The sequence below is a fragment of the Panthera pardus genome, unplaced genomic scaffold, assembly GCF_024362965.1.
Source record: "Panthera pardus isolate Hobbes unplaced genomic scaffold, ASM2436296v1 HiC_scaffold_17, whole genome shotgun sequence".
Classification (NCBI taxonomy): domain Eukaryota; kingdom Metazoa; phylum Chordata; class Mammalia; order Carnivora; family Felidae; genus Panthera; species Panthera pardus.
Window position 1 is genome coordinate 126,537,630 of NW_026526732.1, and position 144,179 is coordinate 126,681,808.

The 144,179-nt window shown below is 39.5% G+C and overlaps 2 protein-coding genes across 4 annotated transcripts; both read left to right on the forward strand.

Annotated features, from left to right (window-relative positions):
* The first annotated feature begins 28,806 nt into the window (after nucleotides 1–28,806).
* Nucleotides 28,807–70,219, forward strand: EEF1E1 (eukaryotic translation elongation factor 1 epsilon 1). Of its 3 annotated transcripts, XM_019419791.2 has the most exons (5): nucleotides 28,807–28,929; nucleotides 34,399–34,599; nucleotides 40,803–40,898; nucleotides 63,064–63,234; nucleotides 70,136–70,219. In XM_019419791.2, the coding sequence occupies exons 1-4, from the start codon at nucleotides 28,843–28,845 to the stop codon at nucleotides 63,193–63,195; spliced, it is 516 nt and encodes a 171-aa protein (XP_019275336.1). In that variant the 5' UTR covers nucleotides 28,807–28,842; the 3' UTR covers nucleotides 63,196–63,234; nucleotides 70,136–70,219. The 3 variants fall into 3 exon arrangements, with proteins under 3 accessions (XP_019275336.1, XP_019275335.1, XP_053760892.1); XM_019419790.2 differs by lacking the exons at nucleotides 63,064–63,234; nucleotides 70,136–70,219 and adding an exon at nucleotides 49,821–50,097; XM_053904917.1 differs by lacking the exons at nucleotides 63,064–63,234; nucleotides 70,136–70,219 and adding an exon at nucleotides 48,252–49,221.
* On the forward strand, nucleotides 63,245–108,734 carry BLOC1S5 (biogenesis of lysosomal organelles complex 1 subunit 5). The gene is made up of 5 exons (XM_019419789.2): nucleotides 63,245–63,395; nucleotides 70,136–70,218; nucleotides 83,600–83,729; nucleotides 91,746–91,804; nucleotides 106,097–108,734. The coding sequence occupies exons 1-5, from the start codon at nucleotides 63,281–63,283 to the stop codon at nucleotides 106,274–106,276; spliced, it is 567 nt and encodes a 188-aa protein (XP_019275334.1). The 5' UTR covers nucleotides 63,245–63,280; the 3' UTR covers nucleotides 106,277–108,734.
* The last annotated feature ends 35,445 nt before the right edge of the window (nucleotides 108,735–144,179 follow it).

The window sequence follows — 144,179 nt, forward strand, 5'->3', positions numbered from 1 at the left end:
GTTGCACCTAACGATGGAAATGAAAGCTTATAGTGTAGAAAAAAGAAACTGACAGATTATTAGCCTGACACTCTCCATTTGCTAAACAGAGATAATAGATTCATTATCTCAGCCCCCCTCTCCTTAACAGTATGGGTTTGATTGCCCTCTTGCCTACAGGTAATTCTCCATCAAAATTAAATCCGTCAGCTAGTTCTCAATTTTATAAACTATGCAGGCAGGGGGAGAGAGGAGGTCGGGCGGAGGCTGACGCTGGGTGGGAGGGAGGTTATCTTTCCCGGGGCTGCTAAGACACCAATCCAGAGTTTCTCTGAACCGAGGACCTTGAAATATGCCTGCATTCACGGTCCCATAGTGACATCAGCTGGTCAGATCCCAAACAACAGCCTAGCTAGGGAGGAAAAGGTTCAGGGAACAGATTAAAAAGTTAACTATAGCCAGGAATCACTGGGTAAACATATTTTTTTCCAGCCCTGGCACATAAGCTAGATTTTCATATTTCTTCCAAATACATATAGGCATACCTCATGTTATCGCACCTCGCTTTGTGTTTTGCAGATATTGCTTTTTTTTTCTTTAATAAATTGAAGGTTTGTGGCAACTTGGTGTCAAGCAAGTCTATCAGTGAGATTTTTCCAACAGCATTTGCCCATTTTGTGTCTCTGTGTCACATTTTAGTAATTCTGACAGTAGTTTAAATTTTTTCATCATTATATTTGTTATGATGATCTGTGATCAGTAATTAGGATTCACTGAAAGCTCAGATGATAGCATTTTTTTAGCAGTAAAGTATTTTTTAAAATTTTTATATGATTTTTCAATGTTTATTTTTGAAAGAGAGCATGGCGGAGGGGCAGAGAGAGAGGGAGACAGGATTAGAAGCAGGACCCATGTTGACAGCGCAGAGCCCAGTGCAGGGTTCAAACTCACAAACCGTGAGGTCATGACCTGAGCCCAAGTCTGACACTTAACCTCTTCACCGACTGAGCCAGCCAGGCGCTCCAGCAGTAAAGTATTTTTAAATTTAGATGCATTGTACATTGTTCTTTTAGACATAATGCCATTGCACTCTTAACAGACTATACAGCAGGGTGTAAACATAACTTTTGTATGTACTGGGAAACCAAAAAAGTCATTTGACATGCTTTATTGCCATATTCGTTTTATTGCAATATTCACCCTATTACTGGGAATAGAACCCAGTATCTCCTGGGCATGTCTGTAATGTTATAGCTGGCGGTAAGTTAGAAGCAAGCTCCTAGAAATGGGACTTTAAAACCTTCCAGTGACAACAGGATGATAATAAGGCCAAGGTAGCTACATGAATTTTATAGATCAGGAATGAATTTTAATTTGAGAATTTAGAGTGACAAGTGAGCGCAGAGTGAGATCCCAACTGACACTGAACTGATAGAGTTTCTGACAATATTAAGACATAAAGTGACTCCTTTTGGAGAGTTTTGAAGCTCTGCCAGTTAGCCCAGGCCCAGTGTAAAATACAAGAAAATAAATGATTCAGAGGGGTGGTTATAAGAAAATATAGCCACAGGGCATGTGGGCAACTCAGCTGGTTGGATGCCCGACTCTTGATCTAGACTCCCATCATGATCTCACAGTTTGCGGGTTCCAGCCCCAAATCACAGTCTGTGCTGACAGTGCAGAGCCTGCTTGGGGTTCTGTCTCTCCCTCTCTCTCTGCCCCTTCTCGGCTCTCCCTCTCCCACCCTCCCTCTCTCTCTCTCTCTCTCTCAACAATAAATATTGAAAAATCTTAGAAAGAAAGAAAGAAAGAAAGAAAGAAAGAAAGAAAGAAAGAAAGAAAGAAAGAAAGAAAATATAGCCGAGTCTATCTTAGTCAGACCTCTTTTACGTAGATCAGCAGAAGGCCTTTGGTGGGAATTTTGGCACGGTGCTGATAATTTCTTAACTGTCATTTCCATTTTTGTAAGTTTATTTACTTATTTTGAGAGAGAGAGAGCACAAGCAGGGGAGGGGCAGAGAGAGAGGGAGAGAGAAAATCTGAAGCAGGCTGCATGCCATCAGTGCAGAGCCCAATGTGGACCTCGAACTCCCCAACTGCGAGATCATGACCTGAGCCGAAATCAAGGGTCTGATGCTTAACCGACTGAGGCACCAGGTGCCCCTCCATTTTTTTCTTAACGGTACAGGAGGTTCTGTGGTTGAAGAAGAACCAGAATGCAAGTATGGAAGAAGAATCTAGAGCACTATGCCTGTAATTCACAGTAGGGAGCAGAGGAGAGATTTAAGAAATATTCTTGGGATCCATAGAGAACAGTATAAAAAAAAAAAAACTGTCTCAAACCTGAAATATGCTCAGGAAAAGAAATCAAATGACCAAGTATTAAGTGAGAGAAGCTGGGCACTCAGGAAACGATTTATTTCTTAATTCAAAAAAAAAAAATTTTAAGAGTAAAGGAAATATATTGGGTTTTTTGTTTTTAATTTTTTTAATGTTTATTATTTTTGAGAGACAGAGTGCAAGCAAGGGAGGGGCAGAGAGAGAGGGAGACACAGGATCCAAAACAGGCTCCAGGCTCTGAGGTGTCAGCACAGAGCCTGACGTGGGGCTCAAACTCATAGACCTCGAGACCATGACCTGAGCTGAAGTCGGCCACTTAACTGACTGAGCCACCCAGGCGCCCTAGTAAAGGAAATATATTGTTAAAGAAAGAATAAGGAGACTGGTTAAAATTGAAAAAGCCTTAACACTTAGATACTGGAATGTTGTATTATCATAAAAATACAACCGATAATTCAGTAATTTGAGCTGATTTTCTCATGCAGAAAGTCGCTAAGCTCTTATTCGTACCTACCACCTACAATAAGATTTCTTGCTCACTACCCGTCTCAGCCACAGGCACACACTTGTTCTGTTTTATGTGCCTTCTTCATTCAGACTCTAGGCTGAAGAAGTGCCCCGTGTTGAGGACACAGTAATTTTGTGGCAGAGAAAAGAGCTAAGACCAAACCACTTGATGGCGTTTCACGTTTCTGCTTACATTTCATTGACCAAAATAAGTCAAACATCCACCCCTGACATCAGCGAGGCAGGAAAGTGTAATCCTCACATAGACACTGAAAGCCAGGTGGTTACAAACAGGAATGGATAATACTCTTACAGAGAGGGCAGAAAACAATTAGAAACAATAATCCAGTCTACCATTCCACAGAACGCCCATTGTCTAGCGCGGGGTCTTGTAAAAAAGGAGATGCTTAATAAATGCTTTGAATTAGTATGTGAATGACGTAACTATTATAATTAGTACGTGAATTAGTATGTGAATGTACGGTAACCTCACACTAAATGCAGAGAGATTCATCTTCTCTGGTGTAGAGTTTTATCCCATGGAGCATTACAGAATAACTCCACTTTTCTGCCATAAATGACCTACTAGGAATAAATCTCACAAACGTGCTGTTAAGCAAAAAAAAAAAAAAAAAAAAAAAGCCAGATGCCAAAAAGTACCTACTAACTGGTGGATGGATAAAAAAAACCATGGTATATCCATACAAAGAAATACTACTCAGCAGTTAAAAGGAATGGATCTTTTGATACACACAACTGCACGGATGAGTCTTAAACTAATTATAGGGAGTGAAAGACAAAAAAAGGAGAGTACATTCTGTAAGATTGCATTTATATAAAACTCTATAAAATGCAAACTAATCTGTGGTGACAGAAAGTGGTGGCCTGGGGAGAAGAGAGGTAGGAGTGGAGACAGAATAGATAAGGAAACTCTGAGGATGATGGATATGCTCATTATCTTAATCATGGTTTCATGAGTGCATTCATACGTCAAAACCCAGCAAGTTGCTCGCTCCAAATATATGCAGCTTATTTATGTCAATTATGTCTCGATAAAGCTTTTAAATGCTTTTAAAGGAGAACTTGCCGTACGGTTACATTTCTATGACATTCAACAACAGGCAAAACTAATCTATGGTGGCTCCTCTCTGGATAGGTCGTGACTGGAAAGGGTGCGGGAAACCTCGCTTCTTGATCTGGATGCACACTGGAGTCACACACGTGTGTTCTATTGGTGAGATCGCATTGAGCCATATGTTTACTATTGGTGCACCTTTCTGTAGACAAATTGTGCTGCTGTTCTTTTAACAAATAGCAACTATCTTAAAAATATGAAAGAAAGCCATCTTCACCAATAATTTATCCATCGCAGAAAAATAATAGTTATGTGATTGCATTCAGTTATCATCTACCTTTGAGATTCAATTCGAGGGCTGTGTGTGGATTTTTTCTGGCAAGTCTCCACGACTGGGGACAGGCCACAGAGACATATAGGCTGTAGTCAAGGGGAGTGAGCAACCACAGGGACCAGTGGAGGAACGTGTCAGCATGTTGACCAGGGGGCCATTATCTGTCCCCAAAAACCGTGCAAATGTTCATGCTTCTGCTCTCTTTTGTGTCCCTAATTTCAGTCACCGTCACCTGCAGTCTCTTTTTATGTAGGGACACTGGGGAATCCACACATATATCCAAACGGTGCACAGGCACCCAAAGCGACTCGAAAAGCAAGAGAGCCATGTCAGACTCACAGATGGGATAATGCTACTGCAAACAGCTGAGCAAGATAAGAAATAAAAGTTCCCATTTTCATGAACTTATCATTTGCACTTTGTGATATATTTAAAAAAGAAATGGTTCATTCAATGGTTTGGTGGTCAAAGGGGATTAAGTTTCCCTTCCTCACAAGAATAAGCTTAAATAGGGGCACCTGGGTGGCTCAGTTGTTTGAGTGCCTGACTTCGGCTCAGGTCATGATCTCATGGTTTGTGAGTTCAAGCCCCGTGTCAGGCTCTGTGCTGACAGCTCAGAGCCTGGAGCCTGCTTCAGATTCTGTGTCTCCCTTTCTCTCTGCCTCTCCCCTGTTCACACTCTGTCTCTGTCTCTCAAAAATAAATAAACATTAAAAAAAATTTTTTTTAAAGAATAAGCTTAAATAAAAATGATTCAAAAGTTTATCGTTTACAACAACCCCCACCTCCCAAACAAAATTAGTCTGAATATCAGTCAGAAAATCAGTCTGAATATCAAATAACTTTGACCTTTGTATTTATTTTATACACAATTACTTGGTTACTATGAATGCCCCTATGGAGTAAAAACAAATTACGATGTCTCAAATTGCATGCTTAAGTAATTTTATTTTTTAAATTTATTTATTTACTTTGAAGTATTTTTTTAACATATATTCATTTTTGAGAGACAGAGTGCGAGAAGGGGAGGGGCAGAGATGGGGGCGGGGGAGACACAGAATCTGAAGCAGGCTCCAGGCTCCGAACAGTAAGCACAGAGCCCGGCGCGGGGCTCAAACCCACGAACTGTGAGATCATGACCTGAGCTAAAGTCGGACGTCCAATCGACTGAGCCACCCAGGTGCCCCTATGTATTTATTTTGAGAGAGAGAGAGAGAGAGAAAGAGAGAGTTGGGAGGGAGAAGGAGAGAGAGAGAGAAAAAGAGAGAGTCCCAAGCAGGCTCTGCACTACCAACACAGAGCCCAACACAGGGCTTGCACTCATGAACCACAAGATCATGACCTGAGATGAAATCAAGAGTCAAACACTTAACTGACTGAGTCACCCAGGAGCCCCACGTGCTTAAGTAATTTGAAAAGAAAAGTTTTCAAAATGCCATTGATCAATTGTCAAAACCACTACTCTCTTCTCATGCATAAAACTTTAAGACAAGGGGGTGCCTGTGTGGCTCAGTTGGCTGAACGTCCGACTTCAGCTCAGGTCATGATCTCGCGGTCTGTGGGTTCGAGCCCCACATCGAGCTCTGTGCTGACAGCTCAGAACCTGGAGCCTGCTTCGGATTCTGTGTTTCCTTCTCTCTCTGCCCCTTCCCCACTCATGCTCTGTCTCCCTGTTAAAAAATAAATAAACATTTAAAAAAATCTTTTTTAAAAACTGTAAGACAGACTCCATCATTAAAAATGTGAAAACAACAAAAATAAAGAGCTGACAATTCAGTTCCACAGCAAATATCCACTACTCACCAGGTGCTGTGCTGTGGATGACCTAGATAAATTCAAAACTGATTTTAAAAAAACATTTTTTAAAGGGACGCCTAGGTGGCTCATTCGTTTAAGCGTCTGACTTTGGCTCAGGTCATGATCTCATGGTTCATGGGTTCGAGTCCCAAGTTGGGCTCTGTGCTGACAGCTCAAAGCCTGGAGCTTGCTTCAGATTCTGTGTCTCCCTGTCTCTCTCTCTGCTCTAACCCACTTGTGCACTCTCTCTCTCTCTCCCTCTTTCTCTCTCTCTCTCAAAAGTAAATAAACATGAAACATTTTTCAATTAAAAAAAAAAAACAGATTTTGGTACCCAGAAGTAGGGTACTTCCCTCCCCAACAATATCATAGAATACATGCAGGCTTTCAGACTGAGTGGTTGGAAGAAGTCCTGATGACCTTCGGGAGGCTGTTAAGCAGAATCGTGACCATAGCCCTAAGGAGAAGGTTGCCAAATAACTCAAAGGAAAATGAAGAAAATATTCCAAGAAGCTTAAAGAAAAGGGATCCTTGTGATGTAGTAACAGAAAATTTAGCAACAGCATTGCTATGGGAAGGTGGAATAGAAGATGTGTTTCTGGAAGGGATAACCTAGCTCAGGGGACACCCAAGCAGAGTACTGAGAATACAACCTGCCTTTATTTGCTGTGTATGGTAAAATGTGAGTAAGAGAAATAAAGCAAATTAGATACGCTAAGGAACATATACATACAAAGGATCCAGGATTGCATTCAAAAATAAATTCTTTCTAAGAAATACCTTCTGGGGGCACCCGGGTGGCTCAGTTGGTTAAGCGTCTGACTCTTCATTTCAGCTCAGATCATGATCTCATGGTTCTCAAGACCAAGCCCTGCATCAGGCTCCATGCTGACAGCGTGGAGCCTGCTTAGGATTCTCTGTCTTCCTCTCTCTTTCTGCCCCTCCCCTGTTCACTCACGCTCTAAATAAATAAATAAATAAATAAATAAATAAATAAATAAAACCTTTGGAACAAAGATCAAATCCAAGGCACGATCAGGAAAACAGTCTAAAGATGAGGCCAAGGGTGTGACCATACAGTCTTTTGTTGAGATCTCGGAAGACAGTACCCCTTTAAAATAGAAAAAAAAGTCATTGTCCCTCAACTGTCTTAGAGGGAATCTAAGCTGCAAAGGGGTTTATTCAGGGGATTTGGAGTGTTGCTTTTGCCTAATGAGATGGGTTACAAACCAAGTCCCAAAAAAAACTTGCAAATTTTTTAAAGGAATAATACTAGTTTGAATTGAGAGGGATAGACAGTACAAACAGAATGGTAAAATTTGCATGCTTAAGAATTACTCAGCTTTAAACAAGGGCCACATTTGATGGAAGAGGAAAGCTATTTCAGAGGATGAGGCCAAGAGCCACAGTGAATCACTTCCAATCTTTAAGCCTGAACCCTAATTGTGGAATTGGCAACACTTGTGCAGCTGGATTTCAGGATTGCTATGAACCCTTAAGGGCTATGTACCTTCACCTTATCTGAACAGAATGCTTACAATGGTTATCCCATGCCTATCCCATCATTGTGTATTGGGTTAAATGGGGCCTGTATACTGTGTCACTGTACTTACAGCTGTTTCAGTCAAAAGGAAGAGTTCCTATGGTGCCTGGGTGGCTCAGTCGGTGAAGCATCCGACTTTAGATCAGGTCATGATCTCACGGTTCGTGAGTTCGGGTCTCTCATTGGGTGAGCAAGAACCCTGCCCTGGGTGAGCACGAGCCTTGCTTCAGGTGAGCCCCACCTCTCTCTCTTTCTCTCTCTCTCTCTCTCTCTCTCTCTCTCTCTGGCCTTTACTCAATGGCACCCTCTCTCTCAAATAAAAGAAAGAGTTCCCAAGGAGTTGTTTCAGAGGTGTAATGTTCAAAAGCCTGCCTCATCCTCACCTGGACAAGATTTAAATGATGGGACGCTGGACATTGAGTTGGAGCTTGCTCCTGGGATGAGGCTTTGGGCGAGTGCGGTTTCCATGCAGGACAGACTTGAATTATTGTGGCCAGAAGGGAGACGTTAGCAGATTGCATTTTCTAAAAATGGCTGCAACAATAGTTTTCATCCCATATGCTCTTCCAGAACTTTGCAGCTACTCTTCCAGAGGCAGAGTCTACTTCCCCTGCCCCTAAATCAGGGCATCCTTGATTAACAGACTAGGATGGAAGTGATACTCTGAGACTTTGAAGGCTTGGTAATTTTAGAGGTAAATTTTTCAAAATGCCCTTGATCTGTATGAAAGCTGAAACCCTCTTCTCACCCAGCATGCTTTAAGATTCCCCAGGAATCCCCACCAGAAGAGAAGGAAAAATTCAATCAACCAGAATAACGTCTGACCATCACTTGAAATGTGAAAGAGGCCAAAAGAAAGAACTAGAAGTGCAATTCAGAACTGGATATCCACCAGTTCTGGCTCTGTGATAAGCCTGGGTGTGCCCAGAGGAAAGAGAAGTGATCTCCTGATGGAGTTCACTGACAGAGGGGACAGAATGTGAGCCATTAGTATAACACAGGGTAAGAAGAGCTATTAAAGATGCCCAGATACAATGGTTTAGATATAAAATAGGACAGCAAATAATTCTTTTGTGGAGAAGACAAAAAAAAAAAAAAAAAAAAAAACAAAGAAACCTAGTTTCAGAGTGATTATATTGGAATTAAATGCTGAAGGATGAATAAAAATCTTCCAAGTGGACAAAAGTCATTCACATAAAGGCCCTGAAATAATTAGGACTAGGTTTCACTAGGTGTGTGACAGAAAAACACACACACAAACAAACAAAAAAAAACTGGCTTCACAAAACAAAGTTTTATTTCACTGTTGCAAAGAAGCACCTGCAGCTGGGATGACATCTTTATGACCATCAGTGAGTCAGGCTCCTTCCATCTTGTTCATCTGCCATCCTCCACGTGTGTCTTCCTCCTCATGGTCCAAGGTGGTTCTTCCAACACAAGCCATCATATCTGGACTCCAGCAAAGAAGGGAGAGCTCTTTTGTGTGGTGCTTTAGTTTAAATCATGCTAAGCAGAACGCAGCCTCACCTGGATGCATGAGAGACTGGGAAATGTGGTGTTTATCCTGGACAGTCAAGCGTCCAGGTGAGAATCAAAGGTTCCATAACTAAGGAAGAAGAGAACAAATATTGGAAGATATGATGAGTCTCTGCCGCAGCTGTGGAGGAATTAAAGTGTGTGGCCCATGGAGGAGCTGGAGGAAATTCAGCATTGTGAGACCATAGCGAGTGCAGAGGTGAGAGAGTAGGAAAGGCAGCTGGGAGATAGGAGGGGGCCACTTGATGATGCGTCCCTGCCAAACTAGGGAATTTTGGAATGGCTGTCTCAACACTAAGGAATCACGAAGAGATGGACTGGATTGAGCATCGTTTTAAGATAATCCTGGCAACAGTGAGGTGATGGCTCTCACAGTGAAAGAGAATACAGGTAATATAGTACGTGTGGCCAGCTAGCATCTCTGAACATCCTCCCTACATTCTGGTAATTTCCCTAACTATGAGTTCCACCTTCTCAAGGTAGAAGCTGGAAGCTCTCAACCCCAGACTCCCTTGGAGCTGATAAGTGGAATCCAGGTCACAGCCCCAGACCCCCTTGGGAACTTGTATAAATCTATGGATGGGAGAAATGGGATTAAGATCTGGGAATACCCATGAGGGTATCCTGGGTATGCTCCTCAGGAAGGGTATAACTTCTGGGATAAGGCCAGTTCTTGAACTAATGGGCCAAATTTGGATTCAATTTTAGCCTTCTTCCTTTTGTTATAATTCCCTGTAGTTGCCTTGACCCTTCAGGAAAATCAGGTGGTGTGAAAGAAAACAAAGGAAGACAGCAGAAACAGTTGTGAAGCCTGCCTATCTTCACCCCTCCACAGGCACACAGAGAGGGAGCAAAATGGATCAAAAAATTGTATCCAGCAGAGAAATGAGTAGATGTCCATGGGAAAGTTAGAAGCAGAGATGGAGAGGACCAGCGGCCAAGAGAATAGCTCAGGAGGAGCACAAATCAAAATCTTCTCTTTCAATTTACACCAAGACCCTTCAAGACAGGAAAGTTTAAGTTCCCTATAAAATTGAATCATGGGAACTTGTGATATCACCCCAGCCAGCAGTTTCTAAATTCATTTCCTGTGGCAGCCCCTGTCTTCAAAGGAAATGTTATAATTGTTGAAACTGAGGGATTGGTAATGGGGATTCATTCTAGTATTCTACTTGGTGTGTGTTTGAAATTTTCCATAAAAAAACTATTAAAGAAAAACTGCATTGACATTTAATACATAAAACAAACTAAATGTATGGTTTGAACACTGCGAAATTAGTCTTCCAAGATCCAGCATACTTGCTAAGAAGCATTTCCAAGGAGTCCTTGGCAGATGGTCTACCATTGCCTAAATACTTATAATGACAAGCAGCACACGGATCTTGAGGCACTCGGAGTTGGCTCTGCTTGTCAGAAAATGCTGATATTGATCCAAAATATGACCCCCTTACAACTTCAATTGAGAACCAGATAGTTCCTCTATCAAGGAATTAGATTTATCCTTTTTACTTCGTTCAGTGCATTTTCAAATAATCCCAAATAAGTGGCAAAGTTTGGTATTCTATATCACAGTAATACATGCTACGAAGTCTGTGAGAGAGATGCTAAGGGCCATGTTTCTATCCTCTGGGTTAAAAAGATGTGAGCAAAATGTTTAAGTTCAATTAAGATGCCTACAGGCAAAACCTGACAGAGTGTTTTACATTGTGCTACATAACAGATTGAGATTTTTTTTTTAATATCATGGTACTCGTCCGTCTTCACCCACCTGTCAACTCCACATCATTTGTTATTAATTTAACACCAGAGAGCCTGGAAAGAGCTGCAAGCTACCAAGGGCACACAAATCAGGAGCGAAGACAGCAAAGCCTCCCTGGAGATTCTTGTTCACAAACTTTAAAGGAATTTGAAAAATGCCCCTCAATTTGGAAAATGCTTGATATGAAATCAAGGGAAGTCTAGAAACACAAGTCTCAGTTGCCTAATCTCAATGCAGCAACTGAGGATAAGGTACGAATAGACAAGTCATCCGTGGAACCCCAAGACCACTGTGTGAACACATACCTGTCCCTCTGATTTTCTTTGGCATCTCCTTCCTCAATTACATGGACCTGTCTCCAGCACCAGCTGATTCTAACACAGGGACATTTATGCGCACCTCAGCAGGATGAGCTGGAGGAAGAAGCGTGTCTAGTTTTCAGGCTGATCCTTGAAGCAATGCCCCCTTACAAAGAATCACAGTTGGCCTTACACTGGAATATTGTATGAAACATGCTTTTCCCATGTTAGCCAGAGCCCAGTCTCAGATGAGTAGTGTTCATTCCATGTCTAAATGCCATCCTACTCTCAAAAATGTTTTAAAACAAAGTGACACTTTAGCGTCAAGTACATGGAAAAAAATCCTCCTCTACTAAATGCCCTAATCAAATCCCATCTACTTACGTTGGCATGCATATATATCCAAATCTGTTGAAAGCCAAGGATAAAACTTAAATATTGGCACTGACCATCATGCAACAGCAACTAACAAAATGCTCAGCAAACCTGCTATCTTTTCCAGTGTAAATCAGGATTCTTACAGGAAACAGAATCCAACTCTGATGATTCAAGAAACTTTAATGGAAGAACTATTTACAGAGGTGTGGACATGATTAAGGAAAATCAAGAAGGGATGATGAGGTACCCAGGGATTAGCAAGAAGAGAGAGCCATTGCCACTACTAGGTTGCCAGCTGCTCTCAGATAACATGGCCTATCTTCTGCTCATTCCACACACAGGATGGACTCCTCCTCAAGGCTGGCCATCTTGACTGACAACACTTCTTCATCCACTAAGAGAGTTGGAAGGAAGTCTATTACACACACCCAACTGACTTCAGGGGAGAGATGGGTAGGTGCAAGACAGTCTAGAATGGCAAGAGCAAAGAGCAAAGAATGGCTTTGGCCTTCATCATGCCTAGGGCATCAGAGCGGAGAAGAGTTCCCATACCCAAGCTAGGACTATGAGGTTCAAATTTCCTGTTGATGTCAAGACCTCAAGGAGGTATGTGGAGTTTCCTTACATAAAGTACCAGATGTGCACTGGTGGGGAAGGGTTAGGTTGATGCCTAAAAGCTGTCAGCCATCAAACCTCAAAACTGGAATCAGACTCTATCAGACAACCAAACAAATGCAAAAAGGGAGAAAGATATAGAAACTCCAAACTCTAGCCCTCCAATGTCCTGCCTGTGCCAACCACACTGAACCTTTCTGGAAGCTTGAATCTGAATCTGGAAGATTCAGAGATCTTGGGTGATGTCATCCATAGTGTGATGTCAGTCTTCTGGGGCACAGAGCAGAGCTAAAGAGAGTGGAGAATGGAACCAAGGGGCAAAGGAAGAAGAACCAGCTGATACACAGACACCATTACTCAGCCTCCCTTCAGCTAGGTGAGGCTTCATGACAGAGTTCTAGCATGTGGACAGAAGTGATGTGCCACATTTTTGGTCCTGGCCCATAGCACTTGGCATGGCCCTCAATGCTCTGTCTGTGCTCTCATCTATAGCTCAGACTGAAAGGATCCAGAGGAGGATTTTTGAGGTCTTCAGTGATCATGGAGCCATTAGACTAGCTGAGCCTGGGTATTTAAATGACTGTGTCTGTCACAGACCCACACTCAACAGTGATATGAGTGAGAAACCAATTTGTATGTGCTAAGCTTCTGAGATTACGGAATTACTTATTACGTAGACAAATGTAGCCAATACATACATGAATATTTGGGGGGGTGGAGAAAAATTCTAAAATTAACCAAAGTTTGCAAAAGCTTTTAAGAATAACTTAAAAAAAATATATCCTAACAATTATTAGCAGAAAAGGACCATGAAATAATAGGTTACCCACTTGGGGCCAAAGCAATCAAACCTTTGCATCTTAAGTTTCCCCTGTACTTTCTGTCAGTATTATAGAAGCTGTGCCCTATTGGATGGAGGAAAAGGAAAGAAAAATAGCTTCTGAGTATGAATCCAACAGTAGCTGCCATAAATGGGGACAAGTACGGCCCTTCAACACCAGCATGTGGACCGATAGTCCTTGGGTATATATATAGTTTGGACCCCCTTTCTTCAACGCTATTCTGTCTCCCTAAGATTTCATTCCTAAGATTACTATTCATTTAACCTTCATTCCTTCATTCTAGAAACATTTATTGAATGGCAACTCTGTGCCAGTCACCTTCCCAGTGACTTAGTGTCTACTTGTAAGAGACCTACAGGTCAAGTGTAGCAAGTGCTTTGTTGGAAGGACCTATGGGGTTCAGGAGGACCCAAAATGGGGAGTGACCAGCTCTGCCTTGGTCAGAAGCAAGGGTATGGATGGATTAGAAAAGTCTTCAGAGAAAAGGTGACCCTGAGCAGGCTGAAAAGTAGTAGCTATATGGACACCTGTCCTTCTAACAGCCTGTACTCTTACGTGAAAGAATTAGCCTGTGCCAAGAGATGGGTCAGTGTATGCTAAGTCTTCACTTTAAGGGTAGCACGGAGGACACGCCGCGCCTGTGGGCCTTCCTCCAGAGAGGTTGGGAAGATATTCTGCCGCTACAAATCCTGTGATTATCTGCCATCATCGCCCCCAAGGCTGAGGTTGAAGCTGGGCCAACAGCTCTTCCCTAACGCATTCTCAGCTCAGCAACAATATTGGCACCAGCAGCAGCTGCTGGCAGGCGGGAGAGCCGCCACGGCACAGCAGTGACCCTTGGATGGCTCTCCGGCTGAGTTCTAGCTGAGTTGTGATGAACTGCTGTCCCCAAGAAGAGCCTGGAGCTTCGCGGAATTGCCACTGAGTCTGAGAGTTATGAGGCTGTGAGAACAGGTCCAGCAGGGGCGGGTCTCAAAACCCACTGGGAATTGGATTCTTTCTTTCTTCTAAGGCATTTCCCTCTCTGAATGCTCTAGAAATTCATTTTCTTACCCTTATTTGAGCCTCAATTTCCTCATCTGTAAAATGGGGTTAATAATAGTATTTGCTTCAAAGGTTGTGGTGAGGATCCGTAAGTCAATACAAGAGCCCAGGGCGCTGTCCAGCACAACAGTGAGTGATAAATGTTTGACAGTCCAATGAAGAGAATAAGATGGCCGTGATGAGGTGATAAGTGGCCACTTCCAGAGCTCAAAGAAGGCAGGCAGTTCAGGAAATCAGTAAAGGAGTGACTGGGGGCTGCTGAAAGGAAATGATTTTTCCTTTAGGAAACTGCTTGCCAACTCCTGATTTGTAGTTTTCGGAATCGTTTTTATTTGCACTGGCCCACCCATCACGTGTGGATTTTTTGCTTTTTGGGTTTTAATATTTACATAAAGGCAGAACTCTACAATATCCTCATGGTTTGTGTGTTCATTGCTTTGACCCATGGCCCTAGCTTTCAACATCATTCTGTGTCTCTGTGCATCCATTTTTTCATTCAACAAATGAATTTATCGAGTCCCCACTCTGTTCGGAGCCTTGTACAGGTGCCAATGACTCAGCAATAAATAGGACACGGTCTTTGTCCTCAGGGAGCTTGCTGGCGATGGGCAGAGAGACAAGAAAGCAGTTTCAGTGCCATGGGCTACTTCTGCCTTGTGGAGGGAACATTCCCAAGGAGGCTCTGAGAGCTCTGACCTCAGCCCTAAGCGAGGGTGGTGGCATTCTTGGTGGGAACAGATGCAAAGACCCAAAGGCAAGAGGGCACATGGAGCTTTCAGGACTGTGAGGAGACAGGCAGGGCTGGAGCAGAGAACACCAGGCAGGAGGCATCGAAAAGTGAGTTTGAAGAAGTCAACGGCAGTCAGGTTATAAAGGACCTTCGTTGACAGGCTAAGGAATCTGGACTAAATTCTCAGTCCTCGGCAGGGGACTGACAAAATAAACTGGCACTTTAGATAGATGTCTAAAGCTGCAAGGTGGAGGACAGAAGAGAAGAAGCCAAAATGATGTGCAGAGCCCATGTAGGAGCTACCCCAGGTAGCTGAAAAATTTCACACAGTTGATGACAGTATTTATGCTAAGGCATGAGCAGTGAGGATGGGGAACAGCAGATACAAAAAGCAGCTTTCAAAGGCTAACAGTGACCAGAAGGCAGTCTGGGCTCAAGTACAGATCCAGTGTAGACACTCTGAGCCAGTCTGCCCATGCTAGGGAGGCAGGGAGGGCATAGAAGACTGTCTTGGGCCTTGAATCCACCCTGGGTTGTCCTGCAGTGGGACATGAAGGAGAGGGAAGACTCAAGATTGGTGCCTGGACTTCTGACTTGGGCAAATGTTTGAATGTCATTCAGTGAGATGGAGACCAGGAGAGAAGGGGTGGCCCTGGGGAAAGGGCATGAGACAGTACAGGGAGCTCAGTTCAGACATGCTGCATCTGAGGTGCCTAAGAGACTTTGGAGTAAAGACTTCCGAAGCAGCTTACAAGGCTCTTCTGACTCAGCCTCTACTTACCTGTCCAGCCTCCCCTCTCACTACTCACCCTGAGCGGTTCCTGCAAAGAATCAGGTTCTCCTCACATTACAACCTTTGCACATGCAATTCCCACCACCTGGAACTCTCCCCTAACACCCAACCACCCCAGCTCTCTCCAGACCAATCCATGCATTCTTCAGGTCTTGGGTTCGGTGCCAGGACCTCCTGGAAACTTCCCTGACCTCCCCCAGCTCCACATTAAGTGTCTCTCTGTGTGTTCTTGTCACTCTCTCTATTTCCCAATCATTGCCTGCCACAGGATCCCAATTATCTGTTTTCTAGTCTCTTCCCTCAAGATGCCCTAAACCTAATAGGGCGGGGGTTGCTCATCAGTGTGTCCCTAGTGTTTGGTTCAGTGCCTGGCACATAGTAATGGCTTAACACACACATGGAACACCTGTAGATGTGTGAGGTGCCTGTGACAAAGAGAAACGGGCGCACAGGGTGCAGGCATCACCTATGTACCTCTCAATCGATGTCGCTTAAACATGCGTTCAAAATCCCAACATATTCTGAAATAGAAAGTTACGTTCCCCCAAACTGCTAAGAGCAATCTGATACAGTAACAGTTTCTGGCATCTGCAGCTCATTTTAACAGATGCCAATATGACACACACAAAGCTGTCAGGCCTGCTCCGAAAAGGAAAGTCAGCCAGTTCATGTTCCACTTGCCAAATTAATTTCACTTGACGTTCAATTCGTATCCTAAGGTGCTGTGGACTTAAAATTTGACTGTAATAAAAGCAGATTAGAGAAGTGTTCCATCTGACAAACTCAGGTCCTCGAGTTATCTTTATTGTGAGTAAGGCTGCCTCGACAGGGAGCTCTCCGATCAAATATGCGAATCATCTAAGAAATGCGTCCATTGATTATTTTAAATAAAATACCTTTCTCCTCTTTCCTATGCCTGATGTTGACTGGAGAGGAGGCACCAGCTCACCATAATCACAGAGAAAGGAGACAGCAGGAAGTTAGAACTCTAGGGGCTTGAGGACAGAAAACTGAGTTGAAATCTCAGATCCTCTATTTGTTTAATGTTTATTTATTTATTTATTTTGAGAGCACAAGGAGGGGAGGGACAGAGGGAGAGAAAGAGAGAGAATTCCAAGCAGGCTTCGCGGAGTCTGACGTGGGGCTTGATCCCATGACCCTAAGATCATGACCTAAGCTGAAATCAAGAGTTGAACACTTACCTGACTGAGCCACACAGGCACCCCTCCTCTATTAAAGGGGGTCTCTATTAAAGGGGGTCTCAACCCCAGTTGCACATTAGAATCACTTGGGGACTGTTTTTTGTTTTCTTGTGGGCTTTTTTTTTTTTTTCAATACCAATGCCTGGTCCCAACCCAGATAAAGTAAATCAGGATCTCCTGGAATATAGCACGACATCTGCATTTTTTAGAACTCCAGGTGATTCATGCACGTATTTATTAGCTATATGAATTTGAGTAAGTAATTTAATATCCCTGGTATGCAAAATGGAATGTGGTCGATGTGTGCCACTCTAATGGCTGACTGCCAACTTTTTTTTAATTTAACAGTTTTTTGCTAGAATTAGGTTTAAGAAAATATCCATACATTGCAATTGATTGATATGTCCCTAGACCTCTTTAAATTTTTAAGTTCTACTTCCCTCTTTTATTTTTTCTTCACAATTTATTTATTGAAACAGATCATTTGTTCCAAAGAGTTTCCTATGATCTAGAATTTGCTGATGGTTTAACGTGTTCTTCTTTCCCCCTATGGGTTGCTAGAGCAAAAAGCTTAATTACATTCAGATTCAATTGGCAAGACTACTTGTTTTTAATTTTTTTTTATTTTTTATATGTTTTATTTATTTTTGAGGGAGAGAGAGAAAGAGACAGAGCATGAGCAGGAGAGGGGCAGAGAGGGAGACACAGAATCTGAAGCAGACTCCAGGCTCTGAGCTGTCAGCACAGAACCCGACATGGGGCTCGAACCCATGAACCGTGAGATCATGACCTGAGCCAAAGTTGGATGCTGAACCAACTGAGCCACCCCGTCGCCCCACCTACTTGTTAATGTACCTTTCTCTGAAGCACTTTATATCTATTGTCTCCATTTTTGTGATGTGAGCAACTGTTAATAACCATTGCCTAGATCTATTATTTCATTGAAGGATGCAAAACAATGATAGTCTATTGTTTTATCTTCATTTCTTAGCTTGAGCACTTCCATAAAGAGAAAATTACCCCTCAACAGTATTTGGTTTCCCCAAAATGCAGTAACTATATAATAATCGAGAGGGAAAAAAGTTCCCTTTTTTGATTCTATTATTTATCATTTTTCAAAATGATGAACTGGATCTGTAGAATCACCCAAAGGTGATCAATGAGGGTCGCTTTGATTTTGTTCTTTTTTGTTTTTTAGTATCATTATGAATTCATAGATTCAAATATATTTAAAGTGTTTTAATCCACTGCAGTCTTAGTGACACTCAAATGATCTTATCTCACCCTTTCACGCTTCCTTGTCACTCTTTGATAACTTCTTTGCTTTCTGCTCTGACAAGATGATCCAGGATCATCTGATACATGTCTTGTCCCAGATCTGGAATCAGTTCTCCAAAGAACGATTATTCCTTTCAGTGGAAATAGTATTCGAAACTAAAACCTGGGTCTGATTGACTCTCAGTGTTATGCAGTTGTTCCTGTTTCTAAGACTTCTAAGTGGACACAGCTAGATAGAAAATACTTTTCATTTTCTTTAAGATAAAATCATTATGAGCTCATATTAGGATTTCAATTCAACGAAATCTTGCCATTTGCAACTACGTGGATGGAACTGGAGGGTATTATGCTAAGCGAAATTAGTCAGAGAAAGACAAAAATCATATGACTTCACTCATATGAGGACTTTAAGATACAAAACAGATGAACATAAGGGAAGGGAAACAAAAATAATATAAAAACAGGGAGGGGACAAAACAGAAGACACTCATAAATATGGAGAACAAACTGAGGGTTACTGGAGGGGTTGTGGGGGGGGGGGATGGGCTAAATGGGTAAGGGGCACTAAGAAATCTCCTGAAATCATTGCTTCACTATATGCTAACTAATCTGGGTGTAAATTTTATTTTATTTTATTTTTTTATAATTTTTGCTTCAACCATCAAAGAAAATTTATTTATTTATTTATTTATTTATTTATTTATTTATTTATTTATTTATTTTAATATATGAAATTTATTGTCAGATTGGTTTCCATACAACACCCAGTGCTCATCCCAAAAGATGCCCTCTTCAATGCCCATCACCTACCTCCTCTCCCTCCCACCCCCCATCAACACTCGGTTTATTCTCAGTTTTAAGGGTCTCTTATGCTTTGGCTTTCTCCTACTCTAACCTCTTTTTTTTTTTCTTCCCCTCCCGCATGGGTTTCTGTTAAGTTTCTCAGGATCCACATAAGAGTGAAAACATAATGGTATCTGTCTTTCTCTGTATGGCTTATTTCACTTAGCATCACATCTCCAGTTCCATCCACGTTGCTACGAAGGGCTGTATTTCATTCTTTCTCATTGCCAAGTAGTACTCCATTGTGTATATAAACCACAATTTCTTTATCCATTCATCAGTTGATGGACATTTAGGCTTTTTCCACAATTTGGCTATTGTTGAGAGTGCTGCTATAAACATTGGGGTACAAGTGCCCCTATGCATCAGCACTCCTGTATCCCTTGGGTAAATTCCTAGCAGTGCTACTGCTGGGTCACAGGGTAGGTCTATTTTTAATTTTTTGAGGAACCTCCACACTGTTTTTCAGAGCGGCTGCACCAATTTGTATTCCCACCAACAGTGCAAGAGGGTTCCCGTTTCTCCACATCCTCGCCAGCATCTATAGTCTCCTGATTTGTTCATTTTGGCCACTCTGACTGGCGTGAGGTGATATCTGAGTGTGGTTTTGATTTGTATTTCCCTGATGAGGAGTAATGTTGAGCATCTTTTCATGTGCCTGTTGGCCATCTGGATGTCTTCTTTAGAGAAGTGTCTATTCATGTTTTCTGCCCATTTCTTCACAGGATTATTTGTTTTTCGGATGTGGAGTTTGGTGAGCTCTTTATAGATTTTGGATACTAGCCCTTTGTCCGATATGTCATTTGCAAATATCTTTTCCCATTCTTTTGGTTGCCTTTTAGTTTTGTTGATTGTTTCCTTTGCAGTGCAGAAGCTTTTTATCTTCAGGTCCCAATAGTTCATTTTTGCTTTTAATTCCCTTGCCTTTGGAGATGTGTCAAGTAAGAAATTGCTGCGGCTGAGGTCAGAGAGGTCTTTTCCTGCTTTCTCCTCTAGTGTTTTGATGGTTTCCTGTCTCACATTCAGGTCCTTTAGCCATTTTGAGTTTATTTTTGTGAATGGTGTGAGAAAGTGGTCTAGTTTCATCCTTCTACATGTTGCTGTCCAGTTCTCCCAGCACCATTTGTTAAAGAGACTGTCTTTTTTCCATTGGATATTCTTTCCTGCTTTGTCAAAGATTAGTTGGCTATACTTTTGTGGGTCTAATTCTGGGGTTTCTATCCTATTCCACTGGTCTATGTGTCTGTTTTTGTGCCAATACCATGCTGTCTTGATGATTACAGCTTTGTAGTAGAGGCTAACGTCTGGGATTGTGATGCCTCCCGCTTTGGTCTTCTTCTTCAAAATTACTTTGGCTATTCGGGGCCTTTTGTGGTTCCATACAAATTTTAGGATTGCTTGCTCTAGCTTCGAGAAGAATGCTGGTGCAATTTTGATTGGGATTGCATTGAATGTGTAGATAGCTTTGGGTAGTATTGACATTTTAACAATATTTATTCTTCCAATTGAGTGCAAATTTTAAAAAACAAAAAATTAAATTAAAAAAAAGATTTCAATTCAAGTTCAGAACTGAGGAGCTTTGATTCAACTCTTCTTTCTTGCATCTGCTTCTCCTTTCTTGCAAACCATAATTACTTCTTTGCTTTGTGCTACAGTATATGTGCCTTCGTAGGCATACATAGTGCACACGCCTTAGAATACCAACACTGCCAACATGCTAATCAAACAAACAAAAAAAACCCCTGCAGATCTTCATGAACTTTTGCCTTTAGAGTATATCTCACTAAAGAATGTACAACTAAATTATTGCGTTACAAAGCCATTTAAAAGAGTTCCAAACTATGTGATTGCGCCCCCAACTTGACGTACCATTTTGCTTTATTTTGCTTTCAGTATTTTAGGGACAAATTCTTAGATGTGATATGTTTATAATTATGTGAAAACGTGTATCTGGTTCCAAAGTCAAACCTATAAGAAAAAATGTAATCACAAAAGTCTAGTTTCTATTCCTGTCCACTTCATTTTTTTTTAAGTTTTTGGTTTATTATTCCCTTTTTAAACAGAAGCAAAAATATACGTGTATTTATACTACCCACACTTCGTTCAATGAATGGTAGGATGCCATAAACACCTTGTCTACCTTGCTTTTTCACTTAACAACATATTCTGGAGATCATTTTCTACCACCATATAAAGACGTTCTTTATGCCTTTTTTAGAGCTACTTAGCACTCTGCTCCCTATTTCTTCAGCTCATCCTCTATTTCTTCAACTTGCTCCCTCTTTAAGGACATATGGATGTTTACAGTTTTTTACTATCATAAACAGGATGGCATTCAATAGCCTTATACACATATACCTTCTTGTTTCTATATTTTTATCAGTATTCCGTGGAATCAAGCCTGGTGGTGGAATTTCTGGGCCCAAAAGTAAAGATGTTTGTAATTTTGCTAGGCATCACCCAGTTCCACTCGTGGGAATTATATCATTTTGCTGTCATCTGAGATGTATGAGAGCACATATTTCTTCACATAGCCGATCACAGATTGTGATGTCACCCTTTTGGATGTTGCCAATATGACAGATAAGAAACGGTATCAATGTGGTTTATAATTTTCATTCCCCTTATTGTAAGTACATTTTATATTATTATGAGTACATAGTGTAAGTACAAATTACCCATGTTTTCTTTTGGTACTTGTATGCCTTTATTTTATACACTTAAGTCTCTAATATATTTGGAATTTATCTCTCTGTGTGTGGTGGAGGCTATTGAAAAAGTCCAGGGGCGCCTGGGTGGCTCAGTTGGTTGAGCATCTGACTTCGGCTCAGGTCATGATCTCACAGTTCTTGAGTTCAAGCCCCACATCGGGCTCTGTGCTGACAACTCAGAGCCTGGAGCCTGCTTCAGATTCTCTCTCTCTCTCTCTCTCTCTCTCTCTCTCTCTCTCTCTCAAGAATAAATAAACATTTAAAATAATAACAATAAAATAAAATAAATGGTCCATCTTTTCCCCCACTAATTTGAGTTTATTGCATATTAACAAATACAACTGGGTATCTATCTGGATTTTCTATTCTGTTCCACTGATCTGTCTCTTCATATGTCAATACCACCCTGTTTTGATTATAGAGGATTTATAATAAAGTTTTTTTTTTAATTTTTTTTAACGTTTATTTATTTTTGAGACAGAGAGAGACAGAGCATGAACAGGGGAGGGTCAGAGAGAGAGGGAGACACAGAATCTGAAATAGGCTCCAGGCTTTGGGCTGTCAGCACAGAGCCCAACGCGGGGCTCGAACTCACGGACCGCAAGATCGTGACCTGAGCCGAAGTCGGACGCTTAACCGACTGAGCCACCCAGGCGCCCCTATAATAAAGTTTTAATATGGTAAAGGGCTCTCCCGGCCCCCAAACTACATTGCTCTTTTTTCACACACAGAATTTTTATGGCTTTTTATTATTATTCCAGAATAATAATAGTAATAAACTACCTGTTAGATTTTTCTTGCAATTTAGTAATTTATAAATTAATTTACAGAGGCTTGACATCCATATGGCGTGCCTGCCCATTTGTTCAAATGTACTTTTGCAGCTTTGAGTTTTTATATTGTTTTACATATAAGTGATACCTATGTTTTTACATCTCCTTTTTTAATATTTAATACAAATGGGATCTTCTCTTCAATTATAACTTCTAACTATTGATTTTTTAATGTTGCTATTATAATCCACTGCTTTGGTAAATTCTCCTACTATTTGTAGTTTTCCCACTGATTAGCTTGAGTTTTTGAGATATAAAATCAAATTCTCTACAAACAGATTTGACCTCTCATTTCCATTTGTATGCCTCTAATTACTTTTTCTTACGTAATTATGCATTGGCTAAAACTGTCTCACACAATATCAAGAAATAGTGGAGATGGTGAGCACTGTTACCTTGTTCCTGATTTTAACAAGAAAGCTTCTAATGTTTTCCCATTAAATAAAAAATAAACTGCTACCTTTGGGATTTTGGCACACACTCACTCATACACATATATGTATATAGTAATTGTCATTGTATTCAGTGTTCTTAATGCGAATGAGTATTAAATAACGTCAAATGACTTTTTTGAGCCGGCAAAAGGATTATATGATTTTTCTCCCTAGCCATATTAACATGATGGATTATACTAACAGATTTCCCAATGTTGGACCACCCTAGCATTCCTGGAATAAAATCCACTTATTCGTGATGTATTTTCTTAATATGCCATTGGATTCTGTTTGCTAATATTTTATTTACGATTTTTACATATATATGTATAACAGATTGTTCTGTGGTTTTCTTGTTAGGAAAAATCTTTGACAGGTTTAGGGATCAATGCCTTCATCTCCTTGTAAAACAAATTTCCAAGTTTTTCTCTTTCTATGTTCTGGAATAATTTCACCAGCATTTAAATGATTTGATCTCTAATTTTGGTAGACTCCCACTGTGAACACATCTGGAGTTGGTACTTTTTCGTGGGCAGTTCTTCCACTCCTCCCTCTATTTCTTCCCTAGTGACTATTAGTCTCTTTACGATTTTGTTCTCACTGGTGTCAATTTGAAGTCACATTTTTCCAGAAAATAACTCAAAACATTTTTCTTTTTTTAATTTTAATTTTTTTAACGTTTATTTATTTATTTATTTATTTATTTATTTTTTGAGACAGAGAGAGACAGAGCATGAACAGGGGAGGAGCAGAGAGAGAGGGAGACACAGAATCCGAAACAGGTTCCAAGCTCTGAGCTGTCAGCACAGAGCCCGACGCGGGGCTCGAACCCACAGACTGTGAGATCATGACCTGAGCCGAAGTCGGATGCTTAACTGACCAAGCCACCCAGGCGCCCCTCAAAACATTTTTCTAGGAAGCTTCATCTAAGTGTATATTTACAGGGACTTACACAAAACAAATCTCTTATGATTTTGAAAATTTTCTCCGTTATGATGGTTATTGCCTTCCTGTCACTTCTAATTTTGTGTATTTATGCTTTCTCCCTTTTATATCTTTCACTACATACAGTAGCTGGTGGTTTGTTAATTTTGTGAATTTTTCACTTTTGCAATTTGATTTTATTCATAAATTCTACTCTCTCATTGTTATTGTTTTCTTACACATTTTTTAATATTTATCACTTCTTTCCTTGTGCTTTCTTTTGGCTTATTTTTAAATTCCCTATCTACATTTCAATTTTAATTTATTTTTCATTTTTATTAATATAAATATTTCATAGTATAAATTTTCCTCTCATAACTGTATCATAGATCCACAAATTCTACTATTTCATCCTGTGTTTCCTCTTTGGTCCAAGAGTCGTTTATTAAAATGTTTTTACATTTCTTTTTTTTTAATTTTTTTTAATACTTATTCATTTTTGAGAGACAGAATGTGAGTGGGGGAGGGGCAGGGAGAGAGGGCGAGAGATAAAATCCCAGGCAGATTCTAGGCTCTGAGCTGTCAGCACAGAGCCCAACGTGGGGCTAGAACTCATGGACCGCAAGATCAGGACCTGAGCTGAAGTCGGATGCGTAACTGACTGAGCTCCTGTTTTTACGTTCTAAAAGAAGTTTTAAAATTTTTATTTTATTCTTAGTTTATGATTCTACTGCATTGTGGTCAAAAAAGGTCCCTCCGTTTTTACATTTCTAAAAGAAGTCTTTTTAAATTTTTATTTTATTCTTAGTTTCTGATGCTATTGCATTGTGGTCAAAAAAATAATGCTTTTGTTATTTTTATTCTTTAGAATGTATTACTTTTCAAATTTATTTATTTTCTTTGTGACCAAAGATGCAATGAATTTTCATGAATGATCCAGGGGTGCATGTGAAATGAAGGTATGGTAGGTGACAATTGCCCCCAAGAATATCAGGTCTTATTTCTAGAACATGAAAATATATTACTCTATAAAGCAATATTAAAAAGGTCTGCGCAGATACGATTAAGTTAAGGGTTTGTAGATGGGGAAATTATCCTGGACTATACAACTGAGCCCTATATGCAACTACAGGTGTCTTTGTAAGAGAGGGGCAGAGGGAGATGTGACAAACTAAAGAGCAGGGCTGTGTGAAGACGGAACAGAAAGAAATCTGAGGATTCTGGCCTTGAGTATTGGAATGAGGCAAGCCGCCGACATCTTGATTTGGGCACAAGGAAACTGATTTTGAACTTCTAGCCTCCAGAATGTGACAAAACGAATTTCTGTTGTTTTGATCCAAGACGGTAGGAATTTGCCACAGCAGCCACAGGAAAACTAACACAAAAGGTGTTTTCTCTATTTATCAGGTTTCAGAGATTTGTTCATATGCATGTGTTCTACATTACTGATTCTCTTATCTGGATTTTCTATATTCTTCCTGATTTTTTTTTCCACTTGCTCTGTCTCAGATTGAGAGAAATATACTAACAGCCCCTATTATTCCTGAGTTTCTATTTCTCCTACCATCTCTTGTTGCATCTGCTTTGATAAAAATTGTGTCACATTTTGGGGCATATAATATGGGGTATATATCTTTAGCCTTTAGCATTATAAAGTGTCCTCTGTGTTTTTTTGGATGTGGTCTTATAAATAATACAATGTGAATTTTACTTGTCAGCCAATACTTGGCCTCATTATTTTTGTCATATTGGTAGAGACAGACATACAGTCATCCACTTACATGGTCTGTTCCATTTACTTGCATTATCTCTTTCTTTTGGTGTTTAGGAAAGTTTATATTTTTGTTCTAAGGTTACCTTTAGAATACTACCTTTATATATTAATCAAATCCTCTCTTCTTTGGAATACTGCTTATCAGTTGCCTATCATGAACAATATTGGAACTAGCTAGAAATCTTTTCTTTCTCCTTCCCTCCTTTTCCTTCAGCACCTAATGTAAAATAATAGCTTTTTTTCCTTCTAATTAACACCAACAGAGCAATCAGCAAGCTGCTCTCATTCCTGTATGTTCATTATCTTATCTTCCCATTTTTGATAGTCTTACAAATAGTTATAGTTTTTAATAATTATATATTTTTTATCTTAGAGAGAGAGAGAGAGAGAGAGACAGAGAGTGCGCATGTGCAAGTTGGGGAGAGGGGCAGAGGGAGAGAGAGAGAATCTCAAGAAGGCTCCACACTGTCAGCACAGAGCTCCACGCAGGGCTTGATCTATGAACCATGAAATCATGACCTGAACCAAAATCAGAAGTCGGACACTCAACCAACTGAGTCATCCAGGCGCCCCTGCATTTTTTATAGTTATATTGTTCCACATTTCAGAGCAGATAAGCAATGTATAATGACCGCCTCCATTATTTCTGTAATTTAGATATGATATTAGAGATAAGTGTAAAATCAATTCTTTGAATACTGAATACTGAAGTCAAAACTCAATTTCTCAGATTAGCTTACAGCCAGGACACAAGCAAGTGACTAAATTATGCCAATCAGAACTTTGATCCAGGGGTGCCTGGGTGGCTCAGTTGGTTGAGCGTCCAACTTCGGCTCAGGTCATGATCTCGCAGTTCGTGAGTTTGAGCCCTGCATAGGGCTCTGTGCTGACAGCTCAGAGCCTGGAGCCTGCTTCAGATTCTGTCTCCCTCTCTTTCTGCACCTCCCCGCTTGTGCTCTGACTCTCTCTGTCAAAAATAAATAAACATTTAAAAATAAAAAAATAATAAAAAAGAGAGTAGTCAGGGACACCTAAACCCCTCTCTCTATTTCTACCCCTAAATTCTATTTAAAACAAGCAAGCCATGATATTTATATACCACAGCTGGCCACAGCAAAAGGCTTTCCAGCCAACCATAAAAAATTGCTTTAGTGGTGCAGTTACATTTCAAAATTACAATTACAAAATTACATTAGTCATACAAAAATACATGTTCACTTTAAGGCAAAAAGTGAAACATATGATCACCTTAAATACTGAAAAACAGAATATCAATGCCAAAAGGAACCAGAGAGAATCCAAGCCCATTGGGTTTATATTTAGGGAAATTGAGTCTCAATGAGGCTAACTCCCTGCCTAGAGTGACATAAACAGCGCTGAATAGAGAACAGAATCTTTGGGCTCCTGAAATCCGGTTTAAATTTGCCTCTTTTTATGTGTCACCACCTCCCTTCCTTTTCATCTCAGGAGCCCTGCAGTAGTTAATTTTCTCCCCCAGTCATTAATATCCACACAAAAGTAAGAATACTAGAGAGTAAAAAGACATCCAGTATTAAAAGTCATCAGGGCTTGAAGGGAAGCTTTCTACATTAAAACAAATTTTCTTTTCAATTACAAATCTATCCGCAATAATTAAAATCAAAGTGCATAAATTAAAAGATGATATTCTACCCGATTATCCACTCAAACTTCCCAAAACTTTCACGTCTATCATTTAGGGGAATATCCATTCAGTTATTTTTATCCCAGAACTCAAATCATCAGTTCAGGTAATTTAGATCAAGCCTTATTTTAAATACACCATCCACTAGAATCACATAACTGTGGCATCTTTTTTATTGTTTAAAGTTTATTTATTTATTGTAGCAAGAGAGCAAGATGAGCGGGGGAGAGGGAGAGAGAACCCGAGCAGGCTCCACACTGCCAGTGAGGAGCCTGAGGCAGGGCTTGAACTCAGGAACCGTGAGATCATGACCTGAGCAGAAATCAAGAGTTGGAGGCTTAACTGACTGAGCCACCCTGGCGCCCTTAACTGTGGGATTTTTTAAAATGTTTCATTATAAACAGAAACTGAACCTAAATATTGAAAATAGATCATGTGAATTTTCTTAGAGTACTGACCTTTTTAGAAGTAGTGAAATAGTCATTCAATTCTCTGTATTTTGGAAAGTAAAGAGAAAATAGATGTACAACAATCCACTTACACCAGAATTTCTTTTGTATTTTGTTTATGTTGATTTGGCCAAATTCTCTTTTCTCTACATTTAATTCTGCTACCAGTGTTAACTCATTAAGTATTTTGGAGTAAGGAAGGTGTCACACAGGGACAGCACTCTCCATGAAACTTCCATATTTCTGATTTAGTGAACTACCTTGTAGTAATTCTTTTCCATTTTTCTCAGACTGACATAAATTTTGTTTATTCACTCAATTTGGAAAAAAAAAATCTTTCTAGAAATCTTTTGGAAATTCAAGGCTTCAACATATGCTACCCATTTTCTGTCTTGAAGATGTAAGAATATAGCGGCTCAGGAGGGAAACGTCACTGCATTGCTTATTTACATGCCAAAAGCTACTTAAATTACATCATCACTTTATCTTCGTGGCATGGCAAATAAAGCTCATTAAAACTATTAATGGCTGATTTTCTTGGGCCATAGGAATTGCTTGATGTTATCTAACATACCAGTGCTCTATAAATAGTCTTTAAATTTATATTTCTACTGTTACTATTAAACTGTAGATTGACAGACGGAAAATTAGTTTTTCCAATACAGCATTACGACGCTATTAAAATTCCTATGACTAACACCATGTTAGAAACTCCTCATAGATTGTGAACTCTTTGCTATTCAATTTGTTCAAATTCACAGATTCCTAAGCCAAACTAAAGTAAATCTTGGTTCCAATTATGCATAAAAAGACTCTTAGCATGCCAAATCAGCTAACCAGTTAACTCTGGCAGCCAGGAAAGCAGCCTGCTGTCTAGAAGTTTGCCGACTCCGTCTACAGCAAAGCCCGGCTCTGCCAGTAAGCTCGGGAGCTCCAAGACCTCACACAGGTGTTTGCTACCACCTCTCCACCTGTCTCACACCCATCCTTCTGCCCCGCCCCTTACCTTGACCCCGCCTCTGCGCTCAGCGAGACTTCCACGCCCCCCTTGCGTTCAGCCAATAGATGGTGACATTGGTGGGAGCGGGCCTTCCCTCCCAGCCAATGCAGGAGATCCTTGCTGTTCTGGTCCCGCCCCTGCCAAGAGCTCCTGCCGGAAGATGGCGGCGGCCGCGGAGTTGAAGCTGCTGGAGAAGTCCCTGGGACTGAGTAAAGGGAACAAATACAGCGCTCAGGGCGAGCGCCAGGTGAGAAACGGGGGCGGCGCGGAGGGGGAGAGGTGGACAGGAGCGGGGCTTGCTGAGCCCAGGTAGGACGGGGTGGCCGGCAGAGGCGGACAGAATGAGGAGGCGGCTTTCCTTCTCCCCACGTGTCTGCGCCGCAGGACCGGCTGGCGTCTCTCGGTCTCCCCCTGCGGCCCTGGCTCCTAGAGGGTGCAGGGGAACCTCCCCAGTTCGGGTTCAGCCTGAACGTTTTCTCCTGGGAAATTGTCGTCATCCCGTTCTGGGAAAGCGAGAAAGGGCCTCAAAGAGTCCAGTCTGGAGGCCCCGCGTTTGCATTCAGTGACAGCATTAACTAGAACACTACCTTTCATTCAGTGTCATTCAGCCACTCCAGAGAGCTAACAGGATGCCAGGTAGCGCTGTGCTGGAGCTGGGGAATGCAGCAGTGGTTGAGACGGACTCACTCCTTCCTCCTCCGGAAGCTTGGTTTTTTTCTAGGTGGACAAACTTTGCTGCTGTTTTAATTACAAGTGAAAAGTGCTACATTGAAGCGCAGATGTCTGAGAGAATACATAGTTGGTTTTGCTACAATCTAGGAGATTCAAGGAAGATTTTTCTGTTTTTCAAGTTCAGTGTGCAGCGTGCAGAAAATGAAGGGGAAAGGTACTGGGTATGAAATTGACTGGGAAGGTATAAGGACTCCGATTTCTCAGGGCGTTGAAGAACGTTTGTGTTTCATAAACATCGTTGTTTGACGTGGATGGAATGTGTTAGAAAAGAGGAATGATTGTAAGCAGACAACTTTGGATAAATACATTTTTCGTCCCTTTGAGATTTTTTCCATGTGACGCTTTTCTTTTTGTGTTCCTCAGTTTGGTCCATGGTAAAAAGCAGTCCTTGTGTAGTTTTTATACATAAGTTAACCTGAAGCCTAGAAAAGTCATGGGACTTGCCTAAGATCAGCCCATTGATTGGTGGCAAAGTAGACATTGGAGACAAAAGGCCTGCTGTTGCGTTTTCCTCTGGCCTCTTGCTGATCCCTTCCCTTCGCCCACTATTCCCTAGTTCGGTTTCTGTTTTTTAGAGAACATTGCCAAGACGTGAGTCTTGGAGGCTTATCTAGTATGAGAAACAGTCTTTGGCAATTTAGGGCAGAATGGAATATATACTAAGTGGAGGAAAACGTTGAGGAATGTGAAAGGAGAAAGTTAATTTTAACTGTGAGATTGGATTTGTAAACTTCACAGAAAAGCTGCTATGGAAAGTGTGTAAGACCAAAATTATGAAAGATTGGGAAATTTGGAGCAAGAAGTAGACCAATATGAAAAGTGCTGCAATGCAAAGTAAGCCCAAAATTATAGTTTGAGGGCAATTGTGAGGGCTTTGGAGTTCAGAGTATGGTTTTTTACTTTATTTTAATTGAAACTTTTTTTTTTGTCTTAGCAGAGGGTAGCTATTGAAAGTTTCTATTTGTGTGTTTGGGGAAAGGGTTGGGATTATATGAAAAGATTCAGTCATTTTGGGGGAAGACAGCTGACAGCAGTAAGCCAGCAATGATATGAAAAGTTGGAGTTCAGGAGCGAACAGTCGAGAAAGAATTCTTGACATGTCTTTGGTGCAAAAAGGGTGGTTTTATTAAAGCACAGGGACAGGACCCTTGGGCAGAAAGCTGCACTGGGGTTGTGAGGAGTGGCTAATTATATACTTTCAATTTGGGAGGGGGTTAGGGATAGCGTAAGTCTCTAAGGGGTTTGGAATCAAGGTTTCCAGGACCTGGAGGGGCTAGCTGTTGTTAGGAAAAGGTCATTTACTACTATCCAGTAAAACCTTCTGAGACCCTTCAGATGTATATCAGTGGGCCACATGCTTGGAAGATGATTGGTAACATGTATCTTTGAGGAGGGGTAGAGATAAAGAAAGTTTCCAAAGGAATTTTTTTGTGAGACTTACAGGTTCCTGGAGATTAGGCTAATGTTAAGCTTAGGTTGCCTTTTCCCCTTAGCACAGTATTAACATCAAGGCAGTTGAGTTTCTAGAGGAAGGTCACTCTGCCTTTCTCAAGGATTGTCAATGGATTGTAAGTTGTAAGAAAGTTTAATTTTTTTCTTCTGCCTTCATTCTCCACATCAAGCAATAAGGCATTCTCTGTACCATTACCAATTATACATTAGTCACCTGTCTGTGTACCACCTCCCCATCCATAGTTTCAATGTCTGCAGTTTCAGTTCCCTATGGTTAGTCATGTCCAGAAATAGACACTATGTCAGAAGGTCGGGAGTAGCCTAGCACTATGTCACAATGCTGATGCTGTCCACCTCACTTCATCTAATTATATAGGCATTTTGTCATCTCGCATCATTGCAAGAAGGGTGAGTATAGTAGAATAGGATATTTAGAAAGAGAGAGAGACCACATTCACATAACTTTTGTTACATTATATTGTTATAATTGTTCTACTTTATTATTAGTTATTGCTGTTAATTTCTTCCTGTGCCTAATTTATAACTTCAACTTTGTCATAGGTATTTATGTATAGGAAAAAACATAGTATGCATAGATTTGGTACTATCCAAACCTATGGTTTCAGGCATCCACTGGGGGTCTTGGAACATCTTCCCCACAGATAAGAGGGGACTAGTATAATTAAAAATTGACAGGGCACCTGGGTGTCTCAGTCAGTTAAGCTTCCCACTTCAGCTCAGGTCATGATATCATGGTCCGTGGGTTCTGAGCCCCACATTAGGCTCTGTGCTGACAGCTCAGAGCCTGGAGTCTGCTTCAGATTCTGTGTCTCCCTCTCTTTCTACCCCTCCCCCCTTGCACTCTTGTCTCTGTCTCTCTCTTTCAAAAATAAATAAACATAAAAAAATTTGTTTTTGTTTTTTTTAATTGACAACAATCCAGGGGCACCTGGGTGGCTCAGTTGGTTAAGTGTCTGACTTAGGCTCAGGTCATGATCTCGTGGTTCATGGGTTCAATCCCCACATCAGGCTCTGTGCTGACAGCTCAGAGCCTGGAACCTGTTTCAGATTCTGTGTCTCCCTCTTTCTCTGCTCCTCCCCCACTTGAGCGTTCTCTCTCTCTCTCTCTCTCTTTCAAAAATAATAAAACATTAAAAAAAAATGTTTAATTGAAAATCCAGGGACACCTGGCTGGCTCAGTCAGTAGAGGATATGACTCTTAATCTCTTAGGGTTATGAATTCAAGCCCCACGTTGGGTGTAGAGATTATTTAAAGAAATTTTTTTTAAAAAATTGAAAACAATCCAAAGATCCAGCTTTGGGAGAATGGTTCATTAAATTATGGTACATCAGCACATTGGAATATTACTTATATAGCCACTGATGGTGATTACTTAGAAAACCATGGCCTTCTAAGAATAATATGAAAATAGCCTGTGCCCCATGATTGCAGCTATGCAAGATTTGTGTACTTCAGGCTGTATAAAGGAAAGAGAATGGACTTTACAAGTCAGTCTTACTTTATCCAAACCCTGACATTATCCACCTTGCCATTACAAAGCAGGTGACCCTGATTCTTTGTAAGATGATGATGAAATTACTTTCCAACTTAGAAGATGTAGTGATTAAATGAGAAGGTAACTGGGAATTTTTTGAGTTAGCATGGTGGGATTGTGGATAATATATTTTTACAAATAATCCTCTTTAGAATTAAATGTCATTTCCCCACACACAGTCATTGTTTGCAGGTTCTTTTTCTGGTTTTGTAATGTTTTGTTTTTTAAATATAACATACATTCAGAAAAGTGAATAAATCTTGATGAGTTGCCACAAAGTGAACACAGGTAGGTAACAACACAGTCAAGGAATAGAACATTACCAGCAACCCCAGAGGTGCTGACAGCAAAAAGCCTGGTGCAGGACTCGAACTCACAAACTGTGAGATCATAACCTGAGCCACAGTCAGATGTTTAACTGACTGAGCCACTCAGGTGCCCCTCCATGCATTTTTTTTTTAAGGATATTATCAGTGATCTTAGAGGTAGAGGCTTCATTTGAGTATGAAGGCAAAAGTGAAATTTCAAGGAGCTAAGTAGTGAATGGGAAGTAGGTAAGGAAGTGGGAAACCAGAAAGTACCTTTTGTTACTTTAATTTTTAGGAGGTAACCTTTGAATTTGTATCTGATAATGTTAATCTCTCCATATACTTCACAGGGTCCTGTTGACCTAAATGTGAGCGTGAAAGTGTCCCACAAAGTGTAAATCACTTTACAAGTACAGATACTATTTAGTGACTGGAAAAAGCAGCCATCTTCCCAAGAAGATATTCTTGTTTGGTTTGTTTGGGTTGTTTAGATTGTATACTTTTTTTAATGTTTATTTACTTAGAGAGAGAGAGAGAGCGCGCATGTGTGTGTGTGAGCTCAAGACAGGCAGAGAGAGAATCCCAAGCAGGCTCTGCACTGTCAGCAAGGAGCCTGACACAGGGCTGGATCTCAGGAATCCTGAGATGACCTGACCTGAAATCAAGGGTTGGTCGCTTAACTGACTGAGGCACCCAGGTGCCCTTGTATGCTTGTTTTTGGGTAATTGGTCAGTCTCCCCATCAGGTGATACTTTTTCTTTCTTTCTTTCTTTTTTAAGTTTATTTATTTTTGAGAGAGAAGGAGAGGAACAGGGGGAGAGAGAATCCCAAGCAGGTTCAAGAGTTAGATGTTCAACTGACTGAGCCACCCAAGCACCCCACCTCCCCATTTTCTTTTAAATTTCTCATAGGTCTTTGCTTGGTTGTACATCAAAAACATTTAAATTAATTAGCAATTTCTTATAAGCTGACCTTTTGTATTACTGTTCTAATAAGGGAAACAAAAACAGTATTATTTTTCAGATGATTACCTGAAGCCCAGACTATTATCATTGGCCCCAATTATATTTTAGAATGTTTTTAAAAATATAAGATATTGGCCAACAGTGACCTTACTCTCATAATTCCAGAATTGATGGATATGCAATTCATAGCAACCAAGTCACCATCACAGTCCATACCTAGTTAATGAGATCGCTAATTATATTAAGATCACATATCACTAAAAGCAGCCTAGATCTCATTTGGTGGTTGTAACTACATCAGCATTAAGTGAGTGTTACTATAATTGTATCTTTTTGTTATTACAGAAGTCAGGTTTATTTAAGTATGTTCATCTTGCTAAAATAGGGTATTGGTAACCTTGATTGAAATTAATGCAGTATTATTAGGCTTTCCATTTTTTCCTCTTGTATAAGCACAGTTATAAATTATGTAGAAACATACTGATTTTTGCAATGTTACTACGAGTTTTACTCCAAACATCTGTTACCAAATTGTAAATAATAGAACAACTATTTTGCTGATTTTCATTTGTATATAATTTAGTACCTTAGAGTAGAATCCTAGATTGTCTTGAAAAACCAGTGAGGGATTTGATACGTAGAACTTAAAAACATGATGGTACTTGTTTTTGAAATTTATCTGAAGAATTTTTTTCTTTTTAAGATTCCCGTTCTTCAAACAAACAACGGTCCAAGTCTAACAGGACTGACTACTATAGCAGCCCATCTTGTCAAGCAGGCCAACAAAGAATATTTGCTTGGGAGCACCGCAGAAGAAAAAGCAGTAGTTCAGCAGTGGTTGGAGTACAGGGTAACTCGAGTGGATGGGCACTGCAGTAAAGACGATGTCCGCACTCTGTTGAAGGTATTGTGATTCGCTGTAAAGGCTAAAATAAATGCGTGACCTGTTAATAGCAGGAAGCTCTCTCTCCCCTGAGATTCCGTAGCTGAAGCTATGGGCCTTCTTGCTTCCTTTTGCCTCAGGGTAGTTTGTACCTGTTATTACCTGTGCTGGTAAGAGTCCACCAGCCCTCCGCCTTCAGATCTCAGCTCAGATACCCCTTCCTCAGAAATGTTCTCAGCCACCTCTCTCTCTCTAACAGATGTAGGTCCTTATTCTATGTCCTTTTTCTCATAACGTTCATCATAGTCAACAATTACTTGCATGATTTTTATTTAATGTCTTAATACTTATTTTCTCCATTCAGCAGTAAAGTACTTTGCAAGGGCAAGAAGGGAATCAGAATCTTTGGGAGTTACTAAAAAACACTGTTAGATTGATCTGAGAAAGCCCACATTTTTTCCCTTGAGACGTATTGTTTTAAGATTTGTATTTTCTTTCCAAAGAAGCTAGATCAGAATAAAAGAATCTATTGATATAAGGTATAAACTGAAGATGGCTCCAGAATCACCAATAATAAAAAACATTGTGGGGCACCTGGGTGGCTCAGTCAATTAAGCATCCAACTTCAGCTTAGGCCATGATCTCCTGGTTTGTAGGTTTGAGCCCCACATGAGATTTGCTACTGACAGCCCAGAGCCTGGAACCTGCTTCAGATTCTGTGTCTCCCTTTCTCTCTACCCCTCCCCCCCCCAAAAAAAATAAACATTAAAAATTTTTTTTTAATTCCAAATGATATTTTTTATTAATTACATAAAAATAAAGCAGGTTAAAAAATTTTTATAGAAGTTTAGAATTTGAAGGATCCTTAGAAATCATCCAGACAACCACATACCACTGCAGGAATCCCTTCTGTTTTCTAATTTTATTCCCATTATATAAATTGGTAGTGTAAGTTGTGTAAGAAGTTCTCATAGTACGAAAAGCTTTTCATTTATCACTCGGGGAAATGGTTTAAACTATATTCTTGATAGATATCATCAAGAGAACTGGTAGATTTCAGGCCTTGTTTCTTTATAGGTGCTATCCTGATCAACTATTCATGCTTAATATCCACACTGACCCTTCCTGCTGGCCTCTGCCGTGCTCAGCAGCATTTCCAAAGGGAAGCAAGCATGTCTGTTCTCGCAGTGAATGTGAGATTTCAGGCAAATGTAACTATCTCTTGTAATTTCCCAGAAGAAAGGATAGTAATAGTACTTAATTCTGAAAGGTATGAACAGGATTTCACTGAATTGGGTTTATAAGTCCAAAGTTGTATTCAGAGATTTGGTATTAGGCACATGGAAGTAATTCCACCAAAACGGTGTATCTGGGATATATAAATAGTATTTGAAATTCCAATCCAGAGAATCTGACCAGAGATACTACCATTTTTGAAATGTAAAAGGGGATAGGTGACTTGGTTGTCCTTGCCCTGCCATAGTTTCCTAATCTGTACCTACAGTGATGTGTCAGATGCAGCTCTAAGGGCTTGTGATCCAGTACCCATTAAGGGTAGGCTGTAAGAACACAGCCCCTGTCCTTACAGAACGCAGACTGGTAGGGAGACTAATGTATGTATAATGGACTGCAGTGTGATTTTTGGCCATATGAGCATAGATGAGAAAGTGTTGTCTTCTGTTTTGCTTTGCTTTTTGCTATTTCGTGATAGTGTTTTTATCTTAAAGACAGTAAATACTTATTAAAGAAATTTAGTAAATACAAATAAGGGAAAAAAATTTTAAGCATTTATAGTCCCACCAAGAGAGAACTGCTACTAACACTTTAGTTGTCAGATATTATTGAACTCCTTTTGTGCTCTTTCCATGCTTTTCCTTTCTGTATATACATGTGTGCATTTTATTTTAAAAGTGGGTAGCTATTGGACACTGTAACTTGTTTTTTTGTTGTTCATTGACAGTGAGTTCTGAATATCTTTCATGTCCCTAAATATTCATTTATACTACCTTTTTGATAACCTGTTAGTATTGCATCATATAGTTGTACCTGAATTTAAATGATTTTTAAAAATTTGCTTGTATGTATTCTTTGCCCAGTTTTATAATGGGCTATTTATCTTTGTATTACTTATTTTTAAAACTTTTGCTAATAGAATATTATGAAAGGGTTTACTTCTTACTCTCTATAGAGTTCCATTTCAGGCTAAAACCATGATTGTAAGTTTAAATGGCTCACAAATAAGGTAATACAGAATTTCAAAATGGCAGGCATTGCAAAACATTAACATTTGTTGAATCTAGAAAGAGGATATATAGCTGTTTATTATACCACTTTTTCAATATTATTAGGAAGTTTAAAACTAATTAGGAAAACAAAACTCAGAACTCTGTAGGGGGAAAATATCTGATAAAGTTTGGCAATGGCATGGGAAAGACTTTAAAACAAAGGAAATGAACATCAAACATTAGTTCTGTGACTATCTGAATATGTGAAATTCTGTAATGTGGTAGGGACAATTTGATTTATATCACTAATCAAAAATATTATTTAATTGTAGTTTTTTAGTCTAAAGGTGACAACCTTGAGAGTCTTTATAGCTAAAACATCCATATGAATTCTATTTTAAGGATATATACCCAAAATAATTCACAATGGGTCTTAAAGAGATATTTGTACACTCATGTCCATAGCAATATTATTGACAATAGCTGAGAGATGGAAATAATCCAAGGGTCCTTTGATGGATGAATCGATGAACAAAATTTGGTATATGTAAACAATGGAATATTATCAAGCCCCAAAAGGAAGAAAATTCTGACTCATGTAAGAGGTTATTATACTAAGTATAAGCTAGTCATAAAAAGACAAACTCTCTATGAGTTCACTTATATGCTGTATTGAAAGTAATCAGTGCATAGAAACAGAAAGAATGGTGGTTGCCAGGGTCTGGGGTGGGGGAGATGGGGAGTTGTTTAATAGGACAGAGTTTTATTTTATTTATTTATTTTTTTAATGAAATTTATTGTCAAATTTGTTTCCATACCACACCCAGTGCTCATCCCAACAGGTGCCCTTCTCAATGCCCAAAACCCACTTTCCCCTCCTTCCTACCCCCCATCAACCCTCAGTTTATTCTCAGTTTTTAAGAGTCTCTTATGGTTTGGCTTCCTCCCTCTCTTTTTTTTTTTTTTTTTTCCTTCCCTTCCCCCATGGTCTTCTGTTAAGTTTCTCAGGATCCACATAAGAGTGAAACCATATGGTATCTGTCTTTCTCTGTATGGCTTATTTCACTTAGCATCACACTCTCCAGTTCCATCCACATTGCTACAAAAGGCCATATTTCATTCTTTCTCATTGCCAAGTAGTACTCCATTGTGTATAGAAATTTCAGTTTCTTTATCCATGCATCAGTTGATGGACATTTAGGCTGTTTCCATAATTTGGCTATTGTTGAAAGTGCTGCTATATAAACATTGGGGTACAAGTGTCCCTATGCATCAGGACTCCTGTATCCCTTGGGTAAATTCCTAGCAGTACTATTGCTGGGTCATAGGGTAGATCTATTTGTAATTTTTTGAGGAACCTCCACACTGTTTTCCAGAGCGGCTGCACCAGTTTGCATTCCCAACAGTGCAAGAGGGTTCCCGTTTCTCCACATCCTTGCCAGCATCTGTAGTCTCCTGATTTGCTCATTTTGGCCACTCTGACTGGCATGAGGTGATATCTGAGTGTGGTTTTGATTTGTATTTCCCTGATGAGAAGTGACGTTGAGCATCTTTTCATGTGCCTGTTGGCCATCTGGATGTCTCCTTTAGAAAAGTGTTTATTCATGTTTTCTGCCCATTTCTTCACAGGATTATTTGTTTTTCGGGTGTGGAGTTTGGTGAGTTCTTTATAGATTTTGGATACTAGCCCTTTGTCCGATATGTCATTTGCAAATATCTTTCCCCATTCCGTCGGTTGCCTTTAGTTGATTGTTTCCTTTGCAGTGCAGAAGCTTTTTATCTTTATGAGGTCCCAATAGTTCATTTTTGCTTTTAATTCCCTTGCCTTTGGAAATGTGTCAAGTAAGATATTGCTGCAGCTGAGGTCAGAAAGGTTTTTCTTCTGCGTTCTCCTCTAGGGTTCTGATGGTTTCCTGTCACAGTTAGGTCCTTTATCCATTTTGAGTTTATTTTTGTGAATGATGTAAGAAAGTGATCTAATTTCATTCTTCTGCATGTTGCTGTCCAGTTCTCCCAGCGCCATTTGTTAAAGAGGCTGTCTTTTTCCATTGATGTTCTTTCCTGCTTTGTCAAAGATTAGTTGGCCATACTTTTGTGGGTCCAATTCTGGAGTCTCTATTCTATTCCATTGGTCTATGTGTCTGTTTTTGTATCAATACCATGCTATCTTGATGATTACAGCTTTGTAGTAGAGGCTAAAGTCTGGGATTGTGATGCCTCCCGCTTTGATCTTCTTCTTCAATAATACTTTGGCTATTTGGGGTCTTTTGTGGTTCCATACAAATTTTAGGATTGCTTGTTCTAGCTTCGAGAAGAATGCTGGTGCAATTTTGATTGGGATTGCATTGAATGTGTAGATAGCTTTGGGTAGTATTGACATTTTGACAATATTTATTCTTCCACTCCATGAGCAGGGAATGTCTTTCCATTTCTTTATATCTTCTTCAATTACCTTCATAAGCTTTCTACAGTTTTCAGCATACAGATCTTTTACATCTTTGGTTAGATTTATTCCTAGGTATTTTATGCTTCTTGGTGCAGTTGTGAATGGGATCAGTTTCTTTATTTGTCTTTCTGTTGCTTCATTGTTAGTGTATAAGAATGCAACTGATTTCTGTACATTGATTTTGTATCCTGCAACTTTGCTGAATTCATGTATCAGTTCTAACAGACTTTTGGTGGAGTCTATCGGATTTTCCATGTATAATATCACGTCATCTGCAAAAAGCAAAAGCTTGACTTCATCTTTGCCAATTTTATCTATTTGGGTCATCTCCCTTTTATCTATTTGGGTCATCTCCCTTTTCTTTTTGAGAAGCCTGTCTAGAGGTTTATCAATTTTGTTTATTTTTTCAAAAAACCAACTCTTGGTTTCATTGATCTGCTCTACAGTTTTTTTAGATTCTATATTGTTTTATTTCTGCTCTGATCTTTATTTCTCTTCTTCTGCTGGGTCTGGGGTGTCTTTGCTGTTCTGCTTCTATTTCCTTTAGGTGTGCTGTTAGATTTTCTTTTGAGGATTTTTCTTGTTTCTTGAGTTAGGCCTGGATTGCAATGTATTTTCCTCTCAGGACTGCCTTTGCTGCATCCCAAAGTGTTTGGATTGTTGTATTTTCATTTTCATTTGTTTCCATATATTTTTTAATTTCTTCTCTAATTGCCTGGTTGACCCATTCATTCTTTAGTAGGGTGTTCTTTAACCTCCATGCTTTTGGAGGTTTTCCAGACTTTTTCCTGTGGTTGATTTCAAGTTTCATAGCATTGTGGTCTGAAAGTGTGCATGCTATGATCTCAATTCTTTTACACTTCCTAAGGACTGTTTTGTGACCCAGTATGTTGTGATATATCTTGGAGAATGTTCCATGTGCACTCGAGAAGAAAGTATATTCTGTTGCCTTGGGATGCAGAGTTCTAAATATATCTGTCAATATAGGATGGAGTTTTAGTTCTGCAAGATGAAAAAATTCCAAAGATTGGTTACACAACAGTATGAATATTCCTGATATTTACACTTAAAAGTGGTTAAGGTGATAACATGATTCTACTGCAATTAAAACTTTTTAATATGCATATATAAAAAATACAGCAAGCCAGTAAATTATATAGTACTCTTAAGAGAAATTATTGAAGAGTTTTTTTTATATTTTGATGGAAAAAGTAAATCTAACATCATAATTTACAAAATGATCTCCCCAACCCTGGGGGGAAAAAATGTGTGCCTTTGAAATGGACATAGATGGTGTTTTGAATAACATTTTTAATGTTTTTTTATTTCTTTAAAATAAGACTAATAACGTTTACCCTATTTTTTCAAAATGAGGTGATTGGTTTATGATCGGTTCTTTTGAATGAATCTGAGTCTATTAATGTCAGAAATTAAAAAATTAAAAGTCAGTGTTTTGTTTTCGAATAGTCTTCTAAATGTTCCAAATCTAATGATATGGTAGTTGACTTGATTATTATTGCTTTTTAGATTAATATCTTATTTGTTTTTTCTAGGATCTTAATTCGTATCTTGAAGATAAAGTCTACCTTACAGGATATAACTTTACCTTAGCAGATATCCTGTTGTACTATGGACTCCATCGCTTTATAGTGAGTATTTGAATAGTTGTTAGCTTTTTTCTCTGTAATGTTCAGAATGATTTTTTTATTTGTCTTGAATTTAAATCAAATTTGCATTTCACCTTTTCAAATAAAAATGAATTTTTTTATACAAAGTACCTTATGCACATATTCCTTCCACATAATCCATCAAATGCAGTAGCTTCCTGTTCCTTGACCTGTTTGCTTCCTGTTCTTGTCTCTGCTCCTGTTCGCAGCTACTTCTCTTGCCATTCCGTAGACTTGACTGTCATCATGGCCTGGACTAGCCCCCCATCATCACCCTCCCAACTCTCTAATTCCTTTTTTTTTTTTTTTTTTTTTTTTTTAAATGTTTATTTATTTTTGAGAGAGAGAGAGAGCACAAGCCGGGGAGGGGCAGAGAGAGAGGGAAACACAGAATCTGAAGTAGGCTTCAGACTCTGAGCTGTCAGCACAGAGCCCGATGCAGTGCTCGAACCCTTGAACTGTGGGATCATGACGTAAGCCAAAGTTGGATGCTTAACCAGCTGAGCCACCCAGGTGCCCCTCCTTCTAATTCTTAATTCCAGTACCACGTCTTCTGTACAACCTCTACTTCTTAGCTCTTAATCTCTTACTCATCCCGTCATTATCTGAAGCAACTGGATCCCTTCCCTTTTTCCAAACCTACGTACTTTTTCTCCATCCAACCTGGATCTCCTTTTGTGTAACTTCAAATACTCTTACTAGTGTCTTCAGCTTCTTTGCTCCACTGTACATTCACCACCCTTTCCCTGTAAATCCCCACCTCTTGGTCAGTTCTAATAAATGCTTCCATCCTGTGTCCTTGTCCAGGCTGAGGTCTGTGGGAGAAATCACAAAGCTACAGATTGGTGCCACTGTGAATTTATACTGTTCAGTTTCAGCCGGGCTCTCATCTGCATCAGCTCTTCATTCCTGCTAGGCATACTTCCAGACCCTTAGCGCTTTCCTTAACCCCTCCTTTTCCCCCCTCCTTTGTCTTCATTATCTCGGAGCCTTCCTCCCTCTTTCAGCCATAAGGTGGAGGCTATTGATTTGAATGCCCTCATCTTCCCCCATCTTCCAGCCCCCCTGCCCCGCCCCCATGCATGCATCCCTCTTGTCTCCCTTTTCTGCTCTCTTACTTGAACTCCCCCTCCTGCCCTATTTCTGGATCTTGTCAAATGTTACATCCTTTCTTCCTCATATCTGCCATTTTTCCCTTTATCTGGTCAATCTCTTTAAATTGTTTCCCATCCTAAATTTATTTACAATTATATGGAACTCACTGTGTTCTCTATTCTTCATAAGTGTTAACTCATTTAATCCTTATAACAGCCCTATCAGGTAGGTACTATTATTATTATCCCCATTTCACAGATGAAGTAAGAGAGGCATAGAGAGGTCACATGTCTTCTTTGAGATCACACTGTTAGTGGCAAAACCATGTCTGGAAACCAGGCAGTTTGGCTCCAGAATTTGGGCTTCCTTACGTCTATCTCCCCCTGAAACTTCCTCCCAACACCGATCTTCTTCCTTGTGGAAAAAAATAACCCATTTTCTGTATTCCGTGCCTCGTGCATCCAATTAATCAGGTTCTTTTGTTTCCACCTCCGGGATGCCTCTCACATACATCTTGCTGCGATCCTGGGTGATATTGCCCTAGTTCCAGAATTGATTATCTCCTGTCAGTGCTGTTGAAATGGCCTCCTGCCAGCAGTCTCCTCTCATACAGTCCATCTTCATTGCCACCCGAGCGATTTTTCTCATGAATGTGTCTTTCTTTCTCAAAATAATGAAGTAGCTCCTCACTGCCCGGACGGGAGCCCCTTCTTCATGTTGACCCTCTGGCCTCATTGCCATCATTCTCCCCACATGCCTCTCTCTCTCGGCCGTAACATACTCCCTGGTCTCTTGCCCTGCGCCCCCTCTGCTCAGGGCCCTCACTCTGCTCGTCTCATTTGCTGCCTGGGCCCAGCCCTTATCTTCCTCCCAGATTCGCTCACATTTCACCAAGGGTCACTCGGCTACAGCACTGATTTCCTGGTGAGGCCCCCTCAGGCTCCTGAAGCCTACTGAAGTGCTCTTTCCTCGGTTTCTCTTTGTGCCTCCCAGCCTCCCTCAGCTCTGGCTTGTTTCACTTTATACTGTAATTCTTCTTGGAAAATTTCTTTCAAATCGTAAGCTGCTTGAGTCAGAGACTACGGCAATTCGTAACTATAACACCGCTGTCAGACATAATGCCTCCCAAGTGCGTACCGTCTACACTCCCCTCCACGAACACTGACGAATGTAATTAACATATTTCTCTGTATTTTTCAGTTTTATGTATATTTTCTCCTTGTACCTCAGATAAAGGAGACGGAACTAGTGGTACTACCCTCTTATTATACAGAAGGAAACTAGTGCTTTGTGCAAAGACCGCCTGGGTTTTGGAAGGGCCAAGACAAAGTCTGTCTTCTGCTGCAAGTGTCACAATGTGTGGGGATGCCCTTCGTATGCTGTCAAATACTATAATGTATGATAGTTTTTCTTCACGCCCTGCTCAAGCTCTAATTCCTCAGTTGATTTACTTGGCTTATTAAGCATTGTTCCTCTAAGATCCCTGAGGGATTGTGCTCAGTTCTGTAACATCGTCACGGTAACCGCCTAGGTACGGTCCTTCACTCAGCCTAATAGTCTGTGTTCTCACGACGATACTTAAACTGAGTTTATTGTATGTGCCCATTTTACTATCCTTGAGAGACATAAAAGAAGTATAAAGCTTGTTTTCAAGCAACTGTAGATCTCTTCAAAGAAATAAGACCATTTTATAGGAAGAGAATTATTGAATAAAGCAAAGGGCTAATTTCTGGTCAGAATATTATGTGAACAATTAAAGAGGCAGATGGAGTAAAGTAAAATGTAGAATCATCAAATTGTCAGAAAAATATCTGCAGGATTTGGGTGGCTTTAGCTATCTAAGGGAATTTTCATTGCTTCAGAAAGCTAATGATAAGTTTGAATATAAATAATTGCATTTAAGTAGGATGATCATAGGATTTCTCATCCAGAACAACACTTTGACAGTGAAAGGAGAGTTATTAATAATTATTAGTCATTACTGATACAACAAGAATAAAGTGGGACAGATGTTTCCTTATGTTTAGAAGAGGTAAGACTCCATTTCAGGCAAAATAAGGGGACTGAAGAAGGTCATGTCATATCATGTACACCTCGCAGCTCTTAGCAAATACATCGTACAACTAGATGCTTATTGAGATCAGTAGTACTTAGCAATCTCTTCCTCTTTGTGTTTCCTGTTTTAGGTTGTAAATCTTGAGAGTGCGATCTTTAGTTTTAAGCTTCAGTATGATTAAATCTAAAATTATCTTATTTGAATGCAAAGCCAGTGGAAGTAGAGCTGAAATTCTTTGATCACCCCAGCCTCCTTTTAGTCCGTTCCAGATTCAAAATATTTTAGTAGCTTTTTGAATGTAGAAGGGTGACATGGCACGGTTTACCTCATTTCCAAATGCAAAAGCCCACAAGCTAAAGATTGTTCTTATGGTATCTGTGTATCTTTATCCTGGTGGGAAACCTCCATCTTTCAACCAGGAGGCATCTGTGGCTTGACTCGAGGGAGAGTTCATAGCCAAGAGCGTGGCTACTTTCCAGAGAGGCACAAGAACAACATCTGTCTAACAACCACAACACTCTTGTTGACATTTTTAAAACATTTGAGTGTGACACTATTTCATTTTAAAGCTTAACACTAGGAGAAATGTAATCTAATCCTACGTGTGGCGCTATCTGCAGGTAGGGAAGGCCTGTCGGGCCTTCCCTAGGCCTGCCTCCTTGTAGTGTCGAGCTCTCACTGACAAAGAGCCATTTCTCCCATCTAATTTAAAAAAAAAAAAAAAAAAGACAGTAATGAAGTGTAACTCTTACAACCTGAGTATGTATTTACATTTTTCTCTCTTCTGGCTAATGCAGGTCACGTGGTAGGGAAAGGAAATACTCTGAGAAGGAGGGAGCTTGTATGGAATTTCTTTGCCAGCAGAGTGACCAAGGTCATAATTCTATAATGCAAAATATTCATAGCATGAGCTGCAAAGTTACTTAGGTGCTCCCAAGGGTGTTTGGTTTTCAAGCAGTTTAGAAGTATTTTGTCCAATGCAGCATGTTAAAATTAGGGTTACGTTAAGAATATTTAATGATCCATGCCTATTTATATTTTCCTGTTTCGGAATGTATACCTTCTTTACATGTAGTGACCTAGGATACTATGATGAAGGATATTATACTTCTCTTTTTCAAAACAAAAGTGAGTAGAATAATATGTACATCATGTAGCAAGGCATGCATTTGGCTTCATGAAATGAGTACATAACCAAAGCGTGTCTCTGACCCCGGTCCAAGTGCAGGCAGAGTACGTCAGAGAACAACTTCTCAAGGAACCCCTCACAGACTAAAACCTCTACTGTGATGGACTTGCACTGTGGTGTTAAATGACATCCCTGTTGAGTTAGGTGTAAATCTATCCATATGAGAAAAGGTGATTACTGGGCATTAAGTTCAGACAGAATCAATGTGCTGTTCAGTTTGGCTACCTGCTCGTATTCATCAGACAGTTTTTGTGCTTCATTTGCTTTGGCGGTATATATTTATCTTTGCCCTCATGCATTCCTTTGTTTTCATGTTATTAAATACTTTGTATGTAATCAACGCAGTGCCCTAAACAGCAGTCAGGGAACCTTCAAGTCCTCAAATAATCCCACAGTATTTTGTTTCAGTGTAAGCCCAACTTTAGTTGTGGCTAAGTTACTCTAATTATAAGATCTGGTCTATCGTAATTCCCTTTGAGGAATATTATGTTGTTCTCCCTTTGTTAAACTGCCGGTTAGTGTGGCTGTTTATTGTCATACCAGTGACTCATTGCTTTCCTAAAGTGATTTCACTAGTAGATAGCAGTCCCTGTGAGCAGACTGTTGCTCAAGATTATGAAAATCCTTTGTAGGGTTATCTGTTGCCTGACTATCAGATTGTTATCAATTAAATTACATTTGTTCTGAAGTCTGCAACACGAGTGGAGGTATGTCGTTCTTTTAGGAAAGAAAGGAAAAGTAAAAGAAATTGCTGTGGTGCTGTCCAGGAACACTAACCATAAAGATTATCCCAGGGGTTGCATGGTGCCAGTCGGAAAGATAGCAAACCAGCCTTACAGCCTGATCTGGAATGGGTCACTTAAAATGTTTCTCATGTGTCTTCATGGGAAATTAGTGTCTAAGAATATTATCTGTTTGGCTTTGAAGTTCAGGCTAGGTATAGAGAGCCAGTATAAATAAAAAGGAATGATTAGGTAGAAAGAGTCAAGCATTGTCACTGTAGACACAGTGGCATGTGGGCCAGTGAGAAGCAGGAAATGGTGACTGGAAAGTTGCATTGTGTTTCCTGTTGCAAGAAAGGAAAAGAAGCCGACTAGAAAGGGATGCTGTAAAACCAGTGTTGTAAGTGAAGTGGCCCAGGGGGTCCCATCTAAGAAGTTCTAAAAACCTGTAAGGTTACTTGGGGGGTGGGGTGAGATCTGTTTTGTGTTTGTTTATCGTGAGTTCAGAAATAGAACGTCTACCAAAAATGTAGAAGAGAGCTAACAAATCGATCAGTCATAATTTTCTCAGACTCAGGGGACAAACTCTACAGTTTAAAAGGAGGGTAAGTGGTAGCCTGAGCCTTTTGGAAAAGCTCTTGTATATTTCTGTCACTTGAGGTTTTTTGTTTTTTGAGAGAACGAGAGAACGTGCACTTGTGGGCAAGGGGCAGAGGGAGAGAATCTTAAGCAGGCTCCATGCCCAACGTGGAGCTGGATGCGGGGCTCGATCCCACAACCCTGGGATCATGATCTGAGCCGGAATCAAGAGTCAGACGCATAACCGATTGAGCCACCGAGGTACCCCACTGGCACAATTTTCTGAGGGAAAATGAACAGATTCACGTTCTCTGAAATAGATCCATCTTGTTGGAATAGATTGGAAATGTTAGAAGAAGGTTTAGAAGCTCTTGGAATAGAAATTATTTCATACCATCTGCTGATAATCTCTATACTGGAGACTCTAAACGTGAAAGTTTTAAGTTGGAGAATATTGGTTTTGCTGTGTGTTATATTTTATTGTTATTACTTTAAATAATAGTCTGAGTAGCGGCATTAGCCAGTCCTCCGTGATAGCAAATGCTGTTCTGAAATGTAAACAGTAAACAGACATTGCCCTTTTGACTTATGTTTGGAATCTGATTGAATAACTTGAACATAGATCATAGATCAAACAAGCACTTTATTGTTTGGAAATGCTTTCTTCTCAGTGTGTTTTAATTCATCCTGAAAAATAGCATCTCACACAGTGGCTGAGTGGAGACTTTTAAATGGAAGTTTTGAAAAGAGTAAATTGTAAGGAAGCGGTCAGATTTGAATCATGTATTGCAGCAGCTAACACAAAATCGAGTTGGAGTGGAACTTGGTCTGTTTGCTTTAACTATTGGTAAAGAGGTTTGCTGAAGTTGATTTGGAGTTTACATACGTATGTATGTGTGAATGAATGAATGAATGAATGAAGAAAATTCACCCCCCGTCTCCTGCTAGACTTGCAATTATGTTTAGCAGTGGTTGAGCTTTTTCAAAACCTTATATTTGGGGGCACTTGGGTGGCTCAGTCGGTTGAGTGTTGGGACTCTTGACTTTGGCTCAGGTCATCATGATCTCTAGCCCCACTTCAGGCTCTGCACTGACACCACAGCGCCTGCTTGGGATTCTCTCTCTTCCTCTCTCTCTGCCCCTCCCTTGCTCACGTGCTCTCTTTCTCAAAATAAATAAGTAGACATTTAAAAACTATATAAAAATAAAGTCTATGTAAAAATTTTTCTTTTAAATCTTACATTTTCTTTTGAAGTCACTGGGGAAGTTCACATATGGAAAGCATTTAGAAAAAGAACAAAACATTAGCTCTTTTACAAAATGTTTTTTACCTTTTGAAACATAAACTGATAATTCAGTTTATTCAGCAATGTTTATTTTCCTCCTGTTTATAGACCAGACAGTTAGGAATAAGATAATTCTTCACATGTGAAGCCATGAATTCTCTTGTAATAAAAAGTACCTTATATATATAGATGTGTATATATATATATGCACACACATATGTATACATGTATATGTTTATATATACATGCTATAGACTAATGATATTGTAAGTGAAACAGTTATAGTAACAGATTTCTGATAACTAGAGTCAACCTTACACTGCCTTAAACAAGATGAATATGTTTTCATCATTTGTGTAGCAACTTATATGTACGGACTTAAACCTGAAACTTAAATTTTTTATGTAGCAGAGGCAGAAGATTCTCACTGCTGATAATCTAAGTAAACTGAGCCAACAGAGATGGACTTTTGAGACTACCCAAGACAATGTTAAAAGATCAGATATTGATACAGTAGTATCCTCATGTCCACGGTAAAAAAGGAAGGCAGGATGATTTGTATCGGTTTTGCTTTTTTAATTGCCTTCTAATAAATATAAAGTGGAAATAATGAGTTCAGTTAAACATCTGAGAGAATATTATGCGACTGCCTTTTAATTTTATCAACATTATTTTATATTCTGCAATAGAGTTTGCATACTAGAGTGATTTGTCCTCAGTTTTGTTGACCCAGGCAGAATATTTGCCTGTAGACACAAGTATATGCTAACTTCTGAACAGCCCCAGGACAGCTCTCTCACTAAAAGTGCCTTCCAGTAAGCAGACCTCTAATGGATTTGAACCACAGGAGGCTTTTTCCCTCGTGTAAAATGTTCTAGTCAGTTTTACAGACACTTGTAATATCTGAATAAATGTGGATTCAACAACAGCAAAAGGAGCCACACTATCGTAAACATGGGCCATGGCTGTTAGTTACTGGCCCCCTGGCTCTCTCTTTACCTGACAACTCTCCTTGATTCTAGTTTAAGATTTGGCTTAGAGAAAAGTCGTTGAGTCACCTACTTTGGAATTTGAGCCCAGTGAAATGATAGGACCGACTGTTTTTATTACGTCTTTTTCTAAGGAGATCTCTGGGCATTCTTGTAGCTTGACAGGAAATTGTGTGACCTGCTGCACTCAATGGAGATAGAGTTCAGCTTTGTGACAAACTTAACTGAGAAGGTCTGTTCATCTGAGGCACATGCCACTGGAAATAGCCCTTCCTTGTATTAAGCAATAATCACTTGAAATTAAGTGGGTCATTGTCTTCCTGAGTACAGTTCTTCCTCAGAGTTAATGAAAAGGAAGTGATAGTCTCTCTCCATCTCTCTCTCCCTCTCTCTCTCTCCCTCTCTCTGTGTGTGTGTGTGTGTGTGTATATATATATATACATATATATATGTATATATAGCATCTATATGTGTGTATATATGTATATATATATATATACACACACCAGCCATCTATTGATGTGCGTGTATATACACACATGTATTAGAGTTTACATAGTATTCTCTTGTTAAGCATGTTAGATCCTAATAAACCTTTCTTTTAGATTTGCTAAAAAAAAAAAAAATATTGTGGAAAGAACCAAGGTCTTACCTTTTGGGAGCTATTCTCTAACTTTCTCCTATCTTCCTTTCCAGTAAAGTTAAAAACAAACTCTTTCGGCCTCCAGATGCTGGGTTAATGTAAACTTTTCATTTGTTGAAAATTTGAGACTTCCTTAGAAAGCATATCTGGTGTTGAACTGAACATAAAAGCATTAAATAAATAGCTCTTCTAAGTGGCTGAAATTATTTAATCCTATCCAAATATATTGGCTTTTGAGAACTGGGGTTGTTTTTTTTCCCCCCAGTTTTTATCTTTTAGTCAAATGATATTGATAATTGTTCTTATGTAATGTCTGTGTTGTGTGTGTTTTTAATCTCTATTTAGGTTGACCTGACAGTTCAAGAAAAGGAAAAATATCTTAATGTGTCTCGCTGGTTTTGTCACATTCAGCATTACCCAGGGATCAGGCAACATCTGTCCACTGTTGTCTTCATCAAGAACAGACTATATACTAATTCCCACTAGAAGCGATCCATGACATACAGAAGCGTGGTCACAAATATTTTAAATGGAAAGTATATTCCGGACCAGAGGACTAACGTAAATTGATACGCAGTCATTCTTTGTTTGCTGAGGTTGATAGAATAAACTTATATCCGAATGTTTTCTGTCTTCTTTAGTTGAAATTTTGCAGCTTTTATATGTAAAAATTCAACTGTCAAAACTTTGAGTTGAGATCAAGTTATAAATTACTTTGTTTTTATAGATGAAACTTATTTTAGTATATAAACTTGCAAATCAGTGGCTTAATCTTAAGAGAAAAAGTAGTCCTTTCAGTGGCTGACATATTTGACTATTTATTGACCTCTCCCTCATATTTTAAAATTCATTTTCCGCTTATGGATATTTACAGTAATTTGTTTACTAAAAACTATAATAAATTGTGCCAAGGATACAGAAAGGGAAGACAGATGGATTTGTTTTCAAATATTTATGTGAGCCAGTAAATGTGGTTGAAAAAATCTTTTTTGTTTGTTTCTTTCTTTCCTGTAGCCAGTATTCATTGAGGTGAAACTAACTACTGAACTGCCCTGGAGGGAGCTGGAATAAGATACATTCATTGGAGTTAATGGTTCTTTTGTTGTGGTTGGGCTTATTGGAATAGGCAGTGGCTAAAGACAAGAAGGGAAATTCTTGCTATCCCACCAATTTTAGGCCTGACAACTAGTAGGTTTTTCTGAACTAAGAGCCAACTCAGGCTGCTGTTGAAGCGCTGTAAAGAACAAAGAGGCACATTATTAACAGATCTATACATTTTATAACTTACTTGCTGGGTAAATAATCAATTACTGAGATCTAAAGAACTTATATTTCTAAATAATAAGAAAAATAGAGCCTTTGAGCACTTACTGTTTAATACTGTTATTTTGGTGCTGATGCTGAATCTAAGCGGTATACAGTTCAAAGGTCAAGTGAAAAAAGAGATTTGGGAAATATATAGCCCTTTGGTTGAGTTCTTTTATCACTTACTAGCTTTATGACCCAAAGCAAATCAGTTAACCATATTTCCTTATCTATAAAAATAAAGATCACTCACTTACAAGGATTAAATGAGGTAATATATGTGGAAAAGCCTAACATAGAGCCCATGTCTATCAGTAAAATTTTCTCTTTTTGTTTGTAAGACACCCCCCCCCCCCACCCCGCGCCTCCATTTTTGTCCTTTATGTTACTAAGTCAGGTTTAAGAGGCCAACTGTGGTGAGTGCTTTGTAAAATAGGACAGTTTTTATAGGATTAAATCTCAAAATGTATTGCCCTTAGGAACATTTTTAATTTTATAATACAGCCTTTAAATTAGAAGCTATAAACTTGTATTTGCACACTGAGACTAGAGGGCTCAAGTCAATCTTGGGAGTTCGTATGTGTGCCATAGAGGCAGACCCAGTCTGTGACATTTCGTTCAAACCACCACCCCAGCTGGGTCTGCCACAAGTATCCCGTGTCATGTTTTACTGCTGCAAATTCCTCCTTCCCCCCAATACTTCTCTCTTCTGCCCCCGGAACTGCTGGGGGAAGTAAGCAGGACAGACAGGATAGCTGAGAGATGGCTACCTAGCTTTCCCATTCCAGGCATCTCCCTCGTTCCCTTCAGGGTTAGGTCAGTTGTAAGGAAGCGGCAGGAGGACCCCTGTCTACCTCTTTGCCGAATGCCCCCTCCTCCCACATCTACCTCTTGAGTCCTTGGTACCCTTACGTCTGCTAGTCAGTTCTTTATGTAGGTGCATGGCATTGCTTCCACAGGTGTTATCTGGTGCTGCTAGGTACCAGGACTTTCCGTCACTAACTTGGGTCTTAGAGGATGAGAGAATGGCAGAAATGTAAAAGACCTGGCTCCAGTAAGCAAAGGTCAGATGATGTTCTCAGCATCTAAAATAGAAACAATTCGGGGTGCCTGGGTGGCTCAGTCGGTTAAGCGGCCGACTTCAGCTCAGGTCATGATCTCGCGGTCTGTGAGTTCGAGCCCCGCGTCAGGCTCTGGGCTGATGGCTCAGAGCCTGGAGCCTGCTTCCGATTCTGTGTCTCCCTCTCTCTCTGACCCTCCCCCGTTCATGCTCTGTCTCTCTCTGTCTCAAAAATAAACGTTAAAAAAAAAATTAAAAAAAATAAAATAGAAACAATTCATTTCCGTGTAGAAATATTGCAGTGCCTCCTAGGTCATTTCTGTCAGGTACTTCTCTGCCAGAAATGCCCGTCCCATCTCACCTGATACTCTCTTCAGTATTCAACTATGTCTCGTCCTCCTGAAAGTCAGGTCTATCCTGACTGACCCACCTCCCCATACCCCTGCTTCTGGCAGTTGACATTCTGGTACCATTAGGATTCTGTCTCTCTTCTGCCAGACTGTTAATTCCTTGGGAGCAGAGACTTCCCTTACATATCCATCCCTCAAAATAATGACTGGCATGCAACAACAGACGCTAGGCGTATGTTTGTTGAAAGACTATAGTATTATTTTAAGTCCATTTTGTACTGACCAAGAAAAGTCTGAGGGTGAGTTGCAATTAGGTACAGCTGTAAGTAGCAGAAAAACCAAGTAACATCATGAAAGTGGTTTGTTTCCTCTCATGTGAAAGAATGCACACAGTCCACAGTTGGTATCAGGCAGGCAGCTGCCATCTTTCTGCTTCTCGGTACTCAACAGGTAGTTTCCTTTCTCTCAATTTACAGTTCAAGATGGCTACCAGAGCCCCAGACATCAGGGTCCATGATCAAGAACCAGAGAAGGGGGAAGAAAGGAAGGGCAAAAAGACGGTCTTCTCCCAACTGAATCAACTGAAGGACCTTTCCTGGAAGCTTTATTCAGCACTATCTGTTTACATGTCTGGCCATCTGAGCTGGGAAGAAGGCCGGGAACCTAGTTCTCTGTCCCACACATTGTCATCCAGAATAAAATTGGTGCTCTGACAAGAAGAAGGGGTGAAAAAAGGATACTGGGCAGACAGCTAGTATCTGTCACAGGAAGTAGTGTTTAAATGGGGAAATACCTTCTGAGTGCCAAAGTGTAAAAGAAATTTTATTAGTAAATTGTTGACATTCCATGGATCATCAGTTTGCAAACAATTAGAATACAGTAAGTACTTTTCACTGAGCACAATTTCCATGGTTCAGAAGCTATTTCAGAGTTCTACAATACTCAAGAGTTACCAGGAGGGTCTATTAATGTACTTTTAATAATAATAGCTAACACTTATTGAGCATTTAGTATGTAGCAGGCAGACTTCTAAGTGCTTTAAGTGAATTCACTCCTTTAATGATTATTCTCTTTTTTGCAATTAATGAAACTGAGGCACAGATTTGTTAAGGAACTTACCCAGGATCACACAATCAGTATCGAGGAGCTGGGGTTCAGACAAACGTTTGGCTCAAACTTAACCTGTAAACTACTTTACCCGTGGACCAGTAAGTTTCTGCTTAAATCAACTTGAGAAATCAGTTTTTACCAACCTTAGGGGAAAAAGCTGCCCTCCTAAGCATTGGATAAAATAAATGAGTAACTTCAAGAATAAATGAGGTAGTTACACATTCTGAATATGCTTAAACTCATAGATCTGTACACTTCAGGTGGGTTAAATGGGTAAACTTTGTAATATGTGAGTTATAGCTCAGTAAAGGTTTTTTTTTGTTTACTCTAAGGCTGGAATCATAGGGGGAGCCTGGGTGGTTCAGTTGGTTAAACGTCTGACTCTTGATTTTTGGCTCAGGTCTCATGATCTCATGGTTCTTGAGTTCAAGCCCCACATCAGGCTCTGTGCTGACAGTGCAGAACCTGCTTGGTATTCCCTGTCTCCCTCTCTCTCTCAAAAATAAATACATAAACTTAAAAAAAAAAAAAAAAAAGAATGGAATTACGTATCAGCCTCACCATATAAGACCTTGAATAAGTCACTGAACATGAAATTCCTCTTAGGAAATAGAGATGAAAATTTCTGATCTCATTGTTTAATTTGCAATGATAATGTATAAAAAGTATATTGTATAGTGCCTAGCACACAGAAAGGGATCAGTACAATCTACTATGGAAAATTGTAAAATCATAACCTACAATTTTATAAAGTGAAATCCTTAATCTAATTCTTAAGTCTTTTCCCTTCTGCTGTCCCTGGGACACCTGTGCAACATGAGCCCATCTGAGAGAAGACAGTTGGGCAGAGCATCTTATGATTTTGGAAAACATGAATTTGTCATATTACTTACCAACTTAAAAATCTCTGCTCCTTACATCTTTCAAGCTGTTCCAAAAAGGGACCATACTATTCATTTTGTTTTGCTTTCTAAAAGATCAGTGAGACTCCTTTAAAAGAAAGTGGGGCAATCTTTGTGCATGTTATTTCTTCTGAAGAGTGTATGCCCCTTTCCAACCATTTTCTTTGATTCACAGAAGCCTGCATCACTGATAATTCAATAATCCCTCAAATATTTATTTAGCACCTACTATGTATCAGAAACCGCTAGTTCCTGAGGATGACAGTGGCATTAGTGCTTACATTTACAATCTAATGGTCTATGACCAAATTTCTGAAACAGCGTGTAAAGTTTCTTTGAGAGGCCGCCATCACTCAACATTGTTGGAAAGTAAATAAAAACAATCAGGTACCATTTACTGAATGTCTACTATGTTGCAGACTCTTTACTAGACACTACACATTCAGATTATCTCATATTAAGAAGTTAGGTTGGGGCATAGGCCAATCCACATGCTAACCAACACCTCACTTAAACTGTCATTGGAATGAGCAGGAATTGTACAATTTCAGAGTCAGAGGACATAGTCTGCCACCATAGTCTGTTACAGGGGTTGATTTGACTGCCCTGAGTGGACACATGGCCCTGTCTCCATATTCCACATGCAACTTTCAAGAACAGATAAAAAATTTCAAATAGGGAAGGGTCATTCTTCAGTCAAGAATCCATGGATTTTTCATTCATTAAAAATGAACACTGGTTTCAAAACACAGATATAGTAGGACTGGAGGCAATTTCTAAAGGTCATCTGACTTTAGGCACAGTTATATCCAAAGCTTCCAGATGTCATGAAATATTTTGTGCAGTTCTGTGGTTGTAAATCTCAAGTAGCTGCTGTCTCAGTATGGTAGGAAAATGTAACAGAGCTTCAAGAATGACCTAATCACCTATCCGTACCTGACTTTCTGGTTGAAACTCCACTCCCTCCTCATCCAAATTCAGAAATAAGATTATTGCACTTAACAGAGGTTCTTAACAGATATGTGGACATTCTCATTTTTACTCCTTGTTAAATGGACGTCCTCCATTGGCTCCACCCAACTAAATGTGAAGCCATAGTTAACTACAGTCAGTGAGAAGCTCATAAGGTCTTCTGCAAGGATGAAAGCAGGAAGGTAGGAACAGAATGAACAGGAAGATCACCTCCTGCCAGTGCATCATATGAGAGCCCTGCTAAAAGTCCTTCCAGAAAAGCCTGAAGATACGTTGATAAAAATTTAAGCAGACCTATCATTGGGAAAGAATAGAACTCTATTACAATCAGGTACAGGTGCATCCCACTGTAAGATCGAACACGCAACTATTGGACAAGTAGTCAAATTAGAATTATTGTGAAGTATAGCTTTTTCATTTATATATTTTTTTCCATTTAACTTCATTCCTTTTAAAAAAAAAAAGTCAGATGTTACCTGAACTTTGATATTAATCTAGCTTTGGCAGAGATGTGGTGGTTTAATGGATTAGAGCATTTAGCTTTTTACCCCAGAGAGCAATATTTCTTCTTTCTCTCCATAATTAGATAATCTGCCCCTACCCATTACCAGGGCACTAAATTTCAAGTTCTCCATACACCTGAGCAGGCTGCTACATATCTGGCCATCTTAATTTTAGTCTTGATTTATTGAAGCTGAATTACATTTCTAACTTCCTGGAGCTCTGGGTGAATTTTATTGCAAAAGCAATGGGGAGAAAGTTACCATCATATATCTCTCTTGCTGGGCAGAGCTTTTAGGTACACAAGGGGCTCTGTATCCCACTGCTCCATGTCTTATATGCTGAATTTATAACACTTTGAAGCCCAGCTCTAGGGTTACATACAGGCATATCAGAGATGAGATGGGGAATTTGATTTTGCAATAATGATTACTTGTTGCTGAAGCCCACATTCCTGCAGGCTCTGCCTTTATTCCCAATACTAGTGGTGAATAAAACCAATTCCAACTGCTACCTAATCTAGCAAAACTCATCTTTCACTTACGAGAGAGGCCAAAAGAAGGTAGACGGGAAGTCAGGAGCATTTGAGATGTTGGCTAGTTTTACTATTACGTCTCAAGGATTTCTGATTCCATTATCGTGATTCCTTTAGGAATATTTTAATCTTTTAAACTTTCATTTCTTTGTGGGGAGAATGAAAGCTTTGCATCTTTTCCGGCCTGGTGAGTTAATGTGATGGCTCATTCGTGCTGTCTCTTCCACTTCAAAGAGACTGGGTCCCTAGGGCTAGCCAATTGTATTATGGATCCCGCAGATTTGGCTTGCCATTCCTGCTGAGTGTCATCTGCCCTCAGTCTTGCGGTGGGTAATTTTTGTCCTCCCTAACATCATCTGCTTGAGAAATTTGTGCCTGGCAGGCCTGTCTGTCCAAGTTAAGCTTGAAATACAGTAGCCACACAACTAATTTGACAAGGCATAGCTCTAAACAATAAAGCCACAGGCTTGCTTTGACCAAGACCACAAACTTCCAGCCATCTGATTACCAAGTCCCAAGTTTCTTTGGTGCGGTCCATGAGCTAGTCTGTTCATGTCATATAGGCTGTCCTTCCTCTACTGCCTCATTTTTCCGGAACTTCTACAACACACACACCTTATCTTAAAGTCAGTTAAGAGATTTTTAACCCTCTGGTTGGCCTCATCCACTTGGCAGTTTCTAACTGTTTTCAGCATTTGACTTGAGCCCTGTCACTTGGATAAAAGAATCTAAGAGTTGACTATCCTTGCCAGAAGTTTGGGGAATGCACGATAGACATTGCACTAAAGCAGTGGTTCTCAGACTTTAGCGTGCGTGGTAAATCACCTAGGACTTCTATACAAGTTGCTGGGTCCCAATCTGTGTTTGCGTGGTTCAAGAGGTCTGTTGTGGTTGGCCCTACCCCGAGGACCCCGGTACGACACTTGTCCAAAGATTGGGTGACAGTAGGCATAGAGCAGCCTGGTCACTCAATGATGGGTGCTTTTGTCCTTTGGCATGGCTGAGTCGAATTTTCTGAAGGTGTGGCCAGCATGGGGATGGAGCACTCTACATTCTGATCCATTGGCCCTATCACAGGAGCACGTCCCTCTCATGGTGGCTCTGCAGTAAAGCACCACATGCACTCCAAGCGATGTATCTACACCAGAAGCATCCATCCGTAGGGGCAACAAGCAGGATTCAGTACTAGACTATGGAGTGGCTGTCCCCCGGAAGATGGTGGATATCAAAGCACAGCATGCTGCTTCCACCAAATGGCCTCTCAAGCCTGGTGTGCCAGGTGCATTCCCAAAACTTCATGAGATGCAGTAATATTTACCATCTTACCTCAAAAGACCCTCTAATCTTTCCTTCTCCTTTGCTTTCAGTCGTTTCTTCCATTTTTAATTGTTTTCATCCTCCTCAAAAATAGGTTAGACAGAAGAGGATAAACAGTGATGTCAACAGAGAATGTTCCAGAGGAAAATCTTGTGAAATAGATATGATAAAAAGCAAAATAGATTTAGGAAGTCCCCCCCCCCCCACCCCCCAGCGATGCCTCTAAGGATGGGCTTATACCAAGGAATGAATTTCAGTGTTGTTCTCAATATGTATATAATTAAGTGCTCATTTTATTTCTATTTTCTAATTTTCATAAGATTCAATATGGATTTAGCAAATACTACCCCGAAGTCAGAACTTTACTCCTATTAAATTAACATTATTTCCATGATTTAGATATCTTAACTCTCATAAAGCACAATAACTGGAAAAATCCTTTTGTATTTATATGGTCTGAAACTGTCTGATATTGAGCCTCTGGAAAATGATCTTGGATCGTGTAAATATGAAGGTGGGAATACCTGCTCTTAAAAACACAGAAGTACTTAATGTATGATTCCATGCATATAATATTTTTTAAAAAGACAGAATTTTAGAAATGGAGGATATATTATAGGTTGCCAGGGATTGGGATGGGGACAGAGAGGAAGTTGGTTGTGGTTACAAAAAGGCATCATGGGCTGTCCTTATGGGTTTGAAACTGTTCACTATCTTGACTGTGATAAAATTATATAGAGCCAGAGGCGTCCGAGTGGTTCAGTTGGTTAGGCATCCGACTTCAGCTCAGGTCATGATCTCACAGTTTGTGGGTTCGAGCCCTCGTCGGGCTCTGTGCTGACAGCTCAGAGCCTGGAGCCTTCTTCAGATTCTGTGTCTCCCTCTCTCTCTGCCCCTCCCCCACTCACACTGTCTCTCTCTCTCTCTCTCTCTCTCTCTCTTTCAAAAAGAAAAACATTTTTAAAAAATTTTCAAAATTGTATAGAGCCAAATACACGCACACTCTCTGTCTCTCTCTCTCTCTCTCTCTCTGTCTCTCTGCCTCTCTCTCTCTCTCTCTCTCTCTCTCTCTCACACACACACACACACACACACACACACACACACACACACACACCATCAATATAAGAAAATGGGAAACCTGAAAGATTGGTGAATTGAATCAATGTCAATATCCTGTTTGTGATATTAACATTTGCAAACCATTACCACTGAAGGAAAACCAGGTGGAGTGTACAAGGAATCTCTCTGTATTATTTCTTACAACTGTGTGAGAATCCATAATTATCTCAAAGTTTCATTTAAGAATACAGAAAAATCTCATCAAACCAGACAGCAAGAGGTAATACCAGACCTTTGGCAGGATGATATAGGGTCCAAGCAGCCCTAATCCTAGCTGAAGTTTCCCGATGCAACAGCACTGCTAATGTGACTCTTTTCTGACTCCTTGTTATGAACCTAACCATCCCAGAGAACAACATAACTCAGTAGTAGGTAGAGCAATACAATAAAACAGCTGGAACTTGTATCTACAGATTATAAGCAACAGAATTGCAGAAAAGTAATTGTACAGTATTTTAATATTGTTCCCTCTGGTAGATTGTACCCTCACTGAGAGAAGGAAAAGGCTGAACGGTCTTGCTCACTGCTATATCTCAGCTCCTAGCACTTCACTTGGTACATAGAAAGTGCTCACTACATGCTTGTTAAATGTGTTGGAATGAAGTTTACAGCCCATCTGCCCTTTTAGAGGTCAAATGGCTTCTCTCTTCCCTCCTTCCCAATCTCCCTTCCCCACTCTCTACTCACCCATGTAAATGCATGCAGAGAGACCAAGGTTGTTTCTGCCACACGCAAGCTGGGCAGTCATTTAACCTCTCTGTCTCTCAGCATCCTCATCTGTAAGATGGTAATAATAACAGCAGTATCTGCTTCAAAGGACTGACATGAGAGTTAAATGAATTAATATGTGTAGAGCACTTACAACATTATCTGGCAAACCATGGTTGCCACGTAGGTGTCTGTTCAATTGCAACACAATTCTGACACTGATTACCAGAGTTAGCTTAGACCCCACAGGTAAAGGACACCATCCTCTACAAGACTGCCCTTACTTCAGACACCAGGCACAAGCTCCAGGTTCCCAAGCTACCCATGTTAGCTGTCTACAAATTTTGGAGGTGCCCACTCTATCCCCTCAGGTTCAGTAATTCACTAGAATGGTCCTTGGAACTCAGGAAAGTACTGTACTTAGGATTGTAGTTCTGTTGTAAGGGATACAAATCAGGACCAGCCAAAGGAATACATGCATAAGGTGAGACCTGGGAGGGTCCCAACAGGAAGCTTCTATATCCTCCGTATACCTCACCCTCTAGGCACATCAGGGGGAGATTGCCAAGTAGGAAGCTCACCAGGGCTTGTACAGGTTTTATTTGGGTTTCATTACTTAGACATGGATGCTTGAATCATTGGCCACGTGATTGAACCCCCTTGCCAGGACCCACCCCCCTCCCCCCAGAGGTCAGACTGATATTTACATGGCTCAGAGCCCCAACCCTCTAATCACACAGTGGTCTTTGAGCTCCCATCCTGAAACCATCTAAGGGCCTTTGAGAGTCACCTTGCTAGCATAAACTCAGGCCACCATGAATAACAAAGTGAATATCTAAAGTGAGATATTCCAAAGATTTAGAGGTTATCTCCAAGGAACCAGGAACAGAGATCAGCCAAATCCTTTACTATACACCATAAATAAAGTTTACTGAGTTGAAGAGGTGGAGGGGTAAGGAAGGGAGCGCTCAAAGGGAAGAAGCAGAAATATTCCTGGCACAGCCATGGCACAGTAGAAAGACCCCCTAGCTGACTGGGCTTCGCTGTATTGTAATGCACCAGCCTGGTCATCTAGGCTGATGGTCATGGACCATCTGTCCATGGTTCCGCTCTTTGGTAGCTGTGATGTCATCCTGTGGGAGTACCCGGATCATTGTAAGCCATCTTAAATCCTGTCGATGACAGGGAGGGCATAATTGAAACACACAATTTAATGGATTTATTTATTTACCTACTGTTTCTCAAAATTGTATTATTTCTCACAGAATTCATTATTTCTCACAATACAGATCAGGCAGCTTTCTGGCTTCATGTGGTGGTATCAGTTTCACTGCAGATGGTGCAACTGCATTCAAAAGGCTGATGGTCGGGATGAAGGAACCAAGAATGGCTCCCTCATATTTCTGCGGCCTGGTGCTGACTGCTTGGTGCCTTAGTTCTCACTCACACAGCCTCTCTTTACATGTGCTGTCTCAGTTCTCAGGGCAGGAGACCCTGGACTTGCTGACAAGAGAGCAAAAGTAGAAACCACCAGGTGTCTCAAGGGCCTAAACCGGCACAGCATTTTTTTTCCCACCATGTTCTATTCGTCAAAGCAAGTCAAAGAGCCAGTCCAGATTCAAGGGGATAGGAAACAAACTCCAGGTCTTGAGGGGAAGAGAGAAGCATGTTGCATGTATACACAGGGAGGGAAGGAATCACTGCAGTCATCTTTGGAGGCTCTCTACCGTATCCTCTGAACCTCAGTTTACTCATCAAAATGGGTATTTTAATAGCTACCTCAACTAGATTCATGAAAAGATTAAGAGACATGGGGAAGATGGTATGTGATAACATTTTATAAATTGTAAAGTCCTAAAAAAGTACAAGATATTTTAGTGGTGGGTGATACAGGTGGATTGTAAGAATGAGAAGAGATTATACCAGGCTTTAAAAGGAGATAAGAAGGTTGTTGTAATCATAATAACATTTATTGAGCATTTGGTTTGTGCCAGGCATTGTACTAAGTGCTTTATAGGTATTATCTTTTTTAATCATCACAACCTCATAAATGGATATTTTATTGCCATTTGACAGGGAAGGAACTGCAGGCAAATGGCAGAGCCAGAGCTTCAACCCAATTCGGTCTGGTTCTAAAGTCTTAACTACTGCACCTAGAATTCTTCTATCACTTAAATCATAATCAATCGGCAGTTGGGTAAGGGGAGGTAGGAGCTACCCCGGAACTACTGAAACAGAACTTTTGAATATGGAACCCAGGATCTGCATATGTAACAGCCACATTAATGTGGAAGAAGCATTAACCTTCCATAGTGAGCCTTTTCAGATTTTTCAGTAATTCAAAGACACTAAATGTTCCTTTATTTTCTTGAGAAAGAGAGTAAGAGGGAAATTGGAGGAGGAGCAGAGAGAGAGACAGAATCAGAAGCAGGCTCCAGGCTCTGAGCTGTCAGCACAGAGCCCAAAGGGAGGCTCGAACCTGTGAACTGCAAGGTCATGACCTGAGCCGAAGTTGCATGCTTAACCAATTGAGCCACCCAGGAGCCCCAGTTATTCAAAGACACGAGAAGACAAGCTATGAGAGGAAATTTGGGTTTGCAGGTACAGAAGAAAACTTGAGTAAGAAAAGTACCTAGAAGGGGGGAGAACAGTGAAGGGCTTTAAAAATAATTATATTTTCTAGAGGTTGATGCTAAAGCTAGGGAAATGAAAGTGAGACTAGAAAGGTTACAAACCAGAGGCAACAACTTGGAATTAACCAGCTGTACATTTCATGTATTAATCCATCTATTTTATGTCTCTGCCTTTGGGCTTGTTGTTTCCTCTGCTAGAAAACCACAAGTTCCATCTTCTTCTCACATACCCTGATTGACATTTCTTCATTTCAGGTCTGAGGACAAATAGGTTGCCTCCTCTGGGAAGTCTCTCCTGGCCACCTCCCACCCCCCGGGGTGTCCCACATGTGCTGCACCTTCCTCCATGCTATTATTTGTAGGATTTACACTTTAAATGTTGGTTTATGTTTCTTCAGCACTCGACTGCAAGACCCTTGACAGTAAGGACTGTACAGAAAGTGGGGGGGCTGGGGAACAAGTGAAAGCATAGAGATGATTCCTAGAACCACTGGATGAACACAGGAGGTGAAGGAGCCATTGCAAAGTGCACATTGTCTGCACAAAGACTTGTTGAGGCTTCAAGGTGAACTTTATGGAGTTTAACAAAGAGCAGCAATTAGATATATGCATCCCCAAAGCTGACACTTCATGAACACAATTCAAAGCAGCCCAGCAAATCTTTCTCTTTCATAATTACATGTATTTCCTCTTAGACCATATAATACACAACCGGTTGATATTTCACAAACGCAAATGCCAAGAACAAATTTGTTTTTTCTTCACAGCGGCACGGATGAGGCTAAGTGATTAGACTTAGACTCAAGTTACTTAACCTTTAACCCTATTTCTTCATTTGTTATAAAGAAATGATAAAATCGTTTCCCTGAGTTGCTAACATGACCAAACGCGGCAACGCACGTCAAAATGCTTTATAAAATATTGGTGGCAGGTATAACAGAGATAATATACTTCTACTACTACTAATATTGATATTATTCTGCGGCTGTATCTTCTCTCTTTCAATCTCCCTAATCCAGAATAAATTCCAGCCAGTTTAAGGTGCAATAACAGACGTTCACTCTAATTTTCAGGCAAATTCCAATTCCGCCAGCATCTGCCCTAACCCAGCATGGCGGCATCGGCTTCTTCAAGTTTACAACTCTGGCTACCCAAACACAACTTGTTGCCCGCCGAGTGGACTCAGCTTCCCGTATGCCCTTTGATGACGCTTCAAGCCTGCGCCCGGAAGGCGGGCAGTTCAGGTCTGCGCAGGCGCAACGCGGAGGCGGGTGGGCGGAGCAGGTCGCGATGAGTGGCGGAGGGACGGAGACGCCTGTGGGTTGTGAGGCCTCCCCGGGCGGCGGCGACAAGAAAAAGGACTCGCTGGGGACCGCGGGCTCTCCAGCGCACCTCATTATCAAGGGTACGGAGTAGTGGGGCTGTCGCTCTGGTGGATCCCGGCGCTGCTCCACCTCCGGGGCGGCGCCCTCTGACCCGGGCCGCTCCCTGGGGCACCCCCCGGCTGCAGGGCGGCCTCGCGTTCGTGGGAGGTAGGGGGAGTCGTGGCCGGAGTCCGCATGGTTCCCCACGCCAGGTGCCTTCCAATAACAACCAGCCAACTCAGCCCCTGTTACTACTTCGAAAAACCCGCGGACGTGAGTCTTGAGGCCCGCCCCCTCTCCCCTTTCCCAAGCCCCGGACCTTTGGGCGCAGAACTTCTTTGGACGCCGCCTCTTGATGGTGCTGTAACGCGTAGATACAGCATCGGGCTTAGGGGTCGAGAAGGGTCTGCTCCCTCAGTCAGGTCGTTTAGGAGTTGGGTGACTTTGGTTCGGCCGCTTTACCTACTCTGCCCCTGTGTGCCCCTGGGTCATGCAAGGAGTAAATGAGATATACGAAAGCATCTTAAAACATGAAAGCGCCATATACAGCTACAGATGTCCATTTGGTTTGTCGGCTTTACGCTGGGAGAGGGTTACAACCTGGATTCTCACAGAACTTGAGTAGGTTTGATTCCCAAAGCTCACAACAACCCTGTTTTCCCGTAGCAGGATCTTTGCCGGTTAAATACTGCACTTTCTCATCCTCGTCCTTTCTTAACCCTGTGCTGGTCCTGTCTGTCCCAACATCTTGCAGCGTTGAACACCCCCACTCCCCCCGTAGGATTCCGGAGTCCTTCAGCACCACCCAGGGAACGACATCCTTCGGTTGCTGCTTATTTTAACCTTATCTGTCAAGATTGTAGACAGCCCCCAGCACGGCTGGCTGTGGCTATTTGTAGACTTCATGTTGTCTCTTAAGTCTAATTAGGAGTGTTGAGAGTGGTGCGTGGGTGTTAGGGCTAAATTATAAATGTTTTTATGTGCGATCTAAGTGAACTGCTACTTAAAAATGTTTTAAATTGCGGTGAAATACATATAAAGTTTATCTGAACCATTTTTAAATGGACAGTGTTGTGCCATTAGTACATCCCTATTGTTGTGCATCCATCACCACCGTCCATCTCCATAACTTTTCATCCTCCCGAACTGAAACTCATTGTAGGGATGAAACACTGACTCCCCATCTGACCCTTTCCTCCAATCCCTAGCAACCACCATTCTACTTTCTGCCTCTGTGTGACTGCTTTAGATAATTCATATACATGAAATCTTACAGTGTTTGCTCTTTTGTGACTGGCTTATCTCACTTTGAATAATGTCCTCAACGTGTCCTTTATCCACTTTGTAGTCTGTGATGGAATTTCCTTCCCTTTAAAAGCTGAATAATATTCCATTGTATGTCTATACCACATTTTCTGTATCCATTCGTCTGTGGATGGACCCTTGGGTTACTTCCACCTTTTGATTTTTGTGAATATTGCTGTGAACATAGGTATGCAAGTAACTGTTTGAGCCCTTGCTTTCAGTTCTTTCGAGTATATGCCCAGAACTGGAATTGCTGGACCAAATGATAATTCTATTTTTAATTTTTTGAGCAATCACCATACTGTCTTCCATAGCGACTGCACTATTTACAGTCTCACGGGGCACAAGGGTTCCAGTTTCTCCACATCCTCACCAACACTTGTTATTTTCTGTTCTTTGGTAGTGGCCCTCCTAATGGGTATGAAGTAGTGTCTTGTAGTTTTGATTTTCATTTTCCTAATGATTAGTGATGTTGAGCATCTTTTTATGTGCTTATTGGCCATTTGTATGTGTTCTTTGGAGAAATGTCTGTTGAAGTCCTGTACCCGTTTTTTGATCAAGTTTTTGTTGTTGAGGTAGAAATTCTCTGTATAGTCTGGATATTAACCCCTTTTCTCATGGATGATTTGCATATATTTTCTCCCATTCCATGGGTTGTCTTTTTCATTGTTGATTTTATCCCTTCATACACAGTTTTGTTTTGTTTCTTTCATGTGTTACTTTAAAAAAAAAAAAAAGATTATTCAGGGTAGATTTTTTCAAGTTAATCGAAAAGTGAGTTTTAATTAAAAATATGTCTAGAATTTTCTTGGCTTTTTTATGGAACCATTCACTCTTCATTCTGAAAGTCTATTTTTAGTTCATCCTTACTTGAAGACCATTGGTTCTGAACAGATCATTGTTGAATTTTATTGCGAGAATTAGTGAAAAGGAAATAAATAAATGATTTCACTGCTTATGCCCTGGGTCTGTAAGGGTTTGTGGCCCAAGGGTTTGTGGCCCATGGGTGGGGGTTAGGAGGTAAAGAGTGGGAAATAGGAAGGGCTTCCTGAACTTTTTTTTACTGAAGAGTAAAGTGTTAGCAATTAAGAAAAGAGGGCAAGGGTATTTTGGACTTAGTTTGCAACAGCCTGAGCAAAGGTGTGGAGGGCTCAAACAGCATGGCCATGTTTGGGAAATTACATATATTGCTACAAAGTGACTCTCAGAGAGGTGGAGTTTGGTGGAAATCAGACAGTAGAGGACTTCTTGCCTTAGATTGGACTTTTTCTTAAATTAGGAAACTAACCAGCAAGTATGAGAATCATGTGGTTAGATTTGTATTTTTTTTAATTTTTTAAAAATGTTTTATTTATTTTTGAGAGACAGAGTGTGAGTGGGGGAGGGGCAGAGAGGGAGAATCAGAAGCAAGCTGCAGGCTTTGAGCTGTCAGCACAGAACCCAGCATGGGGCTCAGACCCATGAACTGCAAGATCATGACCTGAGCTGAAGTTGGACACTTAATCGACTGAGCCACCCAGGCACCCCAGATTTGTATTTTAAATAAAGCACTCAGGCAGATAACAGTGGATCCTCATCTTGTGGATTAGGTATTTGTGAATTTGCCTAATTGCTAAAATGAATTTGTAACTTCAATATCAATATTGATGATGCTTTCATGGTCATTCCCACATGCACAGAAGAGAGAAAAATTTGAGTTTTTCTACATGCACATTTGTAGTTGAGGCTGAACAAGGCAACCCTTTGCTTTTTGTTTTACCTCTCATACCGTAAATGGGTCCTTTTTGCTTTTTATTTAGTATATTTTTCACATTTTTGTGCTTTTGTTGCTGATTTTGCTTTTTCAAGTGATCCCCAATGTGTAGTGCTGAGTTTTCCCTAAGTACACACATATTCTGTTGTGTACCTTACAGAGAAAACACTGTAGAAGACAAGTTTCTTTCAGGTATGAATTACAGTGCTGTTTGCTGTGAGACAAATGTGAATTAGTCAACAGTCCACAATAAGGAAGGAGATTCACCAATTTGTGCGTTCGGCCATTCCAGAAAGTGCCAAAGCAACATTCATAGTGTGTGATGAAGTGATGGGAAAGCAGCTAAATTTGTACATTCTTGAGATGATTGACCGAGCATAGTGGACAGCATTGTCGTAAAGCTGAAAGCCACAGAAATTTATGGTCAGTTGTGTAAGGTCAGGAAAACGTTCAACTCTTCTGTCTAGTGCTAGCCATACTTTCAAAGGTGGTACAGGATGAAAGTGTTCAGCTTGCAGGTGAAGTAGGTTATGCAGGTCAAGGGGCTGTGGGAGAACTTTAAGAATACCTGGTAAGTGTTATACACAGAAAAGGATTCTATTGGAAGAGCAGATGGTAAACACTAAGAGTTGGGGCGCCCAGGTGGCTCATTCGGTTGAGCATCCGACTTCAGCTCAGGTCATGATCTTGAGGTTCGTGGGTTCGAGCCCTGTGTTGAGCTCTGTGCTGACAGCTCGGAGCCTGGAGCCTGCTTCCGATTCTGTGTCTCCTTCTCTCTCTGCCCCTCCCCCTCTTGTGCTCTGTCTCTATCAAAAATAAATAAAATATTTTTAAAAAACTTAAACGCTGAGAGTGGCATGTTTCACAAGGATGTTGGAAAACAAACCTGTGTGACACAAGTGGCATTTTGGTTTGACAAAAAAATGTGACCAGAAGCTTGCAGGAACCCAACTTTGTATTTCCTGGAGGACCAGTAGTTCAACGCTTGCTAGTTTAGTGTTGGAGGCAACTGTGTAAACATTGCTACTGGGAATGACAAGAACTGACTCTGTGTGGAGTGGGTTATAGAGAAAAGTGACTAGTTAGTTCAAATAGTCCTAGTGAGACAAGCAGGGATGAAAAAGAGGGAGTGGTTTTGAGACCTGATAAGGAAGAAGAGCATCTTTTTGGTGATGCCGTGGGAGTTATCAGAAACAATTGCAGTAAATTGTTCCTTATGATATTACAATAAAGGCCTGGAAATTCAGGGCCAGAGGAGAAACTTCTTCTGTTAGATAATGAGAGCTCTACAATTGACCATATTTCTCCATGTTCCATAGCCACATGGCATATTGATCTTCCATTAAAGTGCTTATTTTTCTCTGTCTTTTGTGTGAAGGGGTATTTGTCCAACACTCATATTAGAGGGTGAACTTTTGGAGGATGAAAGATTATTTTACCTTATATATCAAACAACAAAAGAATGCTTTGCAGGGTTAGGGTTGAACTTACGCGAAACTCTGTAGCTTACATTTACATGATCAGACTTAGAGAATTTGTCCTTGGGACTCCTGAATTATTATTATATGCTTGCTTTGTTGTTGTAATGTTACAACAAAAATATTTAGTGGCTTAATTTCTGTAGTAACATGTATGTTCTCTGCAAGTCTTTACTATCTTAAATTTTGGGGTACAGTTTTGGAAGTGATCACTATCCATTTCTAAACAGAATTGAATTCTCTCTCCAAAGGCCACCTAAATTCTATCAGGCTGCAGAAGATCTCCCCAAATCAACAAAGCCTAATAGCTTCTCATCATATAGAAAAATACATGTTAACCCGCATATCCTCTGTGGGTGATACAAATAATGTTGTCTCTGAGATACTAATTGGAGGAGAGAGATAATTTCCGGACAATATAGTAAGTAGTAGGATAGAAGTAATTGCCCCGGGTGCTTTGGGAGGCATAAAATAGGGGCACTCCTTGAAACCTTGGAGGAAGCTGAATAGAACAAACGAAAATTTCAAGGAAGTGTGATGTCAGCGGTTTGGAAGGAAGAGCAGGGATTCAGGAAGGTTCCCGGTGGTGACGAGAGCACGAGCTGTGACAAGGATGCATGAGATAGCGCAGTGTGTTTGGAAAACCGCCAGTCGTTCAGAGTTGTCAGCATGGGGGGAGATGAGGCTGGAACCAGGCATATGGAGGACCCTGTGTGGCTACTACAAGGCGTGAACTTCAGCCTGTTAGACAGTTGTGTTTCAAAGACACTGGTGTTTGTTGAAATGTGAACAGTATTATTTGCCACATAGGTTCTCTTAATCAAATAAGGTCCATGAATTTCTGCATAGTGCAACCCTCGCTTGGGCATTAATAATTCATATGAGTAACTATCGGCTCCCAGAAGATCTGAGGTAAAGGAACTTGTCTAACTTGATTTTATCTAGTGTTTCCCAAATTTAACTAAGCATAGATCTTTTTCCTTTCTCTTTTTCTTTTTTTCAAAATGAACTCCTGTTACCTTCTTATAGAAGTGTTCTGGGTAATGAGTCATTGAAGGACTTAAGCAAAAGTTACGTATCTGTTTACGTTTTTTTATTTAGCATACTTCCTAAGATGTATCCTAATAAACTCCTTAAATAGAGTAATGAAATTTGCCCCATTGCATGTCTGCAAAAATAAAAGATTCGAGGAACAGGTTATACCAGTAAATGAACATGAATGATGCATGTTACTTATTTGGAGACTTAATTTCCTCTAGGAGTTTTGAGGTTTACCCCTTGCACAATATAATTGTTACAAAGTAGAATGAATAGAATGACTTACCAAAAACAGTTAAAATTTGGAACTGTTTCCTTTAATTTTTTCAGACTTGTCAAAAAGTATAGAGACCTGTAAGGAACACTCTACCCATCTTAATAAACACCCAAAGCCCACTGGGTACCTTGCTCTAATTGTGTTGTCCTCTCTCCTCTCTAAAGGTAGCTACTGTTTTGGATTTGCTGTTTACCGTTCTCATGCATTTCTTTCTACTTTTATTGCTTCTGTATGTGTCCCCAAATTAAGTGTCTTTTATATGTTGTTTAAGTTTAGATAAATACCTTTATTCTGCTGAAACCGGCTTTTCTGTTAAGCATTATATTTATGGGATTTATCCATGTTAATAAATGTAACTTTAATGTATTGGGGTTATTTTCTAGTTTATTTTGAGAGAGCGTGAACGGGAAAGGGGCAGAGAGGGAGAAAGAGAGAATCCCATGCAGGTTCTGTGCTGACACGCGGCTCTATCTCACAGATTGTAAGATCATGACCTGAGCTGAAGTTAAGAGTTGGATGCTTACCCGACTGAACCAGCCAGGCACCCCAGTGTATTCATTTTTATTTGCTGATTTATAGTATTCCATTGTTTGAGTATGTTTAGGTTGTTTGCTTTTTTTCTTCTTTTGACATTATACTCATATTGTAGTAAACATTTATAAATTTCTTTCATTTGTGCAAGAGATTTTCCAGGGCACATACATAGGCATGGAACTGCTAGGAGTGCAGATCCTAAGCTGTATTAGATATTGCCAGATTGCTCTCAGAAGTACTTGTACCTATTTACTGGCGATGGATATGATTTCTTCTAAATCCAGTCTAAACTAGATTTTAACCTACATGTATTTGTGGGAATTGGGAAGAGTGAATCACGCTAGAGATTGTGCCCCCCAGTGTGGATTAACTTTGAATTTCATTTTGTCTTTATAGACCTTGGAGAAATTCATTCAAGGCTTTTAGATCACAGACCAGTTATTCAAGGTGAAACCCGTTATTTTGTGAAAGAATTTGAAGTGAGTATTTAAACCTTACTTTGTAAAAATGCTGCCCTAGTTGTTAGTGTGTTAATATACAGAAGGGGAACTCTGTGGTTTTAAAATCTCTGATTTCCATTCATGTGTTCGTAACATAGACAAAGTAGAGCTCATTAGGAGGCATTGCCATTCATGGAAGGAGCGGAAGGAGGAGAAGGAGCAGGGGTTTGGGCTCAAGTTTCGGTGCCTGCTCTGGGGTATTTCATGTCTGTTCTCAGCTTTTTTCATCCGTAACATGAGATACAGTGAAAAAAAGATTTTAAAGACTGATGGGTGTAGGTCTTCCAGATCCATTTTCTATTTTTTTTTTCCTCAGTTGGAGCATCAGCACCCACCCAGAGCACTCGGGTTAAAGCATGAGACTCATCCTTGGTTGTTCCGACCCAGTTAGGACCCACATTCAGTGACCGTTTCTTTTGGATGTTACTCATAAATCTCCATCCCTTCTGATTTGTGTGCCTGCTTCATCAGCCCAGTCAAAGCCAGTGTTTCCCATGCCGCCAGAGTGCTCAGACATTATTTCACTTTTTAAAACCCTTTGATGGTATTTGCTATGCACAGGATGAAGTCCACGCATCCTTGACCTGGCCCCTGCCTTGCTGGCTTTGCCATCTGCCAGCCGACCTTTCATGCTGCGCTCCAGTGATACTGATGTGCCAGCCTGCCATCCTGTTTCATAGTACTGTTGTTTTACACGTGTATAATTGGTTCATTGTGCATTAAGCAGCAACATGCCAAGCTACTGTCAGATAGATGGTAAATGGTGTTGCACAAAAAATTTCATGGTTCTGTGTAAGTTGGGGTTCTATTTCCAAATAAGACTCCAAGCAGGGAGTCTAAACCTACCAAAAGGAGAGAACCTTTTCATAAATCCTTTAAAACTTCAGAAAGCCTGTGGTACAGAGCGCTCGAGATAGAGGGACAGAGCTGCAACATCAGATATCATTTCTAGGTTCAATAGACTCATACTCAAAATCTGCATAATACCTACCTCACAGCGTTGTTGGAAAGATTAAAGGTATGCACGTTCACACAATGAGTGCATCTCTGTGTGTGTATCTTAGAATGTTATCTGGTACCTAGGAAGAAATAACTGTTAGCTATTTCATCATCATTACTGTCGTGGTGGGATACACATAATCTGGGACACACAGAATATTATCCAGAGATGATTCCCTTTTATGCTATTTGAAGATTATTGCCAGTTCCTTAGAATAAAGTCTGAGCATCACATGGCTGGGTTCTCTGCTCACACTCTCTCAAGGTTAAAATCAAGATGTTGGCCAGACATTGTTCTTATTTGGAGCTCAGAGTCCTCTTCCTAATTGACATGATTGTACCAAAACTCAGTTCTTTGCCCTGATACAGTGAAGTGCCCATTTCCTTATTTGCTGCCAGCCAGGGGCCCCTCTGAACTCCTAGAGACCACTAACGTTCCTTGGTACGTGGCTCCTTCCATCTGCAAAGCCACAAATCAGTCTCGCTCATGTGGAGTCTCTCCCTCTCATGCTTGCCAGGAAGAGCCTAGACTCTGTAAAGGACTCACCTGATTAAGTCAGGCCCACTGAACATAATCTCCCTTTCTTAAAGTCAGCTTATTTGGGACCTTAATAAATCTGTAGAGTATAGATACAGTGGCACCTAGATTAGGGTTTGATAGAATAACTAAGAGAAGGTGTGTGTACGCTGGGGGGGGGGGGGGGGGTCTTGAGGGCCATCTTAGAATTCTGTCTACCATAAGCTCTTATAACTACCTGACATTTTTCTTGTTATTTATTTGTTCATTGCCTGTCTTCTTTCATTAGAATAGAGGTACCATAAGAGTCAGGACTCCTGATTGTTTAAAAATGCCTTATTCTCATTATATTAAAAATGCCTAAACCAATGTCTGATGCACTGTGAGTGCTTAATATGATTCAAAAGAAAAACAGCAGAGCCTTGACAAAAACTTGAGTTTCCTAATGTCTAGTGATGTCATAAGTCATCTTTTTCATAAGTTATCTTTTTTTCTTTTTGCTAGTCTGATTAATTTGAAATACTGAATAGTTTTTAAAATATAACTTTAGAGATCTACTTGGTATTAAACATAGAATTTTGGACTTAAGATGGATTTTCTGATCCACCCCCCCCAACCCACTTCATAGAAACTGAGCCCAGAGATGGAAAGCAACATTGAAAAGTTGCACATTGCTAATTAATGGCTGAGTTATCCCTAGAAAATTTATCATTATACCTATATCAGCATTCTTTTTTTTTTTTTAATTTTTTTTAATGTTTGTTTATTTTTGAGAGAGAGAGAGAGACAGAGCGTCAGTGGGGGGAGGGGCAGAGAGAGAGAGAGGGAGACACAGAATCCGAAGCAGGCTCCAGGCTGTGAGCTGTCAGCACAGAGCCTGATGCGGGCTTCAAATTCACAAGCTGTGAGCCCATGACCTGAGCTGAAGTCGGACACTTAACCGACTGAGCCACCCAGGTGCCCCTATATCAGCATTCTTTGAATAATGTAGATGGTTTTTGTGAAAAGGCTATCTATACAAGTGAAACTGAATGTTGAATTCAAAATGAAAAAAGTTTTACATTTACGCCGTTAAGAGCTCACTTCCTGTTGAAGCCAATGCCTCTTCTAACTGGGATAGAAGATAGTTGCCAAGGGAAGATGGGCATGTGTCTCAGAGGAGAGAGATTACCTGCATTCCGCATCGTGAGCCCTTCCAAGGTCTCTTTGGAAAGGAGGCTGTGTTGAGGAATGAAAAGAACATGGGCCTTGGAGCTTGACATCTTTGGATTCAAATCCCGCCCCCGTCTTACTAGCTATGATTACTTGCTTTACTGAGTCTTAAGTTTCCCACTTAAAAATGGGAAGAGCAATATATACTGTGCAGTTTTTGTGAAGATTAAATGATAAGTTATTTTTAAATCCCTGATACATAGGTGTTAGACAAATGTTGGTAACTGTTGTTATTAAGAAAAAGATGGTAGCAAATACAGTCAAAAATTTTTTTAACTCAGAATTTACAATAATTTGAGCTTGAGTTCAATTTTTAATGATTTTAGGGAAAATAGAGTTTTGCTAAGCAGGTGGCAGAACTGTTATCTTAGAAAAATGTTTGTTTACTAGGGACACCTGGATGGCTGAGTCATTTAAGCATCCAACTCCTGATTTTGGCTCAGGTCATCATCTCCTCATTTGTGAGTTCAAGCCCTGTGTTGGGCTCTGTGCTGTCAGTGCAGAATCCTGCTTGGGATTCTCTCTCCCTCTCTCTGCCCCTATCTCTCTCTCTCTCTCTCAAAATAAATAAAACTTAGAAAAACAAAAGATGTTTGCTAGAGAATAAAATTATCACATCGGGTATGATAGAAACAAGCTTGTTTTGCAAGTGTCTCGAGCACTTACTTTGTGTGAGACATAACATAGAAACCAGTGCTGCTCTGATAAAGAGGACGGACACAGACGCACCCTTCATGAAGCAAGATATTCTCATATTGTCATTGAAGACTGGCCTCTGAAGGGCTCAAAAATATCTTGTCAGCTAAGTTTAACTTGTTACCTTCAACTAAATGTAATATAATTCCTTTTCTTGATAGATACTTGATCCAGGATTTTACACGATAACCTCCCCGGTTGGTCTTCCTGAGGGTTTGGAATAGCATAGAAACTTCCCTGTATTTTCTGTGTATTGTATTCTGACATTTCTCCTCAAATTAGAAGAAAGCTGAAAGCATTTTAGAGGCTTTGGATTTGAATATATATCTGCATTATTTACAGTTCCTTTTCTATCTTGGTCCAAATAGTAGCATCCACTAATTCACCTCAGATGGCATGGTTGGGCAGAGAGGAGTGGCAGAGCAGTGTTACCAGTACACCCGAGAACTTTCATCTCTCTTGCATTTAAACGTAGTTCACCTTAAGAAAATCTGACTAGTATGTAAAACTACAGATGTTTATAGTTTTTATATTTCAGAAAGTTAATGCACGGGCCAACAATCATCTTTTTCTATATAAAATTTTATTTCTAAAGGAGGGGAATAAGTGCCACATGGTGGCAGCATTACTTAAAGTATTGAAGTTCTGTTATATTTAAGCTCTCTTTTTGTGTTTGTTAGTATTTCTGGACAGTTGACTGACTGTCTTTCTCCTGACTTTATGCAGATCTTTTATATCCGTGATTCTACTGAACAGAGATCCCTGTAGGGCCTTTTCCATGAGCATCAACTTGGTAGTGTGAGTGGGGAGAGGCATTGTCTGCCGTACCGTTATCTTTCTAGCCCCAGAGGGTATGTTGTGGCCTCTCATGTGGAACAGAGGAAAGACCCACATTAGTGAGAATTTCTGATGTGTTTTGGGGATATATGGTCCTGTACAAGTTCTTTATTTCTTTTTTTTTTTTTTTTTAGTTTCATAAATCTTTTTAATGGAAAAACATTTTTTATTGATTATAGTTGGCACACAATGTTATATTAGTTTCAGCTATAGAATGTAGTAATTCAGCAAATCTATCCATTATGCTGTGTGCCCCACAAATGTTGCTACCATCTGTCACCACACAAAGCTGTTACAGTACCATTGACTATACTCCCTGTGCTATGCCTTGTATCCCCAAGACCTATTAATTTTGTAACTGGAAGCTCATGACTCCCACTGTCCACCCATTTTGCCCATCCCCCCGATACCTCTCCTCTGATTGCTTATTTCATTTTTAGCAAATTTTATTCCTTCAGTGCTTTATAGAACAGTTGTTGATTACCTACGTGTATCAGTAAGGAATATGTTTAGGTACTAGTAACAAACACCTGAAAAATAGTGTCTTTAACAAGTATTTATATTTCTCTCACAATACCTGGAGCCTAGGGCTCTATGATGTCAGCTTTTTCTTCTAACTTTGCCTTCTACCTCCCTGCAGTGTTGCTCTTACCCTTATGCTTATAAGGTGGCTCTGGGAACTCCAACCATGATATCTGCATTTCATGTAGCAAAAAGGAAGGCAGATGGGGACGAGAAGCAGTCTGTGTACAGGCACATATAACACCTCAAATAATACTTGGAGACTGATAGGAAGAAAGAGGAGGAGAATGGATCCAGAACTGTCTGTCACAGTAGGTATATAAAAATAAATAAGAAACAGTCTATCTCCAGAAGTTGACAGTCTAGGGAGAAGACCTATAAACAGTGAATTTTCATGGTGGAATTATTATGATAAAATAAGCACAAAGCACTTGAGATCTCAGGAGGAAACAACTCCAGAAACAACTCCCCACAGAGCTGGGAGGAAAGTTTTCATAGAAGGGGTGGTGTTTGAGCTGAGAAAGGAAAATAGATGTTAGCAAGTAGAAAAAAAAAATGGAGGAAATGATGATTATAATTAGAGGCTAAAAAACAAAGGTATTCAAATAAGTACAGTATTTGCAGGAGTCAGGAGGGATTGTGTCGATGAATTTGAACGTGGATTGAATTCATGAAGAGAAAATCCTTCAAAAGGCAAACAGGTCAAGCTAGAATTTCATTTGATGTCCTAATCTCTCATTTTTGGTTAATAGATTATTGGAGTAACTGGCAGATTATTAAATATCAGGGTAAAGCATGTCCCATATAGCATATAATAAACATATGTATATACAATATGGTTTTAAATCTTGTTGGACTGACCAGTTTAGTGATTGAAAGAAAATTTTAAATTCTTATATTGGTCTCCCATTTCCCTTCTAACACTATCAAATTACATCTTAAATGTAAAGGTTATAGTAACTGTACTAATATTATTAATAATTGCTAGCACTTTTGAGCACATACTTAACCAGGCACTGTTTTAAGAACATTACATGAGCACTTGCTATTCATTTCAACTTAGAAATTAACTGTGTGATTTTATGGAGTGTTACACATCAGAAGCCAAGCTTCATTAGTGCTGATCTTTGATATTTATGCACCAGAATATATGTGAATATATATGCAGTTAAATAGATGTTAAATAGTCTTCCTTTTGTAATGAGTGTCAACAGTACACCTTGGTCAAAAATACCAGCATAAAAACAGGCACGTACCAGAGGGTAAGTTCAAGGGCGAGACTGTTTTCTAATTTCTAACATCTTTTCTAACACTATCATTGGGCCTATATGTTGTTTAAATGAACGAGGCTATAAACTCCCTTTCTACAACGTGAGACTCCCAATTTGCCTGCTAGAAGAAATAACCCTTTAAATAAGTGGTTCTTTTTTATCTTTATTTTTATGAAAGTATAATTGACACAACACGTTACATTCGTTTCAGGTGTACAAATTAGTAATTCAGCAAGTCGGTGTTATGCTGTACTCACCATAAGTGTAGCTACCATCTGTTACCATGTGATGCTATTAACAGTACCATTGACTGTATTCCCTCTGCTGAGCCTTCTGTCCTTGAGACTTCTTCCATAAGTAGAAGCCTGTACTTGTCCTCCGCTTTCATTTCATTTTGCCCATCCTCCCACCTCCCTCCCTTCTGGCAACCATTTCTTTGTTTTCTTTATTTATGGGTCTGTTTCTGCTTCTTGTTTGTTTTGTTGTTGAGATTCCACATATAAGTGAAATCACATGGTATTTGTCCTTTTCCATCTAACTTATTTCACTTAATGTAGTAAGTGCTAGGTCCATTCATGTCATTGCAAATGCCAAGATCTCATTCTTTTTTATGAGTGAGTAATATTCCAGTGCGTGCGCACATGTGTGTGTGTGTGTGTACACACATACACACACACACACACATACATATCCCACATCTTCTGTATCCATTCATCTATTGGTGGACACTTGGGTTGCTTCCATAGCTTAGCTATTGGAAATAATGGTGTAGTATAGGGGTGTGTGTTTTCATTTTCTTTTAATTTTTTTTTAATGCTTATTTATTATTGAGAGAGAGAGATAGAGCGTGAGCAGGGGAGGGGCAGAGAGAGAAGGAGACACAGAATCCGAAGCAGGCTCCAGGCTCTGAGCCATCAGCACAGAGCCCAAAGCAGGTCTCAAATTCACGAGCTGTGAGATCATGACCTGAGCCAAAGTCAGATGCTTAACCGACTGAGCTGCATAGGCACCCTGTGTGTTTTCATTTTCTTTGGGTAATACCCAGTAGTGGAATTACTGAATTGAATGGTATTTCTAGTTTTAGTTTCTTGAGGAACCTCCATACTGTTTTCCACACTGTTTGTACCAGTTTACATTCCCACCAACAGTACATAAGGGTTCCTTGTTCTCCACATCCTTGCCAGCACTTGGTGTTTCTTATCTTCTTGATTCTAGCTATTCTGACAAGTGTGAGGTTTTGATTTGCATTTCCCTGATCATTAGTGATGTTGAGCATCTTTTCATGTGTCTGTTGGCTGTGCATATATCTTAAAAAGAAGTTGGTTTAGGTCCTCTGCCCATTTTTTAATTGGTTTATTTGTTATTTGGTGTTGAATTATGTAAGTTATTTATGTATTTTGGATATTAACCGCGTATCAGATATATCATATGCAAATATCTTCACCCATTTAGTAGGTTGCCTTTTCATGTTGTTGATGGTTTCCTTGGCTGTGCAAAACTTTTTTTTTTTTTTAATGTTTATTTATTTTTGAGAGAGAGAGAGACATAGAATCTGAAGCAGGCTCCAGGCTCTGAGCTGTCAGCCCAGGGCCTGTTGTGAGGCTCGAACTCAACGAACCATGAGAAGACCTGAGCCAAAGTCGGACGCTTAACTGACTGGGCCATGCAGGCGCCCTAGTGCAAAAACTTTTTATTTTTGTGTAGTCCCATAGTTTATATTTGCTTTGCTTCTTTTGCCTAAGACCAATATAAAAGAGATCACTGTCTGTATTTTCTAGGATATTTATGGTTTCAATCCATTTTGAGTTTATTTTTGTGTATCAGGTAAAATAAGTGGTCCAGTTTTATTCTTTTGCATGTGGCTGTCCAGTTTCCCTAGCACTATTTATTGAGGAGACTATCTTCCTCACTGCATATTCTTGCCTCCTTTGTCATAGCTTAATTGATTATATAAACATGGATTTATTTCTGGGCTCTCTATTCTGTTCCATTGATGTAGGGGTCTTTTTGTTTTGATTGCTACAGCTTTCTAGTAGATCTTGAAATTTGAGATTAGGATACCTCCAGCTTTGTTCTTCTCTCTCAAGACTGTTTTTGGTATTTGGGGTCTTTTGTGGTTTCATACAAAGTTCAGTATTCTTTGTTCTATTTCTGAAAAACGCTGTTGGGTGTTTTCATAGGGATTCTTAACTTTATATTTTAACTTTGATAGTGGTTCTTAACATTAGTAAGTCAAGGTGTCCTTGAAGAATTTTTTTTCTCCCAGAAAAATGCATAGAACACCTATATGTATTCAATTTGAGTACAATTTCAAGGGGATTCTGGAACCCCAAAGCCCATCCATTGACCGCCCCCCCCCCCACCAAGTAAGACCTATACCCTGAGTAGAACTGCAGAACTCCACTCTCTGTTCTTCATTGTCTTTGTATTTGAATTGAGAGACCATTCCTTTGCATCTTGACAAAGAAAAAATGCACCATAAGAAAGGAAATAATCTTTATAATCTTGATTCATTCAGATTCCAATGCCATGGGGGGAAGATGGCAGCAAGCTTTGACATAGTTTTTTGTTGTTTTGTTTTGGGATTTTTTTGCTTCAATCTGTCTATAGAAACAGAACTACTAGGGTAGCAAAATCAGGCAACATCTATAATAAAACCAGGGGACAGGGTATCCCCCAAATACCAAATGACCAAATCACCAGCTAAACAGCTAAAAAGCTTCTGTGGTATCAGAAACTAGAGGAAGACATGGACGGATGGCAGAGGGTCTTGTGAAGCTTGAATGTTGTTGCTTATAGTAGGGAACCAACTGACAATAACCAAATACATGGAGACCAAGGGTATTCTATAAGTACTAATATAAACATAACCATGAGAACAGAAACACCAAATTTTTCTCAATCCTGAAAGATATACCAAAAAAGAACAAATAGACCACATGATCACACAAAGGTGATATACATTGTGTGTGTGTTTATGAATTTCATAAAGTGAAATAAGAAAAGTCTGTATATCATGTTTACATTTAAGAAGGAATTGAAAATATGTATATACTTATACATATGAATAAATGCATATATACATTTATATATACCTTTGTGTATATATGTATATGCATGTATATATATATATATATATATATAGATGTGTATCCTTATACTTAAGACAGTAGTAGGATAAAGTTTTAAAAGAATTACCTAAAGAGAGAGTTAGGAGGTAATACAATGCAAAAGACATACATAGAAGCTAGACTTTATATATATAGATCTATATGTAGATATATATGTGTGTGTGTGTGTGTGTGTGTGTTTTAATACAGTTTTGGAGACATGTAAATATCTTACATAATTTAAAAGAAAATTTTTAAGGAACAATCCCTAAAAAATCAAGTGAAATGTAAAAAAGCAAACCTGTCTTTCTGGATGGTGGCATTGCCATGCAGAAAGAAATTGTTCCAAGTAACTATAAAACATAGTAATTTGTGCATATATAGTCAAATATCCCTTCAAAACAGCAACAACAACAAACCATTAATCTGTTTTCAGTAATCATTTTGTTGATACTAGTGTTGCTGTTGTTTGATTGAAGTAGTGATAAAGTAAATTGTAGTTCTGTCTGGTGTTTTGAGAACTGCAAAGAGACACAGGACTGAGAAGTATAATTAAAAGCGTTATTTTTCTTAATTTGTGATTATAAACTTAAAATGCATCTTTTTAAAAATTATTTTTAATGTTTTTATTTCTTTTTGAGAGGGAGAGAGAGAACTAACAGGGGAGGGGCAGAGAGAGAAAGGAAAAGAGAGAATCCCAAGCAGGCTCTACACTGTCAGTGCAGAGCCTGATGCAGGGCTCGAACCCATGAACTGTGAGATCATGACCTGAGCTGAAATCAAGTTAGACTTCTGACTGACTGAGCCACCCAGGTGCCCCATTAAAATGCATCTTTTAAAAACAGATACCTTGGGGCATGTGGGTTAAGTGTCCTACTCTTGATTTAGACTCAGGTCATGATCTCATGGTTTGGTTTGTGGGATCGAGCCTCGTGTTGGGTTCTGCACTGACAGTGAGGAGTCTGCTTGGGATTCTCTCTCTCCCTTGCTGTACCTTCCCCAGTTGCAGTCTCATGTGAATGCTCTCTCTCTCAAAAAAAAAAACCCAAACATTAAAAAAAAATAAAAACACTTATTTCATAGCCTTGTTCACTAAAAGGCCTAGAAATAATGACTGACATGGTAGCAGTGAGCACCCCCAGTGATCATTCTCTAAGTACGATTTCTAAATAGTGGCATTTAGAGACCTGCTGATTCCAAGTCTGAGTCTAGAAATGTACTAGGTGAGCCTAGAGCACCCATTCGTATCAAAAGCAGAGAGGTTACTAAAGAACATAGAATTTTGTCTGAAGCATTGCAGAGCCAACTTAACTAGGCTCCCATTGGACAAAAATAGGACAGTTTGAACACCAATAAGGAAAAATACTGTAATGGCTTGAAGAACCTCAAAATTGTTAAATCTATGAGTCATAGGAATGCATAGAACAAACAGAAACCTTTAGAGAATACTAGGGAACCATATCATTATTTTTGTTAAACAAGTTAAACTGTTAAGTAAGAGGAAGTAATCAAGTGTTTTATTTTGCCTTGCATATGTAAACATTCCTCAGAGTAACCAAGTGGTTATGGGGAAATTTCCCTTTACAGAGGTTATTCCTGCTGATAAATGAAGACGGAATGCTACCAACATCCTGCTGAAAGTATACAACCCACCTCCCTCTGAAATATTCCTGCAAACAAAAACCAAAACAAAACCCTGAATCTGATCAAGCCTCTAGTTCTAACTACTAATTTACAGGAAGGAGAACAGACAAAGGGATATGTTAAATTACACCATGGGGATTCATTCAGCCAAATAACAGACTGTGGGAAACTGCAGAACAGATGACTCAACTTTTTTCAACAAATTGCAAAGACGAAAGTGATGGAGGGGAAATCTATAGATTAAAAAAAAAAAAATTAAGAAACATACTAACCAATTGCAATATATGTTTTCCTTAGATTTGGGTTTAAACGGGGATCAAAAAGAACATTAATGGGATATTTGAGGAAATGGGAATATGACTTTGATATTTAATGATATTAAAGAATTGAGTGTGTGTGTAAGTGAGTGAGAGTGAGGGGAGAAGGGGCAGAGAGGTGTATTTTTTTTTTCTTAAGAAGAGTCTTTGTCTTTTAAAGATAGATGTTGAAATATTTACAGTTGAAATTATATGCTGTCCAGGATTTGCTTCAAAATAATCTAGGATTGTGGGTAGGAGGATGTATGGAATGTTACAGGGGGAACAAAATCAGCCAGGAGTTAAGAATCGTTGATTGGCGATAAGTACAGGATTCATTGTTTATTCTTTCTCAACTTTTGTATGACTTTTTAATTTTTTACTATGGAAATATTAGAGTAAAAACCCAGCCATAGCTGCTCCATAAGAATGGCTCAAAACAAAACAAAAACCCCAGTGTCACAACTAACTTATTACTTCTCTACAGTCAAGTTAACTGCCCTTCTTTTTTTAGTGAACTTTTTATTTTGTATTAATTTCAGATTGACATTAAAGTTGCTCAGTTAGTATAAAGAGTTCTCCTGTACCTTACCCTCACTCAGTTTCTGTCGCTATTAATGCCTTATATTACCATACTAAATGGGTAAAAACTAAGAAATTAACATTGGTATGTTACTATTGATGAAATACCAGACATTATTCAGGTTTCACCAGTTTTTCCATTACAGTTGTCTTTTTGTTCTGGGACCTTATCCAGGGTACCACATTGCGTTTTCTTGTCAGTCCTGCTAGCCTTCTTTGGTCTGTGACAGTTATCTCTTTCCATGTTTTTCATGACTTTCACAGTCTTGAATACTGGCCAGTATCCTGTAGAATGTCCCCCAATCTGGGTTTGTCTGGTGTTTTTTTTCAGATTAGACTGGGGTTATGGGTTTTGGGGAAGTGCCCTTCTTGTCACATTACATCAGAGGGTACATGTTATCACCATGACATCACTGATGATGTCAACGTTCATTGTCTCCACCGTGCAGTTAATATTTTTCTCTTTCCCTACTCTGTTCCTTGGAACCAAGTCACTGGCCTACCCTCAAGTGTAGTGGTAGGTAGTGTTAAAGTCTGCTTTCTGAAGCAGGGTGTGTTAGGGATCAGGACCACATCCAGGTTCAGCGACTGACTAAATAGGCCTTAGCATATGGTCATATTGGTAGCTAGGCTTCAATATGGCAAAAGGATATAGAGCAAAATCAACAAAGGGAACAGGTGTGTGACAAGAAGTTTGGAGAAAACCAAATAGAAGCTTCCCAGAGTCCTCTCCCAGTGGAGTCACACAGATGTTCTTCGGTCCCCCAGCAATGAGCTGTGACAACACATGTGAAATGTCTACTGGAGAAGCTCACCTGAGTATAGGAGTCCAGGGATTTGATTGGCGACTGGTCAAGTAGGCACTCTCTGCCCAGCATGTATCAAAATTCCAAACTCCCAGAAGAAAGGATGTGTCTTTTCATTTATAGAAAGTTTTCTACCAGCGTAGGGAACTATTTACTGGTCAAGTTTCTAGCCCCCAGCCAAAGGCCAACCATGCAAGCAGGCCTTTCTAAGGACAGTGGTCAGTGTCAACTCTTTTCTGCATAGGAAAGTATTCCCTTTATGACGCATTTTTTAGAAAAATGGAATTAGTTTTAAAAACAGCATAATAGTAGGACCTATTATGTATTTTATATAAAAACAACAAAAGTAAAATTAGATCAAGGGTGTCTTAATTTCCCTGCTGTACAGAATGAAGTATGTGGCAATCTAGGCCTCTTTTGGTTCATTTACTATTTCTCATGCCCATTAAAAAAATTTTTTTATGTTTGTTTTTGACAGAGAGGGGGAGAGGGAGGGGCAGAGAGAAAAGGAGACAGAGAATTCCAGGCAGGCTCTGCACTGATAGCAGGGAGCCCAGTGTGGGGCTCGAACTCATGAATGGCGAGCTCATGACCTGAGCTGACTAGACGCTTAACCAACTGAGCCACCCAGGCGCCCCTTCTCGTGCCCATTTTTAAACATTGTTATAAAAATATTACTGCAGCTTTTGAAGCATTTCATAATTAAAAAATGCCTCCAGGTTGTGACTTCATTTATTGCCAAATAATTGGAAGAAAGCTGTGTAAATTTCAGTAATAACATATAACCAAAACCTGGGTGGAAATCCCAGAAAGTAATTACTGAGATTTAAGACACAATATGTATTCATAATTTACTTTCTTTTAATAGGAAAAACGGGGTCTTCGAGAAATGCGAGTTCTTGAAAATTTGAAGAATATGATCCATGAAACAAATGAACATACTCTTCCCAAATGTAGAGAAATAATGCAGGACGACTTAAGCCAAGTTCTCCAGAGATGTAAGCCAGCATTTTTTGTGTGTTTTTGTTTTGTTTTTTAACGCTGTTTTATTTCAAAAGAATGCTATGCCAAAATGTATTTCCTTCAGTGTTTTGGTGGTAGGTGGAGAGAGAATTCTTAATCAAAACCTATAAAATGGAAGCCCTGTCACAGAGCATGTGACTATCTAGTGATTAATGTGTGTTGCCAATGATGTTGAGAGCATTAATCTCCAAAGTGAGATGTGTGCATCGGGGGTACACAGATAAGCAGTCCTTTTAGGATGTGAGAAAATTGTAGCGTTATTTACCTTTTTTTAAATTTAATTATGCATAAGAAGTTTGATGACTAAGAATTAGGCAGTGAAATGAAACTTGTTTTTCAAACAGGATACTAGAATTTTTAACTCTTTTTAAAAAAGGATCCCATCATAAATGTTTGTAAACATTTTATAACTTTTTTCATTAAGCAAAATATTGTAATGTGGAGACACATTAAAAAAGAATCCTTATTAAACATATAAAATAAAAGGAGTTTTATTACTAACTGATTTTAAAATTAGAAGTATATCAAAAACTCAAGGTTTCTCCTTGGATCTAGATCCATACTGACACTGTTCAGCTTGTGTGAGGGTAGATAATGCTGGCAAATAATGATGGATTACTGAAGTGCAAATGAAAAAGTACCTTTCTGGGGGGCGGGGGGGTGGGTGGGGAAAAAACAAAACTAGCCAGTAATATAATGACCTGTGAAGGAATACAGTACGGAGATTTGGTTAATAATTGAAATTAGCAAGTGTTTGTATTCAGGTCCAAGTTAGTCTCATGTACTCTAATGTTAAAAGGGGCTTGGAGAGAATTAATGCCCCAGGATTACATTTGGTATCTTTGAACGAAACAGCAGAAAGTCTAAAATTGACTGTAGGCTTTTGCATCTTAGTACACACATCATTTGTTTGTTCAGACTGTTACTTCCTTAACCCTGACAAACATTGTAGATATTATACTAAAAAACTCGATTATTAGTAAGACTACTTATGTATGCATTTGAGATGTGCCTGTAACTATTCTTTTCTACACTTTGAGTCATAAAGATAAATTGGGTAAAACTTGGTAAAAATCTGTGAATGGTTATTTTGATTTAATTCATTCTTGGGCTAACATAACTTCTGATGTGAAGACTAGCCTCTTAAAAGTAGTCTCCACAATGAAATAGAAAAGTATTACTAGTAAAATGGAATTCAGACTGTAAGTGTATCCTGAAATGAAGAATTAAAACACATAAAATCCAAAGTTGATAATTAAGGTTTTAAGATCTGTGGACTACTCTGGGTGTAATTAGCTCTGTGGACCTAAAAAATGGCTTTGGAGGTGTTTTCCTGCTAGAAGCATGGAAGGCTTCTTCAGTAGGCTTCAGCCCAAGTATTTTCTGCTAAGTATTATGAGCATGGGTAGAATGGAGATGATTATGTGCTTTAATTTTAAAGCTTTGCCTGGGCCCATCTGTCGTTCCCAGGGAATTGCACGTTTAAAAATCTGACATTTTAAGTCAGAGTGCTGGCTTGTTTATTTTCGATACTGATTCATCAAGGAGTTGTACAAAATCATGCAAGCCAGCTTATATGGAATGTAGTGGAGTATATTCTGGTCTAAGTAGTACTCTACAAGCCTAGTGATGAGTTAAGTTTTGTTTTGTGCCTGTTAATACAGCTGTCACATTTATCTCTTCCTGTGCTGGTGGTGCGGTCAGCTGTGCCACTCAGAACTCTGCAGCTGTGGACCTCCGGCTGCTGGTCTCACATGTTGCGCAGAGCTAGGTAACTGTGGAGCAGTAAGGTGGGGACATCTTGAATTATTGGAATGTAGACCTATTACAGAATCCTCAGCTTGGAACTGTTTCCGCTTTTGGCTGTGTGGCCACCCACCTTGTATAGTGTCTTTGGATTTGATGACCAGAAGCTTTAGAACAAAAACTTACCTGTGGTATAAAGTCATCAACATACAGCCTTTATGGGGGCACCTGGGTGGCTCGGTTAAGCGTCCGACTTCGGCTCAGGTCATCATCTCGCAGTTTGTGGGTTCAAGCCCCACTTCGGGCTCTGTGCTGACAGCTCAGAGCCTGGAGCCTATTTGGGATTCTGTGTCTCCCTCTCTCTCTGCCCCTCTCTGCTCACACTCTGTCTGTCTCTCTCAAAAATAAATAAACATTAAAAATTAAAAAAGAGACAGCCTTTATGTTATTTTTTAATCCTGAAAACAGTATTAGTGTCTATGCCCTGCTTATTAATTATTTAATAGACTTACGGATTTCACCACATTTGTTGTCTGGAGATCTTGCCTTAGTATTAAGGACCTAGACCTTGATTTTAGAGTAAGAAGGACAGAGCCTGTGGGTTTTCCTTACGTTAACTAACACGGTCATAGGAAATTAATTTTCTTTCCTTACCTGCTTCCCTCTTTTTTTAGAGAGACATGACTTTGTTTTTTTATTATTATTTAAGCAGAAAGATGTATGTTTAAGTAATAAGAAAAAAAAAGGGGGGGGAAGAAAGCAATAAATCACCCTAGTAACTACCTGAAAATAACCATTGCTTTTTAACATTGGTGAACATCATTTTAGACATCTTTGTGTAAATCCAAATAGAAGGATGGATAGAGACATGATAGCTGAATGAATAGCTGGGCCGGTATGAGGGAGAGAGCGCATTTGATAATGAGATCATACACTTTTTTTTTTAATGTGTATTTTTGAGAAAGAGAGGGAGAAAGAGAGGGCGAACATGCCCTTGGGGAGGGGGAAGAGAGGGAGGGAGACACAGAATCCCAAGCAGGCTCTGAGCTGTCAGCACAGAGCTGGACGCAGGGCTGGAACTCACAGACTGGCGATATCATGACCTTGAGCTGAAGTCAGATGTTTAACCAACTGAGCCACCCAGGCACCTCTATTTTTTTTGTTTTTATTTTTGTTTTGTTTTTGTTTGTTTGTTTGTTTGTTTTGTCTTATGGGGAGGGTCATACACCTTTTAAGCTTAGGTATTAATTTTTAATTTTATTTGAATTTAATGCAACAGATACTTAAAACTGAAGGAAATACCTTAAAATAAGTGTCACTTTTGCATAAAAGATAGTATTTACTAAAAGATCGTTCAAGGAAAAATAATTATAAAAAACATTTAGAAGTTAGAGTCATGATGTCATTATTTCTGCATTAATTAATGCCTTGAGAGTTGGAGGCATTCAGACATTCACAGCTTCCCTCACCACTCTCTTCCCCAACCTCACTTGTGAATTTTAACTTGATCAAGGTTTATAGTATTTGCTTTCTGTCCTGAAGTCCTAATGCTGCCACTTATTTATTTAGTCTTAGACTCTTGACTTCCTTCTCATTTGTTTACTGGATCTTTAACGATGATATTATAATTCTGTTTGTTTCCTTAGCCCTGTACTTTCAATTTTTATTTCACGCAATATGTTTGCTCTCTTTTAATAAAGAGAGATTTTGTATAACGGAGCACCTATGGACAATTTTATTAGGTTTTCTTTCAGAAGGGAGGCTGTGTCTGTTTCATCTGTCTCTCACATATTGTGAGCCTTTCTCCACCCCTCATATCTGTTTCTGTACAAATTAAAGCATATTAGAGTTCTAACAATTTTGTCAACTTATTTTCTTTTTCTGACTTTTGGGGGATGAAATAATTAGGGGTTAGGAATCTCAGTTCTTGGCCATCATACCACATTTCAAAGTTTATAGTATACAATTATAATTTTTCCTTGTTCAGTAAGTGATGGAATTTTTTACCTCTTATTTTTTTTTAACTTTTTATTTATTTTGTGAGTGATTTAGGAGACTAAGTTTGTGTGGTTTTCCTTCAGTCTGTCTCTACCTAGAAATGTTTAAGAAGTCAATGATTTAAAATACCAATTTTTATTTTTTTTATTTTAGGGAGAGAGAGAAAGCCCGAGCAGGGGAGAGGGGCAGAGGAAGAGAGAGAGAGAGAGAGAGAGAGAGAGAGAGAGAGAGAGAGAGAGAGAGAGAGAGAGATCTTAAGCAGGCTCCACACTCAGAGCAAAGCTTAACATGAGGCTTGATCCCACGACCCTGGGATCATGACCTGAGCCAAAATCGAGAGTCTGATGCTCAACTGACTGAACTACCCAGGTCCCTAAAATTAACCAAAAATTTTATAGCACTTTACTAGTTAGAATTTTTACCAGCATCCTCTTCACTCACTGCCTCTCCCTTTTCTGTTCTCCCTACCTCTGCTCACATGTAGCTTACTAACAGATTTTTTGGGCACAACTTTGAGAACATAACTGGGATCTGACCATCCTCACCACTTCACTAACTGCTGCCACCCTGGTCTAAGCCACTCTGATCTCTCACCTGGATTGTTCTAGTAACCACATAACTCATCTTTATGCCTTTCCTGCCTATAATCTGTTCTCCACATAGGAGCCTGAATGATCCGTTTGAAATGTAATTTGGCTCTTGTCATTACTATATCAGAATCTCCTCCTCTTGCTTACAGAACAGCCAGACTCCTCACAGTGGCCTAGATGATTCTACATAATGGCGCCCACTCTTTTATTTCCTTCCATTTTCTTTTCCCACACTTCATTCGAGCTACTCTGGCCTCCTTATTCTTCTAATATGTGCCAAACATGCTTCCACTTCAGGGCCTTTGCACTTGCTTCCTCTGGAATACTCTTGTCAGCCTTTTTTTCTTTTTTTTAATTTTTTTTAATATTTATTTTCGAGAGAGAGACACAGAATGCAAGCAGGGGAGAGGCAGAGAGAGAGAGGGAGACACAGAATCCAAAGCAGGCTCCAGGCTCTGAGCCATCAGCACAGAGCCTGATGTGGGGCTCGAACCCACGGACTGCAAGATCATGGTCTGAGCTAAAGTTGGCAGCTTAACTGACTGACTCACTCACGCGCTCCATTGAATACTCTTGTCAGATATTTGTACATTCTCATTTCCCATCCATCTCTGCTCAGGTGTCAACAGTGAGACCTTCTTAGCTACTCTGTAATAATCATGTTCCCTCGCTCTGGCATTCTCTGGTCTCTTTACCTTGCTTTTTCCTCCAGAGTATCCACCCCAACCTGGCATGCTAAGTATTTATATGCTATCTGTCTCCTCAACCAGAATATAGGTTCCATGAGTTCGGGGACTCTGTTCTCTCCAGTACCCCTGGCACCTAAAACAGTGGAGTTCCGAAGTAATTATTTGTTCCTTGAGATGAATGAATGAGAATTCAGCTAACATCTAATACCAAGCCAAAGTTACTTGCTTATGTATGTATTTGAGGTTCACACATACCCATCTTGATAGAATGTATTTGTTTTTCTTGTGTGAGGACAGTCGGGACATTGTCACCTATCATATGTGACACTACTGTATGTGGTGCTAATTTCAAAAAATCTTTTGGTTGAGAGAAAGTAATTTGACATTTCTTGACTCTTTAAAATAAGTATGGTCTCCTGAAACGCAGACAACAGGGGAAACGGCTTCCTGCTGCATTAGGTACAACCAGTAAGTGATGTGGAAGTGATAGGAAGGTTGAATAATAGGCCTTTTCCTCTTGGGGTCTCTAATCATGAAGAAGGAATGTTTGGTATGGTCACGTGATTTTCTTGTATTTTAGAAAAGCAGGTTTCATTAAATTTAGGACGTAAGCCTTTCTTATTGTGTGGCTAAAGAATTAAAAAGTCAGCAACTTCTAAGGGACTGAAATTTCTAAAAATGGGCGTTCTGTCTGAGCACAAAGACAATCCCTGTAAGAAACAAAAGTGTGCCTTTGTCAGATGTGTTCTAATTAAAATTTTAAAGGACATAACAGATGACAAAATAATGTCATAGTCTTGTAATTCTTCTCTTAGGTTAAGCTCAGAATGATCTGAAAATGATGAAGCACCCAAAGACCACAGAATGGATTTTTTTTAAGTTATGTTCAGAGTCAGGGGGAAAAAAATCCAATCAGGAAATGATAGAACCACTGCTTGGGAAGAATGATGTAATATTAATATGCCACAGAAAGAAGGCAGATCTAATCAGCTCCCATTTTGTTTTGTTTTCATCTTTTCTGTTAGAACAAACAATGATTGGGAACATAATTTTCAGGGCTAAAATATTATCTTTGATATAACTAAAATATATGGCTACTGATAAAAACATTACTTTTTAAAAGCAGAATCCTCCTCTTTTACCATATTCTCACAGGGAGGGACCTAACATTTTTCTGAAAGGGAAGTCACAGTCCCTGCCCTGCTGAAGAACTTGGGACCTATTCGGGACTAGGTTTGGGTAGGAGAGGAAGGCATGTTGTGAAACACTACTAAACCTCTGTGTAAGCAAATGCAAGGTAAAGTGGTGAAATACCCACATACCTGGTAAAGGAATTTCAAATAAGAGAAAATCCTTATAGGGAAAGGATTAATCTAGGAGGGCTTTATTATGAAGGCAGGACACCATAAACTGTTCTCTTAAGACAAGTAAAACATTGTCATTAGGAGACAGGACTAAGGAAAGCATTTTCAGTAGGGATAGTAAGTAGAATAATATTAATAACAACCTTCCTTGACTGCTTACAATGTGTGAGGAACTGCTCTAAGTGCTATTAGTATTTAAATTACTTGTCAGCCTAGTATCCACTCTGTTATCTCATTTAATGTCAGTTCTGAAGTCCTCTCATTAGTTGTTCCATTAATTTTACAAATGACGAACTGAGGTGCTGAGGTGTTAGGAAAAGCAACAGTGACAGTGCCTGGCTCATAGCAGATGCTCACTCGGTATTTGGCAAGTGAATGAGTGAGCAAGCAAACATGCAAGTTACACAACTAAGTGCTCAACTGTACATTTGACTACAGCTCCCTGTCACCTGCGTGCAAAACAGTGAAGTGAAAACACTTGTATACAGAAATAAAATGGGTTCAGTAAATGAAGAGGTCTGAAGAACTAATGGATGAAAACCAGTTTCATTGATGAGATCACAAGAGGAGAATGTTGAGGGTATGAGCCATGCCTTTAGAGGCAGGGATCTGATTGTATTTATTTTTGAAAAAATTTTAAAAATTTTTATCCAGTTTTTGAGAGAGAGAGACAGAATGCAAGTGGGGAAGGGGCAGAGAGAGAGAGAGACGCAGAATCTGAAGCAGGCTCCAGGCTCTGAGCTGTCCACACAGAGCCCACCGTGGGGCTCGAACTCACGAACGGTGAGATCATGACCTGAGCTGAAGTTGGACACTCAACTGACTGAGCCACCCAGGCGCCCCTTACAACCTGCTTTCTGCACTTATTAGTCATATTACCTACTGTTTGTACCTCAGGTTTTTACGGATGCCAGAAATCTGTGAAATGGGATAGTGATCCTCTCCTAATTTAGGAAGATGGGATTGAGAGGAGTAATACATGGAAAGTACTTAGGACAGGTCTGGGCACATAGTAATAATAAATAACTCTAATAATTATCATGAGCAGTTGTGGTTCATTAGAAAGGGAAGTCACTCGAAGGAAACAGTCCAGAGAAATTTATTTGAATCTGGCAGTGGCAGTCAGGATGAACTAGCAGGCAAGAGCAGAAGCAGGAATGGGAAGTTGTTGAAGCCTTGTGGGTACCAAGTACTGCCTGCAAGAGAGAAGTTTGTATGAATGAGAAAAAGGGAGAGGGAGGGCTAATGAATCAGAGAGGCACTGTAGACATAATGAGAATGTAATAATAAATTTATCAGGCATTTTATATCTTTTTAGAGGATTCTGAAGCCATTGTTGACAACTTGCCATTGGAATTAGTACCTAAATGCCCTTGGCTTATACCTCAAGGCTCATGAATGATGTTGGTTCTAATTATGACATCCTAAATATATTGGCAAAACTTCTTTTTTCCCTTCTAGCCAGCCTATCACAACCAAAATAATATCAGTTTTTTTGCATAGTTTCTTGAGATCTAAAACAATTCAAGTTTTGGGGGTGTTTCTTTTAGCTAAGTCTTGAACAAGGGCTGCTGGTTGAAAACCCATTGTCTGTTTTATTTCAGTGCAAACAGCTTCTGACGCAGTCTGTAGACTCCAACAGAAGGAGCAGGAACGAAAGAAGGTAAAAGTACATCATTTGGATAATGGGACCTACAGCTCCTATTATCATCATATTATTAGCAGTTGCTTTTTATTTAAAAAGTCTCTGAATTTGTTTTCTTTATGCAGTGATTTAAAAAGTTTAAAAATGGCTAATTCATTGAAGATGTGTTAAGGAGGTATGAACACTTGATTGTACCACCATATTTTTATAATTCAAATTGCAGATCTCTTTTTTTTTTTCCTTTTCAACATTTCCAACTATTCCCTGAAAGCAGTATTTGTCTCATTGAGGAGAGAGAATAAGACTTTTACATGGAACAAAAAATGCCTACCAGATTGGGAATATAAATCTTTTCTTTGAGCCTGAAGCACTGATGAGTATGTTATGTGTATTTCTTCTAGAAAAGGAAGCATTCATGCCCGTGGATGGGTTACTTAATGAATAGTCATAAGAGTATGCGAAACACTTGCTGGGTAGTGCTTTGCTTATTGAAAGTATATCTTAAGTAAGTTTAGATGTAGAAAAACAACACAAGAATTTAAGGTCCTGTGATCATTTGCTATTTTCACTTACAGTTTCCATAAAGTATTTTTATAACTTATTCATTGTTCTGAACTAATAAAGATACACTTTTTAAGAAATGCTGAAAATACTGAGTCACTCTGAATATAGTGTCTTTTATGGGTAAATAAGTGTTGCTATCTCCATTTCTCTGGAATGTGCTGTGGTTAATCCACAATAGTAGTTCAGATCTGCACTGTATATAAAAATACAGTGGAATAAACCATGCCAGAGTTTACATTTCTGTACCCTCTGCTCAACTCTAAATATTGATACAGAGTTTAAAATTCAGCAATTTGGTGAATTAGGCCTTAGTGAAAGGACTTAACATTTCAGGCAGGTGGGAAGGCTGCCCGAGAGGTGTAAGGTCACAGCAGGCTGGGTCAGGAGGCAGGGCCGTTGAGCATGTTGATAAAATGGCAAGGCAAGGCCACGGGCAGGATCATCTGTTACGGTGTCATGCTTGCATCATGTCCAGAGAACACTGTAAAGACAAGCACAGGACCTTACATAGGCCATGCCAGGCTGACACCGGATGTGTTTCTTTAGTTCTCTCCTCTGCAAGGTGCCAGTGGCGATATTTCAATTTGTTAAGTGTAAGGCAGTTCATACACTCAGGAACTAGCAGTCTAGAAGAGGGAGCCCCAAACCACTAACACTAGTGCCGTGTAGGATAAACTAAGAGCTGTGATCAAGTTCCGAAGAACTTTGTAGGATCTTGGCTGATGTATTCAGAAGATGGTGACATTCAAGCCCAGCCTTGAGTAGTGGGTAGGAACTCAGTTTGATAGAGGATGGGAAGAAAGATATTGTAGGGCGAGGGATACAGTGTAAGCAAAGGTAAAAGATGTGAGAAGTCAGCAGTCTCACGCAGCTGACATGTAGAGTATCTAAATGGGTATTTCCAGAGATAATTGTAGAGTCTTGAATGCTGTATTGAACAGTTTGTTGCTGAGGGCATCAGGAGTATTTCTGTTTAAACAGAAATACTAGTGGATAGAACGCTGGCTGTACTGGCTATTCCTGTAAATAAGCAATTCTCTTGGTTTTCAAAATAAAATAAAAAAGAGTTGTGGTAGCACGTTGCTATGTGATTTAAGCAGATTCATGTGAATGTGCACTCACACATTATTGGTCTTCCTAAGACATTGTCAGTGCAGTTATGATTGTGATTAAATGGCAATTTTTGTCATTCTTGAGCATAACTAACCTAAAATTATAATTGGAATCGTTCCTCTTGTCACTTGGAACTTTTATCACATTTGGTGTATTAACTGTATATAGGCAGGAGAATGGCCGGCTTAGGTGAAGAAGTAACTGGCATCTTCTACTTGTGGTAGTTCCTTTTGTCAGCCAGCCGTTTGCCCTTGGACAGGTCCTTGCCCTTCAAGCTCCTCATCTGCAAAATAAATACCGGTTTTACTTACCTGATAGGTTGATTCTCTCCTTACCAGATAAATTGTATTACGTAATCTACATGAAACAGCTTTGCAGATTGTCTCTCACTCCAAATGTAAGGCACCATTTCTCCCCTGCCAGCCCAGTCGTTTGTTTAAGGTGCAGGTGTTCACTGTGCGGATAAGAGCCCTGCTGTGGTCTGGTTAGAGTTGGTGAAGCATTGGGAATCCTGCCCATTCATGATTTTCTAAATTAAAAGATACTAAGATACCATCACATGGTTTGAAAGAAAAAAAAAAAAAATGGCCTCAAGAAATAATAAAAGCCCTTAGATTATGTTGATCTTAAATATACTTCTTACAGGTATTATGTCAGAGAATGTTACTAAACCATTTTTTAATGTGGAATACACAATACAATGTACTGAAATGTGTTTCACTAAGAATTAGTATGCCATTTATGAAACCTACATGTATAAGAATCTGTTCTAGGGGCGCCTGTGTGGCTTGGTTGGTTAAGCATCTGACTTCGGCTCAGGTCATGATCTCACGGTCTGTGAGTTCGGGCCCCGCGTCGGGCTCTGTGCTGACAGCTCAGAGCCTGGAGCCTGTTTCAGATTCTGTGTCTCCTTCTCTCTCTGCTCCTCCGCTGTTCATGCTCTGTCTCTCTCTGTCTCAAAAATAAATAAACGTTAAAAAAAAAAAAAAAAAAGAATCTGTTCTGAATATTTTCTCACGATAATTTAATAAAATTAACCAGCTGAATGTTACACAAAATGTATTTCTCAGAGCTCAGAGAAAAGTAAAAATTCCTTATATCCTTTCAGGGCAATAAACTTTTAGTCTTTGTTTCTTTTCTAGTACTTCTCTAATTAGCAGAATATTTGAAATATGTATCTTTAAGGACTTTTTTTTTTTTACTGCTGTATCTGGTTTTTGCGGAAACTGACATGGCAGAGGTTTCAGATTACATATATGTGTATATAAAAGATGTAGACATAAAGTTTAATGTTGTATCTAGCAAAGGTGTACAAAGAAAAATCGACCTGTAGCTTCATTGTACAATCTAATGGTAATTGTTGCCCTTGGTTATACTTTTGGCTACATTTTGTATATTTGAATACCTCTCAGGACAAAGAAAGATGGGAGTAGTAATGGAATAAAATAGACTATTGCCATTAATCATTAATTCTTTTATGTCAAGACAATTTGTGGAATTCTGTGGGAAGTAAATTATGATAAACGTCATTCATCCAAATTACACTTCCCACAATTGATACCTAAAAGTACATTCAGAAGAACAATAAATGCACATTCCCCAGTTATTTGACATATGTCTTGAAAAAGTACCCACTAACGCAAAGCTGCATTTTGGAAGCTAGCATTAAGAGTAGCGAAATGAAAATACAACTAGCTTAGAAAATTCACTGACTCTGAAAAATATTCCATCAAGGGAAACGAGCTGTTAATATCTATAAGTAGTTTAAACTTAGGTTCATGCACAAGTGTCAGTTTGTGAAGCCGTATTCAACCAGACTGGACATGATAATAAAATAAACATGAATCCTTTAATTCATCTTGTCTCTAGAAATTTATTAGATTTGGTTATACCCCTGCATGATTTTTTTCATGAGAGCAGTGAAATAGCATATCCATTATTCTTGATAGAGCTTAAAAATACAAATAGATCAGTATGTAGTATTCTATTTAAAATCCTTATGATGGCAGTTATTCTGACACTTCTTACTAAATGAATTAAATTCTTTATTTGTTGGTGTAAGGCATAGGTAAAATTAGTGACAGCGTATTATTGACAGATGTTTGAAAGGGCCTTAGACCCTCATTGGCTTATTCAGAGTTTTCCTTTAGACTAGGGTTTCCCAGCCTCTGCAGTATTGACATTTTGGAACAGATAATTCTTTGTTGTGGAAGCTGTCCTGTGCTTTGTGGGATGTTAGCATCCTTGGCTTTTACCCACTAGATGCCAGTAGCCCGTCCTCTTGTGCTGTGATAACCAAAAATTTGAGGGACAAGAGGGTCAAAATCCACCTCCCCCCACCCCAGTTAAGAATCACTTAGACATAATATATGCAAAACTTTTATGTATCCCAGAGTTCATTTATAGACCTGTTTAAATTTATCTCTAAAGAGGTATATGTAAGCCAATTTTTATTACTAGTTCTTTCTCTCTTGTAGAAAGAGATGAAATCATTAGAGCTAAGTACTTCTGGTACACAGTTATGGTGTATTAATAAACTTTCTCTTCATTTTCTTTTTTTTATGTTTACTTTTTGAGAGAGAAAGGGAGAGAGAGACAGAGCATGAGTGGGGGAGGGGCTGGGAGAGAGGGAGACAGAATCCGAAGCAGGCTGCAGGTTCTGAACTGTCAGCACAGAGCCTGATGTGGAGCTCAAACCCATGAACCATCAGATCCCGACCTGAGCCAAAGTTGGAGGCTTAACCAACTGAGCCCCCCGGAAGCCCCTCATTTTTTTAAAGTTGGCATTTTCTAATTTTATCTTGAGAAAAACAAACGTATCCACTTATTTAAGAAATGCGGTTAATTTCATTTAGGAGGAACACTCTGAAACCTGATTTGAGAATTTTTTTGTTGTGGTAAAATACACAGAACATAAATTTTAACTATTTTTAAGTGTGCAAATCTGTGGCGTTAAGTATACTCCTATTCTACAGTCATTACTGCCATCCATTTCCAGAACTTTTTATCTTCCCCAGCTGAGACTGTGCTCATTGAACACTAGCTGCCCATCCCCACCCTCCCCCTCCATTCCTGGCGACCACCATTCTACTTTCTGTCTCTATAATTTGACTACTCTTGGCACCTTTTCTAAGTGGAATCATACAACATTATCTTTTTGTGAGTGGCTTATTTCTCTAACATAGTGTCTTCAAGGTTCCTCTGTGTTGTAGCAAGTATCAGAATTTCATTCCCTTTTAAGGATGACTAGTATTCCGTTGTATGTATATTCCATATTTGTGTATCTGTTCATTTGTGGATACTTGGGTTGCTTCCACCTTTTCGCTTTTGTGAATAACACTGCTTTTAACATGAGTGCATGATTCTTCTGGGTATATATTCAAAAGTGGACTTACTGGATGAAATGGTAATTCTGTTTTTAATTTTCTGAGGAAAATTTCCTGTTTTCCATGGCAGCTGCATTACTTTATAGTCCCTTCAGCAGTGCACAAGGGTTCCATTTTCTTCACATCCTGGTCAACTCGTTATTTTCTGTTTCTTTGGTAGCAGCAGTCCTGATGGGTGTGAGATGGTCTCTTACGGTCTCAATTTGCATTTCATTAAGGATTAATGATGTTGAGTATCTTTTCCTTTGCTTATTGGCTGTTTGTGTATCTTCTTTCTAGAAATGTTCATTCAAGTCCTTTGTCCATTTTTTAAACCAGATTGTTTTTGTTGTTGTTGAATTGTAGGAGTTCTTTATATAGTTTGGATATTAACCCTTTATCATATATATGATTTACAAACATGTTCTCCCATTCTATGGGTTGACTTTCACTCTGTTCATAGAGTCCTTTGATACACAAAAGTTTTTAATTTTGATGAAGTTCAGTTTATTTTTACTTTTGTTGTCTATTCTTTTGGTGTTCTAACAAATAAGTCATTACCAAATCCAATGTCTTGAAGCATCCCTCTCTTCTAAGAATTTTATAGTTTTAGGACTTAACATTTAGATCTTTGACCCATTTTGAGTAATTTTCGTATATGATGCAAGGGTCCATTTTCATTTTTATTTGCATGTGGATATCCAGTTTTCCCAGCACCATTTGTTGAAAGGATTGCCCTTTCCCTATTGAATGGTTTTGACACCCTTATCAAAAATTACTTGACCTTATATGCAGGGGTTTATTTCTTAATTCTTCTATTCTGATGGTCTCTCTATCTCTGTGGCAGTACCACACTATTTTGATTATAGTAGCTTCGTGGTAAGTTTTGAAATCAGGAAATGTATTTTATAAAATGTAGGTTTTATTATTATTCAGATATGGTGAGGCCAACAGATTAGGGGGTGGTTGCCATGGAAAGGTTGTTTGTTACTCATAGTTCCCAAGAAGAGGATGCCTGCCATGCACATGGGACCCTATGAGGAAGCACCAGAGTTAGTCAGGAGGCAGAGCAGGGAAAATGGGTTATTGTAGTTGCAGCAGGAAGGAACATGTGAGGCAGGATTAGCAGGTTTAGGATTGGCTAATTTGAATGATTTCAGCAGACTCTGGGGCATAGGGCTCTCCCTGGCTATCTGACCTTGTGTGATTAGGGCAGGTGGATAGTGGCCCAGAGGGTGAGAGCCCAGTAGAGGTGGTTGGGGTATAGGCTCTGGGCTGGTTAGCTTGCATATAAAAGGTATACTATGGGGGAGTTGTTTACTATCTCTAGGAATAGGCTGGCCCTGGGAGGGACAGTCTCTCCAGGGCGAAAAGGGTCCCAGATGTCAAAGCCTCCTGGACACATGGTTAATAGAGTGTGAGACCAACTTTTCTTTTTTCAGGATTGATTTGGCTATTTGGTGTCACTTGAGATTTCATACGAATTTTAGGATGAATTCTTCTATTTCTGCAAAAAACATCATTGGGATTTTAATAAGGATGCCATTGACCCTGCAAATCACTTTGGATAGTGCTGACATCTTAACTACATTAAATCTTCCAGTCCATGAACATGAGATGACTTTCCAATGACTGTGTCTTTAATTTCTTTCTCAGGAATGTTTTATAGTTATCAGTGTATGTCTTTTTTCCTCCTTGGTTAAATTCATTCCCAAATACTTTATTCTTTTCAATACTGTTGTAAATGGAATTTTCTTAATACCTTTTTTGGATTGTTCATTGTTAAGAGTATAGAAATGCAACTGATTTTTGAGTATTGATTTTGTATCCTGCAAAATTTGCTGACTTTGTTTATTCTAGTAAGTTCTTTGTTGCAATCTTCTGGTTTTCTACATATATATCATGTTGTCTGTAAGAACAGATAATTTTACTTCTTTCTTTCCGATTTGGATGCTTGCTTGCTCTCTCTCTCTCTCTCTCTCTCTCTATCCAAATTGCCCTGGTCAGGACTTCTAATACTATGTTGAGTAGAAGTGGTAAAAGCAGAATCGCTGTCTCCTTCCTGCTACTGGAGGGAAAGCTTTCAGTTCTTCACCACTGGATATGAGGCTAACTGTGAGTTTTTCACCTATGGCCTTTATTATGTTGAGATAGTTTCCTTCTATTACTAGTTTGTGCAGTGTTTTTATCATGTAAGGGTCTTGAACTTTGTCAAATGTGTTTTCTGCAGAGATTGACATGATTTTGTGTTTTTCCCCCTTCATTCTGTTGATGTAGTATATTTCATTTATTGATTTGCATGTATTGAACCATCCTTATGGTCCAAAAACACTTGTTTATGGTGTATGATCCTTTTAATATGCTGTTGAATTCAGCTTGCTAGTATTCATCAGGAATATTGATCTGCAGTTCTTTTTTCTTATAGTGTCTTTGTCTGGCTTTGGTCTCAAGACATTGATGGCCTCATAGAATGAGTTGGGAAGTCTTCCCTCCTCTTCAGTTATTTGAAGAGTTGGAGAAGGATTAATGTTCATTCTTCTTTAAATGTTCGGTAGTATCACCAGTGAACTCGTCTGGTCTGGGGTGACTTGATTTTTAATGCCACGTGCTTTTTCATATGACCTCTTGCTAGAAAAAGAAAAACTAGTGCAAAGTTAGTTCTACCTTTGTTTTGAAAATTAGCAGGAGTCCCACATATAAGTCCCCAAGTGGGTGGTACACAGTGTGTGCCTATGGATTTTTTTTTCTGCCTGTTCAGGCATATTCAGTCAGGTTTTTTAAAGCTCTTAATTACTTTTGAAACTGGAATGTAAAATACTTATTAGTTTCTGTCATTTTTAAAACATTGCTGATCCTGAGAGACTAATAATTTAAATATTTCGTTTAAATAGCATTATATAGCAAAAAGAGTAGAAAACTGGATTTTTAACCTTACTCTACCCTGTTCTCACTGTGTGACCTTGGAAATTGGTCTATAGGAGCAGTGTATGTACAGTATTTTATACCTAGAATAGACCTGGTTTTAACATCCCCCCAACAAAATTATTTTTAATTAATAAACCTGATGTTAAAGAATAATAAGAAAAAAAAAATGCAGGTGGTGTTCTTTTTAACTTTATGTATGTAGTCACACCGGTAAAAAAAAAATTAAAAATTTAAGAAATATTACACCACCAAAGGAAAAAAAGAAGAGATTAATAAATTTAAGTACATCAATTATTTTAAAAAAAAAAAAAAAAAGGAAGCACCTATTATCCAAATTAATGTTATGGTAATGAGTAATAATATTTTAGTTTGCTTTTGATTCTTATGCAAATTTATTAATAACTTCATCTAATTTGATCTTTGACTATTTAAATAGTATAGACGGATTTATCAATCAGGTTTGAGTCATAGTTGATTAAAAATGCTTTTTTTTATAATTTTGAAAAATTTCTCACATGAAGCAATAGATACATAGTTCAGAAAAGTTTTAAGCATAAAGTAAGTCTGGAAGAGCTTTATAAAAATCACATATCACGATCAATTCCAGAAATGCAATGCTGTCTTTGTTTCTTTGGCAACTATTCTAGTGGCTCCCAATGCCCCCACAGTATAAAAAAGTTTAAGTACAAATAAAAACATATGCAAGTTTAAGTACCAAGAAAAGATAACATAGAAGAATGGATTGGAACTAATTCAGGTTTCATCTGCAGTTGCTCTACTCTCATTATTTAAGTGCAGTAATATTTCATTACTCCCAGGGAGTTGGACGGGCTGAGCATCTAAAGAAAGCTTAAATGATTCTGAATTATTAGGAATTTGCTTTTTAAATAAACGTGTATAGCCGACTTCACCTTTGTCTGGGACGGGCTACGTAACTAGAAGTCCTCTAAATTAACTTCAGTGTAAAACACAAAACTTATTAAAGGATAAACAATAGAAATGTGTTAATTTGAAACATACTATTAAAATTCGACAGTAACCTCAGTAATTATTTACAGCTTTAGACCAAAGAGAGATTTTTGGTTTAGGAGTATTTTATCACCAGCATTTTTCAGTATTGTCAGTGTCTGCTGATGATAAAACACAGTCTTTCATTTGTTTGTGTCATTGATTTAAATTCTCTACAGACCATACACTCTTATTGCTTGCACCCAGGGCAGAGCTCTCCCACCCTCCTGCTGTTGCTGTGCCTCTCGTACATATTGTGTCATTACTGAAAAGAGAAGGCTGCAGACCATCCTATGTAATAGGACTTCATTTTGTTGTTCTTAAAGAAATATGTTTGTATAAACATCAGGAAAAAATCTTCAGTACTCATTGAACTACTAATAATGCCAGGAAAAAGGATCCTAGAGAAAGGATTTGGTATGTATGTAGGGGAACTGTCACTTCCTATTAGACTTGTATGAATCCGTTTGAATGTAACTATAGTTTGATGGGATTGTTTTTCAGATGTGTTTTAATTAGAGGAATACTTATTTCAGACTAAGTCTTCTGTAGAACCCCATTAATTGAACATAAAAGCAGAATGGCTATTTTTGAAAGTGATGGGCACAGGTGATGGTAGTATACAGTTAGTTCAGTATTTATAAAAGATTTTTCCTTATTTTTCTGAGAGTTCTTTGTATTATAAACAGATTCATTGGCACGTCAGGCTAAATCTGTGGATTTTCTAAGTGTATGAACTGGGGTGCATGCTGGCATTAGAATGGCTTTGGTGGCACCGAGGATGTAGTGTGGCAGTCTGTCGGGAGGCATATCTGCTGCTTCTGATGAAGCAGCTGCTCAGCTCCTTGTTATTTTGTCCAGTAAAGTCACAGCTGGCCAGGTCGCATGTCCTCACATTTGGAGTAGATACACCCTAGGATAACCTTCACGCCTATTGACTTAGAACACTGTTTACCTTTTGCTTGAGTGATAAGTGAGAGACAGCTAATTGGGGCATTTTCTGCTATTGTATACAGTAAAACCTTATGTGTCTAGGAGTTTTAGCCAAGTTTACCACAAGGCTGAGGTTTTATCTTCTTCAAGCACACCACTTTTATAACTTTATCTTGGATGGAAATCTTTAAAAACATCTTTCATACTTGTTTAAGCAGCTAATGTGTTTTGCAGATGGATTCTGAGTCCCATGGTCTTTGGGACCTGCAGGGCTCTAAGAGTAGGCAGCAGCCTGGGGAGGGCAGGAGGCTCCGTGATGTCCCCGAACCCCCAGGACCTCCTCTGCCTGCACGTGCTCCACACTATGTACACATGCTGCTTCACAAAGAAAATAATAAGTTTAAGAATCAAAAAAATTTATATATGTGTATATATATATATGTATATATATATATATACACACATATATACATATATATATATAATTTCATACTTTCCTGGTTTTTGCAACAAATTTACTAAATGTTATAGACTAACTTTCTTTACGAATTAGGAATTACTGAGAATATACAGTTTTACATTATGGTGAATATGGAGATGTCCTCAGGGAATTAAGAGAAAGAGAGAATGTTCTTTTTTTTTAATCTTTTTTTTTTTTTTTTTTTTGAGCGAGAGAATGTGAGCAGGGGAGAGGGCACAGGGAGAGCGGTAGAAGGAGAGAGAGAGAGAGAACCTTTGACTTATTTATTTGTTTGCTTGTTTATTTTGTGAGAGAGAAAGACGGAAGGCACAGGCAGGGGAGGGGCAGAGAGAAGGAGAGACAGTCCCAAGCAGGCTCTGCACCATCAGCACAGAGCCTGATGCTGTGCCCAAACTCACAAACCGTGAGATCATGACCTGAGCCGAGATCAAGAGTCAGACACTTAACCAACTATGCCACCCAGGTGCCCCAAGAGAGAGAATATTTAAGCTGGCTCCCCACTCAGCACGGAGCCCAACACAGGTCTCAATCCCACAACTCTGGGATCATGACCTGAACCGAAATCAAGAGTTGGATACTCAACCAACTGAGCCACCTAAGCACCCCAAGAGAGTGGTTTTCTGTACCAAATGCCCTCAAAGACTGTGTTTTAAGTTTTTGTTATCTGTGTTCTCCTGCCCTATATGTAAGGCTGATGCCTATCATTTCTTCCGGTCTCATTTATCAGCATTTTTTTTCTAATTTGTGACATTTAATATGGTGTACTTTTGGAAACCCAGTTAACTAACGGTTGGAATTATGTGTAAAGTGGGGCGCCTGAGTGGCTCAGTTGGTTGGGTGTCCGACTTCAGCTCAGGTCATGATCTTGCAGTCTGTGGGTTCAAGCCCCGCATCAGGCTGTGTGCTGACAGCTCGGAGCCTGGAGCCTGCTTCGGATTCTGTGTCTCCCTCTCTATCTGCCCCTCCCATACTCACGCTGTCTGTCTGTCTGTCTCTCTCTCTCTCAAAAATAAATAAACATAAAAAAAAAAAAGAATTACGTGTAAAGTAAGGTAAGTAGATTCAAAATCAGAAGAGCTTTTCAGGAACACCACAATGCTTGTAATTGGACTTCTTGGTATCTTTTTTTTCTTTTGATGGATTAAGTCTTACCATATAGTTCTCAACTAAATTTCAGGAAGATGTTATTTCCGGGTAGCCAAATTTTATTTATGTATATAAAGAGTATGGGATTGTCAGTATATGAATGTATAAATCGCCTTCCATTTTTTGTTTTTGTTTTTACTGATTGCTATGAAGAATGCAAGTTTGCATAGCACTTACTGTTATTAAAAGTGAGAGGCTATGAAATAGAATGACTTTAAGAACTTCTTGATAAGAAAGCAGGACTAGATTTTCAACTGGATTAGAAACTGGTCAGCATTCAACATCTTTTCACCTGGACTGTGAGGCCAAGACATGATCTGTCTTCTGTGCAAAAGCTAGTTGGATAGTTACATGTATATATATATAATATCATAACATCCTGAAACTATAAAATAGACATACCAGTATTTAGCAACATCTTAAAGTCTTTTCTTAGAACCAGATGGTAAATAGTGGAATCATCAAGGAAGATTGAATTGAGTACAGGAATGGGAAGAGGAAAGTCACTTTTATTTGAGTGCCTGTATTCATATTATTACAAGAATCTGTTCCTGAAATTAAATTATTAAAATTAAAGGGAAAAATGGGGAAGATAAAAAGTGGTTTGATCTGGCTTCTAGATGTTTTGCTTATAATTCATATAATAGTAATATCAGTTTTCATTAAGCTCCACAGGCACTGAGCTAGGACATTAACATGTATTACCTCTGTTCTTCATTAATATTATTTATGACTGTAAAGTATTAGTCTCCTCATTTTAAAGTTAAAGAAACTTTAACTTGCTCAGCCTCATGCAACTAGTAGCAAGTGAACCAGAATTTGAAGTGTGCTTCCCAAATCTTCATTTTTCTGTGGAGTTGTACTAGAAAAAGTGCTCTCTGGTGGGAAGTGGAGTCCGGCCTGTTGCCTTATGGTCCAAATCACAGGGTTGGCTGGGCCAGATATGGTACGTATCCTAAAAGAATAAGAAGAAAAGAAAAGGCAGTTAAACAGCATCTGAGCGTGCCTGTTTCGTTAGTGTTTTCTGTATTTATTAAAAAGTAAGTTACAGCTAAAGCAGGATTCCATTTTTGAGGGAGCTCGTTTGCATTTTCTTCTCTCTCAGAATATAATATGTTTGCCAAAGTTCCATGAAAAGAGTTTAATGAATTCTTCATGTTTTATTCATCTTTTGGAGAATTGTAGTCCATGAGGCTGAAAAGTTAAAAGGTAAAGTGGATTTTGGTTAACCTGTTTCCCAAATTTATAGCGTCAACAACCCCTCCCTAGCCCTCTCACCCACCACCGTAGTGCCTGTGCAGGTCCCAGGGTCTGGGACACATACTAAAAGGGAACATTTGACTTTAACTCAAACCTCAGCCTCTAATCCAGCCTCTTTTCGCTTGAAAAGGCTTGGTGCAGAGGAACTTCAGATCACATTGGCAGAAAAAGCTCTTCTAATAGTTGTTTCTGTGTTGCGAAAGAGACTTTTAGCTACCTATGTAAACCTTCCTCTGGAAAGATCCGATTTGCTCTTTGTGATAGAAAAGGCATGGGTTGGGTATCACAAAGACCTAAGTTTGAGTCCAACTTCATAGCTGAGTGACCGTGAAGAAATTAAATGTGGTGTCCTTTAAACCTTGATTTCTTCATCTGTAAAGTGAAAGTAATGTAATTTTATGAGAGCAGTTTTTAGAAGCAGGTAAGATAGACAAAACAGCTAGCAAAAATATGCGCTTCATAAATACCTAAAGAATGATGGATCGTCCAGCTTTTCATCCTGTTTATCATCAGGACTCAGAGGGGAGAGAAACCAGAGCAGCAAGGACACATGGCAGCATGAAAACACAGCTTCCTTTTTTTCCTGTTACCTATCTTTCTGGTGTGGCCAGGCACCTGGGCACCAATGTCTGTGTATACCAGGTGTCCTGTTTCCGTTAGAGTGCTGGAAATTAGTGCTGACTTGAGGTGCTTTGTAACTTGTTATGGTCTGCATCTGTCACAGTTTTTGTTTGCTTCATAGGACTTAGTCTGTATCAAAGCTTAACTTCTGAAGACATGTATGTAGAGCATTTAAGGCAGGGATAAAGGATAAAGTTATTTTGCAGACTCTCTTTTCCTCTTCAGCTCTTTGTTGTGCATCTTCAAAGATAATTTTAATTGTACTAAATGTATGCCTTTTTGACATACACGTGGTTTTATCTTTATTGTCGTGGTACTCAAAAGGAAATTTTTTCGTCTTCATCTAGAAATACTAAGAAAATCTCAAGAAGAACTTAATATATCTGACGCAGACGCGTTAGGTGTTTACTTACTTTAAGGGATGGAATTGAAGACATGTCTTCCATTCTTTTCCAGTGATTCACAATCTATACTTTTTTCATGTATCTAAATATGGAAGACCTGCACTTTAATTTAATATAATAATGCTTCTTTTTGGCATATATTCTTTAAACTTGATGTAAAATTTATAGATAGTTAAATGGAACTTGAGGAGAAATAGAGGCATAAACTTTTACTTGGATTGTGTTTGATTTTGTCATTTAAAGATACCAGACATTTTTGAGATTCCAGAAATATGGTTACCCATGTTCAGTCATGGTAAGAGAAGCCTTAGATGTTTCTATACGTCATGTTCCTATTGGACATTAAAACTGTAATGCAATTTTAGCATGTGTCTTTCAAACTTATTGCTGTAGTAACCAAATATTAAGAGGTAAAGTTATGTTTGTCTCTTCTGCATAGCAGAATAATTGTCTGAAAAATGTCATGTGACTTTTAAATTTCTTTTCTCAGATTCTTAATGACCATTTAATAGCTAGTGAAAAACAGCATATAATCCAGTGGGAAGATTTCATGAAAGAACAACACAGCAAACAGGCTGAAGTGGATGAAGAACACAGAAAAGCCATGGAGAGACTTAAAGAACAGTATGCCGAGATGGAGAAGGACCTAGCAAAATTTTCAACCTTTTAAGAACTTGAACCACAAGAGTGACAAAGTAATAAGAAAACATTGACTTCCCCCAAAAAACTGTTCCTACCAAACCATTTAGCCTCTGCTTCAAGCTTAGCAATATATTCAGTGGCACTTTTACATCAGAAGAAAGAAAGGTCTTACTGGAGTCTTAAGTGTTTAATAGAAGAGAGCTACATCTTTCCAGTTTTAAGTGCCTATATATGATTATTTGAATGGGGAGGAGTAGCAGGAAAAATGGTACAAATTTGTTTTTTGTTAATCAGAATTGGGTGTTCTTTCCATTGATCATCTCAGAGAACTGTTAAGTACAGGCTTCTTAGAAAAATAATTTAATTCATTCTCACACAGGGTGAACAGTAGTTATTTGACTTAGAAGCAGATACAGTAGCTGCCTGTCATAACGTCCTTGGCTATTGGAAGAGTGTTATACAGTATTATTCCATGAGTAATGTAGACAAAAACAAGTGTCTTTGGAGCAGAGATCATATTTAAGAGAGGGGACAGTCAAAACCTTGTCTCTACTGAGGCAAAGATGGCCACGTTGGCCTTTGAACTGCCTGCTGGGAAAGGTTACAGATTTTGCAGTTCAGCATAATGCCGTGTGTTTCACTGAGTGACAGAACACACTTGTTAAATTTTGTGGCCTTCCGGCACTTAATATTTTCAACTTTTAAAACATACTTAGAAGGAAAAGCTTACCAAAAATATATTTGACTTTTAGCCTTTCCAAGAACCATAATCTTGTCCGTAGTATTCACCTCATTTACCTCGTTTTTGTGTCTGTTTTGCTGTGGGTAAGCTTTGTAAGATAAATAATGTCCATACATGTTTCAACTGTTTAATGAGTAATCAGCAGAATCTGCCAAGGAGTCCCTCTGGAACCATATAAAGATTCTGGCTCTGAATAAACCAGAAGTGTTTGCCCACATAGCAAATGATCCATGTTAAATGTAAATCCTTTTTTAGTGTTCAACGTCTGTTCTCATAAGCAGGTGTATTATGATGAAACATGTACCAATTCTGTCATCACTGTGATCTTTAAAAAAAAAAAAAACCTGCTTTTAACAGTCTAATTGAGGAACTAAATTGATTTTTTTATTTGCCATAAACCAAGCAAAATTAAATGCAATAATTTCTTGAGATTTATGGCAAATGAATTTGAGGTATGGGTAAATCTTTCAAATATTTTTTTAGTGCTCTTCAGTAAAGAAAGGGGCAGGAAAGAAAATACCCGACTCTCTTGTGTTATCTCAGTCTTGCTACTGCAGAAAAGTGACAATGCTTGCTTGTGTAAATTTATGGCCCCCTGTCAAAGCTTCATTCTTGGCTCCATGTTGAAAATGTGATTAAAGTTAATAGAGGAGATGAAATAAGTATTTGAGATTTCTTTCAATAACACTGAACTTCTGCCAACTTTCTCTGTCCGCTACTGTAGGCTTGACAGGTTCATCAATCATTCTCTGGTACCTGGACTAAAAAAGAGCACTTGCTGACACAAAGGCATGTTGGAATTTTCTTAATTCTCTTTCAGTGGATGGAAAAAAATAAAACCGTACTTCCAAAAATAGCCCACACATGAAAAGGGAGGGGAACCTGAAATGAAAATTCCCTTTGTACTGTAGGCAGTTTTTGGAATGCTGTTAATTGCCTGTGCACCGTTTGAACAGATGCTATAACCAAGAAATCGGGACTGTGTGTGTGAGAGCAAATGTACTCTTAACTGGTTCCTCCATCCACTCGTGCAGCAGAGGTTTCTGATGGTGTTTGTTCATCTCATATGAATAATAAATACCATCATAAGTTCGTATATTTTACATAAGGATCTAAAGGACTTCTTAAACTAAAATGAATTGGTGGGCATCTTGAACTTTAAACGTTAAGATAGTACATTCTTTATTTACAACTTTGTGAGCTATTCAACATAGTGTGTAAAAGAGACAGTTGGTTTGCCTTCCCCTTAATATTTTCCCTCGCATCTCAGTTTCCAAAGCACTTTTGATAGATATTTTATTTACATAAAAAGTTAACTTTAATTTTCAACATTTCTACTGTTTATGTGGTTGAGCAGAGGTAATATAGGTTCTGTGTAGCTCACAGGATTATTTTATAATGATCAAATGAAATAATGTTCTGTCCTTTTAAAGTGCTATAGCAACATTTGTTTTTAAGGCCTAAGTATTTTCTGTTTTTCATTATGATTTCTTTTTTTGACTTAATATTTGCGGGTGGTTTTTCATTTCATAACCTGTAGATTTTTAAATTGTTCTTATAATGAATTTATGCTGTAATTGGATTGTGGTTAGAGAATGGGGCCATATCAGACTGGTACATTGAAATTTATTTGCTTTATGACCTAAAATATTGTTAGTTTTTGTAAGTGTTTCACTAGTGTTTCAACATACACTGTTTTCCAGTTATTGGATATCCATTAAAAAAACTTACAGTGTTGTTCAAATTATCTGTTTTACTGTTTTCCTTCTCAGTGATCCCTCAGATTCTGAGATATGTTGAAATTTCCTACTCTAGTGGATATTCTAATTCTTCCTGTCATTCTGTCAATTTTCATTTTCTGTATTTTGAAACTTTCTTATTAGGTACATATAAGTTTAGCATTTTCTTTCTTCAAAGTTTAGAATAAATCTTACATTTATAGTATAGCTTCTATTCCTAGTAATGTTTTGTATTTAGTTTTGTATTACTTTTAAATCTGTGTTTTTTAACAAAAATTCTAGGTGGATTTTTTTCTTTCTATCTGATTATCTTTTAAGTGGAGGGTTTAATCCATTTAAATTTGTTGAAACTAGTAACTTACTAGGATTCATTTATCTCATCTCTTGTGCTTTTCTGTTTGCTCACTGCCCATGTTTTGTTGGTTAGTTGTTTTGTTGCCTTCTTTTAGATTGAGTTTCATTTTCTTTTTCTTTTTTTTTTCTTTTTAATGTTTATTCTTGAGAGACAGAGTGTGTGTGTGTGTGTCTGTGTGTCTGTGTCTGTCTGTGTCTGTCTGTGTGTCTGAGTGGGGGAGGGACAGAGAAAGAGGGAATCTGAAGCAAGCTCCAGGCCCCGAGCTGTCAGCACAGAGCCCATCGTGGGGCTCAAACTCACGAACCATGAGATCACGACCTGAGCCGAAGTCAGACACTTAACTGACTGAGCCACCCAGGCGCCCCTTGCTTTCTTTTTCCATTCACACTCCCTCTACTAGTTTAAAAGGTAAAACTTGGGGCGCCTGGGTGGCACAATCAGTTAAGCGTCCAACTCTTGATCTTGGCTCAGGTCATGATCTCAGGGTCCATGAGTTCGAGCCCCACATTGGTCTCTGCTCTCATGGTGCAGAGCCTGCTTGGGACTCTGTCTCTCCTCTGTGCCTCTCCCCCACTTGTGCTTTCTGTCTCTCTCTCTCTCTCTTTCAAGATGAATAAACATAAAATGTTTTTTAAAAAAAGGTAAAACTCAATTTTTAACTTTCAGTGCTTACCAAGAAGTTTAACCTGCATAGTTAACAAAATCCAAAGTTAGTGCCTTTCCTATCTTCCTAAACAAAGTTTTATTTCCTCAATCAATTAGTGTCTAGAATTTTAATTTTATCTGTTTCACTACAAAAATAGTTATTTTATTTTATAGTCAGTATTTATTTAGATTTATCCACAAGCTTATCATTTTATTATCCTTGAAAGTTAGCTGGCTCTACAGTTCTAGATTGATGATTATTTTCTCTCAGTATTTAATGATATTCTTTCATTATCTTCTTGCATCCATTGTTGCTTCTGAAATCACAGTTATAGCTGATCACTACTCCTTTGAAGCTAACTGTCTTCTCTCTCAGGTTCTTTATAGTCTATCTTTGGTGTTTTACAGTTAAAGTCATCATAATACAATGTGTCTAGCTGTGGATTTTCTTTTTTATTTTAATTCCAGTATTTTTGATCTTTTTAAAATTCTTTTTATTATCCTATTCAAATTCATTGAGCTTTCTAAACCTGAAAATTAGTGATTTTTCACAATTCTGGAAAATTCTCAGCTACTGTCTCTAAATATTGACATTGCTCATTCTCTCTGTTCTCTCCTTTAGGAAATCAAATTACACTTATATTTTACCATCCCACTGTTCTTCGAATCTCTTTTATATCTGTTTCATATTTTGTCTCTTGTCTGCAGTGTGTTGAATTCTGGATATTTCTTTAAAAATCTATTTTCCAGTTCCCTAATTTGGCGTTCTTGCCATCTCTAACCAATTTATATCTTAATTGAGTTTTTTTTTTTAAATTTTTAAAAATTTATTTATTTAGAGAGAGCAGGGGAGAGTGGCAGAGGGAGGGAGGGAGGGAGGGAGAGACAGAGAGAGAGAGAGAGAGAGAGAGAGAGAGAGAGAGAGAGAGAGAATCTTAAGCAGGCTCCATGCTCAGCACAAAGCCCAAAGTGGGGCTCAATCTTTGTGACCCTGGGATCATGATCTGAGCCAAAATCAAGAGTCAGACACTCAACCAACTGAGCCCCTAACCCATTGAGTTTTTAACTACAGTTGTTTTTTTCTTTACCAAAAGTGTTGTTTCTTTCTTTCTCAAACATTCCTGGTCATTTGAAATAGCTCCATTATTTCCTCTTTTTCTTTTCTTTTTTAATCTAATGTTTATTTATTTTGTGAGAAAGAGAATGAGCAGGTAAGGGGCAGAGAGAGAGAGAGAGAGAGAGAGAGAGAGAATCCCAAGCAGGCTCTGTGCTCTCAGTGCAGAATCCAACTCAGGGCTCGATCTTAGGAACCATGAGATCATGACCTGAACCAAAATCAAGAGTCGATTCAGACACTTAACCGACTGAGCCACCCAGTTGCCCCTCCTTTTCTTTTCCTAAGACATAGTAAATGTTTATATTCTGTATATGATAATTTCATGTTTTCTCCTTTTTTGTTACTCTAAAGCTACCAATTTGTTGTATGTTGTTTGGTCTGAAACAAGCATATTGGTGATTTGTTTTCTAATATGATCAGTGATTTTGGTTATGAGTTGGTATTCCTCTAAACTTTATTTTGGGGAGTTTTTATTTAAAATATGTTTCTATAGGGAGATAGTGTTTTCATTTTTCTCGCACCACCAGTTTGTATCTTGTGGCATGACGAACCCTGGATCCCTTCAGTTTTCCTCTGGGGTTTCCTGCCTCTCTCTCCCCTGTCCTTCACTGCATGCATGCACATGTGCACATACACTTAGAAGTAGTGTGAATTTCATTCTCAAACATAGGTGAGTGTTGGGCTGTGATAAGGCATTCTCAGAGGAGACTTTTTCCCCTTCCTGGATCTCCTTGGAGTAAAGAAAGGCACATTTAGGTATTTTCTAGTTTACTCATTGAGAATGACACCTTTTGGGGGTTCACCAGTCCTACTGCTCATCCAGCTCAGTCCCTGTTGCAAACTGAATTTGTCCTGCCAAATTAATATGTTGAAGCCCTAACCCCCCGTGTGATTGTATTTGGAGATAGGGCCTTTACAGAGGTAATTAAGGTTAAATGAAGTCATGAGGGTGGGGCCCCGATCCTGTAACCAAGTCCTTATAAAAAGAGGAAGAGACAACAGAGCACTCTCTCTCCACTTGAACACAGAGGAAAGTTCATAGGAGGACACAGCAAAAGGTGGCCATCTGTAAGCCTCACCAGAGGTAGAATTTTCTGGAATTGTGATTTTGGACTTAGCACCTCCAGAACTGTGAGAAAACAAGTTTGTTTAAACCATCCCATCTGTAGTATTTTGTTACAGCAGAGCAGATAGTCCCAAATTGTAATTCCTGTCCCCCACGTAGGCATGGCTTCTTAAAACTGGAACCCTTTCAGGCTACAGGGATGGGAAAATGCTTTTAGGACTGTTACCAATTGCCAGTCTAAATGATGCTATGGAATTTCACTTTTTCCTATCTGCCTTCAGTTGTTTTCATTAATTTGCCATTACTCAGCCATGAATAAAAAAATAAATGTTTTTCTCATTGTTTTTGGTATTCAGTATCTAGTGAGATTTCTCTGTACAGAAATAGCATGTCAGACAAATACATGTTGATTTGATTATATTAAAATTTACCTACCCCAAGGGGCACCTGGGTGGCTCAGTTGGTTAAGTGTCCAACTCTTGATCTCAGCTCAGGTCGTGATCTTGGTTCCTGAGAGCCCCAGGTTGGGCTCTGTGTTGACAGCATAGACCCTGCTTGGGATTCTCTCTCTTCCTCTGTCTCTGCCCCTCTCGCAAGAATTCACATGTGCGCACTCGCTCTCTCACTCTCTCTCTCTCCCCCCAAATTAAAAAAAAAAATTTTTTTACCCCCAAAAGAAAAATTTCCCCCCAAATTTAAAAAATTACCCCCAAAAGAAATGTCCATATTCTTGTATAAAAGGTGATACCTTTCCTTTTCATTATTGTACCAAATATTGTTCATTTGATTGTTTATTATCTCTGGACTAATTTGATTGTTTTTATTACTTCTGCTGGAGTCTTCCTTACTATTTGTGAGCTCCTGAAAACAAATGAGAGTATAATAGTCTTTCTGAACCTACATCACTTTCACCTGAATACATCATTTTGGATTCTTTTCAGGACATTATTGTTATTTCTGAATATGTAGATAGATATTATGGCTATGTAGATAGAGGTATTAGATCTGTGGTATTAAACCTGAAGTGCCATGAAAACCTGGAGGAGTCACAAATGCCTCCAAGATACATTGTAAATTGTCGTCTTTGCTCCTGTAACACACATAGGATTTCCATCTGAACACTTCCATTCACTTTCTCAAATGTTTTTAAATGTACATGTATTTTGATGTGTTAGGTTCTTGATGCCATTGCAAATTAAAAGTAGAGCCTTGTATTGCTTTGGAAGTTAGCATGGTGACTGTCTTTCCTGAAACTGCACCTTAGAGGCTCTTTTTTGCAATTTGAGGCTATAAGTCTATATCTCAGGATGAAAAATACCAGAAAAATATTTTAAACACTAATTCAGTGAAAATATGTGAAGCTACCATTCTAGAAAATGTACTTTCTAGTAGTTTTTTCTTAGTCTTTCAGAAGAGTTTTACAATCATTTCATTAATTTTCAACTTCAATAAATATGGATATTAATATTTTATTGACTTAGTGTAATTCAAGGTCATAGAATGAAGAGAGGATCAAAATTGCTTACATCACTGCCTGCCTGCTCATCCTCTTCTCATTTTTAAATTTTAACCGCTAAAAACAGTGGTTTCTTGTCACTGGTCTGGCAAAATTAACAAAGCAGTGTGGCCTCTGAAATTTTTATCTTTATGTTCCATAAAAAACAGAAAATGAGATTTTTAAATGTGATGCATTATAAGAGCAATAAATTAATAAGTAACACCTGATCCTCACACAAATTCAAGATTATAATTATTTCTGAAGAAATAATCCAAATCGATTTAAGGTAAGTATACATTCATACAACATAGCTTGTAGCTTCCAGTGTACATTGTACTTTTAAGTGCCTTACATGTAATTTAATCTTACTTCATCCTTGTAAGCAAGACATACACCCTGTGTTCTTTTGGAGAAAAAGTAAAATGGTAGAAATATAGGTAATACAGTGTTTTGCTCACCTATCACTGAGCCAGCAGCAGTACATTAGATAGATTAAAAATACCTAATGTTTTTTAAAAAATATTCCATAAATACTATCATGAAAATCCACATTATAGATGTGTCCGCCAATTTTTCTTTACCATTACATAGTTTTTTTAAAAAAAAGAATGTTTCATGTGCTATAAACACTAATAAGTCAATATGTGAAATTTCCGTGTTCTAAGATATTCTAAATTACTGAAAATATCTACTGTTTCATGCTGTGCCACAGGATAGAAAATGGTATGAGTTTGGCCAAGGTTAAGAGATAAGTGCCACTAGGGAAGAGACCGCTGTGTGATTTGAGGTCACTGAGAACAGTCAACACACACCAGGCCCAAGTGGTCCAGCCTTTTTAAATAGCAAAAGGAGAGACAGGATAGAAGAACCAACCTTTTGCAGTGCATGTAGCCCTCCTGGCCAGCCAACCCCCTCCACAGCCAATGTGGGCAGTAGTATAGTATACTTTTTAAAAATGGAAGTGAATATGGAATGTGGTTCCCATTATTCCTCTGGAGTAATTGCTTTCCTCCCTTAAACTTAAAAAAAGAAAATCAAGTTTGATTGAGACCAGGCAGGCATGGAGTTTAGACTTCATAGCAAATCTTACCATTTATGAGTGAAAATTTTGACTGTAAGAGAAGTCAATGTCCTCTGCAAAGAGAGACAGTTTTACCTCTTTCATGATATTATATATAGAAAACCCCTGAAGATGCCACCAAAAAACTGTTAGATCTAAAGAACTAATCAACATTTTCAGCCAAGTTATAGGATACAAAATACACAAAATGCAGTTGTGTTTCTATACACCCAACAATAAAAGTAAGAGAAATCAAATTAAGAAAACCCATTTACAAATGCAATTGCCTTACAAATTGCACATCTCAAAAAGAATACCTAGGAATAATTTTAACCAGAGGTGAAAGATTGATACGCTGAAAACTACCAGATATTGATGAAAGAAATTGAAGAAGACACAAATAAATGAGAAGATAATCCTGTATTCAAGGACTGGAAGAATAATAAAATGTATAAAATGTCTGTACTACCCAAATTCAATACAATTACTATAGATTTCAATGTAGTCCCTAACAAAATTCCAATGGCATTTTTCACAGAAATAGAATAATCCTAAAAACAGTATGGAACTACAAAAGACTCGGTAAGCCAAAGCAGTTTTGAGAAAGAAGAACAAGTCTGGAAGCATCACATTTCTGTATTTCAAAATATATTACAAAGCTATAGTAATCAGAACAGTGGAACACATCGGTGGGACAGAGTATAGAGCCCAAAAATAAACCCATGTGTATATGGTCATTTAATTTATGATGAGAGAGTCAAGAATATACAATGGGGAGGGTGCCTGAGTGGCTCAGTCAGTTGAGCATCTGATTCTTGATTTTGTCTCAGGTCATGACCTTGCAGTTCATGGGATCGAGCCCTGCATCCAGCTTTGTGCTGAGAGTGTGGAACCTCCTTGGGATTCTTTCTCCCCATCTCTGCCCCTCTCCCCAGTGCGCACATGCACGCTCTCAAAATAAATAAACTTTGATATATACATACATACATATATATATATATATATATATATATACACACACACACACACACACACACACACACACACACACATACATACACAATGGGGAAAGGATAGTTTCTTCAATAAATGGTATTGGGAAAACTGGACAGCCACATGCAGAAGAATGAAACTTGATCACTATCTTATACCATACACTAAAATGGATTAAAGACTTGAATATATGGCCATAAAGCCCTAGAAGAAGGAAGGCCTAGAGGTAAGCTCTTTGACATTTGATGATTTTTTTTGCATTTGATACTAAAAGCAACAAGTGGGACTACTTTCAAAAAACTTATTTCTGTACATCAATAAAATGAAAACTGGGAGAAAATATTTGCAAATCATATCTGATAGGTTACTATCCAAAACATATAAAGAACCCATACAACTCAACAGCATAAAAGCAAACAATGAATTGGAAAATGGTCAGAGGAACTGGATAGACATTTTTTGAAAAAAGTGATACAAATGGCCAATAGTTATAGAGAGAAGTGTTCAACACCATTAATCGTCAGAGAAATGCAAATCAAAACCACAATGAGATTTTACTGCATGCCTGTTAGAGTGCTATCAAGAAGATAAGAAATAACAAGTATTGGCAAGGATGTGGAGAAAGGGGAACCCTCACACGCTGTTAGGGGAAACGTAAATTGGTGCAGCCGCTATGGAAAACAGTATGGAGGTTCCTCAAAAAATTAAAACTAGAACTACCATAGGATCTAGGAATTCCACATCTGGGTATATATTTATAGGAAACATTATCACTATCTGGAAGAGATACCTACACCCCTCTGTTCATTGCAGTATTCACAGTAGCCATGATGTGGAAACAACCTAAGTCCATCAACAGTTGAATAAAGAAAATGTGATACATATGTACACACTGGAATATTTAGCAGCCATAAGAAGGTAATCTTGTCATTTGCAAAAACATGGATGGGCCTTAAGAGCATTGTAAGTAAGTTAAGTTACAGAAAGACAAATACTGTGTGATCTCACTTATATGCAGAATCTTCAAACAAAAAACAAAAAACAAAAAACACAGAAACAGATTGGTAGTTGCCAGAGGTGGAGGGTGGGGAGTGAGAGTGAAATGGGCAAAGAGGGTCAAAGGTACAAACTTCAGTTGTAAAATAAATAAGTCATGGGATGTCATGTAGAGCATGGGGACTATAATAAACAGTACTATATTGTATATTTGAAAGTTGTTAAGGGAATAGACCTTAAAAGTTCTCATCACAAGAAAAAAATTATAACTGCAAAGTGATGGATGTTAACTTATTGTGGTGACCATTTTGACATATATACATAAATCATGTTGCACACCTTAAGCTAACACTGTGTTATATGTCATATCTCAGTAGAGCTGATAGAAAAAAGTCAATATATGAGATTAGATAGATTGTGTTTAAAAGTTTCTCTAGGGGCTCTTGGGTGGCTCAGTTGAGCTTCCGATTCTTGGTTTTGGCTTGGGTCACGATCTCATGGTTCTTGAGTTCAAGCCCTGCATCAGGCTGGCCGCGCGGAGCCTGCTTGCGATTCTGTCTCTCCCTCTCTCTCTCTGCCCCTCCCCTGCTCATGTGCGCATTCTCTCTCTCTCTCTCTCTCTCTCTCTCTCTCTCTCTCTCTCAAAACAAACATTAAAAAAAGTTTCTCTATTGCATAGATGTAATTCTTAACTTTTATGAAATTGCTTATATTGCTAAAATTCTAATTCTACAAAGAAAATACCCTGTAAATGATTTTAAGATTTAATATAATGCATTCCCTTAAAATATATTTGTAGAGAATTTGAAAAGAAAGCTGCAAGTCAAACCACTTTTTTAAAAACATCATGTACTCCAAAAGGCTTAAAAAGCTTTTTTTTTTGAAATGTATCATTTTTAAGAAAACAGTTTATAAAGTTAGATTATTATCACAAAAATTTTTTAAATGTCAATTGCATATTAAATAAATTTGTCTCAAAAATTAATTATATATCAAATAAACAATTTCTTCAAATGGAAGACATTAATGTTTAATTTTACTAAGCAAAATTTTGATTCTAAAGAATGTGTCCTTTGCTTGGAATCTAAAATTTATAGCTAAAACCAGCAGGTGTCACTGTGATAACAGATTTGTTTTCTTTTCCCCTCCATTTAAGCAGTTATGTGTAGATGGGTACATACCATCTATGAACAAAGATGTGTAAGAGATAATGAATTTAAGGTACGTCACTGAGCAAAAATACTAGAATGTAGAAAAGTATGTACAAGATTTCAGGAGGATTAGGAGTACATTTGAGAATTGTATTTTTTCATAACTTTATTCCTGTCTCAAACATACATATTTTTTCATTATGTAATTGATGTGCGGGTTTTATTAGCAGTAAAAATACATAGTAAAAAGCCTCAGGTGATGTTTTGGACTTTATACCGAAGTATATAGACTAGTGCACTGATGATTAGGTTACATCTGTGTAATGAAAATCAAATCAAGAAACAACATTTCCAGGGGCGCCTGCATGGCTCAGTTGGTTAGGCATCCAACTCTTGATTTCAGTTCAGGTCATGATCTCACAGTTTGTGGGTTCAAGCCCTATGTCGGGCTCTGCACTGACTGTATGGAGCCTGCTTGGGATTCTGTCTCCTTCTCTTTCTGCCCCTCTCCCTCCCTCCCTCCATCTCTCTCTCCTCTCTCTCAAAATAAATAAACATTAAAAAAAAAAGAAAGAAAGAAACAGCATTCCCAGGAATGTTTTCAAATGAATTTTTGAAAAACTCAGTCCTGTACTCCAAATAAAGGTAGAGTTATAATTTCTAAATGAATGTTTAGAGACAAACATATAATTGGTGGAAAATAATAGGAATTAAAGAGGTGGTTGTCAGGGCATTTTTCCCCCACCTAGTATGGAAGCCAAAGTAGGATTTAATAAGCATTTATTCCTTGGCGCATTGTGCAGAGTCTGGATTTGATTCCAAGAGAAATACAGTCGATATAGCATTCAATCTTAAAGGAATTTATAATCAAGTTGTGCATATATATAATAATAGGAAAGCCAAGACTATAATAATAATATGATATCAAAGACCGTAATATTTTATAATATGTCAAAGGCCATTTTATATATATAAATATATATGTATATGTATACACACACACACCCCATAATATACAAGCGAATTCCAGGTAGGAACTATCTTTGTGAATTATAATCAGGAAATCGTTCTTAATAGAGATAAAACTTGAATTCATTAGATCTTAGAGAACAAAAAGGATGGCAGAATATGTCTGGTTCAGTTTAGTTCAATAAGCATTTATGGAGCACCTATATTCTAGCCACTCTATTCCTCAATAGATACTAGGGATGGAGAAGTGAATAAAGGTTGGTTTCTGCCCTTGTTTATCAAAAACACAGATGGAAATACGCCCAGCAAATTCAAAATAGTAATTCGTAGACGCTTCGATGTTGAAAACAGTGATAGGGAAGACTAGATTTTGGAAAGCACACTGGTTTGGGAGCCAAAAGACTGGCGTTAGTCATACCATCACTAAATTTATACAGGGACTTAAACACATCACTTAGAAAATTTTCACATCATTTCCAACTTTAGTAATTTGTGTTTATCCTGTAGGTAATGAGACTATTAGAGTAAGTGGCACTATGAAAGTTACAGGAAGGTTACTCTGTAGACTCAGAGCATGACTGATTGATAGAGGAAATTACTAACCTGCTCATGGATCTTGAGAATGTACTTGAAAACAGCAGTTCCTAGTCTAGACAGGGCAGGGTTAGAAATGAAGATCTTGGTTTGGAATTTAAGGTAGTGGGGATTGTTAACATCCATATATAGATATGTTTATGTGCTATTTATATTACTTATGCCAATTACTAGCACAGTTTCAGATTTAGATAATCAGCCCCATTACCCTTTTTATATGATTCTTAATTGTTTTCCAAAGTAACTGAATTCTTGCTTTTGAGAGTACGATCACTATAAATTAGGAAAGTCAAAAAGATATTGAAGGGTCTTTTCTTCATCTTTTAGATATTTTGCTTTCATATAATTAGTGGGAAAATACTATGGGGTTTTAAGCAGCTACCCCCGTTTAAGGATTTCCCATTTCCTTTCCCAGAAGACTAAATTGTTCAAGGACAAAGAATGTGTTTTATGCTGTTTTATATCCCATGCTGAGAACATGTGCTGACTATGATTTAAACAAGGGAAATTCTCTCCATATTACAGAGCTAGTCATGAGTTTGTTAAGGAAGATTTGAATTATCTACGCTACTTACATTTGTGTTTTATAATGATTGAATATGAAGAAATACATAGACTAATGTGTTCCATTATTTTTAGTGTATACATACCATCAGGTTTCTGGTCTATCATCACCTAATTTATTATTTGCTATTTCTCTTAGGAAGCTTTTAACGTGAACTATATACTGCAAAAATAGAAACTTGAAATCTTAACCTCTTTGAAACACACACACACACACACACACACACACACACACACACACACAATTACTCCCAATTAACCAATATATACATATTTTTTTTCCCAAAAAATTTAGGTCATCTGTTTGGAACTTGGAATGAATCTCTAGATGGAAATAATGATGTACATAGTGATTAGGCTCTTAGCTAGCCCACAAAACTATTAGGTCTCAAAATATTATGGTACCAGTAGTAGAACCAGTAGTATGTAATGATGTAAGCCACTATATTTAATTTTTTTTTTAATAAAATTTAAATGTACCCAGATTTTCAACTTGAGAGACCTGGAATGAACCCCTCTTGCTGTAGCTCTGAAGGTAATGTTGCCAGATAGGAACAGAGGAAGGAGAAATCCCTTAGTTCATGAAGAGAGACTTCTCTAGTTTAAACCAAATCCTTCTTTGTCGCCAGTCCTGGCCTCACACCAGTCAGCTTGCGTTTCTATTGCTACTCTTACTGCCTCAAAACAGAAAGTTTCTTCTCTGGTGCTGAAGAGATTTTGGAATTCTTAACATGATTTGTTAACAATAGGAAGCAGATGACAGAAAAGAAGCACTCTTCCCTACCGCCATCATGCACACTCACACATTTTTGAATGTCATTAGGTGAGGATTGATGGAGGGAGGTGCGTGGGGGGATGGGTTAGATGGGTGATGGGTATTAAGCAGCACCCTTGTGATGAGCTCTGGGGGTTGTATGTAAGTCATGAATCCATAAATTCTACTCCTGACACCAGTATTGCACTGTATGTTAACGAACTAAAATTTAAATAAAATTTTTAAAAATGTACTCAGGTGACAATGATAGCTGTTTAAACCCACCACTGGATAAAGGTATCTTCATTTGCAGGTTCAATGAACTTCATACATTTTGTCTGAGGTTCTTTCTTTTTTTTTTTTTTTAATTTTTTAAATGTTTATTTATTTTTGAGACAGAGAGAGATGGAGCATGAATGGGGGAGGGTCAGAAAGAGAGGGAGACACAGAATCCGAAGCAGGCTCCAGGCTCTGAGCCATCAGCACAGAGCCCGACACGGGGCTCGAACTCACGGACCTGGAGATCATGACCTGAGCCGAAGTCGGAAGCTCAACCGACTGAGCCGCTCAGGTGCCCCTGAGGTTCTTTCTTTTAAGTGTGGGACGTTCTGTGAGGTGACTGAGTTGGCTGTGAGGGTGCCACCTAAGGGCTTTCTTTGGGTCTTGAGAAATGACAAGTGGCTGTAGAGAGCAACTCCTAAGGGTTTATTTTCATTTTTTTCCCTCTTCCCTTCTTTCATGTCCAAACTAGTCTTCCCATCATAGATCTGGGTTACCATGAAGTGAGTTAAAGTGGTGTTGGAGATCCCAGGTCCCAATGGTGTCTACAATTATAAGATGGTAACAAAACACCTTCCTATATCTGATACATGTGTATATGTATATAGCTCTTGCATTGCTCTTGGGTTTATTGTCTTACAATCTCTTGTAAGTATCTTCTTAAGGTCCCAGAGTGAGACTGACTTGAGTGCTGGAATGCACAGACACTACTGTCAATCACCTGAGAAAGTGGTAACTCTTAGGGCCAAAGGGGTTGAGAATCCCTCCATTCTCCCCTCCCTTTCCCTTCTCCTCTGTACTTTCAGAAATCTGGGCACACTTGATGGCATTCCTGGTGGGTTGGGGTTACAGATAACCTCTGCTACATGGAGCTAGTCAGGGAGTCTCTCGATAGGAGTGCTTGAGCCAAAGATGAGTGAGTTATGTTTTATAAACCAGATTATCTAGTTTTATTTTATGCTATTTCCACTTTGTAACCTCCAAATCCTTGGTGAAACCTTTTTTCAATATTCCAACATGACCTCAGTGGTGTGTGTGTTGAGGGGGGGTGGATTTTGGGAAGTGGGTGTCCCTTGGCATCATACATGGTGGTGATAGCAGGGAGAAATCGCCAAGGGAGAAGGTGGACATTATACCTGGGAGGCCTGGTTACTATTCTCCAGTAGAAATTTCATCTGCACTGCCCACCTAGGAGCATCTAGATTTGATTTTAGTAAATAAAAGGGCAAGTTCCCTTTTAAAGTGTGATTACTGTTACTGGAAAGTAAGAGGCAATACTCATAGTTGCTATGGCCAACCGACCGACTGAGCCAAGTCTAGATGCCCATTTGTACACTGCCTTGTATCCTAAAAAAGCAACAAAACAAAACTTTGATTAAATGTGTACAGAAGAGGGGCGCCTGGGTGGCTCAGTCGGCTAAGTGTCCAGCTTTGGCTCGGGTCACGATCTCACGGTTCGTGAGTTTGAGCCCTGTGTCGGGCTCTGTGCTGACAGCTTGGAGCCTGGAGCCTGCTTTGGATTCTGTGTCTCCCTCTCTCTCTGCCCCTCCCCAGCTTGCACTCTGTCTCTCTCTCTCTCGCTCAAAAATAAATCAACATTAAAAAAAAATTGTAATGTGTACAGAAGAAAAATGCATGTTTCAAACATAGGTTATAACCAGTTAAACTAATTTACTTCCATTTTTTCAGATGAAAAGATAAAAAATTTAGAGATGATGCAAAATCATTAATTTAACAGATTACAAATGTGTTAAAACTACCATCTAGACTCATGAGGCCCTCCAGAGGCTCCCCATTTACCCTTAGCTACTGCTCCATTTATCTGCTCACATTTGCAGTAAAATGCCTGAAAATTTGCTGTTGTCTCCACTTACCCTACCTTGTATTCTCCCTTGAGGCCTTTCCAGCCTGCTTTTCAGTACCACTCCTCCACTGAAACCCCTCTTGGCAAGGTCACCAGCAGCCTCTATCGAGACAAATCCAATGAGTTCACAGTTTTCTACCCCAGCAGTTGATACTGTTGGTTACTCCCTCCTTCTAGAAACACTTTCTCCACTTGGCTCTCTGATCACCATACATTCCCAGGGTGCTTTCCACTTCTCTGGGTATGCCTCTTCTTTCCAACCTCTAATTTTATATGTGCCTCAGGCTCAGACCTCCAAACTATTCTCTTGCCTACAGCCAGTCCCATGACTTTATCCCCAATTTATATCTCTAGCCCTGACTTTTCCCCTCACACATTCAAAAATAGGCCTGGGCAGCGTCTCTACTTGGACATCGAAAAGATGTCAAACTTCATTGTCTCCACAGAACTCTTGATGCCCCTTCCTCCCAAACTGTCCCTCTCCCACCCTTCCAAATGTCATGAGTATGAGGCTCCACCATTTATCCAGTTGCTTGGATCAAAATCTCGGCATTGTGCTTGATTCTTCCGTCACACACCACATCCAGTACATCATTGAGCCACGTTGACTCAGCCTTCATATAATATCCCAAGTCTAACCACCAGTTTTTACCAGCTCACTGCTGCAATTCTAGTCTAAGCCACTACCGGTTTTCTACCTAGATCTTAGATCCTAGACTACTGCTTCTTGACCAGTCTCCATGCTTTTTCTCTTGCTCCCATCAATTCATTTCCCTCACAGCAGACATGTGTCTTTCAGAAAGCACAGATCAGAGCATTGTCATTCACCTGCTTAAAACTAATGACATCCTCTCCCACTCAACAAAATCCGTGCTTCATGGCATGGCCTATGAGGTCCTGTCTGTGTCACATTTTATCTCCCACCCCTGTGCACATTTGCTTAGTTTCATCTAGCATGCTGGCCTTCTTGCTGATCTTCAAACATATCCAAGCTCATTTCCACCCAGGAGCCTCTGACTGACGTGCTTTTGCCCCATATCCAATCACGACTCCCTCCCTCATTTTCTTTAGCACTCTGGTCAAGACATCACCTCCTCAGAGAGGCCTTCCCTGACCACTCAGCCTAAAATAGCACCCTCACATTTGTATTTAATGTCCCCTGACTAAAATATAAGCCCCATGAGGGCAGGAACTTTGTCTGTCTTACCCATTCTGTATTCACAGTGCCTGGCATGTGGGACTTATTGATTGATTGGATGGATGGATGGATGGATGGATGGATGGATGGATGGGTGAATGGGTAGGTGGATGAGAGGAAATGCTGTAGTCTAGCACTCTTCACCTGTATTTCTTCATACCTGATTTTTTAAAAGTGTAGAATAAAAACAAATGTAAGAACTGAGGTATTTCTTAATAGCTTAATTCTACATTTGGTAATGGATTTTTTAAAAAAACTTTAGAGACGATGTATTCTTAAACTTTTGAATGACAGTGCTAGACATAGATATTTCATATAAATGGCTTTCTCTTTATTGACCCATCCTATAATATAGTAATATGCTATTCAAGGGGAAAATAAAACTTCTCTTCCGCAACTATTGGAAACGAAGGTTGAATCATAATAGAGACTCTACCTAGAAAATTCTCAGGACTTCTCATTTCATTAACAAACCATCCAAATAATAACCTCTGTTAAGAGGAGATATGACGATTGTAATATACATAACTGAATCAGACAGAAGTATCTGAGAACCGCGAAATATGGGCTAACGGAGGGGGTAAAAGTGTCCATTGTGAGTTCAGTTCCACCTTCACGACTTATTCATTAGGTGACCACGGGCAGGTTACTTAACCACCCTGTGCCTCAGTTTCCTCATCTGTAAAATAGGGGTGGTGAAAGTACCAAAACTTACCTCATAAGTTTGTTCTGAGGATTAAATGAGCTAACTTGCGTACTATATTTCCAACGTAGCCTGACGTATAAGTACCATATTTATGTTTGGTTTGTTTTTCAACAGTTTTATCATCATCATCAATTCTAGATATCCATTTGGGAATTCACTCTTTGCGGTCCATCCATAAAAAGGTTGATAGGTCATGATTGTAAGTAGATTAAGCTTCTTAAAGTGAAGTCCATAGTAGTTCCCCTTGGAGCACTTAACTGGATTAGACTGCTTTCTATGGTCTTAAAATACATACTAAAGCCAAAGAAATACTAGTTTTGTAAATCCTTAGATGACACACCCATACAGCTGGTACCACAAATGATGTCACATTTCAGGAAGATCAGCTAATATATTCCATGGAATCAAAGGTACTTCTCAGGATGAAATGTTTTACTTCTGGTTCCCAGGCTGGTCTTTGATTCAGACCCAAATTAGAGAAAAACCTAGCCTTTCAAACAGGTCTTTGCTGAACCAATTTTGACAGCACTTAATTCACCAAAGTTATTTATTACCACATTTAGTAATTTTGGTGAAATTTCTCATTTCTCAAAACAAGTTTTGCTTACACCCTTTCAAAAGAATGTTATTGGTATGTGGGTAGGTTGTCTGGGGCCAGCCTCTTATCTAGAGACCAGATTCAAAAAGTCTGAGTTCAGCGAAGTGACTTACTTAGACTGCATGCTTTTGTTTTGTTTTGTTTAATAAGCATGTATGAGTCTTGCTAAAACACAGTGCTACCCCCATCTAAGAACAATGCCGCACACATCATTTCCTGAAATAATGGAGTTGGAAGGCAATTATCTACTCACAAAACAGGCTGAAACAACAGTTCCTGATATTCTTCTCAAATACTTTAACTTCCCAAGGAATCCGGAAAAAATAATTCCATGAGCCCATGTTGTGAATGAAGGTATGACATTTCAGTTTCCTTCACTGGAATCCAGTGACCAGCAGTAATGAATTAGTACCACTTGGCGTTACTAAGAGGGGCTCTGGCTGGGTAAGTTGTTTGTCTTTGCTTTGGGAACACTGTACTGCCTTATAGCCTCTGGTGAGATGATGGCCTTGGGTCCTTTTTTGTCCATTTCTGGGAACCTTCCCAGAGATTACCTGCGGCCTCTGGAACTATAGTTATTTACGACATTGTTTTCCTTTTACTCCTGAAGAGAATTTGGGACTTCTGTTTCAGGCTTTCTGATAAGAAACATACACTTGCTAGAGAGAACGAATATCCATTTCATCAAAACATGTTTTTGAGTAGCATGAGAGCTTTTTGAACCCTGTGGGTCCTTTGTCTTCAATGCGGGTTGGTAGATATTCATAATAAGAGCTGCATTCTCTGTGATCCTTCACAATCTGGCCATCACCGAGGTAGCCTAATCATGTTCGTGGCAAACAATAGAAATTAACATTTCTAATATTTAGACACTACCTTCTGGAAATCTCATCTGAAGGACAGTGGCACGACAAATTACTTCATTACTTCATAACTTCATATTACGGGTTTTCTTCTTTGTGTCCAGAGAAAAAATTGGGGACGGTCATTTGGACTTGAAGCCTATACTATGCCAACTCTGAAGCTATTTGGAAACTTCCAGAGGATTGCCTGTTTGAAATGTCATCTGAATATTGGACTTTGTGTTGACATATCCTCCCTATGAAATAAGAGGTATAATGTATTCTGTGTAAGTGTCACAGGGAGTAACATTTAACAGAATGAAGAGAAACCTGAGACACTTCATTATGTCAGGAGGTTGCATAAGCTGCGTCCAAAAGTTTTTCACAGTCGGGTAGACTATTTTCAGCCTGCCTTGTTTAGGTATTCATAAATCTTTTCCCTGTCTGGAAGCATAGATACTGATTCAGTGCCTTTTCATTAGGATACATCAGAATCAAATTGTTTGACATGCTCTGTGGTGAAATTTATAACTTTCAGAAGTGCAGTGTGAAATCTGCATTTAAAATTGTTTGTTTCTGATTTGTATTAGACATAGACCAGTTCTTCAGAAATAGCGGAAATAGCTATATTGAGGTTTCCTTCCTTTAAGATATCTTTCCATTTAGCCCGGCCCTCACTTGGCTGACCTGTGTGGTTGGCAACCTTCATCTAGCTCCTTCTAATGGTGTTATGTCCACATTAGAGAATTCCTTACCGCTTGACGTTGTCTTCTTTTGACTCCTGTTGACCCTTCTTAAGCCAAGAGGCCCAAATTGAGAAACTGTAGATGGAGATGGTCAATGTTTTAAAGAGGTAATGGATGAAATTAAGAACATCTAAAGAAGAGTCCATAAAAAGCTGAAAGCAAAAGTAGGGCCTGTGCCGTTACGCAGTGCTGGATGGAAAGTAGACCACGTACGGTCCCAGGATCGTGGATAAAGCCGTCTCTCTGGGTGGAAGCGGGCCAAGCATGAGGTTTGGTACTTTGTTCCTTCTGTGGAGTGTGCCAGGGCCAGGTTCTGGTGGTCTTAGGTCTAATTTAAGAACTCAGAGAGAATGAGCTGTGTTTGGATCCTTAACTCAGTTGCCTTTGTTGTTTGGCTGTGGTTTCTATCAGTGGAATCATTTTTTTGGCTTTTCATTTTGGCTCACTCCCAGGATTGGCTTAACACAATAGTTAGCCAATTCTACAAATTCCAGTTATTTTAATAGTCTTTATAATTACCTCAGAGGGAAATCACCAGCTATGAATAATTAACACATCTGTGAAGCACTTAAATCCTAATTGCAGCCATACATATTCAAGGTTGGGTGCTATTAATGTTTTCTAGTATCAATGTTATTTCCCTGGTAATATAGCAATTTGGAAGACATAGTTGGTTTTTTAATAACAAGAGTTTGTTAGCCTCGACATCACAGGCTGTAAGCAAAGAGAGTTAGAGTTTGTTCCTCATTTTCTACTCATTGTTACCCAGGCTGGATAAATGATAAATCACGAATCTTTTTTTTTTCATAATGCCTTTTCTAATATAGAAAGCTCTTGTTCTAGGGATATGTGGGTCGTACAGGCAGTTAAGTGTCCAACTCTTGGTTTCAGCTCAGGTCATGATCTCATGGTTTGTGAGTTTGAGCTCCACGTTGGGCTCTGCGGGGCTCTGTGCTGACAGTGCATAGCCTGCTTAGGATTCTCCCTCTTCCTCTCTCTCTTCCTCTCTCCCTCTTCCTCACCTCACACATTCTCTCTCTCTCTTTCTTTCTCTCTCTCAAAATATATAAAGTTAAACAAAATGCACTTGTTCTAAAAAAATTGTTTTTAATTTTTTTTTAACATTTATTTATTTTTGAGAGAGAAAGAGAGAATGTGTGTGTGTGTGTGTGTGTGTGTGTGTGTGTGTGTGTGTGTGTGTATAAGCCAAGAAGGGGCAGAGAGAGAGGGAGACACAGAATCCAAGCAGGCTCCAGGCTCTGAGCTGTCAGCACAGAGCCCGAAGTGGGGCTCAAACCCACAAACCGTGAGATCATGAGCTGAGCCGAAGTCCAGCACTTAACCAAGCCCGGCACTTAACTAACTGAGCCACCCAAGTGCCCCAAAAATGTACTTTTTCTTTTTTTTTTTTTATTTAAAAAAAAATTTTTTTTAACGTTTATTTATTTTTGAGACAGAGAGAGACAGAGCATGAACGGGGGAGGGGCAGAGAGAGAGGGAGACACAGAATCAGAAGCAGGCTCCAGGCTCTGAGCCATCAGCCCAGAGCCCGACGCGGGGCTCGAACCCACGGACAGCGAGATCGTGACCTGAGCTGAAGTCGGACGCTTAACCGACTGAGCCACCCAGGCGCCCCAAAAATGTACTTTTTCTAAAGCAAGATCTATTTTAGACCATATCCAGGAGGCTATAATGCTAATCCAGCCAACATTTATCTAGTTCTTACCACGTATTTTGCAAAATACAGGGGATGTGAACAGAATTTAATATGTAGCTACTGCCTACAAAATATTTTAGGTGGAGATGCAAAGTCTAACCTAAAGGAAATAGTTGGAACACAATTTAAAACTAAATATTAGAACTCCTGGATTGTACAGGAGGAAGAGATCATTGTAGGCTGAAGTGGTTCATTCTTTCTTCCAAGGAGGCTTCATGAAAGAGACAGAATGTAAAAGATGAGTGGCATATAATTGAACAGAAAAGAAAGGAGAAATATTTATAGAGCCTCTTGAATGCCAGATTCTGTGATAGTAGCTTCATATACATAATCTCATGAATCCAGTAGAGTGGATATTTATATTCCTGTTTATACAAGAGAGTCTTAAGGATTGGACAGATTAAGTAGCTAACTCAAGCTCAAATATCCAGTGACTTGCTAATCAGTAATGGTTAAGGTCATTGGCTCTGAGTTGCAGGCAGTTTGGGATTTGAATCCCAGCTCCTCTGCTGACTGGCTGTGCTTAGTTTCCTTCTGCCCCAGTTTTTTCACCTATAAACTGGCAGGAGATAATAACAGCTGCCTCATAGGTTTAACTTGATGGATAACTATTTAATGAGACAAAGAATTTAGCCATTTCTGATGTACTGTAACCAATCCATAAATGTTTAAAAATATATAGAGAGAGAAAGTTTGAGATTCTCACCTCCATCTTGTCTGACCCCTAAGACTACACTCTTCATATTAGATCACCTTGCAGAGGGAGCAGATAGAAAATCCCACACAGAGTAAGAACAAACATTTTGTCTGCTAAAGAAGAGTCAAGTCCTGTGGCACCTAGGTGGCTGAGTCAGTGGAGCGACCGACTTCGGGTCAGGTCATGATCTCATGGCTCGTGAGTTCGAGCCCCGCATTGGGCTCTGTGCTGACAGCTTGGAGCCTGGAGCCTGCTTAGGATTCTGTGTCTCCCTCTCTCTCTGCCCCTCCCCTGCTCACACTCTGTCTCTCAAAAATGAATAAACGTTAAAATTTTAAAGAAAAAAAAAGTCAAGTGCTCTTCATGCCTGAAGTAGGGTTGGATTGATGAAATCATGAAAACGCGACTGGCTAAATCCTATGGAAGTGAATGATATAGGGCCTTAGGAGCTAGATGCCATAGGGACCAGAAAAGCCAGCTGGTTTATGAATGGGAGAGCGGCATGGGAAAGTGTTGCTCTAAACAGTGTAGGCGGAGGGCTGGGGGTGCTGGAAGTCCTCTTGGGGAGCTGCCCCGTAAAGCGTGAGGTGATGTGGTGCTGCTCTGGGGGAAGCAACGGGACGTCCAAAGAAAGGACACCCAAGGGAGATGCTGGTCCTGGTGACATGACCTCTCTCAGCTGACAGCACGGCCCCTGGGCTCTCGGTGCTGCCCTTGCCGCCTGCAGTCCCCACGCATTACTGGTGCCACCCTGCTGTGGGTTCTCTGCTCCAGACCTTAAAACCTCCAGAGCCGCGGTCAACTTGCTCTAAAAATAATCCTGTCTTGAGTAAAAAAGAAAAACCAATAATGTTTTCTGCTAAATAAATCACAAAATAAACTGAACGAGATAGTAGACTACAGAGTCTCTCCCTAGTTTTTTGGCTGCAGCAAGCCTCACCTGCTGTTTTAATGCCTACCTAAAATTTGCGGAAGATTTGGTAAACTGAATCAGCACTTCTCAAACTGACTTCACATTTTCAATTTCATATCCCCTACTCCCCCATTTTTTACAGCTCCCCCCCACCCCTGCAAGGACTTATATGTCCAGTTTGAATATAATAATGCCCAATCTTTTTTCTTAGCAATATAGGTGAGTGGTTATACCAGCTAGGTCTTATAGGTAGCTACAAAGGTTAATCAAACAGATTAAAAAAACAAGTGGCATGTATTAGCTGAATGGCCCCTGCATGAATCCTTTGTGATTAAACTAAAAGCTATCATCTGTAGGTATTGCCGATAGAGGAGCCTGAGTCTGGCAAATGATTAATAACCATTATATGTTCAGCGAGGAGCTGGAATTAAAACATACAAGAATTGTAATAATAACAGTAATAATTAGATGATTAATTGGGAAAGGGTGTATGGTAATGATTAAGAACATGGAATTGGAACCAGGCAGCCAGGGGGTCAAGTCCTGGCCTTACTCGTCTCTAACCGAATAAACCTAGCACATTACTTTACCCAGAATCAGCCTCAGCTTCCTCATCTGGTGGCTACAAGGGCTAGAGGGAGTAATATTTGTGTACAATAATACCCAGCGCTTTAGAAATGCTGAGTAAATTCTTTTGTTGTTTGTTTTGTTTTTTGCCCAGTAAATGTTAGTACTTACAGTTAATCACACATTATACCTTCTAGAAAAAACTTGCCCACCTATATATTTGCTTTGAACCCGTCAGTCCTGTGAAGTAGGCAGGAAAGGTGTTACTATTCCCATGTGATGTCAAGAACTGAAGTTCTAAGAGAGGTTAAATAACTTAACTAAAGTTAATTAATGGCAAATCCAGGACTCAAAATCCAGTGCTGTCTCCTCTGGGCTTTACAACCGCACATATCAGAAAAGAGACCGGTGCTAAGGGGTCCTGGCTTTCGTGAATTCAAGAGCCAGTCCCTGATCACGGTAACTTCCAAGTGCCAGTTCGCAATGATAGTACGTGACAGAGTTTTGCTGTACGCACCATTTGGATGCTTGGGCCAGATGACTGAAACGAGAAAATGAGGGTCAGTATAGGGAGTTTTAAACAGTTAAATGTATTCAATTTAAAGAACTCTGCCTTTTACTCTGAAGTTTGTATCTTTCCTACTTTTTGATGTTAAGATACTCTTATGATGGCAGAACAGAAGTTATTATTATTTTCTTGTTGTTGTTGTTGTTGTTAACATCTCTGCCTAATGTCCTAGAACTTGGGCAAAACCACACTGGGCCACAAGTTTTGTTTTTGAAATTTTTTCTAACCCCAAATTTGAGAACCGATTCTAGCTCTAGCATGATTTCATTATTTTATGTAATGATAGTTTGAAGTTTACAATGGTAGTTTATCTACATTCGGCCATGAAATCAGGCACTTGGGTGTGTGTACAGTTTTACTTTTATCTCTTTCCCTTTTTTATTATCTAGGTTATTCTTAGCCTTTTGGGCTGAAGTAGGTCATTTGGGGGATCTAATGAAAACTACGGACTCCCCTCTCTGCCTCCACCCCCAAAAAGCACATGCATAAACAGTTATTGGTACAAATTGAGCTGTTCACATACTTGGTGGTACTGGAACCCAGGAACCTCTAGGTGGCTCTAGTTGTTCGTCCATGTAACCCATTTTGTTTGTTTCCGTCTTGTTTTTCTCTATGGAATATTAGGGCTGACACAGGTGAGACTGGTTTTACAGGAGTAGAAGGCTCAGTGTCAGGACTCAGTGTTGATTTGAGGTTCCTTACACCGTGTGTGGTTTTTCAGATAGAGCTAGCATTTGATGGAAGATTACAGGAAACAAGGACTCTTAGGTATGGTTGGTGACAGTATAAATTAATGTAACATCTTTGGAGGGCAATCTGGAAATATCTACCAACATTTAAAATACATATACTTATATTTGTATGTTAAGGCATAAAGGGGCGCCTGGGATGCTTAATGCATCCAACTTCAGCTCAGGTCATGATCTCCTGGTTTGTGAGATCAAGCCCCACATCAGGCTCTCTGCTGTCAGCACAGAGCCTGCCTCGGATCCTCTGTCCCCCTCTCTCTCTGCCCATCCCATGCCTGTGTGCACGCACTCTCTCAAAAATAAATATTTTTTTTAAAAAAGGCATGTATACAAAGATCTTTGTTGGGGCTTTTCATATATGAGCAAGCTAATGAAAGCATGTAAATATCCATCAGTTTGGAACTGGTTAAATAAATTAGGTATATTCAAATTAGTACACTATGCAGCCATGAGAAAGGGTGACTGTAAGATATGTGAAAATGCATTTTAAAATAAGGAAATGCACACATCCGTGGGTTTGGATACTCCTGCATATTTGGATATTTCTGGATATTTCAGCCATTGGTAACAATACTGCCCTTAGAAGTGGGGACTGGGAAGCCAAGGGTCTCCAATGGGAAAGATATTTGCTTTTTTAATTTACTGTAGTGACTAAATGATTTTAATCAGGTCCCTGTATGACTCATTCAGTTTTGTAAAAACTAGCTTAAAGAAAGGAATTAATTTTTTTAACTTCCTATGCAATACGAGAAAAAGAGATCAGAGTATATTTAGCTTAAATGGCCTCAGTGAAAAGGGTTGATACAAGAAAACAGGCCTCTTTGCCTCCTTCTCTAATGTGAGAACAGGGGGGTACCTGATAGCATTACGAGCTGGTAAATGAATAAATCAAAGGAAATAGCTGTTCACACAGCATGTGGCCAGGGTAAGGAATTTACCACCACAGGCAGTCATAGAGTCAGATTTTGTGGCTGGATCTTTTTTTTTTTTTTTTTTTTTTTTTTTTTTGGAAGTCTGGTCACCTATGTCCAGTCATAACATTAGTAGTTATGCAAGAAAAGATAAGGATAATCAAATCTGATGGTGCAGGATGCAAGCCGATCATTGCAAAGGAAGGAATTTCTCCCCCAACCTCCCTTCTTTTCTGGCTTCTTCCAATGCCTCCAAATAACATTACACAATTAGCTAGGTTCACTTTGAAGAATTAACAGTACTTCCTCTGACTCATTAGGTATTATCCATGGCTGGCCAAGGGAAGGATTCCAGACCTGACAGGGCAACAGAGCTCATAACTCTTTTTTCTTTTCTTCTTTTTTTTTTTTTTTTTTTTGCACCCTGAGCAATGTCCTCTCGAGCTCAGAGTTAAACGTTTTGGCAGGCCAGCTCTCCCACTGCTGTGCTGCTCCGGCCATTCCCAGGAAAGAACATGTTCAAAGGGAAATAATGGGTTTCAGTTCTTCTCCTGTGGAGCTGGCAATCTCGTAGAAACAACAAACGCTAGATTATTGAGGGAGGGACTGAATAGATATTCAGGAAATAATTCATGCTTTTTTCTCTGTCTCTTTCCTTCTTTGGCTACAACTAGTAATGAATCCCTCCACCAGGGGGTAGACAGAAGACATAAACTAGCACTTACCAAGCTCATTTAGCCCCAGTTACAGGTCTGACATTGTTATTGGTCTCATTTATCCACATGACTCAAGAAATACTGCACCTATCCATGTGCCTCTGTCTTATGTCTGAAGATTAAGAGTAGAATGTATCTAATTGTCTTGGATCGGAGCAAGTAAATGGAGTGTAGAAAAGCATACTGTGTCAACGTGAGCAAGATAAGTTGCACTTAACGAAATCCACTGCAGAATGACTCCATTCTGTCCCTCTCATGTGATCAGGTCAAGGGCAAACTTTTAAGTGTCTAATCACATGAATAAGAGTCCCCTCTTGTTCTAAGCATTTTCTCTCATATTATGGAATCCAGTAGTAGGCAGACAGGGTATTTGTTAAATGTGCAGGATGAATGTGCATCCTTATTTCAGTGCTTTGTTTCAAAGGGCCTTTTCCATCAACCAGCAGCTGGATGACACAGAGACCCCAGGCACCATCTGGTAGCTGGACCCAGGGACACGGCATTGTGCATATCCCAGAGACATAATTCAGACACTTGGTCGTCCAAACACCCAAAACCAGGAGAAAGTTTGTCTCTATCATTATTGCTTGACTTAATTACATTCTACAAAGTTCAACCGGAAAAAAAAAAAATCTCTCATTACATTTAATTACAATTCCTCGTTTAGCTATCCAAACCCATTGGCACCTTCAACCTTTTTAAGGAAACCCATTCCATTTACTTTTTGTGGTGATGGAAATGCTCTGGATCTGCGCTGTCCAATGTGGTAGCCATGAGCTGTACATGACTATTGAGCACTTAGGATGTGGCTAGTGGGACTGAGGAACTGAACATTTAATATAATTTGATTTTAAAGATTTTTTTTTTAAGTAACCTAAACACTCCACAGGGGACTCGAACCCATGACCCCCCAAATCAAGAGTCACACGTTCCACTAACTGAGCCAGCCGGGCACCCCTAACACGATTTGATATTAATTAACTTGGAATCAAAAACACCACCGGAACCTCGGGATTCCTTGCATCCCCACTCCAATTTGATGTTAGCATCCCAGCAAGTGACATAGCCATTTTCTTCTTTCCTGGGCAGAGCGTTGGTTCCCTTTTTTTTTTAATTTTTTTGTCATTAAGATTAAAAAGCACTACTGAAATATATTTTGCTGTGTTCACACAGTCTTAGCAAAAGTGATACAGTCGTGTCGCTGCGTAAAGGCTACGACAGTTGTTACTTAGACTCTGTTGTGGGGCCTGCCCTTATACCTAATACCCCAGTGGCCGCATCAGTGAACAACCATAGCGAGGCGTCTTTTTCTAAATGGAGTAACCTTGACTGAAAATCTAGGAATCTAATGTTTGCATAACCAAGAGCAACATGGGGTACTAGGAAATTCCACCAGTAAGCCAAGCAACTTCTTGGCAGCAGGGACCATGCCTTTTATCTGTTTCCTTAGTTCCTAGCATAAATTATAACATTGAAGAAGTCTCAGGAAAGCACCCACCACTCTAGCAGGTATATTTATTAGCAGATATGTTATAGAAACATGCAGTACAATGAATAAGAATTAGGCAACAGCTAATATAAAGACACTGCAAACGCACCGATGAGTCATTTGAGTTCTGTACCAAATAAATGGTATCCTACATTTATAAAATCTATGAGTCCAGAAAAAAATTTCCATTTTCCACTACATTTTTACTTCTGTTTGGATTTAATTTTTATGAGGGGCTCTACCCCTTCCTGGCCATTCCTTTCCATCTCGACTTGCTTTCTACCATTGCACTGACAGACGTGATATCGTCAGCTGCTTCCCCCTCCCTCACCCCTGCCCAATTTTACCGTCACTACAGTCAGGGGTATGAAATTACTTTGTAAACTAAAGCGCAGGGTCATTCCTTTTGCAGATAACAAAACAAGAGCCTCGCTTTTCTACTTTGAGATGCTTTCACAGGATCACCTCCACTTTTCCTAGTCCCCTGTCTGCTTTCTTCATTGTTCTCATCAAAACAATCGATCAGTTTCTTTCCCTGATTAACTCATTCCTGCCTTAAGCCCTTTTTTTTTCGAGTTGTATCCAATGACTTATATGTCTTACCATCTCAAGTGCTCTGGCCTCATTCCCTTCTTGGTATCAAATCCTTGAAATCCTAACTCACACATAGAAGTTTTCTCAAACAGCAAAACCAGTGTGTTATGGAAGAAAGAACTCAGCGGCTCCAAGAAGTGTGATTAACTGATTTAAGAATCAGTCTCTTGTGTCACTAGCTGAGTGTATGATCAACTATACTTTGATTTTTTTTTAATGTAAAAATAAATACAATAAAATGAAAAATGATGTTTAAAAATATAGAAAGGTTTTTTTTTTAGAATCCCAGCAATAATCAGGAGGGGTATAAATGAAATTACTCCAAGGTCCCTTGCATTTAGAAGTAAAAGTGTTAATGATATTAGCTATTAAAAAAATGCTATTTATTTTTAATGTCATCTCTACCCCCAACACGGGGCTCGAACTCACAACCCCAAGATCAAGAGTCACGTGCTCTACCAACTAAGCCAGCCAGGTGCCCTGATACTAGCTTTTGATATTGAATAATACACGTTGTAATCACTCCTATTAAAAGAATAGTAAAAGATTGAAAACTGCCAAGTTAATGGAAGAAAATTAACTTAAAATATTGTGTCAATTCTAAAGAAGGCAAAAAACAAGATGGGGAAAAGAGGACCTGCAACAGGCAAGACCAGCATAAAGCTCATAGGAAGATGGCAGATTTCGAAACAAAGGTATATGAAGATGTACCTTGAATGCAAACAGAGAAAAAATGCTTCACTTCAAATATAAACATTGAGGGGTGCCTGGGTGGCTCAGTCAGTCAGTTGAGTGTCTGACTCTTGATTTTGGCCCAGGTCGTGATCTCACAGTTGCGAGTTCAAGGCCCACGTCAGGCTCCGTGCTGACAGTGCAGAGCCTGCTTGGGATTCTCTCTCTCTCTGTCCCCTGCCTCCACCTCGCTCACTCTCTCACTGTCTCCCTTTCTCTCTCTAAATGAATAAACATCTTTTAAAAATCAAGATACAAACCAGTGATTATGTTTATTCAAAATAGGCCTTATTATTTACTGAACTCTGGGCTAAATGCTAGAATTGGAAAGGGGGATCAGAGGTAGTGTCTGCTTTCCAGGAGCTCAGAGGAGCTGTGGATCATGACTTACAGACAAATGGCTGTGACAAAGTAATGTGCTAAGTGCCATCAAGAATCAATACACAGAATAGGACCGGTCTTGCCTCATGGGATCAGGATTGATTTCCTAGGGAGTCAGCATGTGAATTGGGGCTTGACGTATGATTGGCCTCAGAACAAATGAAGAAGATGGCTAGGGATGTTCAGGTAGAAAATGTACGAACACGAGCAAAGTTTAAAAGTGCAGGCATGTCTGCTTCAGATTCTGTGTCTCCCTCTCTCTCTGCCCCTCCCCTGCTTGCACTCTGTCTCTCTCCCTCTCTCAAAAATACACAAACATTCAAAAAAATAAATAAATGTTTTTAACTGCAGGCATGTTCACTCAACCACTAAAAAAAAAAAAAAAATCAGAAAAATCAATACTTATTAAGTTTTGCATTCGTACTAAAGACTGATAAAACAGAGAATGGTCTGCTGCCAGGAGGCATGAGTAAAAATAGAAATTGAAGGAGAAGGCTTCTTTGTTCATCTAAAACTCCATGCCTGGATCTTAGCTTCCATAGAGTGGATTTATTGTATATATTTGATAGTAGCCAAGCTCTGATAGGAGTAAATGTTGAAATTAAAAATCGTGCATATCCTTTAGGGAAAATGTGAGAGCTTCTTTTTAATCTCTATTTACTTTTGAGAGAGAGAGACAGACGGACAGAGCACGAGTGGGGGAGGGGCAGAGAGAGTGGAGACACAGAATCTGAAGCAGGCTCCAGGCTCTGAGCTGTCAGCACAGAGCCCGACGTGGGGCCGGCCCAACCTTGTGAACCGCGAGATCATGACCTGAGCCAAAGTTGGACCCAGGTGCCCCAACGTGAGTGCTTCTGTGAGTCGTTCACACTCTGCTCTCCAGATGCTGATAATGCTCCCTGACGCACAGCGAGAAATGTGTCTGCTCTACAGGTGTGGGGTCTTCTGTCTGCTCACGCTGCTCACGCTGCCACCGTGTCCCCACTTGCAAGCCAGCGCATACCCTGGACCATTTTCTAAGTGGGCAGGCAGCTCTTCACTGAATGGCCATTTTGAAGACACACTGAGGTCCAGGCTTTGTGTGCGCATCTGCTGTGCACTTAACACAGCACCCCACAGCCATCTCCGGATGAGTCTGTCTCTCATATTCATGTTGTTGTCCCCTTCGCCTGCCACAGGGGCAGACCCCCCGTGGGTGATGAGCAAATGTTTGCTGCAATCACATTAAAAAAAAAGCCTAGGTGGTGAGTGGCCCTAATAGTGAAGTTGTGGCATCAGGAATGCGTCTCGACAGCCCCATTAGGGTGCGGACCGAAAAGGGGAGCATCTATCATGCCAACCAAGACACTTCTGAGTGTGAAAAAAGGTGCTATTCATACATATGCCAGGGCAAACCCAGGATTTTCTGGAGGAAAGCGGGAGATACGGTCACCCTCTTATGACTGTCTCCCCACAGGATTATTGCAAAATGGCCCTGTGTCACCCCAGGGAGGGTGATCCTAATCCCAGGTGACCTTGGAGAGTCATACAAAGCACCACTCTTGTCCATTCTAGATCTCTGAGAGGAAGGCGGTCCCGGGACTGGAGCGGGCTTCCCCCACCCCCCCCCCCCGACCCCTACCGTGTTTCCTCAACAACCCCAATTGTGACCCACCACATTTTTAAGGTTGAGCTCTCATCCCATGCGGGCCTTCCGGGTTCCTGCTAACTTGCCAAAGCCTGGTGCTTGGCCCACACGTGGCCCATGCCAGATGCTGAGAGGTGCTTGGTTCCCACGCTGTGTTTGCCGGGAAGACATGGTGTGACAGGTGTGATTCGCTCTTCTCCTGCCCTGTGCTCCTGCCGCAGACATAGAACCTTCCCCAGAGCAAGGTCCCCATGTTGCCTCTCTGTCTACATTAGGTGAAAGCTCACAGTGTTGATCTCACTGCACGCGCTGCCGAGGCCACAGTCAGGGTGGTATTGCTGATGGCAGGGGAAGAAGTTCAGGAGACAAGAAACGTCTCAGTAGACCGAGTCTGACAACGGGCGAGATGAATGGCGATGATAGACGTTTGCAATTAAAAGCACCCCCAGCACCAAAAAATAGTTTCCATGCTATGTAAGAAGTACGTAAACATTACAGCTGATTAACATTTGATAAACTCTTAACTTCCCCATTTCTCTGATAGGAAGGCTGTGAAGTGAGATAAAGCAGACGCGCGCCGCCCGAGGACAAACATCTCGGCATCCCATAAGCCTTGAAATGTTTCTTTTTTTGTTTTCAAGACTGGTTGCTATTTCCTGCGCGACTCTTGTTTATTAGCGCGTTGACTCATCTAGAGTCGAGCGCCCCGTTTGCACACCAGGGAGATGGGGCTTGCACGTGTGCTAAGCGGAGTCGCAGGGGGAGATAACAGCCAGCGACAACAATGGTCTTCCTCCATCCCCGCCGGCCAACAGGGCTTTTGGCACAGTGGGCTGAGAATAACTTATCATCGGTGCCCCAAAAAGCTCTAAAGTTCTGGAAGCCCAGAGTGGTTGTTTGCCAGACAGAGATAACAGGCAGGATACGGCCGAGAGCCAGACGCGCTCAGGAAGTCAGGGCTACACCTGGCAGAGCTTGCAAAGGAAAGGGGATGAAGCGGCCACTTAGCGCACGGTTTCCTGGTTGCCCCGTCCTGGCTGGCCTCGCAAGCGAGATGTTCTTAAGTTAGCCCAGAGGACTGACTGTATCACGGGGCCATGAAAAAAAAAAATACTTAATGGATTATGGTGCAGGGAAGAATTTCCACAGACGTGATTTAAAAAAAAAAAAAAAAATTATTGCAAGCAACTCATCCAGGAGAGAAAATCTGTTCCTTTTCAGTTGCTCTCGTTAAAAAATAAGATTGTATGAAGTTAGGGTTTGGTTGTCTTATGAATCGGCGTCTCAACGGATGCCACGTCCTACATTCTTTTTTTTTTTTTTTTTTTGAGTTTATTTATTTTGAGAGACAGAGACAGCATGAGCAGGGGAGGGGCAGAGAAAGAGGGAGACAGAGAATCCCAGGCAGGCTCCATGCTGTCAGTGTAGAGCCCAACGTGGGGCTCGAAGTCATGAAATGGTGAGATCATGACCTGAGCCGAAATCAAGAGTTGGACACTTAAATGACTGAGCCACCCAGGTGCCCCCAACATGTCCTACATTCTTAAAGCATGGCTCTGATAACCTAGAGAGGCAGTTGAAGATGCCTCAGAGACCGGATCTGCCTGCGCTGAGCTTTCCAGAGCATCTGAAACCAGTATTAAGTGCTCCACTCACCAACTGTGCCTTTAGATTCGGGACGATGCACACTGCTCCACAGGCTTCTTCTGCTCAAGTCATTAGATGCACCAGATAGCACGCTTACCAGTTTCCACTATACATTTGTGATGAAAATTTCCTTCACTGTCTCATTGAAACTTTTAGGGTAACAACTAAGACATCAATAAAGGAATGGTTGTTTTGGTAATAAGTTCGGTGCCATACTGTGAATCAAGCTACAAAGGGCTACGCTGCAGTGTATCAGTGCTAATAGCCATTATTAATTTGAGGGGAGGGGAGAGCAAAGAGTCTGAGTTGTGTTTCATCAGTTTTCAAAGCCACAGAGCCACAGAGTCACTGGTTCAGCAGTGACTCAAAGCAAATGGCGGAGTCTGCTGAGTTATTGGAATTTTGATACATAATCGATATTTACATGTGACTTAAGATTCGGTCATGAAAGCCCCCATGTCGATACTAAGTAACTTAATTACATTGTGTGTAAATACAGTATATTCTTTCCCCTCCTCCAGCACCTACTCCCATTCTTAGTTGTTATAAACTCATCAGCAACATCTCCAGGAGTATTTCATAGGCATCTATCATGGTATTGTGCTAGATCACCTGAAAAAAAAAAAAATCCATCCGGATTTTACAGCACTCCATTCTTTTAATATATGGATAGGTTTGTTTTTATGTTGGTTATTTAAATCCCCCAAAGAGAAGAAGCTCAGTAACAGCCATGTGTTGTTTTTTGTTTGTTTGTTTGTTTGTTTGTTTTGGCTATGATACAACAGATTTTCAGTAAGACTTTGGCAAGTGAAGGCTATGTTTAGCTATCGATTATTTCGGCATGGGCAAGGACCACACCCTGCCGAGTTTTATCCTTAGTCTCTCGGTCTAAGTAAGATTGTGATTGGCCATCTGATCTCAATAGTAGCTAATTTCTTACAGTGGGTGGCTCATTAATTTAATATAGATAACTCAAAGAAATTCTAAGGCCAGAAAGGCATAAATTTGACCTACCTGTTAGGAAGGGATTTTAATGCCCAGAGCCCTAAAAATAGGATTATGAATTTTGTGCTTTTGCCTCCCTTGGGCTGGCCATCTGGAGGGCAGGTGGGAAACGACACAGCGATCCAGAAGCCCTAGGGTTGACTTCTGAATCATCTTCTCCATATAGAAAAACAGATCCTAATGGGAGAATAATATCTGGCCCGCTCCACAGAAGGCCTACAGTTTATATGTATATATGAGACAAAACTGATTTCGGTCAGTGTAGAATGTATTGTGTGATTGGTGAAGAACTGTTTTCCAAAATTCAGTTAATGTGGAAAGTCAAGTATTTTTTTCTTTGCAGAATGTATTATAAACAATTATGCTTTGGGACAATAATATTTGAGAACAGAAAAGTGATTAAGGAAAAAAGTGATTACATTGAACACATTTAGGGCAAATCATCTGTTAAAGAGGAGCAAAAGCACTCTTAATTACTATATCGTATTTTCTCAAATCTAAGGTGCACTTTATTATTATTACATGTTACCATTTCTGCAGTGGACAGATCATTTCTTACAGTGCATATCTGTATTTAATGTGGTAGTGTTACATTCCTTCCCCACCACCCCCAAAGTCTGTCATTAACTCATCATCTTAAAAATCAGTAGCATTGTGGTGCCTGGGTGGCTCAGTCGGTTAAGTGTCTGACTCTTGATCTTGGCTCAGGTCGTGATCTCGCGGTTCATGAGTTTGAGCCCTGCATCGGGCTCCGTGCTGAAAACACAGAGTCTGCTTGGGATTCTCTTTCTCCTTCTCTCTCTGCCCCTCCCCTGCTCATGCACATGCATACACACACTCTCTCTCTCTCTCTCTCTCCCTCTCTCTCTCTCTCTTTCTCAAAATAAATAAGTACACTTAAAAAAAATTCAATGGCATCTTAGAATTTTTTAGAATATAAAGAAGCCAAGAATTAAGCAAAGATAAATTTTCCCACCTTTCTGGAGTCTAATTTTACATATTAAAGTTTAAAGATTAAGTATTTTCCTATCTGACTAAGTGGATGTCCTTAAAAGAGTATCCCAAATGAGGGTGATCATTCTACTCTGTATTTCTTTGATGAAGTCATTATCCATCATAACATTTAGAATTTTTTAATTATTCTCAGTTAGTAACTAATAATAGTGGCAAGCAGAATATAAAATTCATTCAAAATGTTTCCATTTGGACTCAGGCCTCTAAAAATCCCTGTTTACCTTCCTTAGCAACTCTCCTATAATGCATGCATGCATAGTGCAGGCATTTATGCATGTAAATGCTCTGTTTCCACCCCAACTGGGTGTCTATCACATAATTCCCACACCAGCTACCTGATTAGCATCATACTCCACAGGTTTCTCTCTCTCTCTCTTTTTTTTTTTTTTTTTAATGTTTTTTTATTCATTTTTGAGAGATAGAGAAAGAGCGTGAGCAGGGCAGGGACAGAGAATGAGACAGAGAATCCGAAGCAGGCTCCAGGCTCTGAGCTATCAGCACAGGGCCTGACATGGGACCCGAACTCACAAACTGCGAGATCACGACCTGAGCCAAAGTTGGATGCTTAACTGACTGAACCACCCAGGCACCCCATCACACTCCACAGGTTTAAGGGCTCAGTCTTAGAAGACTGCCCTCACTTCAGACACCAGGTGAAAGCCCCATGACTTAAGGGTTCCCATGAGTCCCCCAGGTTCAATAACCCACTGGAGTAACTCCTAGAACTCAGGAAAGCACTATACTTATCACTATAGTTTTAGCATAATGGATACAAATCATGGCCAGCCAATTGGAAGACATGCTCAGTGCAAGGTCTGGGAGGGTCCAGAGCATCCCTACCAATCCTTGTGGCATCTAAGTGTACCACACATCAATGTGTACACCAATCAGGAAGGTCCACTGAACCTGTGTCCAGAGTTTTTACTGGGGCTTCATTATGTAGGCATGATTGATTAAATCATGGGCTGCATGATTGAGCTCAATCTCCTGGAGGTAGGGCTGGTCCAAATTCCAACTCTCCAGAGACATGGTTGGTCTTTCTGGGGACCAGTCCACACCCTGAAGTTATGGGGTGGAGTGGGATGGGGGAGGGCACCTTGAGTCGTCTCATTACCGTTATCAGTGGCACCACAGCACTCTGGAAATACCAAGGGTTTCTGAACCTCTGTGCCAGGAAAGGGGGACAAGGATCAGATGTATATTCTCGATTATACTACAGGGTATAATCCAGATTTTGTGTAAGGCTCTCCTTTGTGTCTCTAATTCTGACCTTTCTACTGGCTTACTCACAGGCTACTGCAAGTCATTGGAAGCTGTCTTGCTTCCATCTAGCTCAGCAAACTCAAAATCATGCTTATCTGCCAAATTAACTTGTCCCAAATTCCCTGTAATGGTTGATAGAAACCACTGTCCTCCTGGACGTGAAGACTCCAAATTTTAGATTCATTCTTGACTCTCTCTTGTGATTAAGATTTCCTGTAAATCTTTGTCTGATTACATTATTTAGATCACTTTTCCAACCTTGTTGAACCTAGGCCCCCTGATAGTAAGTGTTAAAAATCCAAACGCAAACAAAGCAAGTTAAATTCCACACACTGCACTTTGTCCTTTGTCCCATAGATTCTGATATGTCCCCTCTGGTGGAGAGTTTCTGGGCTGGATTATAGTCACATCACAAATATGACTTGAGACGTTTTCAACTCTTCCAAATCAAAGATCATCAATAATGTTTCAAGGGAACTTTCTCCCTGTGCCTTTGAACACACTGCCAGTAGATATCAACTGATGGTAATACAATCACAGTAGAAGACTTTAACACTCCACTTCATTGATGGACTTCATCATCTACACAGAAAATGAATAAGGAAACAATGTCTTTGAATGACACATTGGACCAGATGGACATAACAGACATACACAGAACATTCCATCTTGCAGAGCACTTTTTTGAATTTAAACAAGGGTAGGGCTGGCATGGGTAGCTCGAGAGTGGCCAGGAGGTTGCAACACAAACTAAGCTCATTTTTCCTTTTCTTCCCTCTTCCTTGTTATTCTATGTTATACATCCCACAAATCACAATTTCCTGACCCACTTTTTTCCGGCATCCATTTGCTCATTTGATCCTTC

Excerpts from the sequence above, each read along its gene's own strand:
- EEF1E1 (XM_019419790.2), top strand. The coding sequence starts at position 28,843 with ATGGCGGCGGCCGCGGAGTTGAAGCTGCTGGAGAAGTCCCTGGGACTG. Across the intron at positions 34,600-40,802 it reads ATGTCCGCACTCTGTTGAAG|GATCTTAATTCGTATCTTGA; the intron begins GTATTGTGATTC and ends TGTTTTTTCTAG. Across the intron at positions 40,899-49,820 it reads ATGGACTCCATCGCTTTATA|GTTGACCTGACAGTTCAAGA; the intron begins GTGAGTATTTGA and ends ATCTCTATTTAG.
- BLOC1S5 (XM_019419789.2), top strand. The coding sequence starts at position 63,281 with ATGAGTGGCGGAGGGACGGAGACGCCTGTGGGTTGTGAGGCCTCCCCG. Across the intron at positions 63,396-70,135 it reads AGCGCACCTCATTATCAAGG|ACCTTGGAGAAATTCATTCA; the intron begins GTACGGAGTAGT and ends TTGTCTTTATAG. Across the intron at positions 83,730-91,745 it reads AAGCCAAGTTCTCCAGAGAT|TGCAAACAGCTTCTGACGCA; the intron begins GTAAGCCAGCAT and ends GTTTTATTTCAG.